General features: G+C 42.5%; 3 protein-coding genes and 1 pseudogene across 15 annotated transcripts; 1 reads left to right on the top strand and 3 right to left on the bottom strand.

Annotated features, from left to right (window-relative positions):
• Positions 1–2,589: 2,589 nt before the first annotated feature.
• XRCC3 (X-ray repair cross complementing 3) lies at positions 2,590–20,359 on the bottom strand. 4 transcript variants are annotated; one of them, XM_081864790.1, is made up of 9 exons: positions 20,131–20,359; positions 18,924–19,095; positions 18,030–18,127; positions 16,059–16,196; positions 15,461–15,673; positions 14,023–14,177; positions 9,107–9,319; positions 7,642–7,691; positions 2,590–6,598 (listed from the first exon to the last, which is right to left on the bottom strand). In XM_081864790.1, exons 3-9 carry the CDS (start codon positions 18,082–18,084, stop codon positions 6,355–6,357), a joined length of 1,068 nt encoding a protein of 355 aa, XP_081720916.1. In that variant the 5' UTR covers positions 18,085–18,127; positions 18,924–19,095; positions 20,131–20,359; the 3' UTR covers positions 2,590–6,354. The 4 variants fall into 4 exon arrangements, with proteins under 4 accessions (XP_081720916.1, XP_081720913.1, XP_081720915.1 ...); XM_081864787.1 differs by having other exon boundaries at positions 18,030–18,124; positions 18,925–19,095; positions 20,131–20,358; XM_081864789.1 differs by lacking the exon at positions 18,924–19,095 and having other exon boundaries at positions 18,030–18,124; positions 20,131–20,358.
• Positions 20,360–20,556: 197 nt separating this feature from the next.
• Positions 20,557–37,547, top strand: ZFYVE21 (zinc finger FYVE-type containing 21). Of its 2 annotated transcripts, XM_081864934.1 has the most exons (8): positions 20,557–20,760; positions 23,043–23,093; positions 24,521–24,689; positions 25,784–25,859; positions 28,355–28,446; positions 31,900–31,953; positions 35,877–36,019; positions 36,817–37,547. In XM_081864934.1, the coding sequence occupies exons 1-8, from the start codon at positions 20,629–20,631 to the stop codon at positions 36,850–36,852; spliced, it is 753 nt and encodes a 250-aa protein (XP_081721060.1). In that variant the 5' UTR covers positions 20,557–20,628; the 3' UTR covers positions 36,853–37,547. The 2 variants fall into 2 exon arrangements, with proteins under 2 accessions (XP_081721060.1, XP_081721061.1); XM_081864935.1 differs by lacking the exon at positions 31,900–31,953 and having other exon boundaries at positions 20,560–20,760.
• A 177-nt stretch (positions 37,548–37,724) lies between these two features.
• PPP1R13B (protein phosphatase 1 regulatory subunit 13B) lies at positions 37,725–111,497 on the bottom strand. 8 transcript variants are annotated; one of them, XM_081858931.1, is made up of 18 exons: positions 111,431–111,497; positions 89,320–89,467; positions 80,741–80,860; positions 77,758–77,822; positions 57,908–58,009; positions 56,684–56,858; positions 54,214–54,410; positions 53,075–53,239; positions 52,214–52,394; positions 50,116–50,271; positions 47,011–47,177; positions 46,279–46,780; positions 43,414–44,174; positions 42,470–42,607; positions 42,241–42,374; positions 41,936–42,102; positions 40,270–40,469; positions 37,725–38,994 (listed from the first exon to the last, which is right to left on the bottom strand). In XM_081858931.1, exons 2-18 carry the CDS (start codon positions 89,465–89,467, stop codon positions 38,953–38,955), a joined length of 3,420 nt encoding a protein of 1,139 aa, XP_081715057.1. In that variant the 5' UTR covers positions 111,431–111,497; the 3' UTR covers positions 37,725–38,952. The 8 variants fall into 8 exon arrangements, with proteins under 8 accessions (XP_081715057.1, XP_081715055.1, XP_081715054.1 ...); XM_081858929.1 differs by lacking the exon at positions 111,431–111,497 and adding an exon at positions 111,089–111,421; XM_081858928.1 differs by lacking the exon at positions 111,431–111,497 and adding an exon at positions 110,853–111,005.
• Positions 111,498–116,670: 5,173 nt separating this feature from the next.
• Positions 116,671–117,354, bottom strand: LOC309344623 (multifunctional methyltransferase subunit TRM112-like protein pseudogene; annotated as a pseudogene). The gene has a single exon. The product of its transcript is annotated as a multifunctional methyltransferase subunit TRM112-like protein pseudogene (transcript).
• Positions 117,355–117,940: the final 586 nt, after the last annotated feature.

The raw sequence follows: 117,940 nt of genomic DNA, 5'->3' as shown, positions 1-117,940 counted from the left end.
GAAGGCCAGCATGGGAGATGGGTCCACTGCACTCACCAGAAAGGCAATGGCATCTTGGGCTCAGGGCCCATGCCCTACTGTGTGGCTGGCATGCCTGGGAAGTTCAGGAAGGTCATTGGTACACACCATCTTAATAATCGCACTGTCTTTACCCCTGACCTATCCTTGTTGTTGTTGTTTAGTCGTTTAGTCGTGTCCGACTCTTCGTAACCCCATGGACCAGAGCACGCCAGGCACTCCTGTCTTCCACTGCCTCCCGCAGTTTGGTCAGACTCATGTTTGTAGCTTCGAGAACACTGTCCAACCATCTCATCCTCTGTCGTCCCCTTCTCCTTGTGCCCTCCATCTTTCCCAACATCAGGGTCTTTTCCAGGGAGTCTTCTCTTCTCATGAGGTGGCCAAAGTACTGGAGTCTCAGCTTCAGGATCTGTCCTTCCAGTGAGCACTCAGGGCTGATTTCCTTCAGAATGGAGAGGTTGGATCTTCTTGCAGTCCATGGGACTCTCAAGAGTCTCCTCCAGCACCATAATTCAAAAGCATCAATTCTTTGGCGATCAGCCTTCTTTATGGTCCAGCTCTCACTTCCATACATCACTACCGGGAAAACCAGGGCTTTAACTATACGGACCTTTGTTGGCAAGGCGATGTCTCTGCTTTTTAAGACCTATCCTTAGTTACGGCTTTTATCTTAGCTTGGCAAAACTGCAAACTGAAGCCGCTTCTGGGAGCACCAATCACAAAAGTTCCTAGGAGGCGACTAAATTCCTGTCTCAAGCTAGTGGCCAATGCTAATCCCACCTGGGTGGCACAGTTATACACCCGTCAGGTGAGTCCAGTCATCACAAAGCTATGTTACAGATCTTCCTGTTGCAGCCTTCAAAAGCAAGGGGGAAATGTACCCCAATGAAAATGTACTGAAATCTAAAGGAGTGCAAATGTATCCTTGGGATGTGCTGTTTTAAAAGCTGTTAAGGGGATAGTGTGTTGGACTATTTATAATGTTGATGGAATGACTGAGAGCTGAATTAAGTTTATCACTGTATAAAACCAGGATTGTGTACAGTTAGCCTTGCACCATCAGCTATCAGAATGTGCAGAGTGTTCGTCTGACTAGTGATTGGGCTTCAAGGTTCTTTAATAAGTAGAAGAAAATGCTAGTGGAATAGAGACGCTCTAAGACAGAACTTCAACATGGTGGTTGCGGCCTTCTTGGGCCTAAAAATCAGTGGAAAGAGGTGCAATTATTTTTAAACTGAGAGGGAAGAACACAAGGAATAGGCTGGTTGGGAAGCCAACCACCTTTTGAGTCTTTCCAGTCACTCAGAGCACTCCTGTTTTCTCCAAGATGGAAATACTGTTACTGTTGTCTCTTGAGTTTCAAACTTCTGCCACTGCTCAGAATGGGAACAGGAGGAAACTGAAGCATATTGGACTGTTACACTGTGAAGCAGCTGCTGTGGATAGGGGCCTTGTTGGAAATTTGCTACTAATAATGTCAAAGTTGTACTGGATAGCTGCTACTGGCAGGCTGTTTGTTTATTAATAATCTAATGGCCTGATATACTTTGTGGGTGATGCACTGTCTATGCTCAGGGGACCAACTTGGGAAGAGGAAATGCTTCAGCATTTTGGTTTTACAGTCAGTCTAATAAAATGTGTATACTTTTCAAGTCTGTCTCCATTTTGCAGAGCTATTAATTGAAGGCAGAAAGGAGAGAAAGAAAGTGTTTGTGAGTCACGGCTATATGGTAGCAAAGGTTGCTCTCTGGCCTGTAGGAATAATCAGGCAAGATTAACATCATTTAGTCATAGGATAAGAGGAAAGCAGTTTTATTAGATTGAGCTGAAGATATTTAATGTTGCTAAAAGTGCTTACCTATTTTGCAGAATTCTTTTTTTAAATAAGCAAGCGACTTGTCTACAGAGAGTGCATCTGTCAAGGTTTGTGTGTTGAGGTATATCCCTTGAATGTTAAATGACACTAGCTGTGTGGTAATGTCCTGAGACCCAGTGCTGCTAAATGGGTAGAAGTTTGGGACAGATTGTTGCAAACCACTGAACTTTGAGAGAATTTTACATTGGTAATAGGGGTTCTTCCATTCTTCACCACCCTGGTCCTGCATATAATAGAAATTGGCTTTGGCAAGTTGGTGTAATGAGAAGCTAATTGTACTTCTCGTCTAGTACAAGCACTCCATCCCTAACTGTCAAGAAACCTTGGGACTATTATAAACGTAGTATGCTTGGGCTATTAATTGTCCCCCATTGTTCCTTGAAGATGTGGCATTTGGCATAGGTGCTTCTAACGGGCCTGTGCTTTCCTATAGCAGTTGAGACGTTTAGGCCATTTGGTACCAAGGCAGAAATTTCACACATGTGGAACACTCCACAGAGTTTTAGACTCTGAAGAAAATATGCTGTTATAACATTAAATAAAACTGTAGATCTGTATAATTCCTCAGAATGAAATTGTTTTAGGTTAATGATGGCCAGTGTGATGTATATTTACAAGCTGGTGTATGCAGTACAGAGGAATTGGAGGGGGGGGCTTCATTCCTGCTTATCTCCTCAATCCTCTCCAGTTGTCTGGGGCTTTTTTTTGCGAAGGGTAAGTTACAGAAACATAGATTTAAATGAAATACACAGGGAGGTTTGTTTGTGCTTGTTAACATAGTTGAGAATGACATTTGTCCCACAACTCCAGAGGTGCTTTTGTTTTCAGATGGAACCATTCACATTTTAACTTTTCAATCGGTATCCAATTACAGTTGATGACACACTTGCCATGCGCTTTAAGAACTAAAACTTGAGGTGAATTAAACATAATCTGTGGTTGACTAGTGGTGGAGAGAAACACTGTCTTCTGCGATGATCCTATAGACAGGCCTAAGCACAGCAGGAAAAGCAAAGGTGCGCACAAATTTAGTGATGGCAGCATTCTGTAGAAGTTCCCCTTTAAGACTATGCTAATGGCTTATATTCCAGCGTAACCAAAACTGCCTTTTAGGATCTGCAGGAGCCGTGCTGTGCAACAGGGCTAGCCAGCCTTGTAAATGTACCTGCAGATTGTCAGAGATTGGAGAGGAGCAGCCTAGGGGTGATTTACTCAGTCACTTGCTCTGTAGCTTATGCCATTTCCAAAGCCTGTGACGGGCTCATGCTGCTGTGTAATGCAGCCCTCCGTGGAGTCGTAAGATCACAGTTTTGGCCACACTATGGATAGATTGTGCATCCCTTTAATCCATGGTGCATGAAGAGACAGGCTTCAGTTCAGCCTTTTCACTTAAAACACACACAAGCCCCCTATTAAATGCTCCATTCCCTGTACTGAGCTCTTCTGTTGGGTGCAGGACTAAGTTCCATTTGAAGTTGTGCAACTTCAGTGCATGCTTGATGGGAACTGTGATCCTTTGCACATATGCAAATACCTCCTGCTAGAGATCAGAGCTCTCTATCCACTGCGGAAGCAGTTTGAGTGACAACTTCCATTGCACCACGACATGAATGTTTTTCTCTCGCCAGAGGACTGCTTCCTCTGATAGCTATTACTTATGCCAATTGGGTTAAATCACGCCCCCTAGAAATCCTGCTGAATTGTCATTTCCAGTGCGCACAATACTATGAAGCTTTTTGTTTTCCCCCAAGCAATTATAACAAGCACTGCAGCCAGTATAGCATGAATTGCAAGTCAAATTGCTACAATACTTTGCTTGCCCTCTTCTCAGTAAGCATCTTTGCTACAATGTTAAAGATTACTTTGCTGAATAATACCTCGTATACACATAATTGCAATTTCTTGCAAATGAAGGCCATGAAAATCCATGTTTGGCGATTTAGAATTAGAACCAAACAGGTGGTTATCACAAGCGACCTGTTGTGAAAGCACCTAGCATCTACACAATAATGTAAGTTGGTGTTCAACTCACAATATTAAATATGGTCATTTCTTTATATTATTTGCTTCCTGCCCTTATACGCCATTAAGATGCCCTAGTAATATCACAGGACCTACTCTTGTGCAAAACTCCCTGAAAAGGAATTCTAAGTGGGGTAACTTCTAGTTAACATGTATGCCTATGTCTTAGGGAATAACTCTCTCTCTCTCTCTCTCTCTCTCTCACACACACACACACGTGCGCGGTTTGATCACCACTATGTATGGTTGTGCGACTGTTCCTTAAGCAGGAGCCAGCAAAAATCAACTCTTGTTCCAGAAAATTCAAGTGTATTACTAATCGGATAAGGTTTCCCCTAAGTGTAGCTTTACAAGAGCAATTCTATGGAAGCAAAGGTTAAATCTGAAGAAGACCCAAGTGCTATTTAAATGCAAGCCCCAGTCAGGTATACAAACAATACAAGCCAATAGGGCTATTTCTGCCAATGTCAGCAAAATGTAGCTTGGCAAGGGACAAATTGGAACGCACTAAGGGATAATGCAGGGCAATGAGCTGGATGCAAATAATCAAGCTGGGAAAACTGAGGGCTATTTGGAGTTAAAACTAACAGGATTCCACTGACTTTGGTATATGAAATACGGTTATTTTGTACATAAGAGCCGAAAACGGAGAGTGCAGTGCTGTACTGAAACAGTTTACAATGTTAAGTTGAAATGTACAGATTTGTTTACTAGGGCACATATATTCCTGAATGCTGCTATGTTGTTGTGCTCAAGTCATATGCAAGCTAGCATAACGGAATTTGGCCTCGTGCATACTTCAGAAAAGCCCATAAATACTGCTCTTGATTTCGAATACTGAGCTTTATTTTGTGATTTCGAGACAGGAAGACCCAGGAAATACTAAACCAAGGACACATTTGTTCTGTCTGTACATTACAAGGAGCAAAAGGGCTGCTGCCAGAAACAGCAAAGAGCACAGCTCCCCAACCCCAACAGCTTTTCCAAAATCCTTACATATAGATGATATGCTTGGCTTGTTCTCCCACACTTGATGACAAGAGCAGCAGCTAATGGGAGGATAGTGTAATGTCAGGACATTCCAGGTTAAATGGTGCTGTAGATTAGGATAGAGGACGTGACATCTAAGCTGTTGTTTTTGATGGCAGACCTGTGTTTCTTGTACTGTAATAGGAAATTCTATCTTCTCAGTTTGAATAATGCGGAGTATTTGGATCACTTACCTTTTGGATGCTTAATCTAAACAAACAGGCATAGCTGAATGTCACTTTAAAGCACTGAGGCAATTACATTCAGTGAAGAGTTGACAAGGGAGCAATGTTTTGTTTTGTTTTTTAAAAAAGGGAAGTCTTTGACTGGATAAGTTAAGAGTTGCACTTCAGCTTTAAATTAGAAATATACTTTTAAAAAATTGATGCAAGATAAATTTAAATCATTGAAGAATGAATAAAGGGTTTTGCACGTTGATCTACCTAAACCTGATTTGGCTAGGTCCTGCTTAAATCTGAAATTCTGAATCCCATTCTTGCACGGTAGAAGATGAGAGGTCAGTAGTTAAGCCATTAACTCTTAATGCTAAAATATTCTGGATGTTTAGCTAGAATTACTGTGCTTTCAACTTGGCGGTTTAGTTCTCTAAATACACGTCTCCATAGAAAGCAGCCTTAGAACGTAGAACAAAAGATGTTGCTTCTTATGTATAGCTTATTTCCATGAAATGATTCCTGATCTTTTTCTTTTAAACCTGTTACAGAGCTGTGGTCCGTTGTGAAACTGTTTAACATGTAAAGCGTCCTTGACATTTTCAAAGTGTAAAAATAAAATATTGAAAGAAAAAGACTTCTGCAAATGTGGCTTTTTATCTTAAGAGTGTTACAAAAGCAGTTAATATTTCTGTTTATCTTTTAAAAGCAAATTTTAAATAACCTGTTCTTTAAAAAAAAAGCATAAAAGACAAAGGTTTGTAGAATAAACTCATTATAGTTCTTCGGAATATACAAGGAAACGTACAAAGGGGCTCCAAAGATAAACTGGATTAAAGTAGTGTCTTTGTCTTATACAAACTCTTATGTTCAGTCTCAACAGATGAAACCAACTGTAAATATTCACACACACAGGTTCTAGAGAAAAGATATTCTTACCCTAGGACCAATAAATATAAGATACTTACTCAGTTTTTGCCTCGACAAATTTTAGCAAGTTAACCCTCCAGAGGATTCAGATAATACTTAGGCTGTTTGTTAGCTGCTTGACTCTGCAGTTGCTTTAAAACTGGGCTGGTCTTGTTTACTCCCTAGTTTTGCTTGCATTTCCCAGCTTAACCAAGGATGCAGTCTGGATGCAACCATAGTTCGCTGCCCTTTTTACTACAGCAGCTAAATTCCATTGTACTGTAGCATGAATAAATCTGCAGCACACAAGAAGCTTCACAGTTTTCTTCATAAATTCGGTGGTGTCTCCTTTATTCCTTTTACACCTTCCAAGTTGACTGCATAGTAGCAAAAAGACGGGGGCAGGTGAGGAGCAAAAAGCACCCTTAACGTCCGCAGTGCACTTCTGCCCTGGTGTGGTGCATCATTGGCAGCCAGCGGTTGGTCTGTTCTCCGGCTTGCCATCAGCCGCATCAGCAGCTGATTGGACCAAGTTATTCCAAGTGCCGGAACTACTCTCTTGGTTGCGCATCTGAAAACACAATAAAGCCTGTGTCTTAACAAAACATCCTGCTAAGTTTAAGACGGGCAGACTTGCCAGTTAAGTCGGGGATCGGGAACCTTCAGAGATTGCTGGACAACTACCGTATTTTTTGCTCTATAAGACTCACTTTTTCCCTCCTAAAAAGTAAGGGGAAATGTGTGTGCGTCTTATTGAGTGAATGCAGGCTGCGCAGCAATCCCAGAAGCCAGAACAGCAAGAGGGATCGCTGCTTTCGCTGCGCAGCGATCCCTCTTGTTGTTCTGGCTTTTGAGATTCAGAATTTTTTTTTCGTGTTTTCCTCCTCCAAAAACTAGGTGGTGCGTCTTATGGTCTGGTGCGTCTTATAGAGCAAAAAATACGGTAATTTCATCACCCCTTACTAAGACCATGCTGGGTGAGGCTGATGGGAGTTCAACAACATCTGGAGGGTGCCAGGCTCTCCACCCCAAGTTAACAGTTTGAGTTGACCCAGAGGCATATCATAGAATAGCAGAGTTGGAAGGGACCCCAAGGGTCATGTAAGTCCAACCCCCTGCAATGCAGGAATTCTAGGGCTCTGCTAGGGCCTTGGCCTTGTGGAACAGACGGCTTTAATCAGCAATGGGGAACCTATGGCCCTTTTGGTGGTGTTTGTGCTCCCTTTGCCCCTAACCACTGGCCACTCCAGCCCTAGCTAGGGCTGCTGGGAGCTGCTGGAGGGTCAGTTTCTCTATCCCTGGCTTAATGTCAGTTAAGTGTTGAGTGGTTTTTCGGGTGCACCAGAGCACTGAGTACCACCCCCACACAATACATGGGCACAAAATATGTCAATTTGGATGACCACCCCCACCCCACGCATTCAGTATGTGCCAAAGGGGGCTGTGGAGAATCGGAGCCTCTTGGTGCAATATTGCTACGTGTGTCGAGTCCACTGCTGCTAGGGGAGAGGTGAACTACCCTTTGTATGTTCTTCAAATGTGTTTGCTGGGTGTGTGTGTGTGTGTGTGTGTGTGTGTGTGTGTTTGCATGCATGCATGTTGTGTTGTACTCACCCAGGACTACTCTGAGCAGCACCTCCTTTCTCATCTATTGTGTCAGTTACCTAGAATGCGGAAAAAAGAGAGCGCAAGCAAAAGATTTCCAAGAGGGGAATAGGCAGGAAAATGCTCCCCTTGCAATAAAGGATTTTGGACAGGCTGCACAATTCTCTCCCTCCCTCACAAAGGAGGGAAAGAGTGGTGGCGGCAGACAAGGCAACAAGACTCTAGATGCCCACATCAACATTTTATTATCTGCATTCAATTCCTTGTTGCCCATGGCTACCAGGTACCGTATTTTTTGCTCTATAAGACTCACTTTTTCCCTCCTAAAAAGTAAGGGGAAATGTGTGTGCGTCTTATGGAGTGAATGTAGGCTGCGCAGCTATCACAGAAGCCAGAACAGCAAGAGGGATTGCTGCTTTCACTGTGCAGCGATCCCTCTTGCTGTTCTGGCTTCTGAGATTCAGAATATTTTTTTTTTCTTGTTTTCCTCCTCCAAAAACTAGGTGTGTCTTGTGGTCCGGTGCGTCTTATAGAGCGAAAAATACAGTAACTAATGTTTAAATGCAAGGTCTGCACCTAAGCAGTGATGGACTAGAACTACAAATTACAGACCTGTAGTGTTGAAAGGGACCATGAGGGTCATCTAGTCCAACCCTCTGCAATGCAGGAATCTTTTGCCCAATGAAGAACCCAGGACCCCAAGAATAAGCATTTCATGAGCTACTCCACCAACTGAGCTACTCAGCCCTTGCATTTATACTGAGAGACTGCAGCTTCAGAAGGTGGAGAGAGAGAGAGTAACTCCTTTGTGATTGAATGTTTCTGATCCCCAATACCAGTTTGAAGTATCTGCATAAAAAGCTCATACATAAGGGCATTTTTTTTATTTGGAGTCAACTTCCATTGGAATCAATGTACCATGATGCATGTTTAGATGGGGCTACTTAATACGCTTTTGAATTGGAATGTGAAGATCAGCAGGACTTGCTTCCAGATAAGCAAGATCAATTCCATTTCAAAACCAGGTATGTGGACATAAAACTGCAATCGCATCTGGAAGTAAGTTTGGATACTGTGCACAAAATATTCCATGCTGAGCAGCTGATGGAGAAGAAGAAAAATGCCGCCACCTCTCACTATTTCCCAAAAGACCAGCCCAAAAAGAATGACCTTTGAGAATGCAATAAATAAGCCCAAGGGCTTTTTGCATTCACACATACATGCCATCCTGTTCCACCCCTATCTCGCTTGTGCCATTGTGAGAACAGAATGCTAGGCCAAATCATTGGCTTGGTCCAGCATGCTGTTATTATGTTCTTATCTGATGTAATATTCTGGTTCACTGTCCCTTCAGTGCATCAGCGGTGCTTACATTTCCCAGAACTGCCAGATAAGCCAAAATCCAATTGGGGACATTTAGATCCATTGAAATCCATGCCCACAATGGTGAAATCAAATAAATTCTAAGCTTTACCTGATTAATGCATACCACTGGGACTCGGAACTTGCTGCTTAGCTTGTGAAGTTTGGCTCCAAATATCTGCAAATATTTGGCTTTCAGGACGGAATCCTTGGCAGCAAACTCGCATCTGAATAAGGCAGCGATGGAATCGATCACGACCAGGCGAACCATGCCCCTTGAGACCAGCAAGTTAATCCTCTTAGTAATACACTCGTGAAAAGTCTCCTGCAATGATAAGGAACCTTCAGAAATCAGAGTGAGGAGGTCAAGGCCTGCACTGTTGCAGGGGGTTCTTCTGCAACCTCACTGGGTCTGTTCTGCTATACTTCAGCTAATAGCTGGAAGCATCTTCAGCCTAAGCTAGACTGGTAACTGGGAGTGGCCCCTGAGACCACATAACACTGGTCTTGAAAGACCTACATTGGCTCCCAGTACGCTTCCGAGCACAATTTAAAAGTGTTGGTGCTGACCTTAAAAGCCCTAAATGGCCTCAGCCCAGTATACCTAAAGGAGCATCTCCACCCCCATCATTCAGCCCGGACACTGAGGTCCAGCTCCAAGGGCCTTCTGGTGGTTCCCTCATTGCAAGAAGCGAAGTTACAGGGAACCAGGCAGAGGGCCTTCTCAGTAGTGGCGGCAGCCCTGTGGAACGCCCTCCCACCAGATGTCAAAGAAATAAACAACTATCTGATGTTTAGAAGACATCTGAAGGCAGCCCTGTTTAGGGAAGTTTTTAATGATTGATGTTTTAATGTATTTTTAATCTTTTATTGGAAGCTGCCCAGAGTGGCTAGGGAAACCCAGCTGGATGGGCAGGGTATAAATAATAAATTATTATTACTACTACTACTATTAGCATTTTGATGGCTGCATTTGCTTGAGACGCTATCATAGCAACCCACTAATACACTATTCAAAAAGCAAGTTATTGGATCAGCAATTTGTAACTGTAATCCTGCAAACCTGTGCACGTTAACTTTGGAGTAAGCCCCAGTGAAACTCCATATTTATTTCCTCATATTTGCATCCTGCCCATTCTGCCCAGTGGGAACGCAGAACTGCCAACAAATCTGTACCAAAAATAGCAGCACACAATTGCAAGGTGTACCTTTAGCATCACATCATAACCAGATACGTGAGCAGAATAGAGCAACAATAGGGGAGAGAACAAAAGCCATAGAATCGTTTTTTAAAATGCCAATAGAATACAAAATTAAAATGCATATTCCTTTACACCCAATATGTGGCCTGCGTAGGAGGCAACACAATGGTATCTGGAAGGGAGTCCCATAGCTTGCAGTGTGTGGCCGGACTATAGTGTATGATACAGTGGTGCCCTGCAAGACGAATGCCTCGCAAGACAGAAAACCCGCTAGACGAAAGGGTTTTCCGTTTTAGAGGTGCTTCGCAAAACGAATTTCCTATGGGCTTGCTTCGCAAGATGAAAATGCCTTGCGAGTTCCTGCGGGTTTTTTCCCCTCCCCCCCTTTTTCTAAGCCGCTTATCAGCTGATCCACTAAGCCGCTTATCAGCTGATCCACTAAGACGCTTATCAGCTGATCCGCTAAGCCGCTAATAGCACTAATCCGCTAAGCTGTCAAAGGGCTTGCTTCGCAAGACGAAAAAACCGCAAGACAAAGAGACTCGCGGAACAGATTATTTTCGTCTTGCGAGGCACCACTGTACAACACAATCTTGATCTTTGTTACATCAAGCAACTTTTTACATAGCCCAGGAATGAGACAGTTCATTTTTTTGTTGCTGTTTGGAAAACTGAACAAATGGAGCTGAAAGTCAGACCACTGGTCTATCCCGCCAGAAACTGTCCCCTCTTGAATCTTAAGACTGGCAGCGTTTCTGCAGCGTCTCAAGCAAAGGTCCAATTCCAGGGACTGAGCCGAGGACCTTTGGGTGCAAAGTGCAACAGACCCACCCCAAATTTAAAATTGTGAGAGCTCCACAAATGGATTGCTTCCTGTTTTGTTGTGATCACACACTATATACTTGAAGTAGGTAACCTTTCTATTCAGAACCTTTGGCCTTCATTAAAATGCACATCATCATTGGCCACTGGAGCTGATGAGAGGGGTCAGAGGCTCCCACACCTGATTTATAGCATTTTTAATGCTGTTATTATAGGGACGCGGGTGGTGCTGTGGGTTAAACCACAGAGCCTAGGACTTGCCGATCAGAAGGTCGGCGGTTCGAATCCCCGCGACGGGGTGAGCTCCCATTGCTTGGTCCCTGCTCCTGCCAACCTAGCAGTTCAAAAGCACGTCAAAGTGCAAGTAGATAAATAGGCACCGCTCCGGCGGGAAGGTAAACGGCGTTTCCGTGCGCTGCTCTGGTTCGCCAGAAGCGGCTTAGTCATGCTGGCCACATGACCCGGAAGCTGTACGCCGGCTCCCTTGGCCAATAAAGCGAGATGAGTGCCGCAACCCCAGAGTCAGCCATGGCTGGACCTAATGGTCAGGGGTCCCTTTACCTTTACAATGCTGTTATTAATTTCTTTATTTCATTCTGACCATTTATATTCTGCTTAGTTGCTACTGTCTCTTAAGCAGTGTACTAAAAAAACAACCCACCCACAATACAATGAAAATAAAAGCCAGTTAAATTATACAAACCAGATTTGGTTTAAATGTCTGCTGGATTTTTATTTTATTTTTTAAGCCTATAGATGGCACCAGAAGTTCCAACAGGGCAAGGACCTCAACTAGAAGCACTATTGGTTCCCCATTCCTGGCTGTCAACAAGGATTTCATAGAACTATAGAGCTGAAAGGGATTTAAGTTGAAGATTCTAAAAAACTTGGGATGCCAAGATCAGTCATGGCTAAGCCCCACTGAAAGTGAACAGAAGCTGAACTTGTATCCCACTGCAATCAATGCTAAAACAGAAGCAAGGTTCTGTTTTGTTTTTAAACTAATTCAAAAAGCATTAATTTTATAGCCCAAGCTATTCCACAGCCGCAGGGCAGCATTTAGCAAATATTGCTGCATTTCGCGCCTCTTAAGCATGAACAAGTTTTAAAAATAAAAATCCACACATGGCAGATTTTTATACGAAAAATGTGGCAGATAAGAATGCATCGTGCCACTTTGTAAAAAGAAGAAAAACAAGCAAACATGGTTAGGCAAAAAGATAACACTGTGCCCTATTGGAAAACCAAATTGATCCCCTTGTTGTGCTTACAAAGAGGGAATGATGAACATGCTGGAGGGAATGTTGGTTTTCTGCCAAGTAATTGATTATACAAGGCTGACGTCTCTTCAAAAGCAGGATGTTGCAACAAAACAGCTACAACAGGAAACAAACTCTAGGCGTTTATTGCAGTGCAGGGCTTTGGGCGTGCAGCGGTACAATACTGTACAATTCACTCTGCACCTCCCTTGCTCTCGCTGCCACCTTTGATGCAATGGATTGCTCCCTCTTGCTCAATTCCCCTTTTTGCCCCAAGTCTCTGTGGTTCTGTCCACAGTTGGAAGGTGCTTTTCTGCACCCTTGACCCTGGCAAGCAGATCTGCAGAGATGCATAATCACCGCCCATGAGCAGCCAAGATTGTCCAGCTCTGAATGGACAATCTAGTCTGATATCACAGGATGCTTAAGCAGGCTGCTTTTGGCTTAATTGGTCTGATGTCAGAGGAAGAGAGACTAATAAATTTTAATCTAAGTAGGACTGGGGAGACTGTAGAATCCAGGGTGGATTTGATTTAAATCAAATCGATTTAAATCACTAGTCAGGAACACTTGGTTTAAAAAAAAAAATTACAGAAAGACTCATTCTTGCTGGTATCATCTTAATATTTACAACCAGATGAAGGTTTCATTTTTGGAATAATAAATTTTCAGAGTGGTTTTTACAGTTATATCAAAAATTACTGATTTGGCTATATACTATTAGAAATACATAGACAGATAATTATGAAATTATTGTGAGGTTTAATAAGTTAACTGTTTATATTTGCACAACTTTTCTGCTGTACTTTATTGGAAGGAGAAAAATAATCATTAATAACAATTTAAACAAATTATTTAACTAAAACAATAACATTATAGCATATGTATCCATGTTTGTTAACTAATGTGGTTAAACGGTTTTGCGGGGGGGGGGGGGGGCCTTAGATTGAGTTTTAGCACACATGAAAAACTTAAAAACAAATTATTATTTCCGGATGAATAGCCTTTGGGCTAAATAGAAAACTATCTTTAGAAAGATTTTTCCTCAAAAAGCATTTTATTTTAAAAATCCGATTTAAATTGAAAAAAATCCGATTTAAATTTTAATAAATCCGATTTTTTATTTTTTTAACAAAATCATTGATTTTTATCCACCCTGGTAGAATATAATGCCCATAACGTAAAAATTAAAATTAAAATTAAAAACAGTGCCAATTCTGCATTAAAAAAAATACTACTGAAATTCTGCTACTTTGATAAATTATGCGTGTTTGTGTGCAATTTTAATTTTTTAAAATAATATTCTGAATGTGCTAACGAGAGACAAGGAGATATGTAGGGCAGCAAAAACTTTAGTCAATCACTTCATAGCTTCCAAGATTTCAGCAGCAATACCTACCCACTTTCAAGTACATTTTCACAGCCCTAATGTCTAGAAACTTTTGTTTTTGAAAGAAAATCAATAAACCATGAAAGATTAGGTTCCCAAAAAACTAATTTCTGCATCCAGCAAGGACTTTGCATTTTTGCAGCCTTTCCCACGAATTATCACCCCAACTGAGGTGCTGAAGTACTGGGTACCAGCTGTGGGATTTCAAATGGTACTGTTCTATGTGTTTTGCACAAAGCAGAGATGGGTCCTTTAGGTGTCATAACTAACTTGTCCCTTTGGTTTCAATGAGATTTCGGTTCAACTACCCTAGATCCATGTAACCCACCAGCCAGAAACTTTCTCTGCTACTCACCAGGTCTGCGGCATGCTCAACAAAAATGCCACTTCCAAATTTTATTTTCTGCACCACATCGGGCGAAATGTCACCCCTCGCTTTGGGCTGCTGTTCAATCAGTTGCTGCAAGCGCTTATTTGGGAAAACGTCTTCCGTACAAATGTAAACAGCACCTGCAAAATTCAGAAGGGAACTCCTGGAATGACAGGCTTTCTATCATGGCAGAAGGATGGAGGAATATACCAAGGCTGTTGGTTTTCATTGGATAAATCACACAGAGGAAACACAATCAGCACTTTTGTTGTAAAAGCAGTGGTATGTCAACCTGTCAGAAGTTTCAATGTTAGGCTGGTTGACTTGCATTTTGTGGGCACAGCAAGTGGTACAAAATACCGTATTTTTCGTGTATAAGACGCCCCCATGTATAACACAAGGGACATGGGTGGCGCTGTGGTCTAAACCACTGAGCCTAGGGCTTGCTGATCGGAAGGTTGACAGTTTGAATCCCTGTGATGGGGTGAGCTCCCGTTGCTCGGTCCCAGCTCCTGCCAACCTAGCAGTTTGAAAGCACGTCAAAGTGCAAGTAGATAAATAGGTACCGCTCCGGCGGGAAGGTAAACGGCATTTCAGTGCGCTGCTCTGGTTTCGCCAGAAGCGGCTTAGTCATGCTGGCCACATGACCTGAGAAAACTGTCTGCGGACAAACGGTGGCTCCCTCAGCCAGTAAAGCAAGATGAGTCGTCCCAGAGTCGTTCGCAACTGGAGTTAACTGTCAGGGGTCCTTTACCTTTTTATGTACAGTGGTACCTCGGTTTAAGAACTTAATTCGTTCTGGAGGTCTGTTCTTAACCTGAAAGTGTTCTTAATCTGAGGTACCACTTTAGCTAATGGGGCCTCCCACTGCCACCACGCGATTTCTGTTCTCATCCTGAAGCAAAGTTCTTAACCCGAGGTACTATTTCTGAGTTAGCGGAGTCTGTAACCTGAAGCATCTGTAACCCGAGCTACCACTGTATGAGATGCCCCCTATTTGAGGGGACTCCAAATTAAGAAAACACCCTTCAGCACTACCCGTGTATGAGACGAGCCCCAATTTTAAACCTAATTTTTTGGTTAAAAAAAGCCCCTAGTCTTATACACAGAAAAATAAGGTATATCTGAACAAGAATGGAAAAGTCATGTTGCAAAGTGCGCTGGCCATGCTCAGTGGAGCCTCAAGCCCCTCTCCATAACAAAGCATGTAGCTGAAGCCCAATGCAGACCATCTTGCTCTTCCAAAGGATAAGCAAAGCCAGAATAAACACTATGCAGAATAAAAGTAGTGCACAATTATCACAAATTTAAATGTGCCACTTGAAGAACTGATTTATTTGGGCACAGGCTTTTCAAGCATGCAGTACTTCTCCTACAGATACTAGACACGCCAAGCACATGTACAGAAATGTATGTTTCTTACCAGATTCCAGTCCACCATATTTATACGGATATTGCACAGAAAGGCTCAGTTGCAAACCAATCTGGGTCTTCCCAGCAGAACTTTCGCCAGCAATTTCAGTGATTCCTGCAAGGGGAATGCCGCCTTGTAGCAAGCTGTCCAGAATCGGGCAGCCCAGGCTTAGCTTCTGGTGTTGGGAAGTGTTGTGGTTTCTGTCCTGGAATAGCTGAAGAGCTAAAAGGAGGATTCAGGGAAGAAAAAAGCTGGTATTTCCATCCCCAATCCCTGTGTAGCCATATCAAACATAATAAAAAAATTATATAAATACACACACCCCCTGCCCACCTGGCTGGGTTTTCCCAGTCACTCTGGACAGCTTCCAACAATTTAAAACAGAATATGACATCAAACATTAAAAACTTCCCTGAACAGGTCTGAACGTTATCACAATTTACGCTGATCCCTTCACATCTGCTAGATCAGAGAATCTTCCATTTTCAGAACTCACAATTGGGGAAGGGCATAACTGGATAAAGCCATACATTCATATCCACACTGCAAACTCATGCTATTTCTTTAAATGTGCATTTAAAGAAACATCATGAAAAAGTAGATTTACCTGTAAGTACAGAGTTTTTCCTTAATGCACCAGAAATGGTCCTTAGCAGGCACTGTACATCTGTACGGGACAGATTTGTCAGCCTTTGCAAATCTGCTCCTGAAAGGTTCATAATCTCTTGGATAGATTTGATTTTTGCTGAAATGAGAAAAGTGATTGAACATAACCTGCTTAGATTTTTAAAAAAAATATGAAATGCAGTAGTAGCAAAGTACAGGTCTTGGGCATGTGTTGTATTTTAGGCCCTTAGGCTACAGTCCTACACATACTAACCTGGGAGTAAAAACTTGTTGAACTCCTCAGCCTTACTTCTGAATAGAAATTTACCGTATTTTTCGCTCCATAAGACACACTTTTTTTCCTCCTAAAAAGTAAGGGGAAATGTGAGTGCATCTTATGGAGCGAATGGTGATGTGCAGAGAGGGAGATCTGTGTAGCACCCTTTCAGCGACGCGCCTGTCCTGCGAAGCGGGAGGAGGAACAGAAGGGGCTCCTTCGCTGCACAGCTCTCCCTCTCTGCGCAGCGCCTCTCCTGTCCTGGCTTCTGCCTCTTCCGGAGGGGGAACCTTCATCCCGCTGCCCTGAAGAGGCTTGGCGCGGCTATCCCAGAAGCCAGAACAGCCAGAGGCTATCGCAGAAGCCAGATCCCTCTTGCTGTTCTGGCTTCTGGGATTCAGAATATTTTTTTTCTTGTTTTCCTCCTCCAAAATCTAGGTGCACCGAAATTTTGGAACAAGAGGGAGATAAACTGAAATTGCAGAGTTTTGAGAAACTAAAAAACAAAGTGCGAGATTGGCTTCATTACTATCAGATAATGGAGGTATACAAATTGGACAAGAAAATTGGATTCCAGGTGGAAAAATCAAAATTAGAAACAGAATTGTTAGAACCCAAAACTAAGATTTTGTCAAGGATGTATAACTTGCTGTTGAAATGGAACACTCAGGATGAAACGGTGAAGTCTGTTATGATTAAATGGGCACAAGATGTTGGACATAATATTATGTTTGCTGACTGGGAACAGTTGTGGACCACAGGTATGAAATTTACGGCATGTAATGCCCTAAGAGAGAATATTATGAAAATGATATACAGGTGGTACATGACCCCAGTCAAGCTTGCAAAAATTTATCATTTGCCCGATAACAGATGTTGGAAATGTAAAGAGACTGAAGGAACATTCTTTCACCTTTGGTGGACGTGCCCAAGGATCAAGGCTTTCTGGGAAATGATCTATAATGAAATGAAAAAGGTATTTAAATATACCTTCCTGAAGAAACCAGAGGCCTTTCTCCTGGGCATGGTCAGCCAATTGGTGCCAAAGAAGGACAGAATTTTTTTTATGTATGCCACAACAGCAGCAAGAATACTCACTGCAAAATACTGGAAGACACAAGATCTACCCACTCTGGAAGAATGGCAGATGAAGGTGATGGACTATATGGGACTGGCAGAAATGACCGGCAGAATCCGAGACCAGGGAAAAGAGTCGGCAGAAGAAGACTGGAAGAAATTTAAAGACTATCTACAGAAATATTGTAAAATTAAAGAATGTTAGAATGATGTTGGACAGAAATTAAGTGGTTTCCAGCTGTAATGCTTAAGAGACATGAAAAAAAGGTTTAGAAATAAGTAAAAAACTAATGGTGAGCATTTGCTGAACTAACAATTTGAATTGGAATACAAGAAAGGGAGGTATGAGGAGGTCGGGAAAATAAGTTAAAAGAAAATAAGTAATGGAAATTCTATGTGTTTTGTTTTTGTTTTTTTTAATTGTTTTTGTACTTTTGTATTTCTGTTATCTGTTCTTTTTATTTTTTACATTGTATTATTTTCTGAAAACCTTAATAAATATTCTATAAAAAATGTAGCAAGAGACTTTTTTTTTAAAAAAAAAAACCATTTTCTTTATGCCTGTACGGTGATTGTGTGATGTGCAAATATGAGAAAAGGAGCAAATAGCCAAATTACCTTTCTTAATTGCTGCAATCACTCTGGGGTTCATGTCAAGCTGTTCCCAGTCCATTTCTTCACAAATGCTGAGCCAATATCCTGCAACACAGCAGCTATGGGAAGCATGGAGAAGAAAAGAATATGACTAAGAGAAAACTTAAGAAAGTTACTTCCCGAAAGAGTGATGGTAACTGCATCACTCCCAGATCTGACCACCACTTCCTCTTTCAAGGCTGGATTCTATGCACATGTACACAGGGCATGCTCTGAAGGCACATGAGGTCACTATCTTGATGAAATTAAGCAAGCCAGGGTGTGGCCCAGTGCCTCAAGACACCTCCTGGAGGACACAAGTATGCCAACTTGAAGGTGACTCAGAAACTACAATTAATCCAGAATGCGGCAGCTAGACTGGTGACTGGGAACGGCCGCTAGCACCACATAACATACACTGGCTCCCAGTACGTTTCCAAGCACAATTCAAAGTGTTGGTGCTGACCTTTAAATCCCTAAATGGCCTCAGTCCTGTAGGAGCGTCTCCACACACACCCAATTGTTCAGCCTGGACACTGAAGTCCAGCTCCAAGGGTCTTCTCGGTGCCCTCCCTGCGGAACACCCTCCCATCAGATGTCAAGGAGATAAAGAACTACACAACATTTAGAAGACATCTGAAGGCAGCTCTGTATCAGGAACGTTTTAATATTTGACATTTTATTATGTTTTTATATGTGTTGGAAGCCTCCCAGAGTGGCTGGGGCAACCCAATCAGATGGGCGGGGCATTAATAATAATAATAATAATAATATATTATAATAATAATTCTTAGCTCCTTCATCCAGGAAGCACTTCTTCACACAGCACATATTTAAAGGATGCAATTTGCTACCACAATGTGTTCTGATGGTTATCTACTTAGATGTCTCCAAAAGAGGATTACAGTGTAGATGAATTCAGGGAGTTTAAGGCTATTGGATCTGCTAGTCACGGTGCTTATATTTCCTCCAGTATAGGAGAAGGTGTTTCTTTGAATCCCAGTTGCTGCAGCTCACTAGCAATTAAAGTGCTATTGTGCTCATGCCCTGCCTGTGGTAGAAGCGTAAGAAAATAAATATACAGAAACGTATCTAGAAATAAACTTTGGATTGAGTTGCATACTTCTCAGTGTTTCAAATTAGCCACCCGACTCACCTCCAAGTAAATTTGTGGTCCTAAGCACTCTCTAGCCCAGGCACCCCAAAACTCGGCCCTCCAGATGTTTTAGGACTACAACTCCCATCATCCCTAGCTATCAGGATCAGTGGTCAGGGATGATGGGAATTGTAGTCCCAAAACATCTGGAGGGCCGAGTTTGGGGGTGCCTGCTCTAGCCTCTGCGTGTTCTAATGAAGCCAGGGAGGGTTTTCTCCTCCTGCGATTCTTCAGCATGTGCAGCGGCTGCAGCCGATCAGGCATGCAAGAGAGCAAAACTCCAAAGGCCCCCAAGCAGAAGCCAAGGTCCTCTGCAACTAATTTTTTTTTTAAAAAAATAATTTTTATTGAATGATTTTATGTTACAAAAAACAATACAACCATACTACTACTAAATATAATTAAGAAATAAAAATTACATACATCAATATTTAGTCTGTCATTTGTTATTTACCATCTTATTTCCTCCCAAACATTCCAGACAAAAGCACACGTATGTGCAGACACCCACACCCACAATGAAAATAATGAAAGTAAATATTTCCCCCCCCCTTTTATCTTACAAAATCTTTTCTTCAACTTTGACTTCCTGTCAAGTCCCTTTGCATATATTTTATCTTACAATCGAACGTACACAAAACAATAAACCTTTCTATATAATTTTTCCAATACATTCTGAAAACATAATAAATCCTTAATTGTTGTCCACCTCCTTTTAGTTCCTTTATCACTCTAATGCTAGCACCGAATCAAAACTATTACTGTCAATTGAGCCGTCTCCACCAATTCCTGTAATTTGATTTGCACAATCTGTTACTTTTGGAGCCTCGTGATCTTTCCATCCCTTGGCCACTACTGTAATTTAAATTGTGTGCTTTTCCCCCTTGTCCCTGAGGAACAACCACGTTACAACGCGCGGAAACAACCTACCGCAACTGCAACTGCAGCCGGACTCACGCAACGCCAGAGAGCAGGACTTGCATTGCAACTGCAAACTTGCAAACCTCCCCTTAGCGGGCCATCGTAGCCCGCGCTGAGCGCGAGCCAATCCGAAAACGCTTCAGAGACCTCACAGCCAATCAGAAAGGGCGGAGAGTGTACGGTTTCCTGCAAACGTTCTCTTGCAAAATGCGCACGCGCGGAGCTCTCCCCTCCCATTCCGCGCGCGACGGGCCTTCAGGAGCCGACGGGATTGGCTCAAAAGAGACGGGCGGCGACGTCTCTCAGCGCCTCCCCGCGGCGGGGAAAAACAACAGACCGAGGTTGGTGGGCGGGGCGGAAAGGACAAGGGCTTTTTTGAAAGAGTTTCATTGGGCGGCTTGGACGCCCGTCTTCTGCCCAAGCGGCGCTGATTGGCGGGGGCTTGCCACGAGCTGGTGGCTTCGGGCGAGTCGCCGAGCGGCGGCGGCGGCGGCTGTGAGGCGAAAGATGTCGGGCCGGGAGGCCCTCGACGCCAAGAAGCTGGTCCGCTCTCCCAGCGGGCTCCGGATGGTGCCCGAGAGCCGCTCGGCGGGGAGCCCCTTCGGGCTGGAGGAGCCGCCGTGGGTGCCCGATAAGGAGGTAACGGAGGCAGCGCAGGGCGGGGAAGGCGAGGCTCCAGCCGCTCCCCTCAGAAATCCCGCCTGAGGAGCCTCGGGGGAAGGGGAGACACCCCCCCCCCAAAAGAAAACACCATCCCCCCTAAACTGGGCTTGGCTGTCCCTCGCCTCGCCCGCCTCAGGGTCTCTCTTTCCCCGCCTCGGCTGGAGAAGGAGGGCCCAGTCCTGACAGCCCCCCGGTTGGGCCCTTCGCCGAATGTCCTCGCTTTATATATATCATTTATTTGTTCGGTTTATATACCGCCCTTTGTATCCAGAGACCCCAGGGCGGTGCACAGCATTAAGAACATAATTTACGGGGCATAATAATAATCATCATCATCATCATCAAAACATAATGCAGAACATCACAATAGCACAATATCTCTGGGTTCCTGAGGGCTTGGACAAGCTGACCCTTACGGTCCCTTCCAATTATGAAATATGATCACGGGAGCTTCCCTGCAAGTAGAAAGCCAGCGCCTTGCGACAAGGTGTGTTCTGCAGCTGGGAGCCCTTTTCAGCATGAAATTTCTCTCTCTCGATATATAGATCTAGAAAAATTCCATGCTTAAAAGCATAGGAAAGATTTTGACCTCGGCTTTCGAAGCATCTGGGCAGGCTTGTCTGGACAAGAATGTTTTTAGGAGGCACCGAAAGGAGTGGCAAGGAGTTCCTTGGGAGGTTTGCTGGACTCCAGCTCCCATGAACCCCAGCCAGGGATGGGTGGAGTTGGGCATCCAGTGATGTCTGAAGGGTCATCGGTTCCTCATTCTTCCGCTTGAAATTGATGTGCTAGCTTTTTTGTTTGCAGGATTTTTGCCATGGGTTTTTGCCATGGATTTTGTTGCCAGGATTTTTCTTGTGTGTCTTAGTGTGGCGGATGGGGGAGAGCATTCGGAAGCTGTATATCCCACTTGTAATCTGAACTCTATTCTGGTGGTAACCCGACCTGTTCTTTTTGGCCACCTCATTCTGCTAACGTGTGCGGATTTGGCTGCTTCCTCACCAAGCACCAACTCTGAAATTACACGCTCCCGAGTTAAGGATCAGCAGCAGTTTGTGCTGGGTGTGGGAGCTGATGAGAAGCCAGCACAGGAATCTAAAGGAGAGGCTAAGTAGCGGCTTATTTTGGTTGTGGAGTTCCTGAGAGAGGTGGGAAGCTGGAGGAGATGTGTTAACGGAAGGTCAGAGAGAAAACAGTTGCTGTAAATCAAGATGAGGGATGAGTGGAGCTTAAACCATTTTTCAACAATAAGGTAGGAGTGGTCATAATTTATTGGCTCATGAGCAAGTCAAGGCCTGAGGAAGACTAAAGGTAGAAGCTGTGGAGTCTCAGAAGTAGGTAGAAGTGGCGGAAGACCAGACAAGTCTTCTGAGGCAGCTGTTGCATCAGGGAACTGCAAGGCATGGGGGGATCAAGAGACAGAGCAACAGGAAGGTTGGGTATGTGTAAAGCAGTCAAAGAGGGAATACCCAACAGAGATAATAAAGAGGGAGTCAGGTCAAATGCAGGCCTCAGAGGAGGGTATTGAGGTGAGATGAGACATGGCTGAATATGAGAGAATGCTGTTCCACGTTCAATAACAATGTCAGGTGTGCATGAGCTTAAATGGCTTTTTGAGCCTTGAGACCCTTTGCACCTGGTTAGCAGAAAGATTGGCTTTTATCTTGCTTACAAAGGAATCAGGTTCCCCAGGAACTTCATGTTTATATGAGACAAAAGGATGTGTGAAATATATTTATTGGTAATCACAGTTTCTCAGTATCTTTTATCAATAATAACAGTATCCATTGAGGAGCCTCTTAGAAAGAAAAGTCACAGGTAAACTTCATTTTGGTTTGCATATTCCCTGCTGTAGTCTGTTTGCTTTGTGTAGTTGAATCTACCATATGGACTATACTGTATATACAGCTCTAAAGCAGGGGTGGGGAACATGAGCCTTAAGATGTTGTTGGACTCCTAAGTCCCATCAGCCCTAGCCAGCATGGCCAGTTGTCAGGGATGATGGGAGTTGTAGTTCAACTATATATGGAGGGTCCTGGGGCCCCCTTCCTAGTTGTACTACTTGAAAAGTAATGGGCAGATGAGGTTATTCTTTAAATACCTTTCAGTAATTCCAGTTCTAACTTGTGTGTCTTTTTCTACAGACAAGACTAGGACACAATAGAAGTTAATGCATATAAATATGTTGATGAAGTACTAAATGCATTCCTTTAGTTTTGGGCACAAGTCTTCCCATATTTTCCATTACTATCTTCTAGTGTCCCAGATGCATGCAGTGCAATGCAAAGTTTGACTTCATAACCAGAAAGGTAAGAAGATGAATGCAAAATATAACCAAAATACGAAATCTTTTTCTGAGGCAAAATTGGCATCGTCACTGGCCATGATCCAGAATTAGGCATATGAATGTGACAGCTGGGCTGCTTTTGGGGGGAAAGGAAAAGTTTTCCCCTGAGCACTTTACTTATAATAGCTAGTGACAAAAGCCCCTCTTTAATTTTATGTTATGATTTGTCCACCTTGAGCTGCTGCAGTATGAATTGTATTGAAGTTCCTTCCTATGTGCGTATTTCACTCACAGCAATTGTCAGTTGCCATAGTTTAGCAAAACTTGAATGAGCTGCAATGAGCTTTGGACTTGTTCACTTCTCCCACTCCCAGAAAAAACATCCTTTTTCATGACCAGGAGAAGTTTGGAATCAGCCCACTTCTCCTTAACCTCTAGACAAACTGTGGTCAGCACTATAGTTTGTTTCAGTTAAACCATAATGACTGTTAGCCACTGTGAGTTGAGACAAAGGGTTGTATTCAACTAACATCTACTCAGAATGCAGCCACTGACTAACTAGGGTCCATTTATTACAATGGGTCTCCTGAGGAAAGTTGTTGACTACAACAAACAAACAAAACAGAAAATTATGAATGCCACCTCTCAGCTGTGTATGGAAAGGAGGGGGGGAAGCATGAGCCAGAGGTACATTGCAATGTCTTGATGTTCTATTAAACTATGGCTTAGCATGACACACAAACGTGGCCTTTACCTTACTACACATTAACTAGTAAATATTGCCACAAGGCTGCCATCTTTTGCTATTTTTAAAATCTTGGGCGACTTTGACACATATTTAATCCATATTCAGCTTTTTTTCAGACTTGCAATACATAATTATTCACTTTAAGTCATCCTGGGAACCAGTGACCATTCACTTAGAGTGCTATATAGGATGTTCAGAGACTAAGATAGGGAACACACTGTAACATGTTACATTTTGACAATAGCTTGCAGGTTTCTGCTGTTCCCCTGCAGTGAAGTTGAGTGCTTAAACATGAATTTCACAGTGTTGACACTTCAAGCATGTTGAATGTTGCATGCTTTATCAGAACAGGGAAAGGGGAGAACATTTTAATGTTCTTGATAACTACAGTTTCAAAGAAGTAGATTTGAGCATTAGTAGAAGAGGGGAAGCAATTATTGTTGTGCATTATAAATCTGAAAAGGCAGCACTTCCTGATTCACCTAGATCAAAATACACTTTTCCATAGTTTTCATTTTGGCAATCATTCTGGCACTCTTTAACTAGGCATATCAAGGCTATCCCCTCCATCCCCCAAACACTGCATACTATATTCATCTTTCATCTGCGTTTCAGTCATATGCTGGAGCCATCGGTTTTAACACAAAGCTCCGACTTTGCTGATACAGTTTTTCCTTTGTTTCTCCTTGCCCTCCCCCCAGCACCACTGCAGGAGATGCGGAAAGTGCTTTTGTGACAAATGCTGCAGCAAGAAAGTGCCTCTTCCTCGTATGTGCTTTGTTGATCCCGTGCGCCAGTGCGCCGAATGTGCTCTCATTTCTCAAAAGGAAGCAGAGTTCTATGACAAGCAGCTCAAAGTGCTTATGAATGGTAAGTACTAAGCATGGGCTGCCCATAGGCCAGATTTTTGCTTTTTTTGCCGGGCATGGGAAATTTGAGAGTTGACTTTGGAGTTTTGTATTAAATCTAGCATGGTAAACGACAGTGTGATTTGCTGTTTGATTCTATAGAATTCATACTTAACTATCTAAAAGGCAGTATTTAAAGGTCTGTTTTGGGCAATTAATAATCATCTGCTTTTAAAAAATAAATGATTATAATATCAGAAAGAAGGCAACCTTTTTTAAAAAAAAAATGGTGCTAGATAAAAATGCATTCTCTCAGTTTGGGAATCTGTCTGCAGTGTCAGATCATGAAAATGGCAAATCTCAGTCCTTTTATAGTGGCAAACGGCCATGTTGCTCTGTCAAGATTATTTTTCTTTGAAATGTTCTTTGACACTTTTTAATGCCTATTCTGTGTGTTCAGCTTAATTTGACATTCAGGAAACCATACAAAGTCAGCAACAAGCACAGTGAATAAGGATGGCATGTTCTGCATGTGAGTTTGAAGGATGATTCTTATGTAATAGTGTCCCTTTGTACATCATTCACATTTCAGTATCTAATACATACAATTCTTGCCCAAATTGTAAACATGCAAAATAGACCTCTATCCAATGTAGAAAACTTTAATTTCAATTTGTGCAGTTTTGTTTCAGCTCTTTCAGAATATTTAGATTAAAAGCTAAAGAGCATTCAGCATAAAGAGAACAAGGGATTTCTTCTTATTAATTTACACTGGAATAGTAACCTGCAAGTCACTCTCTTCAGTGCAGAAATATGGTATATTTTCCTAAGCATAATATAGTCAGAAATGTCCTAGTTCTTCTGAATGGTAGCTTAAACTCCTAAATGACTTCATATCATATATTACTATATTTGATTAATCATGATAGAACATGCTGTCACTGCTTTTTCACTTAAAGTAGATCTGAGAATATTTAATAAACCATGAATTCATAGCTACCTGTATTGAGGCAGGTTTAGAGTCAGATATTTCAAGGTCATTATCTTAATTATAAATTCTAGGCATATTAAGTGCATATTTCCCATTTTTCCACTCCCCGTTCCCTGGATATCTAGGTGCTACATTCTTTGTAACCCCAGGGACATCAGAAAAGTCAGAGATGATGGTTTGTCGACTTTCCAACAACCAGAGGTGAGAAGTGTGCTTCATTGGCTACTAGGACTTGCTCAGCAGTTAGTCTTATTCTTCATTGTGCTGTTGCATAAGCTGCAATTCTAGATCCTTATTGCTTCCCAAGAATTGATTTTGCCAGTCTCTATTCCAGCTGTTATAACAACCTGTAGTTTGGGCTTTTGAAACTTGCAGCACACTTCAGTTTGATTTGATATTGAGTAGCAGTAAATCTGTGATCTCTGAATCCATCCAAATAACAGCTGTCTCTGGGCAACTAATGTAGGCATTTAAATTGTTTTCAAAGTAATGGATCACATAACCAAAAGCATCAGTAAAAACTGTTTTTGAACCAGTATGGCACTGATACATAAGTTTTGGTGTAAAGTTTTGAATGTACAAAAGTAACCGTCTCTCCTGGTATGCCCCACAGAGGAACTTACGGTCTTCAAATAAAAACACCTTGAAGGTCCCAGGCCACAGAGAGGTTAGGCTGGCCTCAACTAGAGCCAGGGCTTTTTCGGCTGCGGCTCCAACCTGGTGGAACGCTCTGTCACAAGAGACAAGGGCCCTGCAGGACTTGACATCTTTCCGCAGGGCCTGCAAGACAGAGCTGTTCCACCTGGCCTTTGGTCAGGGTGCAGCCTGACTCCCTCCTTTGGCAATCTTTACAAAACTTTAGTTTATGGTTGCTATCAATTTTGATTTTAATTAATTTTTATAATGTTTTTATAATGTTGTACTGTTTTAGTGTTGTTAGCCGCCCTGAGCCCGGCTTCGGCTGGGGAGGGCGGGATATAAATAAATATTATTATTATTATTATTATTAACCTTGGAGTGAGGTGGGAGGGAAACTCCATGTGGTAATTCAACCTGATTAATTGATATACAAGCTCTTTTCATTACAAAAAATCTAAGCAGTTTCACGATCTCCCACATATCTACAGCATCCATTCTTTCTTTTTGTGTATTTGGTTGCATCTTTCTGGTGACTCCCATGCATCATTCTTGCTGTAGATTCTGGGTGCAGTACCATATCCTAATACTCTAATGCAGTGGTTCCCAGTTACCTAAGTACTGTGGGCTCCCTGTTTGCAAAAGTCAAGCCATGGACCCCTTACTTTAGAAAATTTTGATAACTCTAAGGTAGTTTTTGTTATGCAAATGGTGCTACGGATCCCCTGGGTGGGTTATATGAACCGCTAGTTGGGAACCACTGCTTTAATGGATTATGGATCGCTCACTATTTTTACTCTTATGCATGAACTAGAGGAGCAAACATTTCAGAAATGACCATTAACCAAAATTTTATAGCTCATGGACAGTCCCACTGTTGTTGGCCTTACCTGAAAGTAATTTCTACTGGAGGACAATCTACCAGATGGGTAGATACTGCCATGTATCACCCATAGGATTGCAGAGTTGAGGAAGTAGATTGCCTTGCAGTGTGCAGACTCCAGGCCAGAAGTTGCTCTGGTAGGTCAAAGACGCACGGAAAAATGCAGGAGGAACACAGAGCAATGCAAATATCCATGTAAAACCAAATCAGCAATTTGCCTGTCTTGTGCTTCTTGAATTGCCAATCAGAGACAAGGTAATAGTGCAATCAGCAAACCAACTTTAGACAGCTACCCTACCCACACAACCAGGGTAGGGTCTGATGGTAATCCTTGATGATAAAGAGGGACTCCAGCCCGAATTTTTTATAATAGGTTTAGGAATTTCAAAATGGCCCTCCAAGACATATCTTGTTTGGGCACCAAGAATGCAGTAGAACTCTGAGAATTACTCTGCAGAATTCACTGCCTCAATAGCCTAAATTCATAGAATGTGAAGAATCACCTCCTGCACTATCTACCATTTCAAGAGGGACCTGGACACGAGATGGAAGGAATCTGGTGGAAGGGACAGCAAAATTCACTGTTCTTCTATATAAACAAATTTCCTGCACATAGGCTTCTGCTGGCATGCTGTTTTACTAAACTAGAACTGTTCTCAGTGACATCTAGTTCCTGTACTTGGGGGTGTTTGTGTCGAGGTGGTTTTTAAATGAAGGAGCATTCAGTCATGAGTCCCCTACTTGCAGACTGAAGTACAGTGGTACCTCGGGTTAAGTACTTAATTTGTTCCGGAGGTCCGTTCTTAACCTGAAACTGTTCTTAACCTGAAACAACTTTAGCTAATGGGGCCTCCTGCTGCTGCTGTGCCGCAGGAGCACGATTTCTGTTCTCATCCTGAAGCAAAGTTCTTAACCTGAAGCACTATTTCTGGGTTAGCGGAGTCTGTAACCTGAAGCGAATGTAACCTGAAGTGTATGTAACCTGAGGTACCACTGTAGTGCAAGATAACCACCTAAGTAACAGTTGTACCTAAATCTAATTATCTTTGCTATGCTTTGCCAATTTAAAAAATCAAGGGATCTATATTAGTAAAACATGCTTCTTACCAGTGCGACTGGTAAGTATTGCGAGCCCTGCAGATTGACATATGGTGGTGTTCTCCTCTTTTGTGTGTAGATACCTATTTCTGGATGGAGAGAGCCATTATGAAATTGAAATTGCACAGATTTCCACAGTCCAGATACTTACTGAGGGATTTACTCCTGGAGGTAAATCTTGTACAGAATTAACTGATGTTTAACCAGCAGCTGGTAGTGTTTTGGCCTATCCTGAAGGCAGGGATGTCGCTCTGTTACCTTGATTCAGGAAGCCTAGCCCAGTGCCTTTTATACATTCGGAACTCAGTCCTTTTGCCGATGTCCAATTCAGTAGAATTCTGTCTTAAGTGAAGACAAAAAACAGTTGGCTATTTATTCCAAATCAGTATATGAATTTTGGGTCGATCCCTATAGTTCACTGCTTTTTAACTTCCTTTGTTGTCTTAGGGTTGCCAGGTCATAATGCTCCATTGACAGTAGAAGCTACAAGTAGCAGAATCCCCCTATCCAGGTCTGTATTCCAGACCTAGTAGCCCTGTTTACTGTTGGCTCCCTCCGTTGCTTTGTTCTTGTTAATAGTGCATGTCTCAGTCGTACTTTCTCTTTTCTTAATTTATTTTTATTTATTAAATTTGTATACTGCCCGTTATCCAGGGTGGTTCACAAAATAAAAATACAAGATAAAAACAAGAACAACAAAACCACAAACCAATAAACCCTCATCTCCTCACACCCCCTCCCACAAACATATTTTAAAGGCCTGGTTGAAGAGGAGTGTTTTCATTGGCACCTAAAGGGGTATTATGAAGGTGCCAGCCAAACCTCCCTGGGGGGAAGCGTTCCACAAATGGGGAGCTACTGCTGTTTTTGTGTTGCCACCCTCCTGACCTCTCATGGGGAAGGCACACAAAGAAGGGCCTCAGACGATGATTGCAGGGAGCTGGTAGGTCCATATGGAGAGAAGCAGTCCTTTCTCATTGGCTAGATGTCTCCATTACCCATTTTTTTCCCTCCCTTTGTTTTTCAAGCTACTGCCTACTTTGTCCCAATTCCTTTTTGCCATCCTTCCCTTTACAAACCTTCCTAGGATTCCACATTTTCTCTACCCACAATAGACTTCAGTGAGGTTTCTGCATAGCTCATTCTTGCTTTCAGTTCCTCTAGCCTATTTCTATTTTAACCTTCTAAATGGGTCCTTCCCTTGCCTAGTTCTCGACTTTCCTTTAACTCCCTTGCTTTTGAGTTCCATTCCCTCACTTTTTGTACCTTCTGGGACTTTCCCCAGTCCTCTATATGAAATGTAAATTCCAAAAAAACTTTAACTCCCCTTTCCCCCATATAAGCTGAACAGGAAACAGCTTTCTTGTTCCCCAAGCAATTTGAGCCATCACACCAGTTCTAGATGCTTCACTGCCTGGAGAAGAACTGACTGCTTCTTTTCAGATGGCACGCACTTCTGTGTTGTGAGGAGGTTGTAAATGGAGATCATAATCCTGAAGCACCTACTGCAAAAAGTATGAGGTATAACTGACTGGCAATGGTTAACACAATGGCAGGCAGTTATAGCATCACAGAAAGCATGCTGACTACAGTGGACGCTCTGGTTGCGAACGTGATCCGTGCGGGATGCACGTTTGCAACCCGCATCATTCGCAACCCGCATCTGCGCACGTGCGGGTTGCGATTTGGCACTTCTGCGCATGCGCAAAGCACGATTTAGCGCTTCTGTGCATGCGCGACCGCCAAAGCCCAGAAGTATCCCGTTCCGGTACTTCCAGGTTTTGGTGGTCCGCAACCCAAAAAAACGCAACCTGAAGCAGCTGTAACCCGATGTATGACTGTATAGGGCATTTGTTTGCAGTCTGTGACAGGCTGCTAGCAACTTAGTTTCCATGTAATCTGGAAAAAAGTTTCTAGCCCTCATGACTGCAGATTAATATAATGCCAACAGATGCTGAAGGATTGGAGGTGATGATTTTTTCTTCAACCTTTGTGAGTTGTCTACACATCAAGATATATTCAACTGTTAAGCTTTTGGGTTTTCCCATTTGTGAGTAATGAGCATATTAAAATGCATGCATTGTTTGCCAGGTGTAGGATCTGATATTTGTCATGCTAGATAAGTTCACTAAAAGTTATTGTCCTATAAATGTTTTAGTACCCTGTCTGTTTATGCATACATGAATTTTAGAATCATCTCTTTTCCTTGCAATTGCTTAATGAAAAACAAGAGCAGAGCATATTTAAAAAATGCAGCCACAGTTGTATCATTTTGTTTCATTGCTGAATCTGATTCTTGGATTCTTACTGTCCAAAGACATGACATAACCACTTTTTTGCCAAAACTGACAACTGTTTACAAGACTGCGCAGGGTCTTGGAAGTGAACATCATAACCTCCTCTCTCTCTCTCCTCTCCCCCCCCCCCACCATGTGACAGTATAGATCATTTCTTAGCATTAGTAAAGCCTTCTTGTTTTTATTTGCCAAATATATAAAAGCACCCTTACATCGCTCTCATAGAATTCAAACAACCAATTAGGATTCATTTCAAAGCTTCCCGTTATTTGGGCCCAGACGAAGAAAAATGCAAGTCCACATTTCACAAAGCACAGACAGTCTGATGATTTTAAATCTTACTTTATTAGGTCTTCCTCTGTGTTTTTTAACAAGAGATACAAACAGTGAAGTGCTTTGCAAAATGCAAAGCAGGCAATTTGTTGTGAAATTTCTGGTTTAAGATTATTCAGTAAACAATGCACTGAGCATGCCCAGTGGGTTTTTTAAAAGAATATGCTGCAAATTTGGAACTCTGAGTCACCATTTGGATGCCTAGAAACTGCTTCCAGTTGCCAATAGCAACTGGGTAACTTGCTAAAAAGCAGTGCTGACAATGTTAATGAAAAAATGTGGGTCATAATGCACCTAAATTTCATGGTGCTGCTATTCATGAAATATTTCTGTTTTGGCGGGTCTTGGGCTAATGTAGTAACTAAACGTTAGTAACAAAAATGAATGCTTTCTGATAATCTTTAAATTGGGGATGGTATAGCCTGCGTAGCATGAAGGAAGAGGCAGGGAGAAAGAGAGAGAGGGTTGGACCTGCTCACTTTTGGCTATTGCCCAATTCCCTGCCAATAGGCCCCCAGCAGATTACTCCTTGGGGAATACTGCTCTAAACAGGTTGTCTGCAGCTGCCCTAAACAATAGGCTGCTCATCACTGTCTCCATCTATTAGATGTGTGTGATGAGATGGCTGTGTTAGGGCAAACTCTGAAAAACGTCGCTAGCCCAGAGGCATGTCAAATTCATTTGGGACCTGGCTGAACTTTTACATTCTTGTAGTTTTAGTCACAGAAAAAGGAACAGGATGTGTGGGACAAAGGAGCAAAAGTATAGTAAGATTTAGGACTAATGATTCAAGCCGTATTTCTTTCAGTAACATTGATTGTATTTATGCACATCTCTGGCCTGTATGTTTCTTCCAAATGCTTTAATCCAACTGCAATCAAATCCTTTAATACTTTGGCTGTGTATGAAATCTTCCTTTTAAAACTGAACACTTTCTTACTCATTTTTCTTGATTGATCTTTCTCCTCACTGCTTGCCTGCCTCCTTGATGTAGAAAAAGACATTCATACTTACACCAGCCTCTTGGAAAATGAACACATTATGGAAGGTCAGCACTGGAGCTCAGTTTCTTCTAAGCATGCTTTTTGTAGCTCCCATTCAATGCATGTTTTCTGCTGCAGGCTTTAGGGCAAATGTACTTGGGTAGGGAGGGGGATTAGTGCTCGATTTAAAATCCATCTATTGTCTGATGTTCTGGAGAAGGTTAAGTCCCCTTTTTATATCCAGCTTGAACCTGTTATTAAAAAAAACCTATCTGGCTCAGCTATTAGCCAACCTGTTCATATCCTCCTTTTACAGCCAGGTTTGGACTGAGAGATATTCCATCAAAGAAATGAAAGGTAGAGGAGGAGTGGGAACAGCCATGACTTGAACATGATGGAATAGGGTACAGAGGGTACTTGCCTCTGTAATCTCACTGGAATGGACCACAGAGGCTGTACTGTGTATATCAGCACACATTGGACCTCCCAGATGACTAGGAATAGGTGCCTTTTGCAGGGTTTTCTTCCAGTGCTGTGTGTGTACCTGCTTATTCATGTCCATTGGAGAGATTTGTTTTTCCTGTTGTTGTTGTTTTTTAAAGGGGCCATGACACCTCTCTGAAAGGAGGTTTTAGAGCTGTATAATTACAGCTCTAATTACAGCGGGTGGTGCTGTGGGTTAAACCACAGAGCCTAGGACTTGCCGATCAGAAGGTCGGCGTTTTGAATCCCCGCGATGGGGTGAGCTCCCGTTTCCTGGTCCCTGCTCCTGCCAACCTCGCAGTTTGAAAGCATGTCAAAGTGAAAGTAGATAAATAGGTACCACTCCAGCAGGAAGGTAAACAGCGTTTCCATGCGCGGCTTTGGTTTGACAGAAGTGGCTTATTCATGCTGGCCACATGACCCGGAAGCTGTATTCCGGCTCCCTCGGCCAGTAAAACGAGATGAGCGCCGCAACCCCAGAGTCGGCCACGACTCGACCTAATGGTCAGGGGTCCTTTAATTACAAGTGAGATGGAAAGAAGCAGGAATACTGGGGAACGCTTTCACACAACATGCCAGGCCTGGATAAAGGTCAACAGTCCTGCAAAGGATAAATGCATTGCAACTGTAAGCCTTGTAGATAGTTTCAACAATGGCCTTCTGTTGGATTGGGGGTGGGGAGAGAGCGATGTGGTGGGCTCCTTAGCTAAGCCTCCATTATGGTTGCCCTGTTGCATATGGCTGCCACCGCGCATGTGAGAAGTAGCAAATGGAGTGGATATTCTAGGCCCGCCTTCCCCAACATGGTGCCTTCTAGATGTTTCTGGACTACAGCTTCCATCATCCCTGACCATTGGCCATGCTGGGTGAGGCTAATGGAAGTTGGAGTCCAGAAAAATCTGGAGGGCAGCAGGTTGAAGGCGGCTGGTTTAAGAGGCATCACTTTTAATGCAGTGAATCAGTATAGCTGTGCTTTTTACGCAGGGGTATTTAGAAGCTGGTTGCGTGTACCCACCCTAGTAAGTGTCAAATAAGTTTTAAAATGCTGCAGTTTCATATTATTTGAAAAATAGTCTTGAGCTTCCTTGCTGTCATTCAGAAAGCACAGTAAGCAGTGAACTCTGATCCATGGATGATTGTGTGTCCTCTCCAAATGTAAACTAAACTGCTGTTCCACAAACCGCTGTTTGTGCTCAGACAAACCTTGTGGATTTGTGGAGAGTATTGCAGGTCCAGATGTCTGCCCTCCTAGTTTTTCTCATGAGTCATGTTGCCATTCTGGAAGAGTTCCTGCATTTCCTCCCTGGTGCCTAAATTGATTGGGGATTCCGTTTTAACATATTTTACTTGGGTGGTAAAGAGAACTAAAAACTCCACTACAGTGATCTTATATGCTGTACAGTATAAATATTTCAAAGCTTTTTTGAACTTTTTTTGAGGGGGGTAATCCAATAAAGCACACTTAGAATGATTCAAACTTAGTTTTGTTTAAGAACTTATTTTTATTGGAATACTTAAAATATTTAAAGACATCATGATTCAGTAGCATGTACTTGGCTTACTATGGGTATACTGTCTGCTCCTGGAAGGAACCCATCAACAGAATGGTAGAGGGAGGCAATTTTTGGCAGTTCTCTCCCATCTCCTCCTAAATAGGCTTTGATGGGTTTGAACAACATTGGATACTAGTCGTTGTTTAAATTTTAAGTGAAAAAAGTTGCAAGGTATATTCATCTTAGCATAATCAAGCTGTGCATTGGCTCTGTAGCTATTTCTTGGGTATAGCCATCTGAAAAAGAAAGTTAATTAGAATTTAAAAACTTGTCCTTAACTGCTGTTGTATGATGCTGCTACTTTTGTTATGAAACACAACGTTTTTAGAAACTGGAAAATTATTCACAGAAAAATACAGCAACTGATAACTTTCCAGAATGGGAAAAGTTTCCTTGCTACATCATTGCTCATTGCTGAGTTAATCAGGCAGTGGCAAGACCAGCTGCTCGCTGCTCGCTGCTCCCATCCCTCTCTTTTGTCTTTTCTGGTTCAATGCGACTTATGTAACCTGCTGCTGAGTTTGCTTGCTTGCTTGCTGTTGAATCAGGTCAAACGCTCTCTGCCTTTTGCAACAATATTAAACAAGTCAAGGCCTCGGCACTGTACACGTCGCCCCCCCCCCTTTCCCGGAAACTGAATAAATTAATCCAAGCAAAATTCAAAGAAGCATGACAACATAATTATTATTATTATATTTTATTCTGCCCTATACCTACATTGGGACACGACCTTTGCTTTGTGGAAATTCTTCTGGTACAAAGCAAGCTATGGAATGAGATTGTGGATGGAAGAATTCACCAACTTCAGCTGAATCCTGATTTAAGCCCCAAGCTTGCAAACAAATCAGACCTCAGGATTCCAGATATGTACATTAATACATTTGATCAACTTGTATAAAACTTATTGCAGAACTGACAGAGTGGGAGCAAAGAGGGTGGTGATGCCAGTATTTTATAATCCAGAGCCTTTATACATACATACATACACACACACACACACACACACACACACACACACACACACACCCCAATTCCTTTTTTCAAGTAGCACTGTCTTTGGAATACAAAATATAGAGCAGACTAGGCCCAGTCTGTTATGTGCAGCGTCCGCTCTGCATTTTAGTGCCATTTGCAGAAGGTCTGCTAATCTGCAAGACAAAAGATGGTGTAAATCTAGAATTTCATTTCTGAACTGTCTCATTTGATTGTTTGAATCCCAGAGATTTTGGGGAAAGCATTCAGTGGTCCATGGATGGGACTGTTTCACTCTGTGACCATCTCCATCCACGCTTACAAACCTCCAATCCTTCTAATATAGCAGGAGTCAGCCTTCTTCCATTTCTTCCTTCTATAGAAGGGTCTGGAAACTTCTGTTTCAGTGTATCTGAAGAAGTGTGCATGCACACGAAAGCTCATACCAAGAACTGACTTAGTTGGTCTTTAAGGTGCTACTGGAAGGAATTTGTTTTGTTTCTTCCATTTGGTTACCTTTGACAAATAAGATTCCACTGAATACTGACACCTACTATGCAAATACAGCACTTCGGTTGGTGCTTTGGGGTAGGGTGGCTGTTTGTTTGACTAACAAAGTTTAGTGCAAAACTCTTATAGACTCACCAAACACACATTCCCCAAACTAATGTTCTGTATAGTGTGTACATGGGGTATTGGAAATACACAGCTCCTCTCTGTTCAGCATTAAGCATGTTAACAAGAGCCCACATAACTGTGTGTGTGACTCAGAGCTAGGAGATCGGCATACTTGCTCAGCCACAGGCTTTTCTGCTTGGGGCCTTGACCATGTCACTACTCAGCCTGGCTACATTACCACGGGTTTTAGGCAAAAGTTGTATGGGTAGTAGCACCCCTGTGTTACAGCAGAGTGGAGTCACTCCACTCTGAACTAGAAAAATGATTAAACCCTCTTTTCAGTGGTTACTTTTTTCCCTTAGGAGGCAATACTCGCGCTACAGGTATGCTCCTTCAGTACAAGGTACCAGGGTTGGAGGAACTGAGGCAGTTTAGATTTACCGCTGGTGAAGACTTCAACTCCAACAAAAAGCTATCAGCTACTTGGCTAGCAGCCATGCATAAGGTAAATAGTTGAACTGCTGGATCATTGTCCTTCTGTGTCATGAGCAGGGAACTTTTTTGGCTCCATGCGGTCCAAGTATCAGGGAGTGGGGCAATCAACCTGACTAGCACATGGCGGCATTATGTTGCATGATGGCTCACCTGTCGAAATTCCTTGCTTGGAGCAATGTTAAAATAATTGTGGGGGGAGACATTTCAGAGACAAGTTTGCTAAACTTCTCTGAAGCTGCTCCCACCCTTTAAACATCACTCCAGCTTCAAAGAACAAAGGGCTTTTTACCCTTGGCCCATCAGCTGATGAGTGGAGATTTAGACCCTGCTGCCTTGGTTGCACAATCCTGTTTGCTGCATGAAACAGGGTGTGTAGCTATTGCAGGATTAAACCTGTCCTCCTGCCCATCAGAGATTCCCCACCCCTTGCTCTATGTGGTTAGCTGTAGAGGAATCAGCACAGAACAGTAGGAAACTGGTTCATGTGCTTGAAAGCAAAAGGTGAATGAGTGTTTAAGGTGCAGGGTGTATGTGTGTTTTTGTTAAAAGGAATGTAATAGCGAAACAACTTCCAACCATTTCTCTTAGGAGAAATATTCTAGAACTGCGCATTGTTCCTTTGCCCAACTGTGAAATCTGTTATAACATACCCTTATTTCCGATTGTCTTGATCTTTGCATTTTCTGATGCATTGATAAATACTCAATTCAGCCTGTGTGGATGTTCCAGAAAGACATGAGCATTTAGTTAAAGCTGAGTAGTACTGCTTTGCTATTAGCATTTCTCCTTTTTTCCCTTTCATTGCAGGCAGCAAAACTTCTTTATGAATCTCGGGACCAATAACAGCTTCACCATCTTGAGGGAAAAGATCAGCTCTAAGAATAAGCTTCTTACTACTTGCTAGTTGAAACACGGTAATAAGTATTTGGTAATAGGGATCCCCCACCCACCCTTTCCTATCCCAGACGTGGTTCATCATGTGAGCACTGGCCAATTACAATGTGAGTATTTGACCTATAAGTATTCACTTTAGTGTGCAATATGTAAACAGATTATTAATGCTTTAAATATAGCCTTGCATCTATGACTTTATATTTTGTTAAATCTTGTCTGCACTTAATATGTAAAATGAAGTGTGACCTGCACTACTGCTAAGTATATAGCACAACTTTTTTGTAGTACAAATTATGTATACAGTGTAATTCATTTTTAAACAAGGAAACAAACTTTATTTGATGCTCCAGAGAATAATAGCTTTTCAGGTGTGTAGATCTCAGGTTCTTTTTCTCCTCATATCCAAATGATCTATGGAATTTGCCTTAGATGTCATTTTATAGAAGCTACTCTTTCTTGTGGGGGATTTGTATCATGAGATAAAAATTTTCTTTTTTGTAAAATACAATTTACCAAATACCACAATTTGTCCAGTGTAATCTTTTTGAATGAAGCTTCTAGCAAGACTGATTTTTGAAGTTTTATATTCATGCTTTTTGTGGTAATTCTAGCATTGGCTAATAAAGCCTGATTAAACACTATAAGGTTGTCTGTGGTAGTATTGCTGTTGACTATTGCACAAGGTTTCATGCCAGACTCAAACTGGTTACTGTGTAGACATGAAAGCAAAGGCAGGTACATTCAATGGGTCAGGGGGCTTCGTTACAAATTATGTTCTTTAAAAAATGTTTTTGGGTAAGAAACACCTACAAACACAACTATACCTTAGCAGTAGTTTTATTGTGCACACTGGATTAGCAGTGTATCATAGGCTTTTAACTCACATTCATTTAGCAAATATTCTTTTACAATACCCTTCCACTTCTCATCACCACAATATATACAATTAATGCTAAACAGTGGTAAAAGCAAGTTACAGCACTGCAATGGATATATAAATTATGCACACCGTGTACATGAATAAAGCCAAATGGCCTACAGTTTACAGGGAGGAAATTATAAAACACATATGGCTACAACATAATGGGAAGTTCAAAATAGACTTCTGTATATAAAATAATGTACAACTAATATTCCAGTGAAGTGCTTTTTTTTGCTCGAAACTAGATAGTGGATAAAGTTATTGCATAACTCACCCTGGCACAAGATGCCAGGCTGCCAAGAACCACAGATGCTGCCCCAGCCAAAACAGCAAGACGTCCTCTTCTTTCTCCCTTCACTCTCTACATAGCCAGCTCAGCCTTTATTCAGTCCTTCAGACCCCCTCCCTACTTTCACAGATAAGATTTAAAGGTCCTTAAAGGGAACCTATTAGCTTTTTTATAACCTGACTCTTACCTTCTCAACTATTGCACTTTTCTTTCATATAGACATACAGATCCCTTAAATATGAATGCAGGTTTGTCCAGAAGATGGAATTCAGTGTGGGTGTGTTTGAGAAAGTTTAAAGTGGTGCTGTAAGCAGAATATCATGAAAAAACATCATGTGAAGGAACGTGGTTTTGAGAAATGTGCAAAAATCCATTCAGCATTGATGCTTCTCAGTTAATAACACCTTTTATACCAGAGGACTGTTGGTAATTCCCAGATGCCAACTTACCAAGCTCTTCAAGGATTTACACAGTAAACTCAACAATCAGTTGACAATTTTAATAAAGACCTTGACAGTTACTGTGGACTAGAATGGATCAGACAGCATACCTGTGTTTTGCAAAAGTTTTTAACATCTAGCACAAGTTTTGTTCTTTTAATTCAATTGGCAAAATACTGTAGGCTGTGTTGAGTACCTCTCCCAATGACTGGGTGGGTGAACATGGAACAGATCTCACATACAAACTTTAGATCGGAAATCTCAAATGCTGTCCATCAATTTAACAAGAGCACCAATTAAAACAAGTATAGCTTTACTTCTGGTGAAATGTGATTGAAAATGTTTCCAGTGTATACTTCCAGTTGCCAGCAAGACACTGTATTGCCAAATGATGGTTTTCAGGCAAGGGTTCGTTGCCTAGGTTTTATTCTTGGATATAACTGCAATTAAAAAAGATTTAAAATTATTATTTAGCAAATTATAAAGAATATTAGTTTTTACAACTCTAGCATTGCATTAAAAGCAACTTTTATGCAGAACAATTCTACAGTATCATACATATTAGTTCCATTTCTCTTTATTTCTGCTAGAATCTTTTCAACTGAGCTGTTGTGCTTTAGGCTGATGCTTCACAATTTACAACAATAGCAATAATCAGTTCTAAATGAGAACATTAGTAATTTTAACTGTTCAAACCCTTGTATTAGAAAATGATTCTCTTGAAGACTGGTTATTCCACATTGTTTCAAGCTTTGGACTAATAGTAGCATTCTGAACTTAACACACAAATTTGGAAGCAAATTCTACTGCCATGATTTGAGTTTGCTTTCAGATTTGTTTAGGGCCAAAAGGCCCACTGTCTTCCATTACAGATCCATACTGACCCACTCTATGGAGGTTTTTTGCTATTTCTTAGTTGAGTGCTTGGGCCCACCACAAGTAAGTCTTTGGCATGTATAGGGAAGGGCCAAACAGCATCCTGTTCAACATCCTGTCTCCTTTCATAGAGGGCTTGCAGCTTAGTATTGTGTTTTAGAAGACAAAGCTGCACTCTTGAGAACTGTACTAGTAACTGGAAATTATGAGTGTCAGAAGCAACACAGAATATTGGGGTGTGTGGGAGTTACCAGAATAGCAAGGGGGGGAGATTGTTCCATCAGGCAAGCAGATATGCTGTGCTGCCAGAAAGTTTGTAACAGCACAATGTTGAATGCCTCCCAGATTATTTATAATGTACAAAGAAAACTACAGTATTATCCCATCTATAAGATGCCCCCATGTATATTTTTGGGGAGAAAATGGGGGGAGATACTATTGGTGTATAAGACGAGCCCAGATTTTGAACATTATTTTAGAGTAAAAAAAAACAGTCCTATATGCAGAAAAGTATGGTAATTTCTGTTGAGCCCCAGTTTATTAAATTTCTCTATGAACCCTGTTTGACTATCCCATATTCTATACATTCCATATGATTCACCACCTTAAAAAGAGTTATTCTGATTAAAATGACCAGCTCCTCCCCCCCCCTTTTTTTTAACTGTTCTTGGTCTGTACTTGAACCTGCAGTGGTACAGTTCAGGAAGAACTTTTCTTCCAAATAAGCCAGTACCCCTGTCTTAATCATTCCTAGTTGAGCAATCTGGAGGATTTCTGAAAAGCACTGTATTGTGCTGGAATTAGGTACAGGTTCACGGTGAAGAGCATGCAAGACTTACCCCCAAGAGATTTTTAGGCACATAGCCTTCCTTGTCATTGAGACGAGCCCACCACCAGTCTGTCTCATTGTCATCTTTGCGCCTCAAAATGGTAATTGCATCTCCTTCATGGAATGACAACTCATCGTTGTTCTGAGCTTCATAATCCCACAACGCATACACGATGCCTTTGTTCATTACTCCCAGTTTCTCCTGCACACCTATGACCAAGAAACAACTACATTAACCTAACATGACTAAGCAATAACCACTATTTGGAAAATGGATACTGCAGTCGTGGCACCCCTGGCTCTTATGCAGCATAGAAATGTAATACAATGTGTAATATAATTGTAGTGAGGGAAGAGAATTCTGTTTGGTCTGCATTTTTGTGCAAACTGACCTAATTTGCACCTTCCAGATTATTATATGGATAGATTTCACACTTCTCCAGATTCTGTGATGCAATCCTCAGCTCAATGAAAGTACCAACAGTCATTTTTAAGTGCATATTTTTGGATAAAACACTTGAAAATGTGTACACCAGGATAAAATATGAAGAGTTATGAAAACAAGATGGACCAGACATAAGTACACACATGTGAAATTGACATGGACCAGAGGTGGAGTAGGGGTCTTATCAAATCCCACCACAGTCATAAGGCCTGATTCCTAGAGACAGGTGGTTTTGTCATGGGGAAAGGCAAAAGAAGCACCCTGCAACTAGTTCTAGGAGATTACACCAGTAAATGTTATACTCCATTATAAGGTAATAAAGGTTGGGAAGCCCAAGAGGTTCAGTGGTTTAGACTACAGCACCACCTGCGTCCCTATTATACCCCATTATATATCTGTCCTGAGTACCTCACTCTACTAGCACTAATATGAGGTTGGCCATTTTGTCCGAGGTTTGTAGAAACACATGTCCCATGGGAAATGGAAACTGGCAAAGCCAATAGGCACAAAGCTCTGAATGGTTGTGAACACGTTCTGGTGGATGAATTTTATGACTTGGCTTAAGCACAGTCAACAGGAAATAATTATCCCCTCTTTTATTATTCAATATGGCAAGTGCATGTTTCTGGAGATTCTGTAGCCAGGAAAGGCCTTCGTAGGTAGGCTGCTACATTCTGGATCCTACTAGAACTGCTCTAACTGTCCTTTTGTGGCACAGCTGTTTCTGCTCCAAAGCAGGCTAAATATGAGTCACAGCTCATGGGAGAAAGGCAGTCATTTCCTAAAGCCAGACATGGGAACATTTGAAGATGTTCTCCACTCTTCTACCCACTCACATACACAGTGTTCCCACTAACAGCACACAGAATTCCTCAAATCAATGAAGAATACAACCTATATTACCTTAGTTTCCACCCCTTTATCATCTGATTTAGTGAGCAAACTAGCCACACGGTGTATGTCACACTTTCTTAATTTGATACCTCATTTGCCTCTCCACAACAACAGCTGGTATTCTAACATTATTGTTGTTTTGGTGTACTTGGAATCTGCTGTAAGCTGCCTTGAGGATCAGCTGGCTGAAAGGTGCTGCATAAATCTTCACACAAAATCGAATACACACTTTTCATTGTAAAGTAAGCAATGCCATACTTCTAGATCCTGGAACAAGTGAGGAAGGACAAATTCAAGCAAAGTTCTGAAATCTCAAGTTATAGAACCTGAAACTTACCATACAGAAACTGGGAACACTGAATATAACCTTCCTCCATTTCCTCACACTTGTCTGCTGCAGTTTCTATGTCACTTATGGTTGAAGCAAAAATTGCTGCTCCAGATTCAACAAGTAGCTTGCAGAGATGAACGCTGTTGCAAGAGGCAGCACAGTGCAAAGGAGTCCTGAAAACAAAGCAAAAGACTCAACGTCAAGTGAGACAAAACGTGCCCTCGTTCCTGTGAAGATGGATTTGCACTAGTAACTGGTTACTAGCTTTTGTTGGCACCCAACAGAAGTGTGTGCTCGACTTGGTCTCTTACCATCCATCACTGTCTGCTGCATTCACATTGACACCAAAATCCAACAGGAACTTAACTATGTGATGATGGCCAGCACACACTGCATTGTGCAGAGGAGTGATTCCTTCATCATTAGGTTTGCTGGGGTCATCCACCTAAGTTGGGGGAAAACAAGGACTGACTGCATGAACTTAAATATTTTCCACCATCAAAACATAACATAGGTGAGTAACAATATTTCCAAGTTTACCTCGTATATGATCCTTTGGACCAGGTCAAACTCTCCCTCCAAAGAGGCATCCAGCAGCAAAGCCAAGGGATTGAACTTGACCCTCAAGCTGTGGCCAGTTCTCTCCGAATTGGGTTTCTTCAGGTTGGTCCTTTTGGTCTGAGTAAAAAGGCAACCCTGAGTTTCAAACTGCATCAGTATCAGAACATTGTGAACTGCAGTCTATCATAGACAAATTTATCCTGTTTTAAACTTTTGTTTTCTGGAACTAGTAGAAACATGAGAACTGCCCCAACTTTGTCTCTAGCTTTTCTTTAATGCTCATAATATCTAGATAATCGCCACTACTTGTTTTCCTAATGTAACTGAAAGGGAGCCCGCTTGGTGTATTCCCATAGGACAATAGTCTTTAATATTTTCAGACCCAATATTTACAGCTTTTAACTGTACATGTCCTGCTCTCTCCCTTTTACTTATAAATGTTTGGTGCTGGTGGCTGAGGACCAAGGCCTTAAAAGACAGGCCTGCACAACTTTAAGCTGAATGGAGCCCACCAGCAGCTCGATGAACCTTTTGTTTTGTCTGCCTGCCTGGGAATTCAAAACCAAGGTTATCAAGAACTTGGCAGGTCACAATGCGACTGTTACACTGCTTTCAGCTTTGTGGATCTAAGTGCACTTCACCAAAATACACATTGCAGGCACAGTCAAATCTTGCTTCTGTACTTGCCTGACTTGCCCTATGTAACACTTTTGTCCTACATCCAAGACATAGGTTAGACTTATTGGCCATTTGTTTGGGAAAAATTTAGAATATACTAAGAAAGTTGTATGGGGGGGGGGGTTGGACTTGCTGTACACACTCAACCTAAAGTGGATTCAAAGTTTTGCAGATTCCACGATGTGGCATAGCACTGCTTAGGCCCCCCTCCCCCAGATCACACTGGTTTTGGCGCAGTATCTTACCGCGGGAAGTGGAGGAGGAGGAAGAGCAGGTGGCGGCTGCATTTCCTCTTCTTCTGGGGAATCTGCCTCTGGGGTTGGACTAGGTGGCCGCTCAATAGAAGGGGCTACAGCAGGGTTGTTGTTGTTGTTATCATCCTCCGTTGTCTCGGGCATTTGATTTGTGTTTTCTTCACTGATCAACTCCTCAGTTGCAGGAGAAGGTAGTTCGTTATCATTGGCATCTGATGAAGGCTCATCAGGAAGAGGAGCTGTCGGGGGCACAGCTACGGGCTCCTCAATATTGCCATTGGTGTTTGTGTTCCCATTGTCAACATCTGCCAAGGTGCCTATGAAGTCCTGTGAGTTGCTTGGCTGATAAAAAGGGGCACCTTCTATTCCTCCGGCCAGGGTATTAAAGCGCTGGTACAATAGCTTCTGAATGTTTGGCCCACTGGGGCCTTCTGGTTCAGTGATGGAACTCCGCTTCTTCAAGGGCCTGGGAGCATTGGCCAGTTTCCTGCGAAGGGCTTCCAAATCAGCATCACTTTGGTAGCGAAGGGGCGAATGCACAATGGGCGTGAGCTTGGTGGGGCTGAGGGGGCGAGGGATGTTTTCTACGTTGCTGTTATCACCAGAGGGTGGGATGTTTTCCAGTTCTTGATCTTTTTCACTATACTCGTTGGGAGGTTGAGGCTGTGATGGATTGGCAGGCAAAGAGCTGTGAAGGAATGGCAACGGCGAAGGGGAAGTCGAACCGGACTGTACAACAGGCTTCCCATAAACTGAGAAGAAAAAGTAGCAGTTAGGGATGGGTCTAAATTAACATGGAGTAACTTGTCAAAAGTTTTGTTTGTTGTTTTAAAAATCATATAAAAATTAATGGTGACAGTTGTCAATTTTGTAGCTTCAAATGCATGAGAAAACTACTTAAAAGCAACTCATCTTTCTAACAATTATGGACATTTTCATGCAGTTATAAAGCAGTCATAAAAGTGGGGAAGATTTGGAAGGGAGGTCATGGTTCTTGGGTATAGATATCTAAAAAAGGAAGGACATACAGCACTAAAAAGCCTAAACATCTCTAATGTGTAGCATTCCTTGCAAGTCAGCCCCTTTATGAAATATAGATATGATGTGCTTTAAATAGCAAGCAAAAGAGAACAAGGAGTAGCACACCAAAGGTGCCCACTAAGCTACAGATACAGTGACAGCAAACTGCTGGGAAATGAAAAACAACATTCTGTTATGATATCTCAAATATACTTGAGGACATCCGTGGCTTCAAGAAATAATACAAGATATTTCACCATTTTGTTGCATTTATCCATTTCCAACATGAAGTTATTAGTGGCGAGTTGACATTTCTTAGTTCTCTTATCAACAGTAATTTTCAACATAAATGCATAGAATGTAAATCCCTCACTAGCCCCCTCTAATGTTTGCAGAGGTCAATCATATTCCCTCTCACATTGTGACTAGACAGGTCAAGTGGGTTTTAATCCTATGTCTTTTAGCATTATATTAATACCTCCATGTCTCTTCTGGAAATGCTAATAAACCTAGTGTTAACTTCACTCCCCCCAATCACTCATGTAAATATTGGGTTGTAGTCGATATTAGTCCTACTCAGAGTAGACCCACTGAAATTAATGAACAGGGCTATCTCAGGTTCACTAATTTCAGTGAGTTGAGATTAGTTGGAAACAACTCATTCAATAAAACAGGCCCCCAAAGTAATCCTTGAGATGGTTGCAGAAGTGGCTCACAGTGGCGTAGCGTGGGTTGTCAGCACCCGGGGCAAGGCAAGTAATTTGTGGCCCCTGCAGTGAGAGAGAGTGAATGAGCCAGGTAGGGGCAGAGAGGTGTGAGCACGCCCCCCCCCCGATGTTGCGCCCGGTGCGGCCGGCCCCCCCTGCACCCCCCACACTACGCCACTGGTGGCTCATCAGGTGAGACAGAATCACATCACTATTTCCCCAGCAGGTATGTTGCTGCCAATTAGAGAGAAGGAAAGGGGAGAGGTCTGCACAGTATGGGTGCACTGGCGGGGACACTGAATTAGCTCTCCAGTGTGTATGCACTGCGCTGACTCTGACGCCTCACCCCTCTCCTTCTTGGTAAGCAGCAGTGACAAACATGCTGAGAATCTAGCTTTGCAGCTCCACCCCAACCGGTTCAAATATGTCCCCTTAACAACTGTCTTTGAAGCAAATATTGTTCAGCACCTCAGACCTGTCACGCTGTAGAGAGGAAGAGCACAAGCCCCAATTTTAGATTTGTAGCAAAGCATAACCCACTTCTGCCTCCCAGTTAGATGCAATGCTGCAAACCTGTAATATACAGTCATCTGTAAAGAAATCCTGGGTTAGCAGAATGCCCAAGCTCTTTTCTACCATTTGAAATAAACAGCACTTTTTTTAGCAAAGATCTAATTTACATCAACGCGGGTTGCGCTGTGGGTAAAACCTCAGCGCCTAGGGCTTGCCGATCGCATGGTCGGCGGTTCGAATCCCCGCGGCGGGGTGAGCTCCCGTCTTTCGGTCCCAGCTCCTGCCCACCTAGCAGTTCAAAAGCACCCCTAAGTGCAAGTAGATAAATAGGTACCGCTTTATAGCGGGAAGGTAAACGGCATTTCCGTGTGCTGCACTGGTGCTGGCTCGCCAGAGCAGCTTCGTCACGCTGGCCATGTGACCCGGAAGTGTCTACGGACAGCGCTGGCCCCCGGCCTCTTAAGTGAGATGAGCGCACAACCCTAGAGTCGGACACGACTGGCCCGTACAGGCAGGGGTACCTTTTCATTTTTAATTTACATCAAACCTAATTTAACTCCTGTAAGTATCGAGCAGCTCTTAAACAGAAGAGAGATGCAACAGCAAATTATTCTACCTGCTTTAACGGACTTGTTCAGGGTATTGTATACAGCCTGCTGATAGTTCTTTGGTGGCGTCGCTTGCTGAAGGTACATGGAATAGATGGAACTGGAGTTCACGGTTTGGGGCCCTTTCCTGGGAGACTGGGGCCTTGAGCCTTTGTCAGCTAAGAAAGGCCTGATGGCCACAGTTAAGGGGAGATCAGGCCTGCCATCGCCACCTGGAAATAATGGGGCGCCAGAAGGTTGATATGTGGGGCTTGGAGGCACAGATATTCTCTGCTGTATTTGTTGCGAGGAGCTTGGCTGATGAACGCTGCTGGCTGGTGGTAACGGAACAGGTCTTTGCCGGCTTGCTGCTGTAGAGCCTGGTCTTGGGAGGCTGCCATCTTTTCGCCTTTCAAGGGAATTGGTAGAACCTGTTCCCAACGGAATGGAGCTTGGGTAGGTCCCATAGTTCTGGGGCAACTGCTTACTTGCTCCAGGGATGGTAGGTGGTACTTTCCCTATATCAAGACCCTGTGGAGGGGAAAACAGAAGAAGTGTCTGAAAAGCTGAGAAGGCTGTTCTTCTATCCTATATAGAAAACAAATCCCTTTTTAACACATATCTCATGGATGAAGTACACAAAATCCTGCCAGAGAGGCCCATAGCCCATACAGAAATGTTGTACACAAACATGCAAAACACCATGAATTTTTGCTACTGTATGCAGCAAGGGGGTGGGGGTAGAAGTGATAAAAACTCACCAGCTTATCAGTACTTCCTAATGAAGAAGACAAAGGCTGACTTGATATCGTTCCTTGTTTTAAACCAGCGTCCATGCTGGATTCCTTCCAGTCTGCATTGGAGATTTGTGGCGGCTTCACCACAGGAACAGGACTCTGCTTAACTGCTGACCAGGTTCCCTCGTTAGCTGGCAACAAAGGAAAATGTTTATGAAATGGTTACTGGTGCCCACACATTTGTATAAAGAGAATATGAAATTGTGAATGGAAGATAGTGCAGAATAATTCAGATTAAGAAAATCAGAGTAGGATTAGAGATGCCAACAATCAGTTAAATGTGTTTAATCTAAAATAATGTTTATTAATGTATTTTATTATGAAATTTCCACCCAGCCTATCTGTACTAGGTTCCGAAGGTGGCCAAGACCGATAAAGCATATATGCAATAAAGGATATTAAATCACAAGCTTATACATAAGGCCAAAGAAGCGACTGGTAACCTGTTTAGAGCTCTGAGTACTGTTTTGAGTTTAGTGAGATTTCATTATTTTAGGGATACATTCATAGATTTCTGCTGGCTCTAGAAAAGGCCGCACAATAAAGATTCTCACAACTGGATATCGCCCATGTATTTCTGTAAGTTGGTCTGAGCCCACAGGATGGGAAAATTATAATAAAATACATTAAGACTAAACATTCCATTTCAATTCAAACTGAATTCTACAGATGTATTGTGCTGAAAGATAATTCATTATCTTAATCTAAAGATGCCTTTTGATTTCTGATTCGAATTAAGATAATTGAGAATGCATTGTGGTTTGCAACATACAGTTCATAAACTGCTGTTTTTTGTTTCCTGAATGCCACGAAGAGCTGCCTTCAGGGCCAACATCAAGATCTGACACTGTCCATGACCTTCTATTATTATCATCATCTGGGGTAGTACAAAGAATCAGAAAGTCAAGTGAAGATATTATCTCCCCAACACACCCCGACATCATGCCCACCTGGAAAATAAGAAGAAACTTTCTAAATGTGAATTTTGATATAGATTATATGAAAAAACCACCCCAATTGAGCAAATGCATGCCATATTCATAAGCACAGCAGTCAAGCAAATGTACTGAGAACCAGATAGATCTGCTGCTCGTGTGTTATTTTCCTCTTTTTGTAGGGGGATAGCAGAAACTAGAAAGGTGGCTATGGAAATAACTGGTTTGTATCCATGCATTTAATGTATCCTCTTCAAGCGAGAAATTGACTTTGAATATCAGAATACTTTGACACAAACCCAGAAGCTAAAAAAATTTTTTAAAAAATTTTTTGAAGCAAAACAGCACCTGAAGAGGATGCCAACTTCCTGAATTAACTTTTAATGAAATTTGTCTAAAGTAATGGTTACTCTTAGAACAAAAAAATGCTCTTTCTCATACATGCCGTAAAAAGCTTCTTTTGTAACAACGTTTCCAATTTGTGCATCTCAATTTCCATAATTTCAAGAACAGCAAGAACCCAGTATTATATAAAAGTTATAACCAGAGATAAGAGGCCTGATTTGAAACACTTGATACAGTTAGTAGCAAGCAGAAATAAAGCATTTAATCTGAAAATAAACATTTGGTACAAAACTCGCTCTATTTTTTTCTAGGAGGCTATTTCATGAAATAGTGTGCCTGAGAGGTCTGATCCCCACCCCCCATAATATCTCTCTCTCTCTCTCTCTCTCTCTCTCTCTCTCTCTCTCTCTTTCTCTCTCTCTCTCACACACACACACCCCAATGCTAAATAACCAACTGCTTTTGAAATTGCCTTTGGTTTAAAACATGCCTTGCTGCATGGCATGCAGTGGGGTCTGCTGTTCAAGAAAACAATACCAAAGCCACCTTGAGCATGCAGAATTATTTGTATGATTCTTGGAAACCTGGGGTCCACAGCGGAACATGCACACTTCATTTTATTTCTGTTTCTATTTCAAAACTGCCCCGCCAACTTCCTCGTTAAACTATTCAGAATTCAACAGCTGACTGAAAATCAAAGAGAGTCCCTTTGATGGTCTGCTCCCAGTGACAATCAGCAGTTTTTGTAACTACCAGTGTCAGTTCCTGTAACTACCCATCAGCTGACTGGCGGTTAAAGTGACCTTCTCTTCTCCCCCCCCCCCCCCGCATTAAGAAGATGAAAACTAAATGTTGGTGAAGTTCAATTTCAGTGGAATCTGTGCACTCATAAGTAAGTTCCACTGTGTTCCATGGAATTTATTCATTAGTGGGTGTTTTTAGGATTTTAGACCGATGATGTGAGCCTGTATAAAAAGGGCCCCTGACAGTTAAGTCCAGTCGTGAACAACTCTGGGGTTGCAGCGCTCATCTCGCTTTACTGGCCGAGGGAGCTGATGTTTGTCTGCAGACAGTTTTTCCAGGTCATGTGGCCAGCATGACTAAGCCGCTTCTGGTGAAACCAGAGCGGCGCACAAAAACGCCATTTACCTTCTCGCCGGAGTGGTACCTATACTTGCGGAGTGGTACCAGAGTGGTACCTATACTTGCACTTTGACGTGCTTTCAAACTGCTAGGTAGGCAGAAGCTGGGACCGAGCAACAGGAGCTCACCCCATCACAGGGATTCGGCAAGCCCTAGGCTCAGTGGTTAAGACCACAGCGCCACCCGCATCCTGTGAGCCTGTATATGTTTGCTCAAAAAGCCCCACTGAGTTCAATGGGACTTACTGCCAGGTACATGAGTACAGATCACAACCTAAGTAACTTGTCCACAGCCACAAAGTAAACCACCTAAGAACAAGACTAGAGAACACAAAAAACAGTACCTGCTTATGTCAAAATATATACAATGTGACCCTATGTGAACTTTCTTGACTCAAGGTACCAGCATAGTTAATTATTTGCTAGCTAAGTAGTCTGCTTTTTCTAGATACATGAAGGAGAGCATTTTAGATTTGTTCACTTGTGAAATACCCAGAAAACAATGAAACACACACACATGCTTCTATTGACAATATATAGACACAGTTCTAAAAATTCCTGTTTAATATGCATCTGTGTGCCAAAGCTCAGATGACCATATTAAAAATGGGATTTCTTAGCTTGCCAAAGGTCTTCTACAGACTCACAGTGCAGGATCTCAGAAAGAGTAGAAGCTGAATGGATGATATTGTGAACAGCAGACTGAAGAGAGGGAGGTGACAGAATAGGATCCACTATAATGTCTAAATCAGAAATCTTCCAGGGACCTGGAAATTTTTTCACACACCCATAGTCTGTATCTACTGGAGACGACCAGATCCAGTCACACAGTAAAAGAAAAAAGGGAAAAAAATAGGATGTGGAAAACAATTATAACATAAATGACAAGAGAGAGATTAAAACGTAAAAGAGAACAGGAAAATGTACAGATAAAAGTATGACACTCAACATATTAAGAAAGAGCCCTCACATTGTGTCTCAAACAAAATCTGGGTAGAAAACGATTTTCAACTTAAGCTGCAGGGGAGAAAAAGTCAGTTTTTTAAAAAGAAATGCATATGTAATTTATATGACTAAAGTGCATTCTGCATATATTGTACTTGGCTGCTAGAGACAAGGGCTCATAACCAACCAAAACCAATTAGCCAGATATCCAAAATATTGTACAAGGCTAAAGCCAATGACGTATCTGGAGGCATTCTGTGTTCAGAAACTGCAAGCAGGACTTGTTTTGACTAGTTAGGTATCAACTGTTTGTTTTCAAAGATAACCTATCGAAAAGGAATCTGCAAGTTGCAGAAACCATCTACATAAATGTGTGTGAAGATGCATGTTATACTGTTTTTACATCTCCTGAAATGCTACTTATGTTAAAAGTCTGGTCTCTTGCCTCTCCATTTTCATGAGGCAGGGCAATTCTCGCCCTCCATTAAGCCTGAGCAAGAACTGGCCTGCCCTCCATTTTCCACGTGAGAAAAATAATCCCTGCCAAACCTCTGAATCCACAAATTTCAGGCTGTCTAGCAATGAGATGGGGGACCCTAGGGACTATTTATACCAGCAAAAAGTAGCTTCCTCTGACCCTTGTGAGGCTTCTAGCATACCCTCACTCGGAAAATTCCCTTTTAGGGCCAGAGCACTGTGTTGCAAGTGAAGTCGTTTAGGATCAATCAGGTTTGAGCCACAGAGTTCCTTTTTTTCAGTATTTTGTTTTGTCCAACTGCCTTCTTCTTTCCTTCTTCTACTAGAAATAAAACTTCATATACCGTATTTTTTGCTCTATAAGACTCACTTTTTCCCTCCTAAAAAGTAAGGGGGAATGTGTGTGCGTCTTATGGAGTGAATGCAGGCTGCGCAGCTATCCCAGAAGCCAGAACAGCGAGAGGGATTGCTGCTTTCACTGCGCAGCGATCCTTCTTGCTGTTCTGGCTTCTGAGATTCAGAATATTTTTTTTATTGCTTTCCTCCTCCAAAAACTAGTTGCGTCTTGTGGTCTGGTGCGTCTTATAGAGCGAAAAATACGGTAATTTGACTGTTGCAGATCTGAAGTGGGTGCATTTGCCAAGCTCAAGGATTCTAATCATCCCCCACAACCCTGGATCATTTGGGCTCATGCTAAATAAGAACAGAATTGGGGTTGTTAAGGATCAGTCAGTTGCTCTGATCTCTGGGAGAGATGGAGAACTTTTCAGCTCACTTTATGCCTTGGGTAAACTGTGAGGGATCTGGATGGGAAACACAAGAGGCTCTGTTCCTAGGATCTCAGGACTCTTAGAACTTCCTTGAGCACCCCAGATTTCTTCCCACCTGGGGGGGGGATAGCTGTGATTTCAAAGGTGGCAGCTGTTACTGGTTGGTTATTGCCCTACTCCGCAAGGCAGTTGTGCAAGGAAGGACATGAGAGGCTCTCCTGAACACTCCCCTTCTGTCACAATACTCACATCAGAATTGTTCTTCTTGCAATTAAATATGAACTTTTAATCACAGCCATACTTAATGTAGGAGTTGCAGATGGTACAACATCATACTGGCAAACCACAGAGGCATTTAATAGTAACTTTGGGACAAAGGAGAAAGCATCTCGACTCATGTTTTTGTCAAATGAGTTTGTTCAATATGAAAGTGAGCTCTGGGGGTCCTAATCCCTTCCACCTTATGGAAGGGACTGATCATCATCCCCAAAGGCAACTCCTTTGTCACCTCCTACTGTTCAAAACAATGGACTTGTTTTTGTGAACTGCTTACCAGATTTCGATCTTCCGTGAGTTGCACTAGTAGTAATAGTGAGGGACTGTGGTTTCACTGGGTCAACTGGCACAGCATAGCTGCTGGAGCTAGGAACTTGAATGTATGGCCCCACGGCTGCAACTCTGCCCGAAGCATTCAACGACGATTGAGGAGAGGATGTTCCATTTATCCGGTTTAACTAAAAAATGGCAAATCAAAGGTGTGTTAACATCAATATCAGCATGTGTCTACATATCTGCAGAATCTTTTTAAAAGGAAGAGTTATAGAAGAATTACAGTGTGCTTCTCTCCGGGGTTCAAACCCATTAGCCCTTCCTCCTCTCCTCCCTCACCCCTGGGGCATTTTCTCTTTTACGTTCATAAGCAACGTTAATAACGGTCCCGCTTCCATTTTATTATCTCTCTTTCCCAACTACTGGGAATGTGGAAAGCATTTCATCTCAGAAGGCACCAAAAAGCATCATATAATATATCCCCTTCTCCCTTTTGGTTCCATGCCATAGAGATGTAAAGTCTGCATAATATGGAACTCATGAGATTATTAGGAAATTAAGTAAGTTTCTACTGCCAATGTAATTCAGCAAACTCAATTTTGAAAAAGTTAATCAAGAGTCTACTACTCCTATCCTGGCCACCAAAGTACTCCTGTGAAGAAACTAATATTTTATCACTAAATTTCAACTCATGTCTACATGACTCCACATTCAATTTATACTCTCATATTACCGCAGCAGATTTTGGCAAAACACAAGTAATGCATTATTCACTTCTATGGGGCTAGAGGAAATGGAAACTTGATGAAGCTTGATGAGCTTTGTAGAAGTATTGAAATGTGGCCCTTTTAATAGTTTATCTTACAGGGATGTTTTCTTTTTGACGTGCCTCAACTTTTTTCTTGTATAGGCGCTCACGTAGCTCATTGATACGCTTGTCCATCATGGCAACCTCCATGTTACGCTTATTCAGAAGTTCTTTCTGCTGCTGAAGCTTGGTGTTCTGTTCCTGATTAAGCCTGTTACGAATCTATAAATAAACAGAGTGATTATCACTACTTCGGTTTGGGTTGTTTTTAAAGGTAAAAAACCTCAATAATCTGTAGAAAAAAACAGCTATGTCCTGTGTGTGCCCTCTGGAATTATTTTTCATTTAAATAGCAGAATAATTATGCTAGACAAAAAACTGCCTTTTGAAACTTAAGAGGTTTAGTGGGGAACTGCTGTATAAGAAAAAACAAGTCCAGAGCTCTATTGGGCATACAAAATTAATTGTATAGTTCTTTGGAGTCAAGCCTAGCTAGTTTAACACATGCCTAAAGACTAAAGACATCTACTTGCTTGTAAGTCCAATTTATTTCTTTCAGATATATTTCTAAGGATTGTGCTCAGGGGCATAAACTAAAATCTATATATTTCTTTGTAACCCCCTCTGACATACTTTCATTTCCCAGAAAGCACCTGTTCAGTCATGAATAAATACGGCATGCAATCAATTAACAGCGCCTAAGTAAAACATCAAAACTATATAAAGAACACTGAAAAGAAAAGCAGTAATATAAAACCTTCCTTAATTTATAAGAAATTTGGTTAGGATATGATTTCCAGTATAAAAGTCATGCTGCTGGATTTTGTCCATTTCCAAATAAAGGATGTCATCTTATAGACATTTAGCTGGGAATAAGCCCCACTGAACTCACAAAGACTTACTTCTAAGAAGATATAGTGCTTAATATGTGAATGAAACACCAACTAAAATGCCCGAATGTAATACTGCTTTTCTTTCTTAGAAGAGGGATGAAAGGAAAATATTTATTCAATTGCTTTCAGTGGTAATGGGGAGTCATGACCAACTGGCAGCCTGGATATGGCCCTGAAACAATTTTACTTGGTCCCTTGAAACTGCTACGTTTTAATTGAGATGCATTTTAACTGACACTAAATAGAAGAAAGCCCCAGTTTTGTTCATTGGCACTATGTAAAATGCATGTCATGATTGTTTACCTGTAGCTCTTGGTATAATTTTTTTAATTCTACAGCGGCAGGCCCTGTCACCTGTCCATTGTAAGACTGGAACCCATTCAGCTTCCCTTTTCTCAGGTCCTCTAGCTGTTGAGTAAGCTGGTCCACCTTTAACACTGCAGCTTGTAACTCTTGTTGCTTTTCCTGGAAGATGGCACTGATATGTTCAATTTCAGTGGCTGCAATTAAAATGGAGAATGAATGCAAACACATAGAAACAGAAATGAGCATGAGGCCATAAGCAACACTGTTCAAATATTTTCTCGGAGCTGCTGCAGAATGAAGCTTATAAGCAAAATAATTTGGGCCAAAGGAACCAACTCCTAGGAGCCATTGGGGCTTTGGCCCCCACAATAAAATATTTGAGGGGAATGTTCCCCCAGGTTGACGGGCATTGCCATTGAAATGTGCAAGCACCACATCATTTGATCGATTATACGGGGTGGGGCTTACCTGACCCCATATTTTATTCGAGTTGGCACCCCTGGTGGGGGCAAAGGAAAATGGTGTGGTTGATTCTGTCTGGATAAGGCTATTAAGTGGTCATGCCTAAATTGCTGGAGTTTGAAGTGCAGCAAGCAGAAGGCAGTGCTCTGCTGATCAGATCTAGCACAAGCCAATTGCAGGGACACAATTGAATGCCTCATGCCATGAGTTTCCTGGTTAATATTCCAGAATCCCTGAAACATTAAGATATGAGGGGTCAATTAATTTCTGTTCCTTACAATCAGCACATTATATAAGCAATTCACATTAATAAGATTTCAGACTGATATTAATCTGTTTTAGTATTTCAACTTTTGTATGTGTTTTTTTTTAAAGTAGGGCTGTTTTATCTTTTGCAAACTGCTTGGAGGTTTTTTACAACCAAGCAGTGTATAAATTTTATGAAATAAATAAATAGCAAACGCGAGAGTCTGGGAATGCTGAAAAGCAGTGGCGTAGCGTGGGTTGTCAGCACCCGGGGCAAGGCAAGTAATCTGCGCCCCCTAACCCGTGGATTTGCGCCCCCTAACTCTAACCCCCAGATGTTGCGCCCGCTCGCCACGTTTCTGGCGCGGCCAAAGAGTAGACGGCAGTCCACCTGTCTGCCTCTCGCCGCCTACCACTTCAGGAGGGCGTCAGGACGCGAAGCCATCAGAGGTGCCTCTGGTCACTCCCCCTGCAGGGAGAGTCAAGCAGGACCCCGCGCACCCCGCCCCCTAAAGCCTTTCCACGCTTGGTAAGGTTGGCCAGAGCAGCGCCCCCGCTCCACCCCCCCTCCCCAACGCCGGACACGTTTCCCTTCTCCAAAGAGGCAGCTCCCTGCCCCCTTCTTGGCCAGATCTTCGCCCGCCTCCAACATCTGGCATAGCCATGACTCTCTGATCGCACGTCTCTCCACCCCCGCCACAGGCACGCAGAGTGCGCCGCCCCTTATCCCCAATTTTGGCCTAAGCTGAAAAGGGCACATTGGATCACCCCTCGTCCTGGGGCCCAGCTGAGCCCCTGGGTGCCCCCACTGCCATCAGCGGGATGAAGCCTTTGGAGAAATTTCTGAAGAAGCAGGGGTCTCACTTGGCTGCCCGGGCTGGCCCCGGGAGTTGTGGGCAGCTGCCTTGCAGGCAAAACGTCTCCAAGATCCTGCTGCCCGGATTCCTCAAGGAGCCCCCCGAGGAGCCCCCCCGAAGGAGGCACAGACACTGCTGGCGATGGGTGATGGCTGGAGCTGCGGCCCCCCGATTCCTCTCTGCGCTCCCCAACATCCTTCTCCTCCGAGGAGCTGTCCCAGGCGGTGGCGGAGGAGGCGAAACCCAGCTCAGCCGGCGTAAATCCCCTTTGGAGAGAGAGAGGGGTGGAGATTCTTCCCTCCCCACCTCTGCGTCCAGCAAAGCGAGGAGCGTGCCCTTGGCCCCTGCAGGGCTTTCCCCAAGCCGACGAAGCGTCCCGGCTTGCTTGCAATCTGAATCTCTCCTGTTTCCTCCGCCAGCCCGCAGCCTCTGCCTCGTCTCCTTCGCCTTTGCCACTCCGTGCGCCCTGCGCGCGCCCTATTCGCCAGGCTGCTGCTGCTGCCGCTGCAAGCGGGAGTGAGCCAGGTAGGGGCAGAGAGCTGCGAGTGCGCCCCCCAAAATGTTGCGCCCGGTGCGGCTGGCACCCCCTGCACCCCCCACGCTACGCCACTGCTGAAAAGACATTCTGAAATGCTACAGAACGGCATGTTTCTGCTCGTGTGCCTAATGCAGGATGCTTACTACGCTGCAACATGTTCCCTTCATTATGGCAACTGGAAAAGTACACTCAAAATAGTGAAAATGGCTTCCAGAGGACTCCATGTTCTGAATGACTCATGTTAATGTTTCCCCATACAACTGGCTGACAGCAGTAGCTCAAACATATTGTTAGCCCTGGCCCCCAACCAACCTCTGGGCCAAGAACCTAAGAGCTTAAAAAAATGGGAAGAAGCCACTCGTACACAAATTGCCGTTCATAATCTTGCTGTAATCCACCTGCCCTCTCATGGCACGGATTTTTTTCAGCTTTGTCTCCTGGGTTTCCACTCGTTCTTTAAGTTTCTGAAGCTTTTCACTCTCAGACACAGACTGCTGTTGACGGCGTTCTTGCTGCTTGAGATAACGTAAACGTTGTTCCTATCAAAACAAGTAGAACATGTAATCATGCTGTCTTATTTTTAGAAAAGCATTACCAGTCACTTGCCTATTACTTCTAAACAAAACAAAACCTCAGTGTGAGTCAGCCAGTGTTTAAATTAGGAAAATCTTACCTGCATACTTCTTCAGTCTCGAAACAAATATATTAAACAACAGCATGAACTTATCTTTTAAGAACCTATTAATGTAAAGTTTTTATGTGCCTCCCAGTTGTATCCTCCAAGAAATACCAGGCCCTTCATTTCTGAAGCTACAAAATAAAATCTCTCATCTACACAAAAACAAGCTCCAGCTGAAACATTCATTCCAACACATCTGTGAAGTTTCCTGCAACTTGTACTTCCTGTTCCTCAAACACACTTCCTCCTGCAGCAAAATGGCTCCCCAACCCCCCATTACATAGTTTCCCAGAGGAAATAATGACTAGCAGAAAACTACAAACAGGCAAAGATAAGGAGATCTGGAGCAAGATAAATGTCACTTCTTTAGAATGACAGCCTATGGACTAAACAAATACGGGAAATGCTTCCTTTTTCTCCTGAGGTTTTTTTAAAACAAAAAACAAAAAAAACCCAACACTAAACTACTACTGTATAACCTAAACTCTTCTCAATTCACTTCTGTCCTCTAACTCAACAGAGACTTCACCTTGTAAATATTGTTTCTTCCATTTAAAAGCAAAATGACAGTGATATTATAACATGATTATGGTGGCGAATCACTGTATTGAACAAAACCCTGAACAAGACTTTATTACAGAAGGGTTAAGAACACTAGCACTGAAATTTTGTCTCTGCTCAAGTCAGTAGGTGGACCTCTGTTGATAACCATAAAGCCTCAATCACCGATGGACTATGTGACCCTAGACTTGAGACCTACATCTAAGGCAACATGGCATCACACACAGGATTAATGCCACATCACTTCTCAATTTGCAAATTTTCTGTACTACTGGGACTTAGAGCCTTCTGTGAAAACAGCACATTTTCTGTTCTTTCCTTCCTCTTGTTACTGGAAGTGCAGTTTACCTTGGCAACCAGCATTTGCTGCTGATTTTCAATCTGCTGCTGTTGCCTGGCAGCCATATCCTGAAGTTCTGAAAGTGTGAGTTCAACACGTGGGTTTCCAACCTGCAGAGAATAAAGAGAAGCAACATTATTCTGTCATTACACTATGTGAATGCTCATAATTTTTTTTTCACATTTTAGTTGCCATACATTAACAGTTGACCATTTTCTGCAATAAACTGTCCTTAACACAATTTGGAAAGCAGCCTGCCCTTTGCCCCTGTTCATATTCTTGAAAATATAAGTTTGCATGACAAGTGTGGTGTGGCGCACTACAGGGCTGCAGCAGAGACTGAAGCATGCCTTCATAGATGATGAACCTACCACCCTTGAAACAGGAAAATCTCATGAAGGACAGATCCCACCTTTTCTACCAATACATGATAGGCATCACCTTGAGGGATAAGGGAAGGAAACACTGGAATTCCTTGATGCAGCCCACACTACAGCTGATGGGTGGTGGGGGTAGAGGTGAGTGGGAATCATAGAATTTGTTTTATTTGTAGCATTTGTAAGTGACCCTATAAGAAAAAGTTCTCTGGGTGGTTTACAATAGATAATAAAGCAATGTAATCCAAATAAGATACAAAACCACCACTGTCCAATGCTTTCCTTTCCCCCACCAACATGAAAGCCTACCATTTACTTCAATGTGTGTGTGGAGGGGGGAGATGAGCAGCAGAACTGTGTTTACAAATCTAGAGGGCAGGTAAACACACCTCCAAGGTAGCCCAATGTGATCAGGCTACAACAGCTGAGGAACTGGCTTTACAAAGAGAAAAAAAGATGCCATTAGGAAGTACTGAAAATATCAAAATTTCCCAATGGATAATTTGTTTCAAACTGTATTCAGCTTCTCACTGTTTTTGTTCCTAAATGTGTGTGCTTTTTTCTCCTTTATGTTACGAGGTTATTTCCTCTTCTTATGGACTATTTTGTCCTCCAGAGATTAATGTTCAATATATACTGTCTTTGCAATCCCAGAATTCCTCTACACCACTCCTAAGAGTCCTAGAAAGGACACAGAAACTCTTACACTTAATAGCAAAAGCTGCTCAGGTGGGAAATCTTAGTCAACAAATTCTGCCAGAGGGCCAGTGAGGCCTTCACAAATAGCATCCCAGCTACTAAGAGCTTCCTTGCAAGCTGTTCTTTAAGTAGCATTTTGCTACTTAATAGGACTTCAAATGCAATTTCTAATGAGGACCAAAACAAAGCTCATTCTTCAATAAAAAGCTAGTAAATTATTTACTGGTTCCCCAAAGTCCTCCTAGAAATCCCCACTAAAAGGAAATGAAAGATCAACTACGTAAAAGGAAGAAAACAGTGAGTGGATAAAGTAAAAATGAAAGTACAAACGTGGTGTTAAGTAAAACAAATATAATCACATACATGAACAATACATGACATTATGGAATTCTGTTTGCATTCCTATATGCTTTCTATAAAATACAAGATGGTTTGACTATTGAACGTGGAGCACTGCTTTGCATGGAAGAGACTAAGGCAGCATGATAAAGCAAAACAAAGACTAAGGAGCAGAGACCAAAATAATGTGCCATCACAAGCCATCTGTGGGCACTGTAGTGTCCAGCAAGAGTAAAGCAGTGCTTGATCCCAGAATGTCCAGGAGTTTAATCTTTTTTTTAAATAATATTTATTAAGAGTTTCCAATTATAACAATATAAAAAAAACAAAACATCCAAATTTAAGATCTTATTTTCCGTAACATCTTTCCAGGACTTCCCCTCCCCTCCCCCTCTTATATTCCAATTCTTACAAATAAATTCAGCAATTTATTATCCCAAATTTTAACCTTATTATCATTAACCCAATTTAAAAATATTTTCCCATCTCCTAAGATCGACCTATTCCCTTCCGCGCGTTCCCCCCTTTAATATACATAATAGATTAAAATATAATAAAATAAAATATGATTTTGCAGCCTTTGGATTCCAAATTTCCCTCCCCCTTTTCCCCATATTGATCAACATCTGATGTCTTCCTGGAGCTCCCACATTTATTTAAACCATAGTCCTTTACCAGTCTTCTTTAATTTTAAATGTCCAATCTTGGAAGGAGTCTATCTCAAAAAGGCCCATTTTTTCCATCCAGATTTTTATATACTTGGGAGTAAAACTCCAATTTTATTTCTTAAACCTTTCAAATCTGGATGTCCCAAATGTTCCCACTTCCAACTTTGTCCAATTCTTATTATTCTTGTTGTTCTTGTTAATCTCTCTCCTCTTTCTTTTCCTGTTTTCCTGCACAAATGTTCTAATTCCAAAAGCTTCTAAATTCCACTGCAGAGGCTCTGTTATTCAGGAACGAAACATGATGCCAAGTCCCTTCCATATTTCAACAGATAAGTCTATTGTCTACTTTAGTGTGTTAACCTCTGAAGCCAAAATAATGTTCCATTTCTGCAGTTTCCCAGGAGATAAAAAGTTCTGTCAAATTCGATGCCAACAACTTGTAATATCCCTCGGCTCCTCTAGGTGGATTGTAGTAACTCAGTTCCCTTCCAGATCACGTCCACCAGTCAAAGTAACTTATTATTCCTTGTTTTAAACATTTTGTATCCAATTTGTAACAAATATAACCGGCAAAGTCCTCGTAACAAAGTTCTCATTTTTTGTTCTTCTGCTTTGACAGCTCTTTGACAGCTGTCAAAACCTCTCCTTGTCTTCTCCCGGAGCTCTAACTAAAACGCTCCCAGGTTCCGGGGGGGGGTTGCTTTTTGAATAAATTCCACTTTTCTCCTCCAGCTCAATCTTATAATTTTCCATCGCGAAATTTCATAACTTTATCAAAATAAGGTTGCGCTCAATCTTAGATGTTAAGTCCTTTACTTTAGCTCCTCTACAACAGGGGGGGGGGGCTGACTTCCTTTTTATGCCTCCCCCGCTCGTTCCGAATTCTTTAAAAATTTCTCGCCTTTTTTAATCCAAGTTCCGATTACTCACGGGTTATGCTTTTAAGTCCAAATTTCCAATGGAAGAAGTCAGCGCTCTCCGTCGAATGGCATGCGGCTTCGCTCGGCAGGGGAAGCGGAGGACTCAAAGCACACCCCCCCTGTCACCCGTTCCGTAGCCTTTAAAAAGGCTCCTTCGCGGGTTGGGGGGGGGCTCAAAAGGTGCCAGCCGAGTCACCATGTCCATGGGTTTTAGCGCCCATGGTTTTTAAGGGTCCCCGCGTCGCCGGCGCGGCAGGACCCAGCCCCTACCGAGCAGGCTCCCTCCGGAGCTCGGAGTGAGTCCGCCATTCGGCGATGGCGCCAACCCGGAAGTCCAGAATGTCCAGGAGTTTAAATGCCTCCAAGCAGTGACCCAGGAGCAGGATTTTCAAATGGAGATACTGATGCAGAAAAACAAAATCTTCCCTGAGAGGGAGGAAGACTTACATGAATCAATGGAGTCCCAAACCATCACTTTCAAAACTCCTTAATCTACTAGTATCCCATAATCATGTATACATAAATATATGGTTGCTTCATGTTTTACAACTACAGCATGGAAGCTTATGCTTAGGGCAGGCTGCTGTCTGCTGAAATGACTTTCACATCTCATAAAAGCAGAACAAAATGCAGAGAGAAAGTAACTGCAAAGGTAGTTGAGATGGCTACTTGCTCTTTCCACTAAGCTGGCTACATGCTCCTCCTGCTCAGATGCTTCTGTTGCCAGAGGTTGGAGCCAATGGGTTCTTTGGCTCTTTGCTGGAGGGATCACTGTGGGATATTATGCTTATTAACTGAACCATTTTTGTGTGTGTCTTGCATTGCATTGGGAGTGTTTTTATGTTTACTGTTTTTCCTATATCAATTCAAAAAAGTTTCAAATCTTGTTTTGGATGGTTGTTGTGACTATATAATAGAGAGGTGAAAACCATGTATACCACCCTGAGTTCCTTGGAGGAAAGGTGGGATATAAATGTGATAAATAAATGAGGGCCTGATCCTGGGGCATCACATGGGAATGAATGAAGGGCTTTGGATTCAGCTGCCTCTATCCTGCCTTCAGAATGCCCTGATTTAGGGCTTACTGCATATGAAAACAGTGCCAGCGGTAGATCTATGATTGCAAAATTTGACACAATCGTAACTGTGGCTCTCCTTCGCCCGTGTGGTTCATCTGTACTGGAAGAAAGGCACTTCTGCCCTATCTTAACACCACTTCCGATCAGCAGATATAGGGGTTAGGATTGTTGTCTTAGTCTTTAGATCAGTGTTTCCCAAACTTGGACCTCCAGCTGCTTTGGACTACAATTCCATAATCCCTAGCTAGCAGGACCAGTGGTCATGGATGATGGGAATTGTAGTCCAAAAACAGCTAGAGACCCAAGTTTGGGAAACACTATTTTAGATGAAACCTCATGCAGTGGTTTACAAATTTCATCCAGCCTTGATACCCAAATCAAAATTAGTAGCTTTATTTTTACTTCTTAAAATGTTTATATACCATCTTCCATATCAATCCCAAGGCAGTTTACAACCTTAAAGGTCAGTGCATTAAACAAAAATTTAAAACAGTACAAAAGTACCTTGGTTGTCAAATGGCTTGGCTCCCGAACAAATCAGCTCTCAAACACAGCAAACCCAGAAGTAAGTGTTCTGGTTTGCGAACATTTTTTGGAAGTTGAACATCCAATGCGGCTTCCGATTGAGTGCAGGAAGCTTCTGCAGCCAATCGGAAGCCGCGCCTTGGTTTTCGAATGGTTCCAGGAGTCAAACGGACTCCCGAACCAATTGTTTGAAAGTTTGAAAACCAAGGAACAACTGTATAATAAATACATATTAAAATGCAACTATACAGTCTGTAACTCAAATAGTTCTCAGGGTAAATTCCAAAGGTAAATAAATGTGTTTTCAGGAGGTGCAAAAAAAAACTCAACAAGGTTGGTGCCTGCTTTAAAGCCAGGGGAGATGGTTCTATAAACTGGGTACCATGACAGAGGAGGCCCTCCCCCTGGTTGCCACAAGGCATATTTCCACAGGCGTGGAGTGCATGAAACTGCACTCCACTGCGCTGAACACAGAAACCAAGTGGACTGCCAGAGTAGAGAAGCCCTTTCCTCTTCTCTCAGCACAGAAATGCAGCAGGCTATTGCAAGAGAGACGGACCCCTCCATCCCTCTTCTGCTAGCTCTCAGCAGGCTAGAGAACATTTTTGAAGGCTAGCAACTCTTGTGAGCTACCGTAATTAACAAAGCTGGACACACACAGTCCTCGCACAAAAATAAGCAGCAGATGGTCTGAAAAACTGGTGGTTGACTAACTTTAGGCAACCATTCTGCAACAAAATAAAGGTTAAAAACTGAAGTAAACATTTCTCCCCCACAAAAAGATGAAGCACAAGAACAGTAAGAATCAGAAAAAAATGTGAGGAAAACCTCACTTGCAGTCTGATTCAATTTTTAAGTTGTGTATAATGAAGGCTTTCTACCTTCAATTATTCCTACAGTTATAATTTTACACAGAGCTCACACAGTTGATCCTCAATACTACATGCAACATATAAATTTATGTTATAGGCAGAACTTGAAATGTGCATTGCTGGGGGTTTTTCCCCTAAAAGCAACCCATGAAGCATTTACAAATTCCAACAACAAAAATCAAGATATTCTTATGAGAGATGCCAAAAGAACAAACTGTTCCTAGCAGGTTGTGAAGGCTATCAAAATTTGACATTCACATTCCACTGAAGGGTCTGCTTCGCTACCCACAGGTCTCTGACGCACTCAGAGCTCCATTGTTTGCCTTGGTGGAGCCCTGATGTCATCTGACTACAAACTATGGTTTTGGCAAGGATCATCAGTTACTGTCACATTAGGAAGCACTGATGGGATTTTACAAAAATGAGACACAGAAGAGCATCAGGTTATGTACGCGGAAAGCTAAGAATGTTGGCTTTCAAAATGAACACAATCCTATTTTTAAAAAGAATAATCTAAGTGCTAGATACAGATAGGTAGCCGTGTTGGTCTGCCATAGTCAAAACAAAACAAATTCCTTCCAGTAGCACCTTAAAGACCAACTAAGTCAGTTCTTGGTATGAGCTTTCGTGTGCATGCACACTTCTTCAGATACACTGAAGAAGTGTGTATCTGAAGAAGTGTGTATCTGAAGAAGTGTGCATGCACACGAAAGCTCATACCAAGAACTGACTTAGTTGGTCTTTAAGGTGCTACTGGAAGGAATTTGTTTTGTTTTGACTAAGTGCTAGACTCATTTCAAAGTATATTTTTCACAATGAACTCAATCAATCAAGTTATTATCTTAAATTCTTATAGTACTGCTCTCCTGTTCTTCATAATACGTTATATAATAAAAGTTATATCATGTTAATCAATGTCATATTAATATTATATAACCTGCAGTATATATAAAATGATAGCGCGTTCAAACTCATTAGCATTTGACTAAACGTAACTTCCCAGTATACGTCTATGGAATTAACTTTATCCTGTAAAATAGTCCGCAATAGAAAGTGGCTACAGACAACGAAACTATTTCCAAAGAATGCAATTTCACACCCTTGACAAAAGATAACAAAATAACAAACCAGGACAGTGGCTATTAGTTACAAACATACTTTCTGTAACATTACTGTGTTTACTTTGGACACAAATCTTTACCATCTGTGTCTTTCACAGTAACTATTTAGCACTGGGGAAGAGAAAGGGAAAGGAAAAACAAACAAAGATTTAAACCTGTAGTTTTACTCTCAGCTGCTTCCTTTCCATCCACATGGCAAATGATGGTTGAGGGAGAACAAGCCAGATTCCTCTTCAGCCACAGAACTGTACCGTTAGAACCAGTATTTTAGGCCTCCAAAGAAGGACAGCTAAGCCTCTGAACATCGGAGAACTCTGTTACAGAAGAACCCTCCAGCAAGCAGCTCTTTCTTGAAAGCTCTACTTAATCACTGAAGTTCCTGCTTTTAATCTCAGTCATTATAATTCACAGCTAAAGCTCAAACAAAATTGCAGATGAAGTTCAGGAAAGTTTGAAGTTCTCTTGTTAGATCATGCTCAGTGAGAAGAGAGCCAAACGTTTCGTTAGTCTTTCAGAGCTCTCTCTGGTAACTAACTTTCTGCTGTGCTCACACTAGCTATTAGTAGATCTCAAAATGACATCACTCACCTTTCACAACAAACCTGAGCCTATCATATGTAAGACATTAAACCTTCTTGCTCCCACCAATGGAAAAATGCACCTCCTACTTTTAAACATATACTTAAAATACTTAAAACAAGACCTTCGGCAAAAGATATATACTCCCACAGATTCCATAAATTCACTCCGGGCTTAACATTCTGATGACTTATACACATTTCTTCTTCGTTGAAATCTGAGGAATCTCGCTCTGCAACAGAGCACCTAAAATGGCACTAGTTTGGTAGCAATGAACAAAAACCTTTTGTAAAAATAGTATTTGGTGTTTATGCCTGCCCCACTGTTGCACATAGACAAAATTCCTAAGGCTGCTCAGAATACAGCCACTGAATATATTATTAAAATAATAATGCAGTCACTAAGCCTAGCATCTTAGCCCCAGCTTAGCCCAGCTTTCCTCAAAGCTGTTGCACTACAATATCTACCATTTCTGACCACTGGCCATACTGGCTGGGGAAGAGGGGGACTGACATCTGGGGACCAACATCTGGGGGCCCAAGGTTGAGGAAGGGTCTGCTAAGCTTCTGAGTGTTGACTCATCTTATTACCTTCATTTTCTAAAACAACCATTAAGGGCTGATTTACACTTTATTTGTCAAAGATGTTTGCCAAACAGGTGTCAGTGTTTAGAGCAGCAAGCAACATAACAATGAAGTGGGTTCAAAAAGGGCATTTCCTGGCATGCACCCATGTGGTTTGTAAATACATAATCCAACTTCATACTTTGTAATATTTGCCTTCCCAGACACTGCTGAACATGCAGCAAACACCTGTACCACAAAAAGTGTGAATCTGAGCTAACTCTTAGTCCCTCATTCAGAGCTTTCAGGTTGCATTTTCCCCTGCAGCTTTGTTGGTGTTGATGTACAGTATGACAGGACGTGTCCTTCTTGGGCACCACAGTTCAAGAAGGAAACTGACAAACTGGAACGTGTCCAGAGGAGGGCAACCAAAATGGTCAAAGGCCTGGAAACGATGCCTTATGAGGAACGGCTAAGGGAGCTGGGCATGTTTAGCCTGGAGAAGAGGAGGTTAAGGGGTGATATGATAGCCATGTTCAAATATATAAAAGGATGTCACATAGAGGAGGGAGAAAGGTTGTTTTCTGCTGCTCCAGAGAAGCAGACACGGAGCAATGGTTCCAAACTACAAGAAAGAAGATCCCACCTAAACATTAGGAAGAATTTCCTGACAGTAAGAGCTGTTCGACAGCGGAATTTGCTGCCAAGGAGTGTGGTGGAGTCTCCTTCTTTGGAGGTCTTTAAGCAGAGGCTTGACAACCATATGTCAGGAGTGCTCTGATGGTGTTTCCTGCTTGGCAGGGGGTTGGACTCGATGGCCCTTGTGGTCTCTTCCAACTCTATGATTCTATGATTCTATGACCATTCCGAGAGGAATAATTTCATATCAGCAAGCCAAGTTACAGCACCCCTCCTGATAAAGTACAGCTACAAATACTGAAATAATACCCTTCTACAGTGCATACCATGTGGGGGAATTCACCTGGCCCACACACTAGATGCATGTCCTTGCACAAACCATGTGTCACAGTTCTCTAGAACTGTAGGAGAACAGTCAGTACCTGAGACAATGTGAATCATCCTTCCTTATTTATCAATTCAGGAACAGGGAAGAAAATAATGGCTACTCACACAGCTTTTAAGAGGAAGGATTTGCCAAACATTTTCCTTGTGAACTTACGCTAAGGAAAAGGAAGCAGTTTAAGTATACTTTCAGATGACAGTTTAATGGGGAATCTATGCATGTCCACACAATGCCATAGGCACCAAAATGCCAGCCCATACTTCTGAAAAGATAAATCTACCCTCAAAGACACAGAACACATGACTACCCTCAAAGATTCATGGTGGAGATGCTTCATCCTACACCAACATTTTCAATTCTTTATGCTTCTGCTCTACTAGCAGCAGAAAATAATGTCTGGCTTGGATCCAAAATGCTATCTCTGAAACACCTAAAAAAAATGTTCCTGAAGGTTGATGCTGCTCAGAGGAGCCAGAGATGCAGACCTTTGCATGCAAAAGGAACCAGGTTCAATCCTTGGCATCTCAAGGCAGGGATGGAAAAAGCTTCTTCCTGAAACATTGGAGAGCCACTGTTGTCAGCGCAGGCAATACCAAGTTAAGTGGACCAAATCATCTGACTCAGTATTAAGGCAGTTCCCAAGTTCCAGAGTGTTTAATAGGTGGTAAGAGCATCTTTTTTTTAGTCCAATGACTACATTGCCTGATGTGCAATCTTTCAGCGGTTGCATGACGGTGGTGGGCAAGGCCAGAGCCAAAAGTGGGCAGAGCAGTAGATGTTCCTTTTACGTTTGTACAGTAGGTTACATTCCAGCCACACAAACGTCAGAGGTTTCTACACGCACATCTCTCCATTATTCATCCAGGCAAGCGAAAGGCATTATCACAGTTCAAAGACACATGCCAGCCAAGCAAAAGCACTTTAGGAGGGCACAGATCAGAACTATGGAGGGGCTTAGGCCGGGGTGAAGTCCAAGGACTGTATGGAGGCCCCCAACCCCTCTACAGAAATGAGAAACACTTTCCCCTCCTCTAATGCATCAAGGCTTCATGAAATCTAAGCCACTAAAGAGGCAAGACATTTGCTGGGCCTCAAGCTTGGGGAAATGGAGTGTATTCCTCTCCAAAGTATGGAAGCTATTTGCACAGTCTCCGTGTTTTGCGCAATGTTTACTTTGACTGTGCTCTGCTATGACTTATCAGTCTGCTCCTGGGGCTACATACCAACACTCAAAACAGACTGTACCGTGGCATAAACTAAGCCTTGCTCTTTAGAGTGATAGAAGGTGATCCCTACCAGGGCAAGAATTCCTTTTCTAGGTCAAAACTAGAATTTCATATTTTGTAATCACCTAGCTGCCAGTTCCTATAGCAAGCAGACTGTGCTATCAATGTTTGAATCAGATGGAAGGAATATCTAGTTCTGCTGGAACTAGAACACTATCTGCTCACAATGTACATGGCGTTATTGTTCACTTGATGGTTTCATCCACAGCTCTGTCTTTTTAATTAGGTCAGAAAATGCCAGCAGCACAATCCATTTGGAAAACCGATGATAACACCAGTGCCCCTTGCTTAACTTCATAGAAAGAAACAGGCTGATCAAATTCAGATAAATCAAGCACAGTTTTTGGAATTAAAAATAAAAAGAATATGCCCGGTGAACTATTGACACAGGTTAACCCTTTATTTCTAGATTGGAAACTTTTTTAACATTACTATGATATTATAAAAAGTATGCAATCATTTAACTTGTACTAGTAAAGTGGGACTCTTTACTGTTCAGAAAATCATCATCCCATTTCTGTGTCTATCAGATTTTATCTGTAAAATATACATTTTCCCATATAAAGTAAGTCCCAAAAATTAATAGAGCTGCTACCCTATTAGCATCACCCACCACCAAATGCTGACACATTTAGCTCAGTCTACATTAATAATATTTTTTCCTTCTTTCTCATACCCCACCCATTTAGCTGAGTTGCCCCAGTCACTCTGGGCAGCTTCCAACAAGCATACAAAAAACCTAAAAGCTTCCTGAAACAAGGCTTAGGACTACTGAAAAGACTTCAGATGCCAGCTTTCAGATATCCTATCATTCACAACTTCTAATTCAACCACATCTGTAAGAACTTGATTGTTCAGTGTGGCAGTGTTGATATCAGGCAGGTGCCTTAGCTGTATTCTTTTCAGTGCCTGCTGAAGACATTCTTATTTAGACAAGCTTACCCAGATGCTTAGAAAGTTTGGATGTGTTTTAATATGTTTTAGTCTCTTCTTTTTTGGTTTTAACTTTCCATATGCTTTCAATTATGGTTGTAATTCTTTTAGTGATTCTTTTAAATTTTTTTTGTAAACTGCTTTGAGGTTTTTTTTCTACAATCAAGAAGCTTTCATAAAATATATAAATAAATAAATTTACAAACTGTAAATGCAATGTCTTTCCTCTTCTTTAGGGGGGGAACTATAGCTACTGAGGCACTGGGACATATACAATACAACACACAAATACCCTACAACTCTCTCTGACAACTGTCTACTGCACAAGCAAAGAAGTATCACTAGTAATCAGTTCCAACAGCTAAAAGCAGTTTCTACAAATTAATTCTAAAGCAGCTATAGAGAGAAAGTGGGGTGGGTTGTTTATAGCACTTGTAAAGTGATACTTACAAAGGTACTGAGAATTAAAACTGGTAAATAAAGATGTGGTTTTCATTCTCCATTTATCTAACTTGAAAAACGCAAGGCAAAATGTTCTGACTTGTTTACCATAATTCTTTACTCAAAAGCAGTATATGAGTAATAGAAATGCCTCATCAAGCAATACAAACAGGCACAATTTCTATAAATAGAAACGTCTGAAACTGGATTTTTCTGGATATTAAGTGAGGAAAATGCCATCTTATTTTGATATGCTCTAGCCCACTAAATGTTAAGACTCATTACATGATTCTTAAATAACATAGTGACTACTTTATAATTTGTTTTTCCTGACACAGTTGTATTAAGGAAATATTTATGGAGAGGATGCAAAACATCAAAACCATAAAGGTATTTCGGAAAACAAAGACAGTGAAAACAGCCTTACGACTGAATATGTTACCATGAGTCACCATAACATTGCTATGTCCTGCTTGCATCCTCTCCTCTATCCTCTTTTTCAACAGTTTAGCTGAAATTCAGTAAATAATGACACAAAACTTTACAATTTGCATCTTGCATGAAACTAATATGCCCCAGCTCCTGTAATTCAACAAACATTTTCAGAGTTAACTATGGTTATTAAAACAATTTGTTTCTATACCATTAAAATTCAGTGGGAAACATCAGAGTGTGTCAAGCATGAAAAAGAAATAGTTTCTTTAAAAAGGAAAAAAATAGGAAGAGTAATTACCTGCTGGCAACTTCCCCATGTAATTTCAAAAGAGCAAACTTCTATTTTGCTGCATTGCCCGTCAGCTGTGAACTCTTGCATTTTTTCAACATGCTTCAACTCCATCTCCCCACCCATACCTAGCCCGGATTTCCCAAACACAATAACTGCTGTCTACAAGCTAACTTGGCACATAGCCTTCAAAATCTTACAGGAGGTAAACCCTCATTCTCAATTAGTGAAAAATTAATCATTATCAGGTAAGTTTTGTAGCTTTTTCTGTCGTGCACAGAACCTGCCCTGCCCCTGCCCCTGCCCCCACAATCCTTTATCAATAGGAAAAGCTGTCTCTCTGCAGTCATCAGCAATCAGCAAACAGAAAAGGCTAGTGGATTTTGCCAGCAGTGAAAAACTTAATCATGACAAGATCAAGCCATCTGTCAGGTCGAATCAGCTTGATGCACTGCACTTTTCATATTCATTGAAGAATGTTGAATAGGTTCTCCTTTTGCAGCTGACTCTGGTTTAAATTCAAAATACAAACACTTTGCATTTAGTCTGGAAGAGAATGGTTTAACTCTGTCTTTCTTTGGTCATATTAACCAACTGTGTGAATTTGCTTGTCAAAACAAAGTAGGAGGCCATGACTGCCTCCCCTGCACATGCTAGACCAGTTTTTGCTGTGCAGGATAACAGGGTACCATGTTGACTGGCGTGCACCGACACCTGCTCTCTTATCGGGCAAAGCAGGATGTACAAGATAAATATAACATACTCTGTGCTACTTTTTTCAGACTGGAAATGGAACAACACATGAACCAGCTAACAACATAGAACACAAGCAAAACTATTAAAGTCAAGGGGATGCAATGAGCCAAAAGCACCAGTCAGTTTCAATAAATTAATTTCCCACCCATCCCAACCCTGAATCAAAATAATAAAATTCACTTGCTCATGCTTTTAAAAGACAAGAGAAAAACAAATTTAAAGGCTTTGGTAGATTTTATAGCATCCAGAATGACTCATAGTTGAATGCTTTTAGTCCTCTAAAAAAGCAAACAAAAAAACCCAAGTAGGATAATAATGATTACAAACTAGCAAAATGGAGTTCCACATAGATATTTTGTAGCTGTACTTGTAAGCGGGGGTGTATATGTATGTGGGGGGGGGGCGGTGTTAGCAAAAAAAGATGCCACTGGAATAGTACTGAAAGATGGATAGATTAGTAGTTAAAGCACACTTACCAGTAGTTCTGTACCACAAGAATGGATGTATATTTTATTTTTTTCAAGAGACTGTCTTCCCCTCCAGCAACATAGCAAAGCAATAAAAGGTCTAACATGTTTTCAAAAGAGAAATGAAACTAAAATTGCCAGGAAGAATCTCAGTAATTTATCTGCTTAAACAACCACACATATTAACTACCAATTAATCTCAAGGACATAAAAATTATAAGTGATTGTCATTTGGATAAGCGTTTTCTATTCTTGAAGCATTTACAACCAACGGCTTTGATATTAACTTCCCCGAAAAGAGTTGTGTTTATAAAATGGGGCTTTCCCACCTCACCCTCCCTCTCTGTAGCCCTCTGAAATAATAAATTGTTGTTGTAGTAGTAGTAACAACAAAACAACAACAACAACTTGTACCTCACCCATCTGACTGAGTTGTACCAGCCACTCTGGGTGGCTTCTAACAGAATATACAAAAACACAATGGAACATCTGACATGATCCTTTATGATACAGGGCTGCCTTCAGATGCCAATGGAAGGTTATATAATTATTTCTCTCTTTGACATCTGACGAGAGGGTGTTCCACAGGGTGGAAGCCACGACCAAGAAAGTTCTCCACCTAGTTTCCTGCAACTTCACTCCTCACAGTGAGGGCACTTCCAGAAGGCCCTCAGAGCTAGACATCAGTGTCTGGGCTGAATGATGGGGGGGGGGAGACGCTCCTTCGGGTATACAGGGCCTGAAATCCACTACTGAGGACTGGGAAACCCTTGGGAACAAGGGAGATATAGGGCATCTGTTCAACACCCCAGTCCTATGCATGCTTCAATAGAAGCAAACCTTGTTGAGTTCAGTGGCAGACTTTGCTATCTGCTAGGTTTGCTACCGACTTGGATGGCCATTACTGATCTACACAGCAATTGCTTATTTATTTATTTTACATTTATGCAAGTGGGATAGACATCAAAAAAGGTACAGTGCGGAGTACTCCTGTTCAGGATGCCAGGTACTCCAGTCTGTTCCCTGAAGATACCTTCCTTCTGTGCATGGATTGGTGCTCTTTTGGCTATAGAAGACCAACACTCATAGCTTAAACCGTGGAAGCAGAGGGATGATTGTTTTGTTTTATATTGTTTGAACACTGTGAATTCCTGCTACTAAGTGAAAAGGAATGCTGTTATCCCCCGTTCCACTATGCAGCAGTGACATGGTATCACAATACAGACCCTGGCTTCAATACTAGCAAAAATACAACACGAAAAGGAAAACATCAGGTTTTGTAGTCTGCAAAGTCCCCCAGAGTGTCAAACGCTGAAGCCGAAGCTATACTTTCATTTGAACATGTTAAAAATAGAAGCCGCTTCCCCCATGCCTCCACACTGCTTTTAAACAAACACTTCATCTGTTTATACCATTTCCATCTGAATGATGGGTTACAGGCATATTGTTTGCAGGCTTATGTCATCCGAACAGGGATGGGCAGTACATAACATGCTTTGTTATGTACAGGGCAAAAGGTTCAATCCCCAGAATCTCTCTTGAGAGCCAGTTTATGCAAACAGCAGAATCAAGTGGAAATGTTTTGCTTGGACCTCATGGCTTTAGGATGAGGGGTGAAATGGTTACATTGTTCATCGGGTTGGGAAGGGGGAATCCTTGCACACAGAAAATAAGAATGTGAAGGAGAAGGGCTTATCCTTCCCCCTAATGCACTGTTTTCCTACATCAAGGGATTTTCTTTTTGCAGAGGAGCATTTATGCCTCCCTCTGCCTGAAGCCCTTCCCCCCACAGCCTTCAGCGACAACAGTCCAGGAAAAGCTTTTTCACTTGATTTTGATGATTGCAGAAAATGGACAAAAAACCCCCTGAAGAATAACCTTTTTTAAGGGAGGAAGGATATTGTTTTGTAAATAGTTGTTTTATTGAATTGGTTGTAGCCACCTTGGGTTTTTATATAAAGGTTGTATTCTATTACTTTCTTGATGCTGTTTCAGTTTTGGTTTATGACATGCTTTTAAAAGTCAATTTCTGGTTTTATCTCTCTTGTTAGAAACCTTGAGCTCTTCTGAGGATATAAACAAGGATAGAACTTGTGGTCCTCCAGATGTTGTTTGGGCTCCAACTCCCATCGTCTCCAACTGCTGGTCATGCTGCTGCGGCATCTGGGAACTGAAGTCCAGTATGATATGGAAAAGCCATGGGTTCTCCATCTTTTGCCTTTTTTCTTCTCTTTTTTTAAACTAAGAAATCTGGCCTAAGAGCTGGAGAGAACTTTGACACTACTAGGCAAACTGGACCATTTTTAGCTGGTGTGGTCTGCACCACTTGGACTAACACATTGGAAAACAGCTATCCATTGGATTCCATGCTGCTACAAGTATTATGATGCAACTTGTGGCAAAAACATAATCATAAAAATGAATTAAAATCTATATTTTGAGAAAAAAATATACTCCGAAATGCTATTCTGAGAGAAAGCACTTCCCAAAATACTTGCTAAAATGTGTCTTACACGGAGATTTTTAAAATTTGCAGATTAATGAGTAAACAGGACAGAACAGACATAATGCACAAAAGTGACATAGACCAGAAATAGGTTGATTTATCCATACTTAGGTGAGATGTGACTTGCACAAATACAGTCCAAGTTCTCTCTCTCCCACACCTCTAGACATTTGCAAGTGTGAGTCAGATTCTGTTTTCATTATATGGCCACACTTTTCCATACAGTTCCAAAGCTTTGCAATAGTGCAATAAATTGGAATCTAGGAGCAAAACAAGGCAATTGCATGAGCATGTGCTAGGGAATAGGGGAAGGGGAAAAATAGGAACCTCAAATTATATTCACTCAACTTGCATCATGCTCCCATAAAAATGGTCTTATAAAATCAGTCCCCGGTAGAAGGCAACAACCTATAATATTTAAAGCATTTTTCACTCTGCTGTTAACATTGCATGCATAATTCAATTCTTGGAAGATACTTTTTGTGCAAAAGTTATACTGCACTGTTCAATGTAGATGTAATACTCAAAGGATTATGCATGTTTTTACTAATGATTAATTGACCTGAGCGTCATTACTCTGTGAAAGGCCTCCAGCACTGCACATATTCCACAATTTATGCTAATGGTTCAGTAAACAATGAAACAAAATAAAGATTAATCAGCCTGTGCTGTAGCAATGAAAGAAAATGGATGATCAAGACACAAACACTCTCAGAAAATGTAGCCTTTTGATTTTATTAGTACATGAACCTAATTATATTTTTACAGAAGGAATTCGTATCCTAATAATGATGATACAATTATGGATTAATCTTGTCATTGTTCTCTGTAGATACAAATCAAAACAACATCAGCATAACTATTTCTTCCTACAGAAAGCCTACAAGGCCAGTGATTCATTAAAAGAATTAAGAGGGCCCTTCTTAGAATGCTTTGCATTTAATGAATCAGTCTCTCAATCACCATCCACCACTTCAATCTCATCCTTCACTTTCTCTCTGTTCACAATTATACCTCCCAATTCACCTTATTTTCTACTGTTTTCTGTTACCTATAGATAGATAGATGTTTGTTTCTGTGATCGTATCAGTATACTTATCGGGGTGCAAATTCTTCAGGCAATTATGATATATTCTCTCCTAAACCTGTATACTGCCAGTATTTGTATTTAATTGCCGTAAGTAAAGAATGTTATTCATAAATGTTATTCATTGCAAACAGCAATGACAAAAATGGCCTATGTTTCTTCTCTGTCTCTTTCAGTAGACCACTGCTTCTGTTTATTAAATAAAGGAAGATTATTAGGAAAGACAGTCAAATTCCTGTTCTTATGATGCATTACTTTTCTGTATTAGTGTTACCACCTAAAGGAGTACTTATCCATGCAGCTATGAGTTAAACAATGCAAACTCCTTTCAAGGTGGGAAATCCCATGTAATTAAAAATATTTATGGGCTTATTCTTACTTATGCAAGTCACCTTGGAATTTATTTTTAAATAAACAGTGGTGTGGAAATTAATAGGCTGCCTTTCTAAAGTGATGAAAGCAGTTTAGTTAAAATAAGACGGAACAGTAAAGCAAAACCATGATAAAAAACCACCAAAAAATGTATACAAAGCCATCCCAATCATCACTTACAAGCCTGGCATATGAATATTGAAAATACTCCTTGTTATATCATTGAGCCTTGACCTTCTGACACTTTAGGATATGATGGCCTCAATCATTCTTGTGTTTTATATATATAGCAGATAACTATAATGCATACTATATGAGCTTCCCTTTGAAAATGGTCCAGAAATTTCAGCTGTTCAAAGCGTGGTAACCAGAATGCTATTTCAGGCTAGCAATTCAAATAACTACTGTCAGGGAACTGCCATCGGAGCTCAAGGTGGTGGAGGGGCTCCAGGATGCTAGGAGACCCTCGGATGCTGAGGAGGGAACCAGCAGGGGGAGAAGGAGAGTTTCAGCGGAAACCGAGTCTAAGCGTTGATGCACAAGCAGCCCCATATCTCATTACAACTACAATAACTAAAATCAAACTGTTTGGTATATAACTCAAAGTGTGAGGTTTTTTATTTTTTGTTTTAACATATTAAAACCCTCTGTGGTCTAGGATTAGGCTAAATGAAGAAACATATTCTGCTTGTCTCCTGAGATCCATATCTAAGGCCCTGTTCAGCTTTCTTCCAACATCAGCAGTGCTGTGGGTGGACATAAAAGGAGGGCTCTCTAAGTCGATGCACTGACTATTTGGAACACCCTTCAAAGGCAGGCCTCCATCTTTACCGGCCTTCAGGCTGGGAAGACAATTTTATTACACTGTGGTGCTCATGGGCACAATGGTAATCTTGAAGTTTTCTCCTGCTGCTCATGAATTCCCCTGCCTACCCCTTTACTTGCCCCAAATCAGGCATGTCCACAGTCTGTTTCAGGGGCATAATCTGGCGCACTGGTTTAATCTGGCCCCTGTGGCAGTATATGTCCTGAGGTAAAATCCTAAAAAAAGCTCAACAACTTTGAGGTAAAATTGAAAGCTCAGCAACTCTGGTTGGCCCTCATGCATGTTCACTTCAGCAAATCTGGCCCTCTTTGAAAAAAGTTTGGACACCCTTCCCTAAGTCAGGAGGTTGTGGTGGCGGTTACCTTCTTCTTCCTTGAAATGTGCATAAAGCTGAAGGAGAAAGTTGGAAGAATGACTTTTTTCCACTTTCTATTTCAGCTTGATGTGCTTTTAAAGGCTCAGATTATTTCCTCTGGATCTGGCTTCTACCTAGATCCATTAGAAAAGAGAAATTGTGTGCATACACTTTCTTTCTTTTGCTCCAGGGTTTGCGTGATCTAGGAGCGGGGGCGGCCACAGAACTCACTCAACTATGCAAATGTGCCTACAGGCCTAAAAAGGTTGGAAACCCAGACTGAGCCATTCTTTAAGAACTTTACAACCACTGGAATGGAGAAGCTTCATAATCTAGTCTTAAATCCATGTTGAATAAAAGCAGGTATGTATATACTAACACATTCTTACATGGATCAGTAAAATATTTTTTAGATCGATTATATGCATGAATAGGTTTTACGGTGGGGGGGAAACATTTACACAGGCTGGCTTTTTTATATTTATTCTTGTGCTAGCAAAATATTCAGCATTCCAAAAACAATAAATAATCCTAATGAATTACTAAATGGTAAGATGATTAATTACTTAAGCCTATAAATCCACTTTTGCCTTCCTGCCAGAAAATGAGCACAGGCGTATTAGACTGGCATTGTTCAAATAATTCAATGTTAGGCTGCCTATTTTTCAGTGCAAATTTAGCAATTTAGCCCAAACATACAAATGGGCTACTTTCCATATTGCACTAGAATCCACTAAAGATTAATAACCCAACTCTTACCACTTTGTTCAGTGGTACTGACTTCCAAGCATGTGTGCCTTGAATGCGATGGAGCAAACAAGTCTTGTGGGGAGGGGACACAAGAAAAGGGAGGGGGAAAACTGTCCACATTTTAAAGTAAGACCACCACCTCTAATATTCTTAAATTTCACATGTCTCACAAAGATTAAAAGAATCTTTGGAGGAGGGAGGGAGCGACCTTTTCACCCACCCACACCGCCAAAACTTCTTAAACTAGACTAGACTGGCTTTTGGTCTGATCCAGCAAACCTTTCTGAGTAAATGTGTGAGAGAGCTACATGTCTTTTCATTCTGGGTATACAGTAGAAACATGTAGTATTTCCAAGGTATTATAAACTGAAGGCTACAGGGAATTCAATATAAGCAGATGCCAAACAATCCTGATAAAAGTCCTTTGTACAATTTCCTAATATAAAGTTCTCCCCCTTAGCATTGTTATAAAAGATTTACGGCCAGAATACATAGCAGTATTTGAAATTGTATACATAAATATTTTGGAGATGCAAATAAAATAAAATAAAAACCATAAAATATCTTGTTTTTGCAATTGGCCACATACCCCATTTTCAGAACGCTTCTCCCCAGGTATACTGATTCCGTTCCTTTGGTTCTGAGTCTGACGGCCTGGGAAGAATACAGTTAGAACATTTAAATGCATTGCTTCTACTGAAACAGCTTCCTAAATCTTAGTCAACTTTTTAAAAGAACATTCTCTCAAAACAATAACTCCTATTTTGATTTGATGAAAACAATTTATGAGTAAATGTTTTCCAACTTACTGGTGGGACAGGTGTTTGTTTTTCTAGCCCTATTTGAAGCTCAGTTAAGAGCTACACAATGACCGCTGAAACCAACATAATCAGAGTAGTTTTCTGTGGTGTAACCATCAAGTAATTATCCTCTTTCTTTGTGGAGAAATTTAGAAGGGATAGACAGGATTGGGAAACTTCAAACACTGTTCCTGCCCCTTGAAAATTCACCATCACTTTTGCTGGAGGAAGCAACATCCCATTTTGTGTAAAGAGCACTTGCCACTTTCACTGCAACTGTTCCAGGGAGGGTAAAGTCATTCCTCTCTTTTAACTAGTTCCCATCAATAATTGTCTGCCCATCTCTTCACTTGTAAGCACTCAGCCGACCACTCTTGGTATTGCTCCATGAAGGAAGAAAGCAAATCTAGGGTATCTGAGGGTTGAAATTTTTACCAATGTTTTTCTGGGAAACTAGTGTAGCAGTGGCAAACCTCAGGTCCAATGCAGCCCACTTGGCACTCTGAACTTTCCTCGCAGTCCTTGCTTTTATTTAGGGTGGTTTTTTCCTGGTTGGAATGTGTCAATGAACTCTGAAAATGTCCCTTGCCTGTTTGGACTGAGGACAGAGGGGTGTATGAGTGTGTGTAGAAACTAGCCTACTGTACAAAGGTAATATTTACACCCACTGCTCCATCTGCTTTTGCCTCTGGCCTTGCCCACCAGTTAATCCAAGTCAAGGTTCACAAGCCAACTTCAAATTGTCTGTAGTTTCAGACATAGGTTCCAACTCCTAGGGTCTGAGGTCCCTTCAGCCCCCTAATAAAGCATTTGGGGGCCAGTCCCACCCCATTAGTGGGCACTGCCATTCAAGTGGTGTGCATGCACCACATCTTGTGCTTGATTATGCAGGGTGGGACTTATCTGCCCTCCCCCCATATTTTATTCAAGTTGGCTCCCCTGATTTCAGATCAAGCCATAGTTAGTTGGTTGGGGCAGATGTACAAACATACCATAGTGGAGTGAAACAAACCAGAGTTTAGGACTGCATCCGAACACAGCCATCATCACAAAGCCATTATCTGAAATGGATTTCTAAAGGAATCCTCTTCCAGATTAGAATGTTTGGATTGTCTCTTTTAGTAGATGTTATGCACTTAGGAACATAGTTGGTATGTTTTATATCAGCTCAGGAGACAGGCTGCTTAGACATTTGAGCAAATGTACACTAAGCATTAAGCTCAGTGGTAACTTTATATATTTGATATATTTCTACCGACCTTAGCTTGTGTAACCTGTTTATAGTGAAGCTTGGCAGAACACAATTTTATCACCACTATGAATGTGAATGAAGCCTGGCTTGATTGGCTGCTGCTGCTGCTACATACTGGCAGCTAAGCTGCTTGGGGATGCAGCTACAGGCTCTCACTCTATAATAATACTGGGAGTGACTGACCTTGTAATGACTTTGGAAGAAGAGGTGGGGTGGGTGGAAGGAATGTGGAATTTAGAGAAGAGCAAGTAGCAAGAGAACATAGGGATTAAAAGCTCAACTGCAGAAAAGTCCAAATACAACATGCTTGTAAAAGGCAAAAATACATACATGTAGAAGTTGGAAGAAGCAGGTATTAGCCTTAGGAAGGAGCCCAAAGGTGGCTCTGAATGTTAGAAGTGGTGGCAAGCATGTACGTAAGAGTGATAGTTTTTTTCACCGGATGTAATGCCCAAAGGGAGAATGTTTGCATCTTCTCTGGAGGGTCAGAAATGCCTAACACATGGCCTGTATCCTGTATACAGCATCCAGCCCCCAGCCCCTGAGGATTTTGTGCCTTCCCCAAATAGCCCATTTTTTAAAAAAAGTTGTTGCTGTTGTCAACCATTCCTGATGTGTCCCTACTACAATGTCATTATATTTAAAAGCCTTTTTCTGAGCCCAAACCCCATTTTTTGCCCAATTTTAAAATGTATGTTTTTTTGAAAATGTGTAAGGAAACATACTCAGCTAGCAAAAGACAGACAGATTAAGCACATTGGTTTTGGGTGTCTGCAAACCCAAATGCTTTAGTTACAGATAGGTAGCCGTGTTGGTCTGCCATAGTCAAAACAAAATTAAAAAATTCCTTCCAGTAGCACCTTAAAGACCAACTAAGTTAGTTCTAGGTATGAGCTTTCGTGTGCATGCACTGTCAGGCTCCAACAAAATCCTGACATTATTTCTGAAGTCATTCATACAGGCTGGGTTTTTTAAATTTAGTCTTCCAAATACCTGCTCCAACAGTTTCTGAAATTTTCTCTGTAACCATGATAACCAGCAGCTTACTTGTAAGAATTAAAGCTGAGATTATTATTGGGGGCACATCTTGGGAACAGAAAGTGGAGAAGGAAGAATGGCTGTGGTGTCTGGAGGCAAATGGTTCTTACAATTCATGAGCTTAATGGGTGGATAGGTGGAAGGAAGAGAAAGCAAACAGAAATGTCTAAGGACTTGAGAGGTAATGAAGAGGAAAAAGAAGAAACAAGGGGAGAGTGGGGGCTGGCATAATGACCAGACACCAGTAAGAATGAGCAAAATAATGCTGGATAGAGTTGGGCAGCTGTGGTAAAGGCCTATGGGTGGGGAGCAGGGGACGCTTTGCCCTATATAAATTCTTTTATTTAGCTTCAACCATCTGTACTATAGAGTCAACACAAGTATTTTGTCATCATATTGACAAGTTTTACTTGTCTTTACAAAACTGAGTCACATAAAGATGAGCTGCTGAGGCACCAATGAACAATTTAAAATATACCCACCTTGTTCACTACTTTCTGTTGGGGATTCTTCATGTCGAAGAAAAAACTTGACCTCCTCCCTACGGGGTCCCCACTTCTGTAGATGGTCATACATCATGTGATCAAAGGGAATGTGTCGTTCTAAATAAAGTAAAATGAAGTATTAACAGTTTATTTTACTTTTCTCTCACCTAATAACTTTTTCTAAATCACGTTAGTAGGGTCCAAATAATTTATTTCAGTTTTTCAAACATTTGCTTTTCCAACTTTTTGGAGGGATAATCTTATTCTTATTCTTATTCTTCAAGGAATAAGATTGTTTTGAATAATTTTTCAGAAAGTTGCATGTCTTACAAAAGCTGAGTTTTTAAAGGGCATAGTTTTCATACCACCAAGCCATTTGCATATAACTAATTCTGTCATCTGGGATAGCCAATATGGTGCCCCTCAGATGTTGTTGTACTCTAATGCTCATCATCCCTGACCACTGACCATGCAGGCTGGGACTGATGGGAGCTGTAGTCCATAACATCAGGCAGGCTTCACATTGGCTATCCCTGTTACAGTTCAACAGACTATAAGGAGATCGCCATTGTTCTAGCCAAGGCCTTGAACAACTTGTGAGCCAAAAAACTCAGTAGGATATCATGTTCTTGGCAAGGCTACAGTACATGGCAGGTGTTTGCCATGACAGATCACAAGTTCTACTAGCCTAGATAGTATTGTATTACTACTTCGTACAAGTCATTTATGTAAACTAAGGTGTGAAGCAGTATATAAATTGCTGTAATAAATAAGCTGCTGAAGATACTAAACAATGCCAAATAATGACTTTTGCAGAATGATACCAGTCCATTTATTACTGTCCCAATGAGCATGATCTCTCCTTCACTCCATTGCCATCTAAAGAGGTAGCCATTGTTGTGCTCTCCAGATATTGCTGGACTACAATTCCCATCATCCCCAACTATTGGCCATACTAGCTGAGGCTGATAACATCTAGAAGGTGACCCTTCTACTTCATTTCTTAAGCTTTCAAAAAGAAAAGGGGTATAATATACCATTAGGTCAAAGGTTTGCTAAAGTCAAAGTACATTGGGTTAACAGACCTTTTGCCAATCACTTTTTCCAAAGAAGGCAACTAAGCGGGTTTGACAGAAGCGCTTCTTTACAGTTCATGAGGATTGCTAAACATCATTCTGGGCTGCTGATGTAACAAATGGGGAGAGGACTCTTTTAAGCTCCTCCATGTTCCTGACGTATTCCTTCCTCTCCCCACACCTTAACAATATTAAATGGACCTTAGTGAAGTAAGACTCTTTGTAACATTGGCTCTCTGACTGCTTCAGTGTCTGCTCTAATCTCTCTCCAGGTATACTGATTTTTAATTTGCTCTTTACTCATTTTCTGGGGATTATGCCATACAGAGCTAATTTATAGTAATTAAGGCAATTATATGAGACTTTCATCTTCTGCCAGAATTAGCTGGGTGGGCAACTTCTCCCATTCTGAGGAACTCATCACATCTATTTTGTTAGCCATAGGTTTAAGGCTAAATGCGCACATTTAGTTACTGTACATGCAAGTCCATGTTATATACAAACCATCTTCACAAAGATGCTACTAAATTAAAGGTGCTACAAAAGGTGCTACTAAATTAATTTTGAATATCATGCCTCTTCTAATGATAATTTAGAGGGCAAGTGATAATATAATGGCTGGGCGGGGTGGGGTGGGGTGGGGTGGGGGAGCACAGCATTAAAACACAACATTGACATGTCTGACAATCCGATTTTTATTAATTAACCATTTCCATATTGTCACAGCCACCCAGGTGGGTCCCAGCTCACGAGAGACCTTACTCCGTTGTAGTTTACTTACAGGAAAAGTTTATTGAAGATAATTGCTTCTTTCACAGTTCAGCATTGTGGCTGTACGTCTGTCACGTTAGACCGCCGAAGTCCCCCTCTGACTCCTCCCCTCCTCCACACCAACTTAATAGCCTGGCTCTAGACCACCTCTTCCTCTCCTTTCTTTTCCGCAGGGTCTTTCTGCCCCCCTGGGTTCTCTCTTTCCGGGATTCGCCTGAGGCTGAATCCTCTGCCGCCTCCTGCCCCCTCCTTCTGGCTTTGGGGCCGGGCTCCTCCTCTGAGCTTTCCCCACTTCCGCGCGCCTCTATGTTTGAACTTGGCGCGCGTACGTTGCTTTTGACCTTTCCTTCGTCCTCTATACTGCCCCCTGTTCCACTCTCTACCCTTTCCGGCTGAACACCTTGCTCCAACCCCCTCTCTCTGTTTTCTCCTGTTCCTCCTCCCTCCGAGAGGCTGACAACTCCACCCCCTTTACTCCGTTCCGGCTGAGACCCCTCTGACAGCGTCTGTGCTTCACTGGGCTTTCTCCCCTCCTTCCCTGACTTTTCACAGCTTCTCTCTTCTCCTGCTTTTCGCCTGATCATGCTAGCTCCCTTTTGGGAATCCTCTGACTCACTGCTTAGGCTCATAGATTCCCTTCGAATTCCGTCATCTTCTTCCTCGTCTCTCTCTCCCTCCTCCCACTCGCTTTCCGTCTCCTCTGCCATCTCCTCACTTCTCCCAGAAACCCTGACATCCATCCCCCCCTCGAAGCCCCCCCTTCCCCCCTCCCGGTCGCTGGGTGCAGGTTGAGGGAAATGTGGTTCTTCCTGGGTCGGTTCAGGATACCGGGTGTCCACGTCAATCTTCTCCTCTGGCAGCTCCGTATACGTGTGTTCGAACTCGGGTTCCCCCCCTGAAGGCATCACAGTCTCTTCCTCCCTCACTGCTTCTCCTGGCGCTGCCTGCCAAGGACCTATCATCCACCTCTGACTCCATACCTCCCTTGGCTGATCCACCCACCAATAAGGGTTTGTCTCTCCCCCCCCCAGGCGGGGATCCCTGGTCGGGCTTGTTTTGGGCGTAGAGCCCTCGGGCGAGGAGAAACCCCCGAACGTGCTGCCCGACAAAGTGGGCGTGAAAAGCCAATCATCAAAATACTCCTCGGGCATGGGTTTGTGCGGAAAAATTGCATGAAACTCCTCCTTCAACAGGGGTTCGTCCAAAGCGTAACCCGGCACCCAGCTATTTGCAGAGACTGGAGTGCCTTCCCTGGCGAGAAAATATTCAACTCCCTCCTCCCCCCATCGTGAATCCAGTATCTCTGTGACCTCATTAAGAGGTTCTGGTCTTGGCGACTCCCCTCTCTCAGGCGCCCTTCTACGTGGCTCTGGAGGTGCTCCTGACTCTTGAAACCTGTGTGGGGCTTTGTAGGGAGTGAGCACCGACCTATGAAAGACCGGGTGCACCCTGGAGCCCTCCGGAAGGGCTAGGCGAAAAGCCACCGGATTGATCTTAGCCTCAACTTGATATGGTCCTAGCTGCCTGTGTTCTAACTTCTTTTTGGCCAACGACCTGGCCGGCATCGCGTGGGCTGCTAACCATACCCAGTCCCCAACCTGAATGTCTTCCCCCGCCCTTCTGTGTTTGTCGGCTTGCACCTTATACGCCTGCTTTGCCAGCTCCAAATGTCTCCGCAGCTCCTCGTGCACCTCTTGCAACTCTGCTGCAAACTGGTCGGCATTTTGAGGTCCCCCCCCTTCAGGTGCTGTAAAGCTCGGGAAGGTTCTGGGATGACGTCCATAGTTCGCGAAGAAAGGCGTCACCCCGGTGGATGCGTGCTTCGTGTTGTTGTAGGCGAACTCAGCCATCGGCAGGTAGTCCACCCACGCCGCGGGTCGCTGGTTGGCGTAACACCGTAGGTACTGCTGCATGATCGCGTTGACCCTCTCCGCTTGACCGTTGGTCTGTGGATGCCTCGCCGACGTCAGGTTGATCTTGACGTGCAAGATACCCAGAAGCTTCCGCCAGAAAGTGGAAACAAATTGGCGCCCCCTGTCGGACAAGACGGACTGCGGTAGTCCATGCACTCTGAAGACGTGATCGATGAAGAGCTTTGCGGTCTGTTCTGCCGTCGCCACCTTGGCACAAGGAATGAAGTGCGCCATCTTGGTGAACAAGTCCACAACCACTAACACCGCCGTCTTACCTCTGGAGCTGGGCAGGTCTGTAACAAAGTCCAACGCTACCCTCTCCCACGGTTGCTGCGGTGTCTCCAGCGGTTCTAACAATCCCGCCTGCTTCTGATGCACTGGTTTGGACCTCTGGCAGATATCGCACCTGGCTACGTAGTCCGCCACCTCTCCTCTCATCTGGGGCCACCAAAAGTCCCTTGCCACCAACTCCATCGTCTTCTCTTTGCCGAAATGGCCCGCACTCGGGGCATCGTGCAATTGTTGCAAAACCGTGGCGCGAAGCTCGTCGGTGGGCACGTAAAGGGCGCCCTTGCGAGTCAAAAGTCCATCCTGCAACTGAAACTCATTGTTGTCAGGCGACCCTCTGCGGAGCTCCTCCATCTTGGATTGTGCAAACTGATCCTCTTGCAGCGCGCGTCGCACCGCGTCCAGGTCGACTGCGATGGTAGCGCACGTCCACGCCTGCGGTGCGAAAATGTACTTCGCTGCGATTGGAGCTACTTCCTCCAGGTATTGAGGCTTTCGGGACAGCGCGTCTGCTATAACATTGGAGTCTCCAGGGATGTATTCTATTTTGAAATCGAAATCCGCAAAGAATTCCGCCCAGCGCATGTGTCGTTGGGTTTGCAATTTAGCCGTCCGCCAATACTCCAAGTTCTTGTGATCCGTGCGGACCTGCACCGTGTGCTTGGCTCCTATCAAGAAGTGTCGCCACGCTTTGAAAGCTGCATGAATGGCCAACAACTCCCTGTCCCATATGGTGTAGTTGCGCTCCGTCTTGCTGAGCTTCCGGGAGTAGAATGCACCCGGTCTCCAGTTGCCTTGCGAATCCTCTTGCAAGAGGACGGCCCCAACTGCTCTGTCTGATGCATCTGTCTCTACCCGCATGGGCCTGCCAGGATTCACGTGCAGCAGCTGCTCCTCGGAGGCGAAAAGGCTTTTAAGCTTCCGAAAGGATCGCTCTGCTTGTTCGGTCCAGACGAACTTCTTCTTCTTGGAACTGAGGGTGTCAGTGATTGCCGCCGTCGCGTTTGCAAAACCTTTAATAAACTTGCGATAAAAATTGGCAAAGCCGATGAACCTCTGGACCTCCTTCCGATTTCGAGGGCTTTTCCAGTCCAACAGCGCTTGGACTTTAGTCTTGTCCATGGCCAGTCCCTCGTCGGACAGCTTGTAGCCAAGGAAATCTACCTCTCTCACATCAAACTGGCACTTCTCCAACTTGGCGTACAGCCTGTGTTCCTTCAGCCTCTGCAGAACTTCCTTCACGTCCTTATCGTGATCCTCTGGCGATTCCGAGAAAATCAGGATATCGTCGAGAAAACAGACACACTTCTTGTAGAGGAGACCTGCCAGGACGTGATGCATGAATGCTTGGAAAACATGGCTGCCATTTTGTAGACCGAAGGGCATAACTCTGTATTCGTACGTGCCCAAAGGAGTGAACATGGCCGTCTTCCACTCGTCGCCCTTCCTGATGCGGATGAGGTTGTAAGCTCCACGTAAATCCAGCTTGGTAAAAATCTTCCCCCTCCTGACTGTAGCCAAAAGGTCGTCAATTTTGGGCATGGGGAAGGCCTTGGGCTTAGTTAGTCTGTTTATGAACCGGTAGTCCACAATGAGCCTCTTCTGGGGCGTGTCTTTCTTTTTCACAAAGAAAACAGGACTGCCTCCCGCTGCTTTAGATTCCTGGATGAATCCGCGCTTGAGGTTGTGTTCTATGAACTCCCGAAGCTCTTGCAGCTCGTCTTCCGACATGGAGTACAGCTTGGCAGTTGGCAACTGCGCGCCTGGCACTAAGTCAATCGCGCAGTCGTAAGGTCTGTGAGGCGGCAATTTGTCAGCTTCCTTTTCGCAGAAAACCTCCAAGAACTCCGCGTACTTGTGAGGAACCGCTTGCACCATACTCAGATGCAGCTGCTGTTCGGCTTCTCCTCCTTGATCGGTTTGGATGCAATTCTGGGCGCAATACGATGAACAAAAGGTGATCTGCCTCTGGTACCAAGCAACCGCGGGACTGTGCCTGTCCAGCCAACTCATGCCCAACACGATGGGCGTGTCCGATAAGTGGGTGACATTGAAACTAATAAGCTCTCGATGGTCTCCAATTTGCATCATCATGGGAGGGGTTTGCTGCACCACTTGCCCCCCCAGCAACTTCCTGCCGTCTACCGTGACCACGTTCAGAGGCGTCGTTGCAGGCAGGAGCGCTATGTTATGCTGCTTGACGAACTGTAATCCCACGAAATCGGCGTTGCTTCCCGAATCGATGGTTGTTGGAACCTCGAGAAGTCGCCCATCAGGCAGCTGGAGTGTTGCTGTGAGTAAAACTGCTGGTTTGGGAGGTAAAGGGTCCATGCGGTGCAAGGATGCTGGGGACTTCTCTACAGATCCGCCTGGCTGAGCCCCAGTAGCTCTGCTTCCAGCCAGGCACTGCAGTTTCCCTGAAGCTGCTCCTCTGATTGCACCTCTGCTGTCACAGTTGCTAGTGCTGCAGTGTGCTTCTGGAGCCTCTGGGGGCACTCTTTCGCCATATGGTGTGCACTGTCGCAGATGTAACACTTCCTGGTCCCTCTAGGAGGCTTCGCTTTGGCTGCAGCAGGGATGGGGCTCTGGGATGGCTTTTGAGCCCTAGCACCACCAATCTCCATTGGCTCTTCGCCTTCCTTCCCCATTGGTGAGGGGTGCGCACGGCTGAAATCCCTGTGCACAAAAGGGAGAGCTTTTGCTTGCGCGCGCGCTTGGGGCCCCCCCTCCTCGTGCCACGGACGTCCCTCATGTCGAATTCCTATAGCCAAAGCCCGTTGCACCACGTCTTCCAGGGTCTGGGGTCTGTCCCCCCTTGCGATCTCATCCTTGACGGAGGGGCTCAATCCCTCCCAAAAAAGATCCCTGACCGGTAGACTGTCCTTCGGCCAATCTAAGGCGGTGAGCAATGCAAAAAATTTAGAATGATATTGGCGTACAGTGGCTCTCCCCTGCCTCAGCCCGTGCATCTGCCGGCGCGCAATGTCCTTATCCACAGAGGATTGAAAACAAGCATCCATTGCCTTGATAAACGCATCTGCATTGCGACGGGCTGGTCCATCTTCGCGCCACAGATTGCGTAGCCAAGCCCTGGCCTCCCCATGCAGGTGCGAAACAATAAATCCCACTCTCTCTTCCTCATCTCTAAAATCATGACGGAGTAAATGCAGTGCATACACGACATCTGCCCTGAAGTTGGGATAGTCTTGCAAGTTGCCATTAAAATGCGAAACTAGGGCCCCCCCCCCCTTCCAAGCGCAATGCCCTCCGCTCTGGAGCCCGGGGTCCCCGCCTTGTCCGCATTTTCCCACCTTGCTTGCAAATCCTGGCAGGCTTTCTCCAAGTCAGCATTCTTCTTCTGCGAAGCAATGACTGCCGTTGTGAGAGTGGTAATCTGATCCCGGAGTGCAGCCAGCTGTTCCTCAGCACTCATGGCTGCCCCGTTCGTGAGCTTCGCAAAAAAAAATTTTTTGCTTTCAGAGGGAGGGGGACTTTCTGTCACAGCCACCCAGGTGGGTCCCAGCTCACGAGAGACCTTACTCCGTTGTAGTTTACTTACAGGAAAAGTTTATTGAAGATAATTGCTTCTTTCACAGTTCAGCATTGTGGCTGTACGTCTGTCACGTTAGACCGCCGAAGTCCCCCTCTGACTCCTCCCCTCCTCCACACCAACTTAATAGCCTGGCTCTAGACCACCTCTTCCTCTCCTTTCTTTTCCGCAGGGTCTTTCTGCCCCCCTGGGTTCTCTCTTTCCGGGATTCGCCTGAGGCTGAATCCTCTGCCGCCTCCTGCCCCCTCCTTCTGGCTTTGGGGCCGGGCTCCTCCTCTGAGCTTTCCCCACTTCCGCGCGCCTCTATGTTTGAACTTGGCGCGCGTACGTTGCTTTTGACCTTTCCTTCGTCCTCTATACTGCCCCCTGTTCCACTCTCTACCCTTTCCGGCTGAACACCTTGCTCCAACCCCCTCTCTCTGTTTTCTCCTGTTCCTCCTCCCTCCGAGAGGCTGACAACTCCACCCCCTTTACTCCGTTCCGGCTGAGACCCCTCTGACAGCGTCTGTGCTTCACTGGGCTTTCTCCCCTCCTTCCCTGACTTTTCACAGCTTCTCTCTTCTCCTGCTTTTCGCCTGATCATGCTAGCTCCCTTTTGGGAATCCTCTGACTCACTGCTTAGGCTCATAGATTCCCTTCGAATTCCGTCATCTTCTTCCTCGTCTCTCTCTCCCTCCTCCCACTCGCTTTCCGTCTCCTCTGCCATCTCCTCACTTCTCCCAGAAACCCTGACACATATTATCACCCATCTCCCTGCATTATGAAAATACCTTCTCATGTTGAGCCTAAGGGGGAACTGTGTGTGTAAGTATGTTTCCCTAAGGTTGATAGTGCTAGAGCTGTTGAAAATTAGAAAGACTGCAATTGTCTCAAACAAGAATGAAATTATAAAGCCTGGCATACTATTGAGCTAATGCCCTCTCAAAAGTAAAAATTCAGCATAAAATCACTAGTTCAGGATACCAAGTGATTGCTTACCATTTCCACGCCAGACTTCAGAAAGATGGCAACTACCTTCCCCAGGTTCTTTGCAAAATTCCACCACATCTCGGCAGGTTGTTTCAGGTGTAATTGGCACTTCAGTCAGAATCTGTTCATTGTTACTCAGGAACACAGTTAATATCATCTGGAAAAAAAGGGGGGGAAAGGCACCATATAGAGTCAATCTTTCAAAGTGGCACAGATTTTGATTTGCATAAAATATCATAAACACACCAGGGATAGGCAGATGAGTTGAAACTACTGACAAATCTCCAAGTGACTTGCCATAGATCTGCAAGGATTTCCAGCTCCCAATAGCTGAACATACTAAACTTTAAACTTATATAAAACATTGCCTCCTCACTTGCAAAAGTGTGGACATAAAAACATTGTCGTTGTGGAAGTACTTAGTGCCTAAATAAACTAAAAAGTGCCTAAACATGGTTTAGGAGAGGTTAATGTCACATTAACCATATATTACTTAGAACTAACTCTCACTAAAGTCCATGGGGATGGCTCCCAGATAGGATTAGAGGCTGAATTAATTAGTCTTAAAGGTGCCACACTTTCACCAATGGCAAAACATGATCAATCAATAAATGATTATGGCAATATTCTACCACAGTGAGCAGTTGAGCAGCTGCATCTTGCACTGGCTGCAGCTTCTGGGCAACCTCAGGGGCAGTACCACCAAAGTGCACAGGCAATGTGGCCAACAGTGGTCAGTCTATCCTGATTTAGAAACAGCTGGAGTTGGTAAAAGGTACTTCTAGCCACTGAGATTACTTGGGCCTCGAGAGCTAGAGATGGACCCGGGAGTAGCCCCAGACTATGAACCCTGCTCTTGAATCCTGCCAGAATTCAGACTCCATTTGTGGGCCCTCATTCAGCCCACCACCATGTCCAGGTACTGGTTTAGGACTTGCATGGCCTCTTCTGATACAGCATACTGATGACATCTCACCGCAAATCTCCTAAAGATTACTCCCAATGGTTCCCAACAGCTTCATGTAGATGTTAAATAGCACTGGAGACAAGATAGTACCCTGCAGCACCCCACAACACAATCACGTAATTCCAGCAGCAAAATTCTTGTTTTAACATATTGATAAAAATACTACTAAGGCTACTGCAGTATTAAAATGTTAGGCAAACATGTTTTATGCCGATGACTCACTAGGAAGAAAGCCTGTGCCTTGTCAAAACTACTGCTTTCAAAGTGAATAATTAAATTTTTGTTGTTAGAATAGCAGAGCTAAGGCCCACAGCTAATTTTAGATCTTAATGAAAAATCTACTTAGAAGCAAAGTCGGACATTGAGAAGCTATTAATTCCAGTACATATTCTCACAGTGGCAAATTTATTTGTATGCATAAATAAGGCTATGTCTCCATTAGTGGTTTAAAACACAGCAAGGTCATTTTTCCCTGCTGTGCTTCAAGTTGTATTTGAACACTGCTGTACACACCAGATAAGCAATGGGAATGTCTTCACCCAATGTGCATTTCCTGCTTGGTTTCCCAATGTCTGCAAGCCCCCCCCCCCACCAGCCATCCCACCCTACCCCAAACTCGCATTCACAAAGCTGCCATCTGCATATGTATAATTGCTCTCTCAAATGTACACACTTTAGCTTAACTGCAAAGTGAATGCGTCTTGTGTTTTCAAATTGGATGAAAGCTGGTTTGAGGGGAAATGCTTCAAACAGCAATATTTCTCAAGAAACTACAGGATAGATATGGATTGTGGCTCACTTCATGTGCACAATGCTTCAAACAACAGCAGTGAGAGCACACTGGAGCCAGAATAAACAGTAATGTGTGCACAGCCTAAGATACCTTTATTTTTCTTAAATGATCATGAGAAGCCTATGGTTGCACCGTGCTAGAATGTTAAACAAGACTTTGGTGCAGCAGTTCCCATGGCACATGGGGTAGGATCACAGGACAACTGGAGAAAAGGACTGTGTTATCCTGTGCCAAACCATTTGCTTGGATTCTTCAGAACTGTCCATTATTTTTATTTTCTTAAGTAAAATTATGCAATCATGAATGGTATACAATACCTACAGAAAATGTTTTTGGAAGACATGCTTATAAAACAGTAACAAAAGGCATGTTAAAGGTGTTGCAAATGTATATTCATTGCATGCAGTTTATTAGACTGGGATCCATACAGTCTTATGTTTATTTAAGTTTATTTCTCCCCCAGCAAACAGGGAGTTGTCTGTAATGCATGTACGGTACATCACATCTTTTCTTTATTTAGCTCAAAGTGGCATACACACTTCTATCGCTCTCCATTTTATCCTCACAACAACTCTTTGAGAAACGTTAGGCTGAGAGATAATGACTTGGCCCAAGTTCACCCATAAGCTTCATGGCTGAGTGGGATTTGAATTCTGGTTTCCCAGGTCTTCGTTCAGTACTCTAACTACTACACTATGCTGGCCTTTTCCTTTTTGCTGTATCACATCACTCCATATCAAATGATGCTTCGAGAGCAGATTTTGATGGAGTACAAAGAATTGAAGTAGGAAAGAACTGGCAGAAGAGCCCTGGTGAACACATGAACACCACACATGGCCCTTTTGATAGTTATGTAACACTTTTTTAAAGTAAAACTGTTTCACATTCACCATCTCAGGGTCAACTGGAAGACAAAAGCCAACATTCAGCCTTACCATCTCTTTGACGTGATGGCTTACCATATAAATACAATACTACAAAGGGGAGCATTCAAATATGATCCCCCATTCTCCGCACACACACAATCCTACAATGTGAAGCTGTACAGTTCTGGAAGGGCTGCATTATGCAGAGACTAATGTCTGTACATTTGACTCAGTCATCAATAATATTTAGAACAGCCTATAAGGTAAGACAACTTTCTCCCCTTATTACAGATGGAGTTCTGAGACTGTGGGGCAGCAAACTTAGGCTACCAAGCCACTCATGGCTGAACTTGAACTTCCAGCTCATATATGCAACACTATACTGGGCCTCAGCTAATTAACACAATAAAACATGTCTTACGTACACAAGGTGTAATCAAGCACAAGTTAAAGTTACATCTTTTAATGTGTATCACATAATACAATCCAGCAGAACTTTGCCTATTGGAAATATAGAAGCAGCAGGAAGGAAAGTGCTGTTGAGGGATGATAAGTTTTCCTCAAATAATAAAGAGCAAACACAAACCTTGGCTTCAGAAGGAAATCCTTCTCTCTTGTAACTCTCCCAGTAGTAATGAAATGATAATTAACTGCTTTATTGCCAAGAAGAAAAAAAGGAAACAGTGACCGAAATCCAGAGAGTCACAAAACTACTTCTGCACGTCCAAGGCAGCTTTGGGATGATGTTTATTGAATAGCAGCCTCCTTGTGTCACATAACAAGCCTCTTTCAAACATTGAGACCTTTCAAAAGCAGTCTGATCTAGCAAGGGAGGGGGAGGGGGGGCCTTGCTGTTCTGGGGTGGAGGGAGTAAAAAATACCCCTGGGTGTGTCTAAGCCCTCAGGCATACCAAACTACCGGTAACTTCTTTGGATCAGAGACAAGTTCCCAAACAATACTTCAGACATTTCAGTGGGACTGCCATTTTCATTAAGATCTTCAAAGAAAAACACATCTTTATCTAAAAAGGGGGGAAAGTCAAACCCACAGGACTGCATTCCTCTAGAACATGAGGAAAGAAAAACTTTGTTTTATCTTCAACTTTTACATGATTTCATCCCTATTTCCTATCTGACTTCACATAGAAAAGAATTGGGTTTTCATGTTTCAATGCATTTGAATCCAAATAGCATCTTTATAATATCCTGTTAACAGAAAAATGAATTCCCTATGAACAAGCTATCAAAATGCAACCTGCATATTCTAAAGGAACCTTTTAAAAAACAATGCTTAATCAACTTGACAGTTAACTTTTAAGAGATTTCCTGGTTACTGGGGTTGCTTGCAAATGAGACATTGTGTATGGGCTTCATGTTTCCAGAAAAAAACATGAAAACCGGGCTTCCTTTTATAGAACAATAAAGCTACTGTAACTTTATATATTTCTGATCACAGAAACCATCTCTGATTATTTAAGCTAGCTGCATTTTAAATAAAATGATTTTCTGATGTTGCCTACAAAATCACTTGCTTCAATCTCTGGGTAAGTCTTGCTAGCTGAGAGTCTAGGACAAGAGAGTGAGCCTGGGCTCTCCTGTGCCAGCTCTCATTGCCATGGTGAATTTTTCTAATTTAGATTGCAACAACAACAAAAAGAAAGTAATTGTTGCATTTTGTCCACAAAATGAAGGATAGAAGGAGTGTGTGGATTTTACTGTATGAGGCACTGGATTAGCCTACTGGTGCTGAGCTGGGATATGTGTGTGGGTTTTTTTAACAGGCTCCTCCCCACTAGCCTTGCTCCTCACTATGAAACTGAACCATATTCAAGGTGCTTCTTCCCACTCTGTGACTTCTGCAGTCTAGAAAGCTGCTGCTGTCTATTTTTATTTTAAATAGACAACTTATCTACTTTATGGAAGTTTAAGTTTTAGATAGCTGTGAACAATGAATTATATTCTCTGGAGTGGCACTTCCTTACCTCCAACAGCAGACTCAAAGGATGAATGATTATGGATCTAGTGTGGTGTGCATTTTAAAATTTATGCACGTCTTCATGAGTGCGTACTGATTCCTAACATATTAAACATTTTGTCAGCAAGATACAATTACATGTTGCTATGGACACATTAAGAAGCCTCAGAAGCCAATGCAGTGCTACAAAAATAGAAGATACTTGAAGTAGTTATAAAAGGTCCACAACAATTTATATATTCTCCACAGTTCTGCATGTCTGCCTGCTCATCTTCTCCACCTGAACTATGTATTGCAGGAAAACTGAGAGAAGGGACGGTAAGAGACTAGAGTTTGTGGAACATGCAATATCTAACTTGAGGGGGGTGGGACTGTTTATAGATACTTACATCCTGCCCTTGCAAATTCCATTTAAAAAATCATTCTATGATCCATTGAAGAAGAGGACCAGCAACTGAATGATAAAATGCACTGTCCCCCACAGAACGAAAAGTCTATTGGAATAAAAAGGACTTAAACAAACAGCAAGGGACGGGGCCAACCATATTTCACAGGATATTCTAGGATCTGGGTGTGGCCACTGGGAAGGCTCTCTGTCTGTCTGTCTGTCTGTCTTGCATGCTTCCATGGCAGGCAAGACACAAAACACCATTTCTCCCTCAGATCCTAGGAAGGAGGCAGAAGTATTAGCTAAGTTGTCCTGGACCTAAGTACTGCTTTACTCTTTCTCTTTAGGAAAGCTTCAGCACCTTAGTGCCAGCAGAAGTTAATTACACCAATCACCACCTTTGGCAAAGATCTTTTTACATTCCTAGAACCCATAAAAAAATGTGTAAAATCTATATACTTAACATGGTTACATGTTACAGCTAAATGGAAGAGGGAAAGGAGACAGCAGAGGAACTTAAAGCTGGATCCTATGCGTGTCTATTCCAAAGTAAATCCCACTGCATTCAATGAGGCTTACTCCCAGGTCAGTATATGTAGGACTGCAGCATGAGGTGGAAGGAAAAGTGAAGCCACTTGCTCACTTCCCAGTCCATTTAATGGTCATATTTCCATACACATTTCCACTAGCCATTGTTTCTAAGTATGGAGCAGAATGCCCCCTTTCGCAGGCTAAAATAAAAGCCAACCTCTAAAGCAGGCATGTCCTAAGTCTGTTTCAGGGGCCTAATCCGGCCCTCCAGTCGATTTAATCCGGTCCCTGTGTCAGTATATGTCCTGGGGTAAAATCTAAAAAAAAGCTCAGCAACTTCAATACTAAAAAAAGCTCAACACCTTTGGCCAGCCCTCACGCATGTTCACTCCATCAAATCTGGCCCTCTTTGAAAAAAGTTTGAGTACCCCTGCTCTAAAGTTAGGCTTGGCTTAGTGCCAGCCCTCCGCAACAGAGTCACCACTTCCTTTCACTATCCAAACTTATCAGGCAACAACAGGGAGGCTTAATTTTATTTTATTACTTATTTATTAAAATTTCTATACCACCTGTCATCCAAGAATTACAAGGCAATTTACAATATAAAAACACAAAAATATCTAACATAGTAACAAACAAAATCAGTAAACCCTCCCCAACCCTAGCCCATCAGTACTGCCACATTAGTTTCCAAGCCTCAGGATCTATGGAACATGTGATCCTGCTGATGCTAAGATCCTTGCAAAGTTGCCAGGTGCCAGTGCAGAATCTTAGACACAAGATGTAGTTATCATAGATCCTAGGATGTCATGATCCATAAGAACTGTATCTTTTGCAGTACTTGCACCCAGTATGCTGCCATAAGTTATGAAGGACCCATCCTAAACACAATGGGTCCTTTGTTTGGAATGGGGCTAAGTTTAAAATCTTATTTGAGACCCAAGTCAAATGGAGCCCTAATTAGCTAATCTAAGGATAACGTATTTCCAGTTAAACCCAAGCAAGTCTCCCCACACAATTTGGGGGCACATTTCTAGACTTGGGATATAAAGATTCAGTTATATAAATCTATGAAAAGAGAAAAATGAATCACACACAGCAAATGAGTAACAACTACACAAAACAATGAAATGACCTTAAGGATGTTTTCACAAGTGATGTAAAGAGTGTATTTCCCCTTGAAAGGTAACGCTTGTGATTGTTAATAAAGCATTAAAAAAATGAAGGCAGCCATTTTAACATTGAAAGAGTATTCTAGGTAACGTAGGTTTTTTTATTCCATTTTTAGACACAGGAAATACAAAAACTGTTCTAACTGTCACTTATGAAAACAGCCTAAGGCATGACCTTCCAAATCAGTGCTACAAGGTTAAACTACGCAAACCAACCTTTCCAATCTCACAACTATGCAGTTTCTTGTTCACTGCAACATGGTGCACTGCTTTTCCAACTTACAAATATGACCCCCCCCAGCCAAGCTAATACAGATCTCTTGAGGCTTTTCTGTCATTCGTACAGCAACATGAAACAAATCTGAAGATTGGGAGACAGCTGCCAGGTCACTTATAAATTCTCCAGATAAGCACCAATTTCAGTACAACAAACAAAGATTCCCTGCACCAGGAAATTGCATTTCCCCCCAAAAAATTTATTCACAGATATTAATAATGTGACTAATGGCAGCAGTATCTTTTTATGAACAGTAGCAAAAGGCTGAACTACCTCTACCATTTATACACCACTTGCTTATTAAAAAATCTCAAAGTGATTTACAAAAAAGATAAAACAATAAAATTGAGAAAAATTCACAACCCTTCATTAAAACATACACGAAAATACTAAAACAGATTAAAATTACCTCAGCTTTCTAAGCATCTTAGTAGGCTTGTTGTCTATACAAGAATGTTTTCAGCAGGTGTCAAAAAGTGTACAGTGAAGGTGCCTGCTTGATCTCAATAGGCAGGGAGTTCCAAAGTGCAGGTGCTGCCACACTCAACAACTGAGTTCTTACAAATGCAGAACGGGTATTATGTGGCACCTATAGTAGTACCAATTCTGCTGACTGAAGCGGTTGATCATTAGCAAAATGCTTTTGTTTACAGGGTACTATAAATAGGAGAAAGAAACATATACAGATATATGCTCAGGACAGCCAATTCTCACAAACCTCTGGTGGTGGTGGTGGTGGTTGTTATTAGGAATATAACACAAGTTAGGAGAACAAGAAAACAGGGTTGAAAGCAAATTCTAAAATTTGCTTTTGTTTTAAAGAATTCAAACACACATAATATAAACATGCCAGCAAAACAACTTTCCCAAAAAGTGCATGTACAAAGACAGCATCATTGGACGGATGCAAACCTCTACAGAGGAAAACAGTGTTTTTCACTTAAAAGCTCAGAATCACAAGATAATGTTCACTCCTATAAAAGAATGCTACAAAAAAAAAACCAAAACCACACAATAATATAGCTTATAAGTTATGTTAACTAGCTCTCACCTTTTTTTTCATTATTTTGCCTATTTCCCCATTTCTCTGCTTCAGGCCGCTCCTCCCCAGTTGCCAAATGTTCTCTTTTGATGTGTTTAAGACGCTTTGTACAATCATTCTTAAAATGTTCCTCATGTGTAAAGCCACACAGAGAGATTTAAAAATGAACTTAAAAAGTGAAAGCTGGAATCTAAAACAGTTTCTGTGCAAAGGCTACAGTGCTACAATCTACTTAAATGGATATTCTGGTCTGGTCTGCAGCTATATGAATACAAGAGGTAGTGACGTGCCTAGATAAGACAGCCTAATGAAACAAGGCAGAGCACAGTTGTGACAGCAAGTAGATATGGTGGATTGAATTTCACCTAATTAGGTAACCTTACATGAGGAGCTCTCTTCATCAAGTGTGTAGTTGTACTAACTGCTGCCTCTGTTTAAGCAGTGTCGCATTTTAAAAGATGGGCTAACTTTGAAGTGATTATTACATAAGTAGGGAAACTTAAATTTCCCCTCTTTAGAAATGCAGCATTTAGTCTGTTTACTACCTGCCATATAGAAGACAGTTCTCACTACCAATTATATATACATATATTAAAATCAATAGATATCAACAGCAGTAATTATTTTCAGCAGCAATCATTATTGTGCAGCATGTGCAAATGTATCTCCATGATCAAACATGCTAACCTTTTGCAGTGACAAAGGAATAGCAACAGTGGTAAGCATTTATACAAGGGTCAGGAAATCTGTGACTTGGTGCACAAATTAGCTCTACTTCTTACTTCCAATTTCAAACAATGCCTCCCCTCCATCATCTGCACCCATTAAATGGTATCAGCTTGCTTTTAGCATGACATCAACCCCATATAAATGACCTGTATCAAACTTTTTATGGAACATGGACAGAAGCTCCTAAATTAAGATCCAGTACTACAGGACTGTTATATACTAAAGAAAAAGCACCCCAGATCGCAGAATTCATGTCAGCAACTGGTAATCTTCTTGAGCTAATCACTCAGAAGAAGAAGCTGCCACATCAAGTTAAATACTATCTACCATTTATTTAGACAATCCAGCTTGACCATAGAAAGTTGCCTAAAGAGCACAATAAGTATACTTCCTTATCTACTCATATCCATAATCTGTAGAATTTTAAAAGTTGCTGGCACAGGTTGTCGACCCTCTCCTTTGTTGATTCTAAAAGTACATTCCAAGCACTTTATACTACCCAACAAGCAGTTACAAGTATGCATTAAAGAAGAGAGGAGGACAGAACTGGGAAACCTAGATTTAAATGTAGCATAACCAAAGACTCACTTGGCAAAGACAATCTAATAATATCTTGCCCCAAGAGGTCTATTTGCAAAACCTGTTAAAAATCTACTTCATAGGATTAGGATTAATGGGAAATTAGTCTGTTGTTGGAAAACTCAGCAGTGGCCAGAGGATTGGAGAAGATCAGTCTACATCCCAATCCCAAAGAAGGGCAGTGCCAAAGAATGCTCCAACTACCGCACAATTGCACTCATTTCACACGCTAGCAAGGTTATGCTTAAAATTCTACAAGGCAGGCTTAAGCAGTATGTGGACCGAGAACTCCCAGAAGTACAAGCTGGATTTCGAAGGGGCAGAGGAACCAGAGACCAAATTGCAAACATGTGCTGGAGAAAGCTAGAGAGTTCCAGAAAGACATCTACTTCTGCTTCATTGACTATGCAAAAGCCTTTGACTGTGTCGACCACAGCAAACTATGGCAAGTTCTTAAAGAAATGGGAGTGCCTGATCACCTCATCTGTCTCCTGAGAAATCTCTATGTGGGACAAGAAGCTACAGTTAGAACTGGATATGGAACAACTGATTGGTTCAAAATTGGGAAAGGAGTACGGCAAGGCTGCATATTGTCTCCCTGCTTATTTAACTTATATGCAGAATTCATCATGCGAAAGGCAGGGCTGGATGAATCCCAAGCCGGAATTAAGATTGCTGGAAGAAATATCAACAACCTCAGATATGCAGATGACACAACCTTGATGGCAGAAAGTGAGGAGGAATTAAAGAACCTTTTAATGAGGGTGAAAGAGGAGAGCGCAAAATATGGTCTGAAGCTCAACATCAAAAAAACGAAGCTCATGGCCACTGGGCCCATCACCTCCTGGCAAATAGAAGGGGAAGAAATGGAGGCAATGAGAGATTTTACTTTCTTGGGCTCCATGATCACTGCAGATGGTGACAGCAGTCACGAAATTAAAATACGCCTGCTCCTTGGGAGAAAGGCGATGGCAAACCTAGACAGCGTCTTAAAAAGCAGAGACATTACCTTGCCAACAAAGGTCCGTATAGTTAAAGCCATGGTTTTCCCAGTAGTGATGTATGGAAGTGAGAGCTGGACCATCAAGAAGGCTGATCGCCGAAGAATTGATGCTTTTGAATTATGGTGCTGGAGGAGACTCTTGAGAGTCCCATGGACTGCAAGAAGATCAAACGTATCCATTCTTAAGGAAATCAGCCCTGAGTGCTCACTGGAAGGACAGATCGTGAAGCTGAGGCTCCAATACTTTGGCCACCTCATGAGAAGAGAAGACTCCCTGGAAAAGACCCTGATGTTGGGAAAGATGGAGGGCACAAGGAGAAGGGGACGACAGAGGACAAGATGGTTGGACAGTGTTCTCGAAGCTACAAACATGAGTCTGACCAAACTGCGGGAGGCAGTGGAAGACAGGAGTGCCTGGCGTGCTCTGGTCCATGGGGTCACGAAGAGTTGGACACGACTAAACGACTAAACAGCAGCAGTCTGTTGTTGTTGTTGTTGTTGTTGTTGTTGTTGAATAATAGTAATAATAATAATAATAATAAGAAGAAGAAGAAGAAGAAGAAGTAGTAGTAGTAGTAGTAGTAGTAGTAGTAGTAGTAGTAGTAATGGTCCTTCTGACCAATGTATCTACTTAGGAACAATTTGTTTTACAGCTGTAATCTTCATGTATGCTGTGCATAGGCAAAGTAATTACTTTTAAAATAGTCAGCAATTTACTTCAGCACATATGTAAAAAAAACACACAAAAATATTAAACTATTAGGAAACTGGAATTCTTGAAAGTGATCAGCTGAAAGGGAAAATTGTTGCTTACAACTACATAAAGCACATAACACAAAATATAAAAGTAATTACAGTTACTTTTTTGATTACTTTTGCTCAAGAGATTTAGACTGTGCCCACATTTCACATTAAACCATAAATCTTTAACTCTGGTTTAGCATGAATAAGCAACACACTGGTGCATGCTGCCCCCAAGTCCTCACTTTGCAACAAACCACAAGCCCTTCCTTGTTATATTGTGCACTCATGGTTTGTTTTTCCCTAAACAAACCACAACCAGGAAGGAGAAGAATATATATTGACTACCATTTGTGGTTAGGAGAGAAACAACCCACAAGTCCAGGTTCAGACAACACAACAAACTAATGCTTATAGTTTGTTTCTCTTGGTGTAGCATGGTGAGGAATGTGGGTAGAAGGAAAGCGGAGACTCTTGAGCATGCTGTGTGTTCACATTAAGCCAAAGTTAGATATTAGTTTAGAAAAATGTGGACCAAGTAAAATCAAGTTCATTCCTTGATGCAAACATTGGTTACGAAGCCAGATATTTGCCCAGCCTATTATACTATTATTCATTTAGTACCATAAATGAAATAGGTGAAACAGCTCACCCCAAGGGCTAATTAGGAAAATAAACCATTTCTCCTTCTTAAGCAGCTTCAAGCAGGCTTTGAAAAATGTAACGATTTAGAAGCACTTTAATGTAGGAGGTTTTGTGGTGGGATAGGCTTGCAATGTCTATAGCTCTCACTCAAAAACCAGATCTACACTGAGGGTGGTGCTATAAAAACAGTACAAGACTGTAAATAATTAGTACAGTGCATCTTTCATTTTAATTCATGTCAAGTTCTACTTATTTTATGCAAGCAATAAAGTTTTATTTTCCCACTCTCTCTTCACTTTGGGACATGAAATGCAAATGCATTTAGTTAGGATGTAATCCTGTACACATTTTATATGGGAGTAAGTCCCAATGAATTCAATAGGACTTCTAGAAAAACATGTATAGGACTACTCTGTTAATGTACAGCTAAGATTAAGTTTTGGAAATAAGAACATTTTCATATAAAATTTAGAAAGCAGTTCTAGAAAGATACACTAATTGATCTGTTGATGGCTGAAAGATACAAAACCACAAAATGCTTCCGCTCACTTTCGAAAGTAGAACCACATGATACACTGAGGTCCAGCACCGAGGGCCTTCTGGCAGTTCCCTCATTGCGAGAAGCCAAGTTACAGGGAACCAGGCAGAGGGCCTTCTCGGTAGTGGCGCCCTCCCTGTGGAACACCCTCCTACCAGATGTCAAAGAGAACAACTACTACCAGACTTTTAGAAGACATCTGAAGGCAGCCCTGTTTAGGGAAGCTTTTAATGTTTGATGTATCACAGTATTTTAATATTCTTTTGGAAGCCGCCCAGAGTGGCTGGGGAAGCCCAGCCAGATGGGCGGGGTATAAATAATAAATTATTATTATTATTATTATTATTATTATTCATACCAAAGGTAGCTGGCTTTATGCTAGCTCAAACTTATCCCCAAACATAGTCAAGACAACAGCTTTCTGCTCAAAATGATAGCAAACACGATGTGGTTCAAATACCCAAATCAGCCACCAAGTATTTTTTTTTTTTCTTTGCCTACTGGCCCTAATCCAAATCTGGTCATACACAATGCAGCAAACAAAAAAACAAAAACAAAACCATGCAATTTTAATTTAAATGCACATCAGACTCTGCACTTGAATCAAACCAAAGAAGTATGGATAAGACTGCATATCCTCACTTGAATGTGTGTCTAAGACTACAACTACAGTTACCTAAAAGTAAGTTACACTGAAATCAGTGGTGCTTACTTCAGACTAGATAGATAGATAGATAGATAGATAGATAGATAGATAGATAGAAAAGATTACACAGTTAATAAGTGCAGGATTTGCACCTATGGTTTCCAATCCAGTAAATTATACATGCACAAATACACTGTATGCACACAGTTCTCTTTAACAAAGATGTGCATGCACTCACCACAGAGATTTCATTCCCTACTATAGTCTTTTTCTGCATCAAAGAATCTAAAATTGTACTTACAAAATAGCCATAAAATAAAAAGGCAAAGCAGATATATACAGGAGCAAATGAAGCTGCAAATCTTCTAAGTCATTCAGAGAAACATGTTGAGATGGATTTCATGGTTTATTTAAGCAATGGCTCAAGACTAGTGCCTTCAACACAGCATGGCAGCAAATCATACTAAATGAAAAATGTTATTGGGTTTGAGTCCAAGCGCTAGTTATCACACTCATGGTTGAAACAGTCTATGGAATTGGAACTGAGGTCTGGTAACCATGGAGAAGGATATTTTAAACCTAATACTTTCATATATTGGTGCTACACCTCAAACTACGTTTAAGTAATTCACATACAGTAAATCTGCAGCATATAAATTCTAAATCTCCTTTTATTATTATTCTTAGATAATTAACCATAGGACACAATCACTAAAGGCTTATTTACACAAACAGGAATACTTGAAGTTATTTCAGTGATTGTTAACTTAAGATTGTTACGGTGAATCAGCAATTGTTGCATGCCAGAATAAGAGATTTTCAACTATATATGCTTCCTGAATTTCATCCACCTTTACATACCTGAGGTCATGTTGCATACCTCGTCAGTTATGCAAACTAAGAAAAGACAAAAACTTCTATATATCACTACTTCAATGTCAACTCACTTAAGTCCTTGTGTAATCCCTTGATACTATAAGCAAATTATAGAGTGAAGCAAGATAAGGGTTTGCTATCTCAGGATAAATACATGTGAATGAGTCTCAAGTGCTCTGCTCAAGTAAAAGGGGAATTATGGTCAAAAAGGGTCATGGGATCAAACAGGAGCTTGTGATTTTGCATGCTGATATCCATTATTATTGGCCACTGAAGCCTACACAGTGGAAAGCTATAGGGCAGTACTATTCCCTTCAGGCTCCTGTATCGCTCCACCCCTTAGATAGTCCATTGATTTGACTCATGACCACCTAGCTATAAATGCTTCCAGATTATGACAGGACTTTATCTGGACAACACTCTTTCTTGCATTTGGCTCTAGCCTGCTTGCATCATGCTTCCTTTCCAACTGATATCTTGTCTAACTACCTAGTTTGGACAACCCCTTTTTGTGCAATGCCCTGAAGCTCAGATCAGATCTTTGCCTAACAATGCCAACTCCAGAACCTGGACATAATCAAGTTTAGTTCTATATTGGCTCTCTACACCAGGCTTCCTCAATCTGGGCCCTTCAGATGTTTTTGGCCTACAACTCCCATGATCCCTAGCTAGCAGGACCAGTGGTCAGGGATGATGGAAATTGTAGTCTCAAAACATCTGGAGGGCCAAGTTTGAGGAAGCCTGCTATACACCCATGATAGAAGGGATCCCTAATTAAAGTTATGAACAGATGCCTTAATTAAGCCAAAGATTCATGCATTTGTAATTACACCCATCATTAGCCATTTCCAGTTTGTGCACCTACTTTTGCCTTCTGACAGCTAATTAGTCACTTCCACTCTTACTCCAAAAATGTATTATATAATTTTATTGTTTAAGTTTCTTTTTGACCCATATATGGTGAAAAGCAGGGTATAATTTTTAATAAATAAATAATCTAGCTCCCCTTATGCTCTTATGAGATGGGGACACAATGGAGCTGCATCTTATTTTATTGGTGCATTCATGTTTCTTTCAGAACCTTGAAGTAAATTGTAGAACTGAATAGGTAACTCCCATTACTTTATTCTGAAGTGCCTAACTAACTGGACAGCTAAGAAACTTTGGCTTAGTCTTGCTACCTTTGAAACAGCTCATGAAATATTTCTTTATAGGCAACTAAGGTATGTCTGGCTGCACAAGCAAAACACTTTACCTTTATTTCTTATAGACAGACAGTTATGCTGCAATGGCTGAATATATCACAAAAAGATTCCTAAGACTGTGTAACTCCATGTATGACTCGTGGAAGGCATTGCTGCTAACCCATTCCATTTTTCCTGGAAGAAGAGTGAAAAAATATGCCTCATATGCACATGCAAGTGTTTATTTTCTTGGACCTGCCAATTTTCCCCTGGTAGTGTCCCCACTACTATACTCATGTGACAAGCACAGGGTTAGACAAGCACATGGGTTAGAAAATGAAATGTAGTGTTTCCCTTGAAATGTTTAGTTCCACTCTAGTTTGCATTAGTTATCATTAATATCAGTGCTGTCCCACGCTTAACTGTGGTTAAAGATGGTAAGGGACAGGTATTCGGGAAGGAGGCCTGCTTCCAATCTACTAACAAGGCTTAAGACGTTGGTAGTATTACATCTTCACTGGCCCCATCTCACTCTCTGCCTCATGAATACAGGTCTCTGTCTTGCTTCATGTGTTAACTCTCTTCCAATACTTTCATATTTTTATTATGTAATAAATTAATATCCAAGCTTTTAGAAAACTTCTCAAAGGCAGCAAAAATAGTATAATACAGTATAAAACAAACTTAACAAGTAATACATAAAATATTCTAAACCCACAGAAAAATCAGTACCTTTCTTTAAAAAAAAAATTCAAAAAGTAAGCTGCCGCATACAACTACAAATGGCAAAAAAGGGTTAAATTATTTGAAAGCCCCAAAATAGAAGCATTACATGCTGTCTTGTATCTCAAGAGTCTAATCCAATTATGCCTACAACACTCCTCCTTGGATCCTCTTTAAGATAGTTATAAATTGCAGACTTGAGGAGCAACTATACCACTCCCAACTTACACACACACACACACACACACACACACTGTTTAATATTGTGTCTGACAAAGAGCTCTGCAGAACTTGAAAGCTGGCTTATTATTTTTTGCCATTTTAGTTGGTCCTAATAAAAGTGTCACCCTGCTGTAGATTTAGGCTTACTAGGTATTTGCATAATTACAACCCCAGACTCTTGGATACCTGAATCCATGTTTTGGTAGGGCAAAATACATAGTATACTGCCTAATAGGCAATACTGCCCCAAAGCATAAATCAATTACCATCCACAGAATATGGCTGAAAAAATATATGTCAGGCCTCTTGAAGGAATACTCATTCACACCTTCCCTTAGCAATTACTTTTATTGTCCTGCCACTCTTACAGTCAAAGGGGTCATTTTGAAAAAGTAATAGCTCAGCAATATTACTTATCTTACTGCCACTGTTTCTAACATTTTTGTATATTGTAATTCTTTTTCTCAACTCCCTCAGTTCAAAAAGCACGGTCTCTGACTAACATGTTTGTGTCTTTTATTTTTACCAGTCTTGTAATTCTCCCCCCACCCCCTCAGTTCAAAAGGAAGTCAGTGCACTGCTTTCTATTACAGGTGTGCGTTCAATTTGAAACCCATTATATTAATGCCTTCCAAATCTTCTCTAGCTTGTGAACATTCTTGTTAAAATTTGGACCTCAAAACTAAAGACTGTTTTCAAGGACATCCCCTAGAACCAAGTAGGTTAGAATAATAGAATTTTAGGGTTTCCCAAGAGTTGGGTAGAATAGCAATGCAAACTTAATCCAAAATAGTATTGCTTCTGCTTTCTACTCAACATATGGAAAAATGGCTGAGACTGTAAATAGAAATTTTATTTTAACAACAAAAAACGATTTCCAAAAGTTTCCCACGAACACCACCATATTATATTGGAAAGGCCAAAAGAATTACATTTAGTGCTCTGAAATTCAACAGGTACTGTTATAGCAAGAACATAAAAAGAGCCCTGCTAGTTCATCTAGCCCAGCATCCTGTTCCCACAGAAGCCATGCAGAAGCCTTTGGGAAGTTATTCACAAGCAGGACATGAATGCAACAGTGCTTGCCCACTTATGCTCCCTAGCAACTGGTAGTAAACAAACTTACTGCAGTGATCACATGATCAAGTCCTTGATATGTTTTGCCTACAGTTACAAAATTCTATTTTGATTTAAGATACTGTAATATCAAATTCAAGACAGTATATTGGACAACATGGCACCACCTCAATGGTTCCATATTGTTTAGGATCTTATCTTATCTTATAATAATAATAATAATAATTTATTATTTATACCCTGCCCATCTGGCTGAGTATCCCCAGCCACTCTGGGTGGCTCCCAATCGAGTATTAAAAACAATACAGCATTAAACATTAAAAACTTCCCTAAACAGGGCTGCCTTCAGATGTCTTTTAAAGATAAGATAGCTGCTTATTTCCTTCACATCTGAAGGGAGGGCATTCCACAGGGCGGGCGCCACTACCGAAAAGGCGCTCTGCCTGATTCCCTGTAACCTCACTTCTCGCAATGAGGGAACCGCCAGAAGGCCCTCGACGCTGGATCTCAGTGTCCGGACTGAACAATGGGGATGGAGACGCTCCTTTAGGTGTACAGGATCTTGCCCTAAAATAAGCTGATGCTACCTTAGAGGGTCTTTCCTACACATAAGAGGAGAAGCAATGAGACAGAGGACTGAGGAGTGATGGATTGTGAAGGGGAAATGAGCAAAAACAGAGATAATAAAAGGGAATGGGGAAGGAAGGCACTGTGGATTTGTGTATTCTATACAGAGTTCCAACAGCTCTCCTTTGTCACAATCTAGCATGACAAAAATGTAATGTTGGGGCATGATGAACACAGAGAAGTGTTTTAAAAATACATGTATATGCATACATAAAAAACAATTATCTACTCTATTAAGATGCCTGTCAACATAACCAGTGGGGTACATGTACAATCCGGAGTCTTTTGGAGAATGGTGCCAAAGGTGCTGGTTTCCCCAACACCAGTTCTTTGTTTTTCTGTAATAGGAACAAACCCTTTATTTTCTCCACTTAAGCAAATTGAAAGCATTCACAGTCCTACTGGATGCAAACTAGTATTACCCCTCTCCTGACAACTCCAGTGTTTGTGCCCAGACAGGTCTTCCCCACTCAGCAGTGTCTCCAATTGCAGACTCTTCAGTTCCTCCCACAAGTCTACTGATCACAACCCCACCCTACATCAGCATAACTCCACCTTCTAGATTCCATTCTTGGCATGCTGCTAGAGTAGCAATTGACCATTATATTTCATCTACCATATATGCTAAAAAAAATTAAAAATCAATAAAGCACAACTACAAGGACCTCACCAATATAGTTCTGATCAATTTTACCAATATCACTTCAAAACAGTATTCTACAAAATTACATTTATCTCTTTGGGTTTATCCATACATTGTTTTTTTAGGGCTCCAATGCTTTCCAACATGGCCACAGTCACAGCATAGATGAGAAAGGACTGGGACAGAATTGGACTTTTGATTTAACTGAGCTCCCTGCTTCTGAAAATCTCATACCCATCACAGCTCCTGTTAAGGTTTTCATTTCATTAAACATTTTTATTACATTTATATACCACCTTTATCTTCCAAGTGAGCTTTAGCTTCCAAGGTGGTGTACATGGTCTCCTCCTCTCCATTTCATCCACACAACAGCCCTATGAGGTAGGTTAGGCTAAGAGATGGTGACTGGTCCAAGGTCACCCAGTGAGCTTCATGGCTGAGTGGGAATTTGAACCTGGTCTCCTACATCATAGTCCATCACTCAAACCATTACACCACATTGGCTCTCAAACATCACAGTTCTGCTCCTGCCAGGCTCTTCCAGTTTCCTGTCCTACTCAATGTGAATCCTCCAGTCTTAAAGTCTGTAAGGGCAAGGAACTGGGAAAATGCTGCAATTGAGGGTGGTGGACTAAGATAGAGAAAGCTACAGCTGGCCAGACTGCTGGTAGTAAACCAGCTTTGAAAGGAAAAGCTGCTCCACCACACTGAAATGAGTCTGTGGGTCTGTGATGCAATAGTAGGAGAGGGGAGATACTGTACAGTTCAACCCTTTAATCCTCCTACCCCACCCAGCAATGCAGCAATGCAAATGTCTATGTGGTACAACACAACTTTGAGGGGGCTCCTAAGTGCATATGTGTATTACCCCTAACAACTGCAATACCCAATGATACTGGCCTTTTTATTACAGAACATAAATGTACGCACTTAATAAAGCTTTGCCACCGTGGCTTGAGTAGGATTAAATTATTTTAAGTGGTTTGTGGATAGCTGCCATAGGCTCAAAGCTGCTGTGGTCAATTCAAAGTAACTCTGCTTGTACTGAGCTCCTCATTCACAAAGCGAGGTATCAGACAATTGGACATACTTCTGTATATATGCAATTTATGCTGAAGCCAAGAACAGGAACATCCTGGTGCTGAAGGTCAGGACTCAGAGTCACTATAAGTATTTTACTATTTCTATGCATAATCTTCTGCATTATGACAGATACAAAATCAAACAAAAATCAAGAAAATCACTTTACTACTTCATGCCACGGAAGGAAAACAAATCCTGTTTCATTTATTTATTTAATTTACTTAATATTCCACTCTTCCTTCCAATGGACCCCAGGGTGGTATCTAGTACTGTACTTAGATTGAACAAAATGTAACTGGAAATGCAGTAATTGTATGAAGTATCAGATTTACAGAAGGATCATTGTTACTAAAATGTTTCTGAAAGGTACATGAAGTAACATTCAAAAGTCATTGCTGTTACTGCAGTCTCATATGACAAAAAAGAATATTTAATATAAGAATAAAATAAATACAAAATACTGTATAGGCATTAATGAATCACTAGCTTAAAACAAAAAGCAAAATAATAACTGAAACACTGTTTTAAGAGTTATGCATTAAAATACATGCAATCAAGAGACAGAAAATGCAAGCCATGTTTCAGGTTGCATGTTATGCTTGTAAAACTGACTGTGCCTGTTTTACAGCTCCCTCCTAACAACATATACAATCATCTCAAATTCATAAGCTACAGCCTTGACAAAGGCTATTACATGAGCATACTAGAAGAACTACACACACTATCATGGTTTACATCTCATGGGATGAAATCCCCAGAACACCGATACTGGAATATGGTGAGTAAGTCATGGGAGATACTCTTCCAAAGGAACTGGTTAATGGACTGCAGCTAAAGCCAGTAAGATTACATGCATGTATATGTGTTCCACTTCAGAGGCCTAGATCATAACCAAATTCTGTAAATCCATTCATTCCAGTGATTCTATTTTTGCCAATTTTAACAGACTGTTTTTTTTAAGATTTCCAACAAAGGGGAGAGAATGTGTATTTGTCTTACAATGTATGACAAAAGGGGCATTTTAAGCCACACATTACCACTGCAACAGACAAACCCCCTTTATACTACTTCCTGTGTTCTTCTCAGCATGAAGAAATAATAATAATAATAAATCCTAATTCATTGCTTACTCTTTCTTATTTTCTCATACCCAAGCATTATCTCACTTCCATATAGTTAAGGGTGGGAATCCCTGCAGTATTTAGTTTTAGGAGGGTGAATTATTTTGGAATTTCCGATTTAGATTTCCTCCAAGTTTCCTTTTCTTTAAATGCTGGGGAGCAATTGAGGCAAAATACGGTAATCTTCCGAACCCAACAAATGAATAATTCACTAATCAACATTAAGAACTAGCTATAAATAAACCACATATTAATATGAAGCATTTCCCCAAGGAATCGAAATAAATTTACAACAAAGCGGGCCATCAGAGAAAAACAACCATTTTAAAATGAAATACCCTGCCAATGCAATAAAAAGTCAAAGCAGCAAAGCAAGCCTAAATTCACTGATGCCGAGATAAGCAGCGGAAAACGCAAGCAGCAGCTATAGATGCATATCCCGTGGGGGGGGGGGGCGTGCAGATCGCACATTTTTAATAAAGAAATAGCAGTGATGCAAAGAAAGGTTAACAGGGAACTCCGCAGCCCGGCCTTATGCATCTTTCCTTGGAAATAATCAAACCCGACTGTATTCGGTGGGGCTTTACTCAAAAGCAAGCGGGCACGAAGACTAAGTAAGGCGCAGGTATTCCGAGTCCCAGTGGATCTTACACACAAGTGCGCATCGGATTGCAGCCCGTTCGTGCGCCCGGCCTCTTTTTGTTCCCTTCTATCTCCATCTACCTCCAGGTGCTTCTGCGGTGCCCATTCAGAGGCAGCAGGGGCTGACACAAAACAATAACCGACCCATAAGGCCAGGAAGCAAACACACCTCGCAGTTCTTTCGCCTGGATTACGCTCCCCCTTCCTCCTCCTCCACCACCAACAATGACAGCGTCAATCAACCCACAAAAGGGCGACCCAAAAAATAAATCAACCTTCCCGTCGTTGTTTTAAACAGCGCCGGCCCCACAACCCAGTGCTAGCTAGCCATGATCATCACGGATTAGGCTTTTTCGTTTCCCCCTTTACAGCCTAAATCCTCCTCTCAGCCTGGCTCCGATCGCGAAAAGAGGGTTGCCAGGATCCCTCCCTCCCTGGCGCGCGTTTTGTACCGTTTCCTGGGATAGGCGAGGGAGGAAGGGAGCCGTTCCTGAGATCTCCCCGCTCGGGATCGAGGGAAAGGCGAGGAGGCGGGAGCGCATGAGGTGGTTTTTTTCCCTTTTACTCGAGAGCCGCCTGCCTTTGGCCGCCCTTTTCCGCCGGGACAGACAGGCAGACGGGAGGATTATCCCGCCCGAGAGAGGAAGAGAAGCCCGCCCGCCTCCCTCACAGCCCCGCCGCCGCTCACCGGCATCATCTCCGGCGCCGCCGCTGAGGCCCGAGCCGCCCAAGCCGAGACTCCGCTCTGAGGGAAAGGGGCGAAGCGGGCGCGCGGCGGTGGGAAGGCGCGGACGAGGCCTGCTGCCGGCTGCGCTGCCCACCCGAGCCGGACGGAGGGCCAGCCTTCTTCGGGGAGGGCTCCTTTTCTCCTCAGTCGTCGCAGCAGCAGCGGCGGCGGCGGCGGCTCCCCTTCCCGTCGCCGTCGGAATCCAAGCCGCGGCCTCCTCCGCGTCTGCCGCCGCCGCCTCTTTTTCTCCTCAGGTTTTTTTTCCTCCTCCCCTCCCCCTCCTCCCTCAGTCTCCACACTCACACACACAGAATTCCGGCCCTGCTCCGCCCCGGGAAGGGTTAATGGCGGCGGATCCCCATTGGCCGAGGCGGGAGCGAAAAGGGGGCGGGGCTGGCCGTGGGGCGGGGCGGCGCAGGACGGCGGGCGGGGGAGAGGAGGGAGGAGGGAAGGAATGCGAGCGGGGCGGGCGCGCGCCTGCCTGCCTGCCTGCCTGCCTGCCTGGATTTGGTGCTCCACGTGACGCGCGGGGGGAGCAAATGCAAGCGATCGGGGTTTCCTCTCCCCCCTCCAATTTGTTCCTCACCGTCGCTTTCCAGCCCCACCCCGCCGGGCGCACTCACCTGTTAGGGCCTCTTGCTGGCAGCTGGGCAGTAAGAAGAAGCAGCCCTGCTTTGTGAACAGTGTTTTCCAGATTGAAATTATTATGGGGATTAGCTAATTATTCTACGTGATTTGTGTTGTGTTTGTGACACTCTAGGGCGTTCGGTCTTGTTACTGTTGTTGATTGCATAGGATTCAACTCCTAGGGGCCCACATCCAATAATGGAGCTCTCCCCCAAGTCAATGGGCATTGCCATTCAGATTCACTGTGCATGTCACGCATAGCTGTCAACGTTTCCCGTTTTTTTAAGGGAAATCCCCTTATTCCGAATAGGATTCCTCCCACGAAAAGGGAAATGTTGACAGCTATGGTGTCACATCATGTGATCGATTTTGCACCCTTGGTAATCCGCTTTGGCATTCGTTTGAATGAAAAGCGGCGCATGCATATAATAAATCGAATCAATCCAATATGGGGCCCATTAGCCCAGCACACCACAGGGGCCCAAACAGCCGCCTGGGGGAAAGGCAGGATTCAAGCGCAAGGGCAGATCTCCCGTGTTTTGCGGCAACTGGTATTCGGTAGCATTGCTGTGGAGGGCAGAGCATAGCCATTGGGGCCACTGATAGCCTTCTTCTCCATGTTGAATTTTTTGGGAGTTGGTGCATTTGTTTTCCCTGGTGGAATGTGTTGTTTTAGTTAAGTGGCTTTGCGTGGGTAGAGAGACATCTTTCTACTCCCCTCTCCCCCAGTTTGTGGATGTTGCAATAAAACTTCGAGCACATTCGCAAACCTAAGCAGGGTCCAGCACTTGCTTCACATCCTCCCTGAATGTTTTTGCCTGCCTGCAATGTGTCCTTGAACTCTGCTCATGCCTCTTGCTTGCCTGCAAGGATAGAAGGGCGTGTTATGTGTGTAGAATTTAGTCCGCTGCACAAAGGTAGTGTTTACATATATTGCTGCAGCCACTTTTGCCTCTGGCCATGCCTCCCCGCCCCCTGCATATTACCCAGAAGGGGAAAAGTTTTCCCACCCCTACCACTCACCTCATTGCCTCCTGTTTTAGATAAATCATAGTCCCTTGCAACTCAAAAAAGGCCAGTCACCTCTGCCCTTCTGTTCTGCCTTCACCTGTTCTGCCTTTTGAATTGGGCCAGATCTGCCCATGTAAGGATAGTCAAAGCCTGAAATCTGGTAGATAAAATTTATCCACATACATTGATGATTTGGGATTGCTTCTTCTTGTGCTTCCTGCAAATCAGTTGCTTCATGATCAATCTAGAATCCTAAAACACCACACACACACACACAAACACACAAACACTCGGTTCAATGGGTCTCACTCTTGTTTTGACATCATTTAGGATTCTTGTATGGAAGTAAACCCCATTGAGATCTGCAGGGCTTTATTCTGAATAAACATAGTTAGAATCAGATACATACTTCCTCTGCAGTTCTTCCTTATTTCTCCCAACCCTGATATATCAAAGGCTTGTCTGTGTTTCCGCTGTGGTTTCCTCCTTCCGTTGCATAGCATAATTTGCTTATTTTCATAGACCTTGATTTTGGCAGTGGTTGATAGAAAGCCTAAACTTTAGAAGTGGATTATGTGGTGGTGCAGGAAACCGCATATGAGCAGCTGAGTGATAGAGCCCAAGCTGGCTGGGAGTTCGGCAGCATATGAAACCTTTGAGGAGCCCTCATAATGCTCAAGGACATTGTTTAAGACGTTGTTTAGGGAGGGGGGTTTCTTGTGTCCCACATTGCAGGTTACACCTTATTCTTTAGGAGAAAGAAATCTGTTTCTGGTTGTGTATAGAATGAACTAGAACACATGCCCCGAAGTAGAAGAGGTCGAGGGGCCAAATCTAAGCCTGAACATGCCTCATACAGTGGTACCTCGGGATGCAAACACAATCTGTTCTGGAGCCCCGTTTGCAGCCTGAACAGAATGTAAGATGTGACGGCATGTCTGCACGTGCGTGGGTCGCGTTTTGCCACTTTCGCGCATGCGCGTGACGTCATTTTGAGCATCTGCGCAAGCGGTGAAGCCCAGAAGTAACACACTCTGTTACTTCCGGGTTGCCGTGGAGCGCAACCCGAAAGCACTCAACCTGAAGCACATTCAACCCGAGGTATGACTGTATTTGCTGCAGAAAAGATCATTTATCTAAGGACCCTCTCAGACAATATTATTGTTATATTGTCAGCTTTCTCCCAAGCTGCAACAAACAAAGGCTCTTTAACCCGTCTGCTGTGATGTGAGCAGCGAGAGAGGAGTTGATAGAGCCCTTTGGCCCTTCTTATGGTATGGCGTGGTTTATTTGCATACCACTTTTTGGACCCAATACCACTTTGGGTCACTTCAGTTGCTCGCTCATAAGCCAAGATGCAGGAAAACTGAACTGTCAGGCCCACCTGCATTGGGCCCTCCCTCCGGTGGTCTTCTCCAGTGGCGTAGCGTGGGTTGTCAGCACCCGGGGCAAGGCAAGTAATTTGCGCCCCCTAACCCGTGGATTTGCGCCCCCTAACCCTAACCCCCAGGTGTTGCGCCCGGTGCAGCCGGCCCCCTCTGCACCCCCCACGCTACGCCACTGGTCTTCTCCCACTGTGTGACATCACACAGACACACACCGGGCTCCCACAAAGTTAGGGGGAACCTGGGTTGTGTGCTTGCAGGTGTGGCCCAAAGGAAAGCAGAGAAATACTTTTCGTAACAGCTGGGTTGGAGGAGTTACTGGAAGGAGGTGTACAAGGCACCATCCAACTGTTTTAGGGACTGCACTCCGGATTTGTGTAGGGTTTACTCCTGAGTCTTTTCTTCTCCCCAAGATATCCTGCAAGGCAGTGGAGGTTTAGGATCAGAGTTTTGCTTCTCCTAGATGGGCTCCCTTCCCAGGTTGACAAGCCTCATCTGCCCCTCGCTTCCATCTACAGCACATGCAGGAACCACCTTTTCGACCCATCCACTTAATCCACTGAAGCCTATCTTCACCTGCAGGGAAGTCCCTCACTCACTGAAGGTTTGAGACCCACTGGCTACCCTCACCTGGTTTAGTGGCAAGTCGAAGCCATTTCCCAGGGTGTGGCATGCCGACAGCTCCTCATTATTACTATTTATAATGGCTAGGCAGTGCTCAAAATATTTTAGCGGGTGGGGAAATATATTCCTTGTGCTGGCTGTCTCCTGCTGCTTTTCCTAGTGAAATAGAGCGTGGTTAAAAATATATTTTTAAAACACACACACACATTTTCCTTGAGCTTTCTCTCTTCTGCTGCTTTTCCTGGCCAGCTAGAGAATGGTGGTTTAAAAATAGGGTTGCTGGAGCAAAGAAATTCTTCCTTTTCCTCCTCACCCCTGCCTTATTCCCTGTGGGCAGCAGACAAAAGCCATTTTTGCAAAGGGCTCTCCCAGCGCTGTCAGGCTCTTGCGCTGACTCGAGGCATGCATGGAATGCTGAGAGCGGAGACCACGCCCCTTTCCCCGGGTTTCCTGTCGCCGCGTTTCCCCGCACTACGAAAAGCAGCAGGGAGGGCCCACGGCCAGCCCTTCCGCCCGGCGCTCCCTGAAGGCGAGGTTATGGGGAGGTGGCGAGAATGCCGTGCAGGCTGCCTGGAGGACAATATAAAAAAAGCAAAGCAAAAGCTTTTATAGGGATCAAGTACGCGGCGTTAACCTAAGGTCGGTCTCTAACACGGGGGAGGGTGGGAAGTGGTTGTCGGTATCCTTTTTTTACAGAGGGGGGCTTTTGATTCACAAGCACTGAATTGCAAAAAATAAAAAAATTAAAGATTTGAAAATAAAACAAGGCTTCTTTAGGGAAGTTTTTAATGTCTGATGTTTTATTGTATTTTAAATATTTTGTTGGAAGCTGCCCACAGTGGCTGGAGAAACATGGGCGGGGTATAAATATATTATTATTATTATTATTATTATTATTATTATTATTATTATTATTATTATTTCGTATTTTAAATAATAATAACCAATCTGAAATGTTTTTCTGTGACAATAAGCAGACATCCTGCAGGGTAACTTTAAATGGATTGATAGCTCAGTTGGTAAGAGCATGGCGCTGATAACACCAAGGTTGCCGGTTTGATCCCCGTATGGGACAGCTGCATATTTCAGGGGGTTGGACTAGATGATCCTCAGGGTCCCTTCCAACTCTACAATTCTGTGGTTCTGTGACACACTTAGGCTGCGTACACACCATACATTTAAAGCAAGTGGCTTCTCTCAGAGAATCCCAGGAACTGTAGTTTTCACCCCTCAACATAGGAGCCAACTCCTAGGGACCCAGTAAAATATCTGAGGAGACCGGTCCCTCCAAAGTTGATGGGCATTGCCATTCAAACACTGTGTCTTGTGATCGGTTTTGTGGGGTCAAACTTACCTGCTCCCCCATACTTTATTCAACTTGGCTCCCCTGCCCCTCACAGAACTACAGTTCCCAACACAATTCACAAACTGCAGTTCCCAGGATTCTTTGGAGGAAAGAATGTGCTGGAAACATAACGTTGTACTGTCCTGGCTTCCATTTTCATGCTGCATGTATCTTCCAGCAGTTTTAATCACTTCCTTGCATTGCTGGAGTTTTAAGAGGTAAAGCTTTTCCCAACATAGAATCACAAAATTGCAGAATTGGAAGGCACCCCAAGAGTCATCTAGACCAATCCCCTGCAACGCAGGAATCTCAACTAAAGCCTCCATGACGGATGGCCACCCAACCTCTGCTTCAAAACCTCCAATGAAGGAGAGTCCACAACCTCCCAAGGGAGTCCATTCCACTGTCAAACAACCCTTACTGTCAGAAAGTTCTTCCTGATGTTTCGTCAGGATCCTCTTTCTTGTAACTTGAAGCCTTTGGTTTGTGTCCTACCCTCCAGAGGAGCAGAAAACAAGCTTGCTCCATCTTCCATGTGACAGCCCTTGAGATTTTTTTTTCAAGAACTTGCATTTATTTACATGCATAAAAAAGCAACCCAATATTATATTCAGAGCATCTCCTTCCCCCCACAGAAAAATAAGGGTGCTGGGCTTTCCACAGGAACATATCCCACCCCCCCTCACCCGCAAGGCTTGCTTCTCAAAGCTCCATTGACATAAACCAGCTCATGTCTCCTCTTCGCTCAGCAACATGTTAGGTATCCCTTTAGTTATGGGAAACTCATGCCCAGTTTCTGGGCATTTCAGCACACCTTCCACCACTTCCACCTCCATCAGCACATGATGGACTTTTCGAAGGAAATCCTCATTGCTCTCGAAGTCAGGGATGGGCTCAGGGGACAGATCTGATCGGTGACCCAAACTCTCCGCTGCCTCTACCAAAGCTGCTTGTTCCACTTTGGGTACCATCCGCGCTGTGAACTCCGGGTTGAAATCTACATTGTTCACCTTCACTTCTGTGGCCTGGATACAAAGGGGGAATCCTCCACCAAGCCTCACTCCTCGCACATGGGAGGTGAGCATGTTGTGCGTCAGGAGCTTCATGTTTTCAGGACAGTGGCAACCAAAGCAAGCGAAGGTAACATGTCAGCCTTTGAGATATTTGAACTAACTTATAGGTGAGGAGCCAATGACAAACCTAGACAGCATCTTAGAAAGCAGAGACATCACCTTGCCAACAAAGGTCCGTATAGTAAAAGCTATGGTTTTCCCAGTAGTGATGTATGGAAGTGAGAGCTGGACCATAAAGAAGGCTGATCACCGAAGAATTGATGCTTTTGAATTATGGTGCTGGAGGAGACTCTTGAGAGTCCCATGGACTGCAAGAAGATCAAACCTATCCATTCTTAAGGAAATCAGCCCTGAGTGCTCACTGGAAGGACAGATCATGAAGCTGAGGCTCCAATACTTTGGCCACCTCATGAGAAGAGAAGACTCCCTGGAAAAGACTCTGATGTTGGGAAAGATTGAGGGCACAAGGAGAAGGGGACGACAGAGGACGAGATGGTTGGACAGTGTTCTCGAAGCTACCAGCATGAGTTTGACCAAACTGCGGGAGGCAGTGGAAGACAGGAGTGCGTGGCGTGCTCTGGTCCATGGGGTCACGAAGAGTCGGACACGACTAAACAACTAAACAACAACAACATCAAAGGTGAGGAGCAACACCTCACCAAGTTCTTTATCCCCCCCAAGCCCTTTTGATCCCTAAGTCTTCATTCACCCCCAGGGGATCAATATCAACCACTTTTGAAGACCCTGG

The sequence above is a fragment of the Podarcis erhardii genome (genome assembly GCF_964252035.2).
Source record: "Podarcis erhardii genome assembly, chromosome: 1".
In the NCBI taxonomy this organism is placed as follows: domain Eukaryota; kingdom Metazoa; phylum Chordata; class Lepidosauria; order Squamata; family Lacertidae; genus Podarcis; species Podarcis erhardii.
The sequence above is the reverse complement of the archived record's forward strand: the minus strand, read 5'-3'. Positions and strand labels throughout refer to the sequence as shown.

Coding starts and splice junctions, on each gene's coding strand:
- XRCC3 (XM_081864790.1), bottom strand. CDS start 18,084: ATGGACTGGGAACAGCTTGACATGAACCCCAGAGTGATTGCAGCAATT. Junction 16,197..18,029: donor GATTGCAGCAATTAAGAAAG/GTAATTTGGCTA, acceptor TTCTCATTTCAG/CAAAAATCAAATCTATCCAA. Junction 9,320..14,022: donor TTGAGCATGCCGCAGACCTG/GTGAGTAGCAGA, acceptor TTATCATTGCAG/GAGACTTTTCACGAGTGTAT.
- ZFYVE21 (XM_081864934.1), top strand. CDS start 20,629: ATGTCGGGCCGGGAGGCCCTCGACGCCAAGAAGCTGGTCCGCTCTCCC. Junction 23,094..24,520: donor TTGACTTCATAACCAGAAAG/GTAAGAAGATGA, acceptor CCCTCCCCCCAG/CACCACTGCAGGAGATGCGG. Junction 28,447..31,899: donor TGAGGGATTTACTCCTGGAG/GTAAATCTTGTA, acceptor TCCTTGATGTAG/AAAAAGACATTCATACTTAC.
- PPP1R13B (XM_081858926.1), bottom strand. CDS start 97,456: ATGAGGAACATTTTAAGAATGATTGTACAAAGCGTCTTAAACACATCA. Junction 80,861..89,319: donor TGAAGTCTGGCGTGGAAATG/GTAAGCAATCAC, acceptor TACTTTATTTAG/AACGACACATTCCCTTTGAT. Junction 42,103..42,240: donor GCAGCAGACAGTGATGGATG/GTAAGAGACCAA, acceptor CTTTGTTTTCAG/GACTCCTTTGCACTGTGCTG.